Source organism: Sciurus vulgaris (assembly GCF_902686455.1).
Source record: "Sciurus vulgaris genome assembly, chromosome: 12".
In the NCBI taxonomy this organism is placed as follows: Eukaryota; Metazoa; Chordata; class Mammalia; order Rodentia; family Sciuridae; genus Sciurus; species Sciurus vulgaris.
The window spans coordinates 93,209,224-93,353,402 of NC_136473.1; the positions used below are offsets into that span (position 1 = coordinate 93,209,224).

Consider the following 144,179-nt stretch of genomic DNA (forward strand, 5'->3'; position numbering starts at 1 on the left):
GAGGTTAAATATTGTTTTCTGTTTGTTTGTTTGTTTTCGTATAAGGATATGTAGGGCACAACTTACAAATGACTACAACACAATATCCTATCAAAATTCTGTATAGCCAATTTTCTTTGAAGCATGCTGTTATTATTTTTGCTGACCTCTCATGTCTGCACCAAACATATTAAAAACTTAACCATGATATGACAAAATCAGACTACAGATTAAGTGCCTAATCACTATTGGTTTCAGCAAAGAAGTCTTTTATATGACCATGGGTAAAAGTTCTTTTGACTTGAACATAAGCTGATAATTTCACTGACTTGGTAAGGAAAATGAGAGTGAAACAATTGAAATATATTTTGGAAATTGATCATTTTTCAATGATATGGGAAGTTTTTTCATTGACTCAAACAATCCTATTAAATTACACCAAGAATACTTTATTGTGTGTGTGGAGTGTGTATGTTCTACTCATAATGACCAAAGACATGGCAGCTTTTAAAATGTAATCTGTATTATTATTAATATGTTCTCATAACTTTCTGAAGCCTAGGCTATCATCAAAATAATGAATTGATTCTTGATTTCCAGTTTTTCAAATTCTATTCTAAAAATAATCCAATCATGGTAAAAATAATTCTGATTTCAACCAACCAACATAATGTCTAAGTGCACACCAGAGAAGAAATGCTTAACATTGCACCATTTGTTCAGCATTTTTTCATGCAGAAAAAAATAAACAAAAATAATTTTATGAATGCAGATCATAACACAATAAACTTGATAAATCAACGTTTTGAGAAATTATCACCTTTTACTTAATAATGTGATTGGATTTTCATGAGATTTAATATTAATAATGCTTATATTTTAAAACAGACTCAATCTCTGAAAATCCAGTGATCCACTTTCATGGTGTAGTGTAGTATAAACCAGCTCCAGTACATCATGGGTTATTTATATCATTTTAAAAATATGAGTTCCAAAAGGCTGCTTTGCTTTTTGCTTATAAAATTTTCTGTTAAATAAATAGTAAATTAATGGTCAGTGAATTTGTGATGAAAGGAATTTATAGTTATATTTTTATGTAACTAATTTATTTCAACAGAATGGAGGAAATAAATGTTTGCTACAATTACTCAAAGAAAGTATCAGGAAAAGTAAAAAAGGTAGAAGTTAAGCATGCTTACTCATTCTGCTTATCCTCAAATTGTTGGGGTCTTAAGCCCCCTTACTCTGCTCGACCAGCGGCAAGGGAAGGGAACACTCCCCAACAAGGTCAGACCGGGATAGGTAAGGCCGACTGACCGCCTGCTCCCAGCCCTCCGGGCAGAGGACAATCAGACGCATCAGGGAGACCTGTCACAGCAGGAACTCCTTTATTGAGGAAATCACACAGCTTTTATGTAGGGTGGGGGCTAGGTGGGAACCACAGCTTAAAGGTCAACAAGGCATGGGGTGTTCACGCAGGCAAGAGTCCCATAAGATTATATGGCAAGCACGAGCTGATCACGTTGGCGGAACTGTTGTTAACCAATCCCTGATGGTGGTCCGGTTCATCGTCATTAACTATTGAAACCACCTTTGAGGCCTTGATCTTGCTCACTCACCAGAGAGTAAGGAGTCAGCCTGAGTTAGTTAACGTGTCATTAGTCCCAACATATCCCCCTTTTTTGTTTTATATTAAGGGTGTGTCTGTCTTAGGTTGCCCCTGGAAGGGTCTTACTCGTCATGGACCATCACCCTAGCAGTTTGGGGGTCCGCCTTACTCGAAGGTGTGCCTGTCTTAGGTTGTCCACAGCAGAGCAACATCCTTATCCGTCATTGGACAATGAGGCTCTAGCCCTCATTTCCTGTCTTAGGTTGGTATGAGCTCCCCATGAATCTTACCCTCATTGGCTACCACCTTAGCACTTCAGGCGGGACCTCAGGAGGAGCAGGGCTTAAGGGACAGACACTTAGACCCCAGTGTCCTGATACGAGTGATCCATGATCCCATAGATCTCCCAATCATCATTATGACGGGCGGCATAAAGCTGTCGGACCACCATGAGCTGCACAGACTTAGCCTAGCTCTACAGGAGATGGAAAGCTTATTGATTATGCAAGGCCCAAAGGTGAACACAAGGATAATGGTGATTAGCAGTCCCATAAGCAGGAGGAGGTAGGGGAGCCACCCATGTAACCCAGTCCAGAGGAAATTAGAGTGGAGCTCGCTCCTACGATGTTCCAGATCTTCTTGTAGGTTTTTGATTTAATCTTGTACAATGCCAGAGCAGTTGGTGTAGTAACAGCACTTCTCACCAAGGAACAGGCAAAGCCTTCCTTCCTTCGCCATTAGCAGATCCAAAACACGACGATCTTGCAGGATGACAGTGGTCAAGGAATCAAGGTGAGCCTGTAGATCTAAGATGGTAGACCTGCAAAGTGCAATGTTAGGAGCTCTGTGTAGCTCTCAAAGAAGTCCACTGTCCAAAGTCATGAGGTCAGAGACCCCAATCTCAATCACTGTTGTCCCATTTTTGCTACCGCGCATTACATTCTCAAATGTCATTTTAAGCAGTTTACATATATTGACTCCTGAGTCTATATGAACATTAGTTAACACAATTTAACATTGTATCTAAACATGAACTAAAGAAATGCTGAGAGAGCTTTTAATGTTCCTTTTGTGTGGCAAAGTGACAAAATGTTTTTATGTTTAACCTTTAAACAAATCAGGCTCTCAATAACCTTTAGAAATACATTTAACAAATTTTACATATACCCTATTGATGACAGGTCCTATAATAGAACATTAAATGATAGAAATAAATCCCCAATAAAATTTACTCTTTCAAGTTTAAAATTACTATTACAGACAAGTTTAGTTTGGAGAATAGCAGCTTGATAAATTCCCTGCTTTAAAAACTTGTATACCTGGAAAATATGAATACATTTAATATATAAAGAGTGACCATTTCACAATTATCTTGACATTTTTATCTTACCAGATTTAGTTTTTTTTAAAGAAAAATTTAGACTCTGTAACATAGTGCAATACTCTTAACAGTTGCTTAACCATAATTGTATACCCCAATTTTTAACACTAATTGTTCTAAAGAATAAAACTTAATAGACACAAAGTTAAGAGTAAATTAGTGTTTCTAAGAAATCCTTGTCATTTTACCATATAGATTAAACTTTGGTTTATATCAGAACATTAGTATTTCACCTTAGGAAAAAACCTTAAATAGCTTTAACTGTGTCATACACATACAACCAACTTAGTTACATGCAAACTTATTGAAACTTGCCCTTTATAGACTTTCTTAGCACTTATTTAGACCCTCATGTATTTTATCACATAAGCACTTTCTTATCCAGAAACATTTTGTTTTTCACTAAATATATTTCCATATCTAGAACCTCTTTTTTTTTTTTTCCTGTTGACCCCTTTTTGTTCACATTCTGAAACAACTCTTATGAAATTTGAAACACAGTTGACACCTTTAGAACCATTTGTATATAGAATTATACTGGTTAGGACATAACCCTTAGTAACCTTGTTTTTAGTTTAGTGATGACAGAAAACAATTTTCTCTATAAACACATTTGAGTAATCTCATGCATGTCAACTCTAATTCACTTATTTTGTAAAAACCAAGATATCAGACAAGTGTCCTGAACAGTATTTACCAGCTTTTTCTTGTTGGAGAAAAGTCCTAGAAAAATTGATGTTAGACGTTTTATAAACATCAACATTTTATTAGTTCGACCACCTAGAGACTTGTGAGTTAATTTTAAAGACATTTTACTTCTATTAGTTTACCCAATTTAAATTGAACCTTTTTAAATCACGTGAATTAAAAGTATTTGGATCCATTTTTAAATTTTAATTTTAGGAGCGCTCAGTTTTGATACAGACAAAACATGACACCAAACAGCACGACATACACATAACACAACATCAAAGGCCTTGTAACTTATAGGTGACTCTCCATTGCAATGTAACAGATGTTCAAAAACTCTAGTTGAATAAAAAAAATAGAACTGATCAAAGAAGTCATAAGCTCAAAAAAATGTAGAATTCAAAAAAAAACAAGAGTCCTGGAAAAATGATATGGCCGTTAATTACTTTAGTAAAGCACCATAACATTTACTTTTGCTGGAGTTCAGGTAAGACTCTTTTTGCTCTTTTTTTTTTTTTTTTTTTTTTTTTTTTCCTTTGGGTTTGAGACCAGTCTCCTACTGAGACTTCAGGCTTTCTTGGACGCAGAAAATTGTGAAACAATTATCTCCCAATACTTAAAGGCTGATTTTTTTGAGAAATTTAAAATATTTAATGTATGCATTGCTGTCCTTAATTGATCATGGGGGTTATTTTCTCCTTTTTGTTTTATTAGTTGATTTTTTAAAGTTTTATTATGTCTTTCAATTATGGCTTGTCCTTCTGGATTATATGGGATTCCTGTAATATGCCAATTGTTGAAAAATTCTTGTAATGATTTACTTGTAAAACAGGGTCCATTATCCATTTTGATTTTTTGAGGCAAGCCTAAAATGGCAAAACATTGTAAGAAATGGCTTTCAGTATGCTTGGCCTTTTCACCAGAGTGAGCAGTGGCCCAGCAGGCATGGGAGTAAGTATCAATAGACATGAATATATATTTTAATTTTCCAAATGGTGCATAATGAGTTACATCAGTTTGCCAGATAATGTTAGATTTTAGACCTCTGGAGTTTACCCCAGGGGATTGGAGAGGTGGAACTTGTAAGAAAGGTAGGCAAGATTTGCAGGTTCTTACAATCTTTTTTAAGTCCTTTATGGGGACCAAAGGAAACTTATGATGTAACCCTCTCCAACTTAAATGGGTCAGGTCATGAAGGCCTTGGACTAGTTTTAAGTCCTGTTGAGGTTGGTCCGTAGCTATTGAGGTCCCTGATGTGGCTAACTGGTCGGCCACAGCATTGCCTTGTGCAAGGGAGCCAGGTAGATTTTGATGTCCTCTTAGATGCTGTAAGAATATGGGTTCAGCTCACTCCTTTAACAAGGACCGCACCTGGATCATCAAGGGAGTAACAGGATTTTTATCTAACTTGATATATGAAGAGACCAATGTAGATAGCAGGTTTACCACATATAGGCTGTCTGAGAAAAGATTCATGGGTTCTTGTACTTGAGTTAGGGCCATAGCAATTGCATATAACTCCTTAAATTGTGCTGACCCAATAACTGGTTCAAAATGGGTAATTACTTCCTGTTTCACTACTCTGGGAGGGGGGGGTAAATTACTACAGTAGATCCCTTTTTTTCCTCCATCTGTGAATACATTTACAGCTTTAGGGAGGGGTTTAGTGGAAAAAAGTATAGGGGGGTGCCCATTTTAGTTTTGAAAATGAGGACACCCATTTGGTAGACCCATAATGGCAATCAATCTTCCCTATGAAACCCTCCAATGCACAGGATACTCTATTGTTATTCCTTTGAACCCATTCAAAATCCGACAGGGATTTCTCAGTGCGTTCTCCCCCAGCATCATAAAATGGCCACTGGGAAGATTTCCCACCATTCGGAAGGAGGGTGACAGCTTTCATTGGAGTCTGATGTGGCCCCAGAATACAAGATGACAGCAATGAGCCTCCCCGGGGCGGTAGTGGGCCCTCTCTACGTGTAGAGGCTGGCTGCCCTCGTGGTTCCTCAACCTCGGGAGGAGCGGATGGAGATGGATTGGGCTCCTCATTAAAGGTCTCCCAACGTTGTTTACTATGTGGCAAGTTTCTGGGAGGAGATGTAATGGGAGGAGCAGGCGGTTCTTAGGTGGCGGCTCTTTGGGGAGAAACTTGGAGCCCCTTTGGGAGGTCCTGGAGAGAAGCAGGCCTTAAGGGCGGATAATGTAGGGCAGACTCCCAATGGGGGACCCTCCCCTAAATTGATTTCCCTCTTCTTAACAAGTCATTTTACACGATCCCGTGTGGACCAGTCAAAAAGATTAGCGGCAGGAAGCCAAGAGGCCACCCGAGTAAAGGTGTCCCAGGCTTTTTCCGCCTGTGTATCAGACCACTCAAGGCCCTACTCTTCAGCATGAGTCTAAGAGCTGAGAGCGCAGGGTCACCATGTGTGGTGTGTGTTTGCCCCATCTTTTCAGGGATGCCTTACCTCGGAACTCGCTTGGCCCGATCTGCTGGTACTTTCGGTTTCGAAACTGCCTCTTCACTTTGGCTGCGGTTCAGCCTTGAGCCACATTGGGCTCCAGATGTTGGGGTCTTAAGCCCCCTTGCTCTGCTCGACCAGCGGCAAGGGAAGGGGACACTCCCCAACAAGGTCAGACCGGGATAGGTAAGGCCGACTGACCGCCCGCTCCCAGCCCTCCGTGCGGAGGACAATCAAACGCGTCAGGGAGACCCGTCACAGCAGGAACTCCTTTATTGAGGATATCACACAACTTTTATGTAGGGTGGGGGCTAGGCGGGAACCAATCAGCTTAAAGGTCAGCAAGGCATGGGGTGTTCACGCAGGCAAGAGTCCCATAGGACTATATGGCAAGCACCAGTTGATCACGTTCACGGAACTATTGTTAACCAATCCCTGATGGTGGTCCGGTTCATCGTCATTAACTATTGAAACCACGTTTGAGGCCTTGATCTTGCTCACTCACCAGGAAGTAAGGAGTCAGCCTGAGTTAGTTAACGTGTCATTAGTCCCAACATCAAATGATACCCAGTTTCCTCATTTACAAAATGAAGAGAGATAATATTCACCTCATTGGGTCATTAACAGAATGCAATAAATTTTTTTATTAAAGTAATCATAAAGAAAGTGCAAATCTGGAACCAAGAAAGCGGGCAACGCCTCAAGTACTATGATACCATGAGAATTTGAGAGAATCCTGGTATATGGAAAGATCTGTTTTAGGATTTGACACCTACCCCCTCCATACGTACACATCCAGGACAGGGTCATGTGATGGAGTTTGCAGAGAAGTTATTCCACCTGAAGAACAGAGTGTGGAGTCAACGCTCAGAGTAGATCCTGATACACATAGCAGTTCAAAACACTTGGGAGAAACACTTTCTTCAATGTAGTGAAATAGACTCAACAAATATTCATGGAATTTAATATTCTAAAGCAAAATAATTCAACTGTGGTAAAATAAGCAATCTGTTACTATATTGCAATGGCAATATATATCTGTATCTTGAAATATTTCCTGTGTAATTCAAAATATACAGCTGTAGTAAATCAGCTCTAATTCTAAATTTATTTGAAGTAAACTTCAACTTGTCACTGCTAAACTGTTCTGTAAGCATCAAATTAAAAATTAACTGTAAAATTTACATGCCATCATTTACCATGTAGTTGAGTAAAACTTATTATCTTAAACACTTTTTATTCAAGAAAGACTAAAGTAGTTTTAACCAAGCTACACTTCAGAGCCTGTGTTACCACATCTGTAAAGTTTAGGGCTCTCAAAAAAAATTGTTTTCTATAAAATTTTGATGGATTTTATTCTATTAAATATGTAAATATTATTTATTACTATTATTATTAAGTTTATACAAAAGGAAAAAATCATTGTCAACAAGCAAATACTATACTATCCATAGCATTAAGTTCTACTACAAAGTTGTGCAATTGGTCATCCAAAGTGACATTGAAGAGTGAGACCAATAAAAATGTTCACATAAAGAAATTTTAAAAGTCGTAAGAATAAAAAAATGAAGAAAATGAAAAGAAAAATGTTCACTCAATTTTAGGAAAGCAACAAATACATGTTTTACTCTTTTTTTAAAGTTTTTTTCACTTTATTAATTGAAGACAATTAGTATAATAAAAAAATTAACCTTTTTTTAATGTTTTAAGGACAAAGTGGTTAAAATTAATGTTACAAATTTCCAGAACTATTTGGACTAATTTTTGTGACAATCCAAAAAAGGGCTAAGCTAAAATCTCATATTCCAATTGAGTCAGCTACCAAGTTTCATACCTACCCCCTATATAACCTCAAAAAATTTTAAATAAGATGGTTTATAACAGAAATACTGAAAATAAGTCATCCTCAAATACTTTTAGATTTTCCCCATTGGCCAAAAATCACATCCAGAAACCCAAACAAAACAATCACTGAAATGTTTGAGATCTGCTGCTGAAATCCAGAGCTGTGAGACAAGAAAAGGAGAACGAAGCAGATAGCCCTACCCTCACTCTCTTCTTGGGCAGCACTGGTCTTCTCAAGCTCCTAAGCCATGTAAGTTAATATTGTGAGTTCATAAAAGTCAGTAGTAACACTAATAGTAATAATAACATAAATAAAAGTAGGCTCTGGTTAGGGAGAGGGGATCCGTTTACTGCTGCCCTGCTGAGGTACATTTGACCACCAAAGGCAGGAAAGCTATTTGCATCCTGAACTAATGGGTACAGTGTTTTTCAAACAAGATATTTCCATGATGGACACAATATAGACTCAGCAAATTTTCTCCTTCAAGCAAAACATAGCTTCTATTTCAAAGAGCACTGATTAGGCTTAATGCCATTAGGGAACCATCAGGATTTGTGTTGTTACTACTTTTAACCATCAGTTACTTTCTAAACCAAAAATTGAGGGTGGTTAACTTGACCGACAGTCAAGATTTAGGAATGCAGGAGCAAATCCAAGGTACAGAGGAGCAAGGCCTTAATGCTAAGGCCTTCAGGTGTGCAAGGACTTCATGCTTTGGAACCTTGTTAGGTTGTCAGGTCCTAGCTATTCTTGTGGTTTTTGTCAGTAAGAATTCATTTCCCTCTTCATGTCCCTCCTGAAAAGCACTGAATACAATATGATTTTAGAAATTATCAATAAAGTTTATTGGTAGCAATGTAAATCAATTATAATTATAAAACAAACCAAACAAATTTTCCAAATGAATAAACCTTAAGTTCTATTAATTGCCTATAACATATCTGGCAGATATGTTTTTAAAAATCAACAATATTAGTTTTCTTTGTAAATTAATTGTAAAAAATGTAACTGTTGAGTCAATCCCCATTAGTACCTGAAAGTACAAATACAAATCAAATAAGGTTCAAAAGGCCTCATAAAATATATGACTGAATAGTCTAAATATGAAAATAATTTTTAATTGCTTGATTTACTTCATAACATTTTTTGTACAAAAAAAAAAAAAACCCTTAGAACAGTACACGTTTTTTGGATTGTACATAAAAAGTTCACCTCCAGATGTCTTTTCTGTCAGATATTTAATCTTTCTTCATTGTCAAAATATTAATTTTCATTCCTGGTTGGATTTTTCTTCTTTGATAATTCTTTTTGTTACTCTGCTGAAATATTTCTCAGGGAAGGAATTATGACCTTGGTATGGCAGAAAATGATCACTTAGCAGATGTGAATACTGGTCCCGGTTTTCAAATTTCTTCACCTTTTCCATTGTCATCAAGCGCCTTGATGTGTGACTGGAAAGCCTCTGCTCGCAGTTGCTGATGAGTTTCAGGCAAGGGTGCCAGGGTACCATCTCTTCAGTGTACTCTGGTGTGTACACTGGTAACCAATAGACTAGTCTTCCACCTAATAGGAGGGTCTCAGCTGCAAAGTTCAACAGGTCAAAAAACATATCACTCAGGTGATAACTCAAGGAAACAGGAACATGGCTTTCTGGATATTTCTCTATTCCCCTAGGTATTTCTTTCTGTGATCCTGTTCTCGTAGATTCTCTGATGTCATATGGAGGATCAGTGATAATGGCATCAAAAAATGTGCCCTTCCTCCAGGAAGGTTTAGATGCATCTGAAACCAGAACATCAAGGTAATACTTCTCTAGACCATACTGACAAAGATTTGCTCTGATATTTTCATCTTGTCCTCTCCATTTCTGGTTTTTCGTACTAGCCTTTCCCAAGCCATGAACTGTATTGTAGTCTATGTCTGTCCCATATACATATGCACCAAAATGAGCAGACGCGAATAGGAGGCCACCTGTTCCAACAAATGGATCAGACAACATCATTTTCTTTCACTTTTCCGTGGTTTACCATGATGAATGATAAACCAGCATCCATGCTTTATTTCCAATAAAGTGTCTCTTTTTGATATTATATGACTCAATTAGCTCTCTCTGTCCATCTGCAATCCATCTACCAAAATAAATATTATATGGATTCTCAGGGATGCAATTCGGGTCCAAACCATAATCCTCCAAAATAGAGAATATATGTTGTGGTTTCTTTAAGTTCACTTTTCCTTCAAAAGGCAGAAATTCAAGCGCATCGATTCGTTTGACTTTTTCTTCTTGTGTCAATGTTTTATTAAATGTGTGAATCTTTATTTTATACGTAGAGTCTGAATGCAGAAATGGAATCATCTTCTCCACAGGATAATTTTTAAGAGAACTATACAGCTCCTCAGGTGATCTTCCATGACCCCATAGTTCAAATATAGACTTGGCACACACTGTCCGTTTCATTAAGTTTCTTGCAATATCTTCAGAGGGAAGACTAAGAATCCAAAATGGAGACTTTCCATAAATGTTCTGACTGCTGATGAACTGACCTTCACAAAGTGAAAGCAAAGATTTTATTTCCTGATATTCTAGCTACTTGGGAAGCTGAAGCAGAAGTATCAAGTTCCAGTCCAGCCTCAGCAACTTTTGGACACCAGGGAGGCGGAATTCCAGGTGTTCCTGAACCATGACCAGTAGATACTGGTTCAGGGTGCATAGCTGCGCCATTGCGGCTGCCCTCCGTGCTCCTGCGTGGCCCGCATGGGCCCCCTTCTCCCACATGTTATACTCTTAAACAATGACTATCATATAATTGAGGCAGCATATTATGTCACAAACAGGAAAAAATATCTATGCAAACACAATTCAAGATGAACTTATGTCACCCATGATGCAAATCCATTGTGAGTAGATTACTGCCAGTTCTTCAGAGGCATGAACCACATACACCCCGTCCACCAATTTCACAAGGCAACATGTAGTGACTTAGGTCTCAATTCTTTTAACTCTGGTTTGGACAAGTGCTTACCTGTACTTCTTTATAAGAAAGAGATAATGATAACATTTCATTTAAGGTGTTATTATGAAGCTCAAATAAATTAGCAAAAGCAAAATAATGTAGAAAAATGCCTAATATTAGTGACATAAGCCAATAAATTTTAATCAGGTTAATTGCTGATACATAAGACAACCTAGTCATTTATTTCATATCACTTTATCCAAAACCAAAATATAAAGTCATTTGACTTCATAATATAATCCTATCTATATCCCAACATTAATATTCACTCTGAATTCTTTTTAACATAAGACTTTAAATAACAAAAGAAATCCTATAGGTTTTGTATAATCAATAACTCACCTCTAAAATATATAAATGAGCTTAAACAAACTAAATAACCAAGAAGAGTTCTACTCATATGAGAATAATCCACAAAAGGAAACATTCATGGGACTGGGTTGGAGAAAAAAAAAAATTTTAAGTATAAAATAAATAATACAGGCAATCAAGAAATAGTAATGAAAAGACTTTGCCCTTTTAAGTATATTAACCATGATGAATGTATAGAATTCAGAAAAAAATTTAACTACTACAGTCTTATCCAGGGCAATAATAACCATATATAAAACCAAAGAAAAATAATAAACCAAGATAATATTTACATCATATAATGTTAGTGACAATATTTTGTTATTTTGAGTATCTTGAGTGGAGATGCAAATAAACAGAAATATAAATTAAATTATTTGCAAGTGATACAAAAATATTTTGTGGCAAATGATATAAACATGGTTCATCAGTATGTGAAAAGGTTACTCATCTCAGTAATAAATTAAAATACAAATTAAACTATTCAGTTGTTTTTTAGCTATCAGCATCATAAATCAAAAACTTGATTGCATGCTCTGCAGCAAGACTGTAGATAAAAATAACTAATGTGTTGTTGGTAGAAATTACTTTTGCAAATCTACCAAAAATAAGTATACTTTGCGCTAGTAATTTCACTTATGGGAATTTATCTTCCAGGGATAGATTCTTATAATTATTATGCTCAGTTAAGGAAATCATCAACTGTGGACACGATATATTCATAAGATACTCAGTAATTCATTGAACATTGTTTGAATTGTAAAACCATGGAATCCGCCTCAATCCCTCAACTGTGGACAGGTTAAATGAGCATTGATGTATCCACATGACATATAAAACAGCTAGAAAATGAATGGGACAGCACCTTGGGTACTGAAATGGAATGATCCCTATCTCTCCTGTTATCCCAAAAAAGGTGTAAAATTATCAGAATATCACACTTTATTTTATAATAGTGTTTGCAGAGGAGTGGGAGATAAAGATACATGCATAATGCACACATGCAAATATACATACATATACTCACCTATAGATGTGTAAACTGAAGAAAAAAAGATACACATAAAAGTGAATACAGTGGTTACCTATATGAGAGAAAAATGGTAAGAGAATCAAGTACCAGGTGGAAATGGAGGTTATACACTGTATGATTCAAATATATTACATTCATATACACACATATACTTACTATTTTATGAAGCTCTCCATTGCTTTTAAATTTAAATTTTCTGATTGATTTATTGATACTAGGGAAGGACTCCAGGGCACTCTTAACATTGAGCTACATCCCCAACACTTTTAATTTTATTTTTGAGACCCAGTCTTACTAAAATGACCGGGCTGGCTTGAAACTTGTAATCCTTCTGTCTCAGCTTCCTAAATCACTGGGATTACAGGCGAGTTCCCCATTATTCATCTTGAAACTAAAAATTAAGCGAGTACATTTAGAAAATTAAACATGCATGAATATTCAATAAAATACTATAAAGTAAGTGAGGCAATATTTGAAGCATTGACTCTTTCTTATTGAATTCCTTCTAGGATTTTCAGTACAGTTTGGGTATCAGGTATTTCCTTCCTAGTAAGAACTACATAAATTCTCCTTTATATAAATGGTTCAAAGGTTTACTTTTGAGGCTTATGGCATTATGATTCCAATTTAGGCAACTAAGCCCTTGTTCTTATAACACTAACATACTTCATACCATTTTATTACAAAATACTTAAAATATGTGTCAAGTTACAGCATAAACATGACACATGGACTGAAAATATAGATTTACTGGCATTTTTTACCTCCCCTTATTTCCTGAACACCACTTTTTCCTAAATGACAAATCACCAAAATAAAAATTAATTTACTTTTTTAGCTTGTTAATTTAATATAATAGCTTTAGTTTCTTCTACGAGTATATTCTGTTGATGGTTCAAAATATTTGTGCGTTAAAAAACTATTGTTTGAAGTGGAACAAGGACCTAGGCATTAGGCCAGAGACCCTGCCCTTACTAGAAGAAAAAGTAGGCCCAAATCTCCATCATGTCAGCTTAGGAACTACATTTCTCAACAAGACTCCTAAAACACAAGAAGTAATATCAAGAATCAATACATAGGATGGAATCAAACTAAACAGCTTCTTCACAGCAAAGGAAACAATCAAGAACGTGAAGAGAGCCTACAGAATGGGAGAAAAATCTTTGCCACCTGCATCCCAGATAGAGCATTAATCTCCAGGATATTTTAAGAACTCAAAAAACTTAACACCACAACAACAAAAAAACAATCAACAAATGGGCTAAAGAACTGAACAGACACTTCACAGAAAAAGAAATACAATCAGTCAGCAAACATGAAAAAATGTTCAACTTCTCTAGCAATTAGTGAAATGAAAATTAAAACTACACCGAGATTTTATCTCACTCCAGTCAGAATGGCACTGTTCAAGAATACAAGTAATAAATGTCGGCTAGGATGTGGGAAAAAATGTACATTCATCCATTGCTGGTGGGACTGCAAATTGGTGCAACCACTCTGGAAACCTGTATGGATATTCCTCAGAACACTTGGAATGGAACCACCATTTGACCCAGTTATCCCACTCTTGGGCATTTAAAGTCTTAAAATACTTCAAATTAGCACATTATAGTGACATGGCTACATCAGTGTTTATAGCAGCAAATCCACAACAGCTGAGGTATGGAACAAACCTAGGTGCCCTTCAATGAACGAATTGATAAAGAAAATGTGCTATATCTACACAATGTAATATTGCTCAGCCATAAAGAAGAATGAAATTATGGATTTGCCAGTATATGTACGGAACTGGAGATTATCATACCAAGTGAGATAAATTCAATCCCCAAAACTAAAGGCCAAATGTTCTTTCTGATATGTGGATACTAACACACAATAGGTGGAGTGGTGGGGGATAGATATTCATTGGATTAGACAAAGGGAAAGGAAGGTTCACGGGTGGATGGGAATAAGAAAGGCAGTAGAATGAATTAGACATATATTTCCTATGTTCATATATAAATATATGACCAGTGTAACTCCATGTACATTGTACAACCACAAAAATTGGAAGTTCTACTCCAGGTATGTATAATATGTCAAAATACATTCTATTGCCATGTATAACTAAAGAGAACAAATAAAAAAAATTAAAAAACCTTACTGCTAGAGGTAGAAAGAAGAAAAGATAAAAAGATACAATATACTGTGGGATTGGGAAGGAGGGTTCTGGAAGACAAGGAAGGAAAGAAGGGAGAATGCCAAATGTCATAAAGAAAATGCCAAATCCATTAATATTCTTATCCTTGGAAATAACACACATATAAATATTTATGTATGGACTGTTCTAATTAACAGAATAGTAAATGAAAGTCATAAAACTATATGTGAACGAATGTCCACTGGAATATAACACAGGAATACAATTCTTAAAATGGTCACTATGAGAATTGTATATGACACAGAATATTAAAATCATTTAAGCCAAAGTACTACAAAAATAGGCAAGGCAATGAATACTTAGAATCAAAAACTCAGAGAAACAAAAATATAAAGAAATCTATTATATTAAAGTTGGCTTCATAAATATTTTGGAAAATGACTAATATAGCACTAAAAAAATCAGTATTTCATATGAAAGTAAAGATGAAATTAATGATTTGTCTCACCCTGCATATAGAAATACAGTGAAATGAGATTAAATATTAGATATAAAATTGAACTTGAGAAGAGATAGAATGTATTTTTGACTCAGGCACTGAGCGATTATTTAAAAGAAACTAAAGAGCAAATATCACCAAGTAAAATATTGATGAATTTGAATTATTATCCCTGGTTTTTACTGTTGTATAGAAGGTTGAGTAATTTGGCATCATCCCTAATATACTTATAATTAAGCCTAATTATGATATACTGTTTGAGTAATTAACTGTGTGGTTTGTAATAATACTTCTATTTCCTGAGTTCCATTCTTTAGTTTTGAGGTTTAACTTTATTAGTGTTTCAATCTTTGTATAAATTTCTACAAAGTTCATTTTTTAAATAGGTAAAGTTATATTTTTTGCAGTGCTGGATCAAACACAGGACTTTGCATATGCTTGGCAAATGCTCTACAACTGAGCTATGTACCCAGGCAATGTTCATGTACTTTATTAATCCTTATTTCAGTGAAAACATCAGTTTGTTAACTGTAATAAGACAGTTTATTCTTAATTGAGCAACTTTTAATTTCCTTTCATATATGCCTCAAAATTCATGTCAAACTAAAATTCTTATTTCCAACAAACATCATTTTAAATTTCAATATTTGACAGGGGACAAAATTGGGCTCCCATTGAATTTATATTTACTTTTACTTTTAATTTAACAAAGGAGAATATATATAAAGGTGGAGTCGAAGAAAGTATTTAGAAATGGTTTAGAAATGGCTAGAATGAGAGTTATGTGCTGAGGGGCAAAGAACTTAAATGAATTCCAAATATACCAAGGGAAACCTCATCCCTACCCTTATCTGCAATTTAATGTTTTTAACAGCCTGGTCTATCTCTCTAAGCCACAAATCATCAGGCAAGAGTTAGTTCTACTGAATTTGAATTTATTTATTTTTTAGCTTCTCATCTCTGTGTTTAGGGAGGATAATCTTGGGATTATAAAATTTAATTCATAAATATTTCTGTATGCGTCTTTATAGGGTGTTGTTTTTATAGTAATAATAACATTATAAAACTTAAAAAATTAAAATTCTTTATTATTAAAAAATATCTGACCCAATTGAATCAAATGATTTTATATTTTTCTGATTTTTGGTTTGAACCAGAATCTCATCACAATTAATTAATTTTATATAATCTGTTGATAGGCACTTACATCTTTTTTTAATCTCTATATCAGTCTCTCTCCTCTTGTAGTGTTTACATTTTTCCTTTTCCTTGAAATGTATTTCCTGAACATATTCATTTGTTTATCAAGGAAAAATTTGTTCAAATATTTAGGACTAACCAAGAAATAAAGAACACTTGAGTCCTGGTTGATTTTGTGACCTCTTGATTGGGCTAAGGGATGCCCTGCCTAGACACCTGGTAAATCATTATTTCTGTGGGCTCTGTGAAGGTGTTTAATAAAGATAGCTTTTCAATCAGTACACTTAGTAAAGAAGATCCAACCTCAACAATGCAGCTGGGGATCATCCAGTTTATTGAAAGTATAAGGAGAATGAAAATTTCTCTGAGTGGAAATATTCATATCCTGACCTCAGAAATTGTACCCTGTGCGTGTGTATATGCGTGCGTGTGCGCACACACACCTGCCAAGGTCTCATGCCTGGGCTGTTAATTTAGAAACCAGACAAGGGGCAATGGGGGATGAAGAACGGACAAACAGACATGCATAGAGAGTAAAAGCTGGGGCCAGGTGGTTCAGTCAAACTCCAAGGGAGTTTGACCCAGAGCTAGCTTAGCACATATTTTATATAGGTTTCATCAAAAGGTTATTTGTAGGAACATTTCAGCAAAGCAGGCAATCTAAAGGATGAAGGATTGGTTAGATATTAAGGTCCTCTTGTTTTGCTCAGAATTCTCTATTCCTGGGAGTTAGTGTCTGAACTCAAGGCCTCAACTGATAACCCCTGCTTGCTTTTGCATGTAAAGTCCCCTGGCCAGCATCAGCACAGTAACTGGGCCATCTTGGTCTGAACTTTTGCACAGGTAGCACCCAGTGTAACTATGAGAGAGTCAGAGGCCATGATTTAAATCACTGCTGTCTGCACACACCCATATATATATATAATATATATATATAATAGGTATATATTTAATATATATACCTATAATATATAGGTACCTATATACCTATAATATATATATTTAATAGGTATATATATATATATATACCTATTAAAACTATATAAATGTATATGGGTGTGTATGTGTGTGTGTACATATATACATATATGTTAACTCAGGGTCCTCCCAACAGAATGAAAAATATATATTATAAAATATCTTTTATAATTGTGTGAACCAAATCACAATCAATATAATGTGCATAGTTACACACACACACACATATATATTAATATATATGCATGTGTATATATATATACATCTATACAAATACTGTATTACAGTACTTGTATATTACTTATTTACATATACAAATTTATATTTTTGTTCAAACATTTATTATCCAAATAAATTAATCATAATATAATAAGAGCAGTGAACGTTATGTTTACAAATTATTTAAGGTCACAAATAACATTTAACGTGTGATACTTCCCTCAATCTAATTGGAAATTCATTAGTTTCCATTTTTTGTGATAACCTAACATAATATTAGCAAATGTTTAGACACAAAATCATTTATAAATGATCACTTAAGTTCTATAAACACAAATTTGTTAATAAATATGATGCACAAAGAACATTTTGTATATTTAAGATGTAAGAATAACCAAAAAAAAGTTTTTAAAAAATCTAGCAATGCTTTTTCTCTTGTGAAGCTTTTATTATTTCAAGACTCATTTAATATAAATTATTTACACCTACTCTTGTTGCTCCAGGCAATTGGTTTCTGGTGAAGTTTATACAGAATTACAAACAAAAAAATAACACCTAAAAAATCAGCATGAAAGTTGGGGTGAAACTCAGTAACAGAACCCAGCATGCACTGGGCTGGGTTGATCCCCAGTATCAGAGAAGTAAATGAATAAATGAATAAAATATTTACATGATATGAGTCACACAAAATCATTGATTTGTTGAGACTCTAAATTAATGTGTTCAGAAAGTTAGGTTGACCAAAAACAAATTTGTAAGAAAGGTTGTCTTTCAAAAGTTTAAAAAGAATTAGAAGTTATAGAAGCAGAGCAAGATGGTAAGATCCTCCATCAATCATATCCCCACAGATACTTTAATTTGAACAGCTGTTCACACAAAGGAACTGCTTTTACAAAAGCTAAGGAAAACAGATAATTTTAACTTAATAATATGAAAAGATTGTATTGACAAAGGAAGAAAAAAGAGTTGCTTATGTCAGTCTTCATCAAGTTTTGTACAGTGTACCACTTAAAGAGATGGCACCTGGTTGGGAAAGGGGAGAGGGAATTGAATATAGGCATTAGACTTGAAATATAGTGTGAGGTCTCCCACATGAAACCCAGTACTAAACAGAGCCCCAAGAAACTTACCTCTAAGCCAGTGACCCTGGATGGAGCCTCCTCTTTGCTAAAGCATGCTGGAAAGAACTGTTTGCATCATATCTCCCCCAGCATTGAGTAGCATAGCATGAAGAAAGACTACATCTGTTGTGGAATAGGAATTATCTTGGATCTCAAGATCGGGATGGTGAAAGCAAATACTGTGCAAATCCAAACAGCCCTTATCCCAAGGCCACTGCCCACAGACACTCTCTGAACCCATTGAACTCATATTCTAAATATGAGTGAGAGCTTGCCACATTTGACTTTCGGTGCCTGAATCAATTCACTTAATGCCTTCTGATGCTATGTATGCTGTGCAAATTACAGTATTTTGAAAATAAAATTTCACTTAAAATATCAAAATATTTTGTAGGAAGAAGTCATCCTGAAATGAGAGAAATATTTCATAAATGCTAGAATGAATGGTATCCAAAATATTAATTTTGGCAGTTAATTATAAGTAGGGGTTCTACTTATAATTACTTTTTGGTAATCAATTCTAATATAAATTTCTTTATAAATAGAAAGGTGCTAATTTTCATTTACCATATTGATATAGAATCTAAAATGTCACACTCAGAAAAGTTATTCATGGTATTGATTTAGGTTATTGCACAAGATAAAGCATACTTGAAAGAAGAAAAATTTTGCCTTACTGGATTATATTTCATTCTAGGCCAAATATAATAGGTTGTTTAGTTCAAATTGCACTTGAAATGGCTACATATAACATATCAATTAAGAATATTGGATAAGTTTTATGTCCACTTAAAACCACAAGTTGTGAAATTAGTCAATCACTTCAATTAATTTTGAGTGTAATTTTTGACTTACACCTTAGCATACCTTAGTAAATCGACAATAGATTCCTAAAAACAAATCATACCAAAACTAGTTTTATTTTAACACAATTACGTTTTTTATATTTGTTACGGAAGTTATTTTTTATAAGAAAAATTACAGAGAGAAAATCGACATGATTGCATTTAATTTTATTTTCATTTAAATCATAAACTGATGTTTATTTGCCTTGAAATAGATCTGTGAGAATCTCTTTCTGTGGGGGGAGAACCGGGGAGCTGGGGTCTGAGGATCATCATGGTTGTGGGCTTTGTCTAAGCAGGATCCTGGGGTCTGGATAGCAGCTCAGGGAAGCCATTGGTTGAGACTGAATATAGATTTCTGCCTGAAATATCTCAATTTCTTAAAAGCTTCAATTACATTTGTGAGACAGTTCCAGCAAGTCTTCCTGTACTGAACACCTTTCAGGTACCTTGGTGTGGGTGGTGAACCCAGCCTTCTGATGAAGCCGATTGTGTGCTTTAATGCTGAGATATGCCCTCAGCCTAGGGCACATTGAAAGGACATAACTCCTCACTAACAAGGCCCTCACCTAATAGATGGTGAGAAATCACCCCAACAGATGTGCAAGGAACCTGAGAGAATACAGGAAGCCTGAAGAAACAAGCCAACAAGTTGGTTCCAAAAGTTGATTAACTCCCCCACAAATGAATCTGTAGATACCAAAGTGAATGAGATGCAGGAAATGCATTTAAAATTTTAATTGTTAAAATGATCCATGAATTACAAGAAACAGTAAGAAATAAACTGAGAGAGAAAATATGGGCTATGAAAATTATTTTAATGTATTTTATTTATTTAATTATTATTTTAATGAAGAGTCCGAGAACTAAATAGAAATCTTGAAAATGAAAAACTCAGGAAATAAAATACAAAATTTAGGGGACAGACTTATCAACAGATTAGATCAAGGAGAAGATATAATATAAGGACTCAAAGACAAGGTGGATGACTTAGATCATTTAGAGAGTAATGAGGAAAAAAATTTTTTTAAATTATGAGCAAAATATACAAGAACTCTGGGACATTAAAGCACCAAACTTAAGAAACTATATGTTATTTCACTCTTACTACTTAAATTCTAACTATTGATTTCCTGTTATACTTGCACATACAATAAGTTATTATACTGAATTACTTAAATTAGGTATTTCAAATAATTTGGGATATTTACATAAAACTATAATTTTAAGATATTATAAAAGTATCTTCAAACATCATTGAATTTTCAAAAATGAAAGGAAAACAAAATAACCATCTATGATTAAAGGTATAGATTGTGACTCATAGATATTATAATTACTAAAAATTTGTGTTTTAACTTTTTATGCTGATGAATTAAACTGGAAGGTAGAATGATTTTTCTTTCATGAATAAAGCAAATAATTTTTGGAATTTTAGTCCTGAAGAAAACTCAATTGTTCAATTAATTTTCCATCTCAATTTAAGAGATTAACTGACCCTAAATTTTAAAAATCTTGGTATTATGTTTTACTTGTTAAATATATATGGAATGCTACATTGCAAAAGTATGGTAGATGCTCAAAAGTATAAATTGAATTTTTATATTAATATAGATCCATTTTAAAAACTGTTTCTTTTCTATTTTTCATCAAAAAATGATATTTATTATTATAACATAATTGTTCCTATTGAGTTACCAAAAATTTGTAAGTCCCAATATAAATTTGACAGCAAATAATTCCACAATATGTATTGTGATAATAGAAGGAAATGCTACCTTTTCATTTCCTGATAATAATGTGAAACATTACATCATCTTAACTTATATTTAAGCCACAATAATGACATAATCATTAACTCTTCAGGCAGTATATTTGTTTGAATGTTTCATATTCAATAATGTTAATGTCAAGATATTTAAATTATATCTGGAAAGTTAAAATCTAAAAATTAACAAATTCAGGTTGTTCTTTCACAATACACTATATATTTTATTCCTTGATTACTTTTGCTTTGTAACTTCATGTCTAGCATATTTTGGTGGAAATTCATAAGAAGTCATAGGATAATTTCCTTGTCGTAATAATTTCCATTTCCATTTGCTTTTATTGCAATTCACACAAAAGTAAATAGGTATTTTCAGTGCATATATTTTCAGCAGCAGAAACATGAAAAACTGCATATAGGAGCAGCAGGCTGGGGTGGAGTTGAATGTAGGAGCTGGGTTAATTCTCCTAACATCTGGAGAAATCATTAAGATGGTATCACAGAATAATTATGTTGTCCACTTAAATCTCTGCTTAGGAACAGTGTCTTTATCATCCCAGGAATTGAGGTGTGTGAGGTTTATACATAATATTACAAAATCTAATTACAAATCCTTCTTTATTTAATAAAACATTTTCATTTATAGACACTAAATGAAAAAGAAAATTCTATTAATGGCTTCCCCATGTACTGTTGGAGTACATCTAAAGATACATGATTTTTCAAGTTTTTTCTAGACACCTAAATAATTTTACAAGTTGACTATGATGACTACTAACATATCTGATTTTTTTTTTTTTTTTTTTTACGGTGCTGGGGATTAAACCCAGGGCCTTGTACTTTCCAGGCAAGCACTCTACCAACTCAGTTATCTCCCCAGTCCAACATATCTGATTTTTAAAGGTGACTTTCTACATGAATATATTAAGAGTGAAAAGTAAAATCATATTTAGAACAACAACAATCAAAATGAACCTCCCACAGGAAAGATAATATTCTGGAATTAGCAAGTACTTTTTTATCCCCACAGAGATAAAAGATATTTTAAAATAATAAATAAAACTTTTTAACATGTAGGACAAAATGAAGTGACACATATACCTGCAATTATAGTGCCAGTAACAGAATAAAATAAGTGTGAGACAAAAAAAAAAAAAAAAAATAGTTGAAGAAATAATGTTTGGAATATGTCTAAATTTGAGAAAGTAAAAATGTCTTAAACTTAAGATCTGAAAGATCAATTGACCCTAAGCTAGGCAAAGACAAAGAGGATCACATTATAACACATCCAAGCTAAATGGAAAAGATAAAACGTTGAAAGCAGGCATATGGAAGATACCTATTCCACGTAAATAAACTATTATATTAATGTTGACTAAATTCCCAGGAAAGCAATGGAGGAGGAGAAAACCATGGAATGGCATGTATAAAGTGGCAGGGAAACAGATACACACACTAGAGCACAGCTACACTCACTAGAGAACGGATACACACACAACTGTCAACTCGAATTCTATAGTCATAGAGATTGTTATTAAATCACTAAGGACAAAATAAATACATTTTCAGATCAATGAAAATTGACCCTGTCTCCTCAATCCCTGTTCTTTGAATTGTCGCCCCACGTTTACATTTACATTTGTCCTTTCCCCATGATGCAATGTTATAATTTATGCTAGAGTCAGTTGTCCTTCTAAGACCTATTTTTCACATTTATCCACATTTTTAACGTTTATTCCTTATTGTGTATAATGTCCACAGTCCAGTTGTGCTAGGACAGAGGGACAGGTTGCACCAAGACCAACAAAGACACCTCAAAACGGGGGGATGAGACAATGTGTACAGGAAAAAATTTAAGAGGAAGGTCCATTGGCGATGGGCAGAATAAGAGTCTACTGGTGACAGCTAGACAGGAGCTCCTCTGTCCCTTTGCCAAGTGTTACCGCCTATCTCTGAGAATATGACAGCACTTTGTTCAGTGGTGGCTGGCTGGGTAAGTGACAATATTTTTTGCACAGTTTCCTCAATTTTTTATCAGCTCAGTAGGGAGCTACAAGAACAGTGACGGGGCTGGGGAGATAGCTCAGTTGGTAGAGTGCTTGTCTTGCAAGCACAAGGCCCTGGGTTTGATCCCCAGCACCACAAAAAAAAAAAAAAAAAAAAAAAGAAAAAAAAAAAAAAAAAAGGAAAAAAGAAAAGAACAGTGACAGTATCAGCATTATATTGCTCGGCCTGCTCTGTTCCTTGTGTGACCGGTGTCCCAAGGAGCACCTGTCCTGTCATATGTGCAAGAAAACAGTTTTCTACAGATGACACTAACTTGTCTGGGTTCCCAGCATACATGACACACAGTCAGGGTCAAGAAGCCACTGTTTAAGCATTCTGGCTCAGGTCTGCTCTCTAGCTTCAGATTCTTTTGACTTGACCAGGCTCCTGGGAACTTAAAGAGCCATTCCAGGGACATGGCATCTTGCCATCCTTTTCTTTAAGAATGGGACACTGAGGACCTAAATTGAATCTGGGGACATTTCCATTCTGTCTGAAGAACTTTTTAAAGTATTTCTTCTACTTCAAGTCTGCATGCAATGGTTTATCTTATAAAGTTCATTGTTTAATGTTTTATATTCAAAATTATTTTTTAAAGACACAGAAAAGACTAGTAGATTAAAATAGTGCATTGAACTCTGAACTTATTTTGAACTTATATAAAATCCATTAAATGAGTTAGAAGTCTTACATGCAATGTGAAATAGCAAAATCAAAGCTTGCCTTGAATCAAAGTGATATCGGTCCCATTTTCTGAGAGGACTGGCCCAAAGTACCTAACTCCAGGTGTTTCTCCAATTGACTTTCATTCGAAAAAGCCTCCAAGCTAAATATCTCTAACTCTCATCCTACCCTTGTTATACGAGGAAGTAATCTCAGTAAATAAGATAGCTTGAGAAATCACCTAGAAATTCCAAAATCCCTGAGACTTTGTCTACTGCTGAGTAGACATGAGATCATGAAATATCTGAAACTATTTTCTGCAAATTTACTGCACATTTCCATCTCTCTATATTTGTATCGATATTAGACACTTACTAACATTGGAATGACAGTTATAGAATAAATATCCTTCAGTACTAATTTTTAAGTGTGAAAAAAAAATCTCCTAAAATCAGCTGCATAATCAATCTCTGAATTATCCTTATGTTTCTCTGCTATCTCCACCTCCCTGTTTTTTAAATCTGAAAGGCAAGGTTTTTCAGATTTCCTGGCTGGCTGCTGGGTATGCAGCAATCTTGTTTCAGTTTGTATGTTGAAGCTCAACCTGAGGTAATGGCTGCCTGATATTTCTAGGTTTGAAGATTTGTACTTTTTGGTTTTATAAGATAAAAAAGTACATTTTCTGTTGTTATAATATCCATCAAAATACCTAGATTTCATCAGACTTTAAGAAATTGAATAGAATAAGTATACTCCAGTACTATTCTCAAGTGTGGAAAAAATATATATAAACAAATATTGTTGTAGTAAGAGAACTTAAGGGTTCATTTAGAGAAAAATCTATTTAAACAATCAAAGTAATTATCTATGGTTTGGGTTTTTTGTTCTGTTTTTTGTTTTGTTTTAGGTTCTTTGTAGACAGAAAGATTGCTATGCTATTTTTAAAAGGAATTAGAATCCTTCCAATAGTGGTTTGTGTGTGCGTTATATACCTTGTTCTTTGAACCAAAGATTAGGCCTTGGCTTTTATTTGCGGTTAAATGGGATAAATCCCATTTATGAAATATTCACATTAATAAAAATAAAGGCAAGAACTTGATATATTTTAAGTAAATGAATGAACACAGTTCTTTTCATTTTGAATTTTAAAATTGTGCAGTTCAGGAAGTGTTTCACACATTAGACATAATTTTATTTCAATAGATTTCCTACTTTAAAAATTCTATACAAGTAGTGGAACACATATTGATAACAAAATTATTGTCATTGTATTACTTAGCAGTGTTTTTATTTAAATTCCCTTATTCAAAAAGTTTTAACTTTTATGGATTTATACAGAAAAATCATATTGTATAAATAATAACAAATATTTGAAACTTCAAATATATCCACTGCAAATTTTCAGTACATTAGTTTTAGAAATTAAATCAAGCATGTGTATATCTCAGCAAAAGTTCCTAATTCATAACTTTGATGATATTTAACATCAACACATTTTATATTTATAATATTAGATTCATTTGTTTTGGAAATGTTCAATGTCTCAAATAAATGAGCAAACTGTATGATATTACTGTTGGTTAAGATGCAATTAAATACATAAATATCAATAAGTTAATGTCCTGAAATCTATTTGTTTAATATCTTTGAATTACATAAAAAGAAAAGTTTGTTTGGGGCTTACTGTGGTAAGTTAAGGAGAATAAATGTACTCTAAAATTTCTTTAAAGAATGATGATCTTTAAGCAGATGACTTAAATGATCAGATATGCATTGTGGCAGAAACAGTCTTGTAGCATTTCAGAAGTTCGTTCACTTGGGAGGATGTACATTTATAAAGAAGGGACTGTAGTAATAATTCTTGTCAGAAGCAGTAAAACATGAATTAATCAAAAAGAGAAAACCATGCTTTAGAGTGGTGTGGTGTTAGAATTTGAAGAACTTTATGCAGATTCAGAGGTAGTTTACAAGACAGCGACAGATGTTCTCCATGTCCAAGGAAGCATGGAACCACACTGTAGGTAGTGAGAGGTGAACTATTAATTTTCTGGATGAGTGTTGTCCACAGAAGTGTGTGAGCAAAACTTTGATTTAGAAAGTCATTACAACAGAAGTGGCAGATGAAGACACAGCAAAGTTTGCTGTGTGGACAGGAAAATCTTAAGGATATTTTCTAAAAGGTCCTGAGGGACAGCAGTTAGGATTAGTAGAGAGAAAGAAGATGTAGAAATTGTATACTTACTAAAGGAATAGACCAAAGAAGGCTAAGTGGTTTCATGGATGTTTAGTCAAAGTGGTGATTGCTGATAAGAATGGTAAGAGACTCAAAATAAATATAGAAGGTGGTATGATTGTCACTGTAGGAATTACTAACTTTCTAATCATTTTCCTGGAAATTGCTTCTTCTGAAAGTTGTGAAATGGTGTGGACATGATCATGACAGAAACTGAGCTTCTGAAAAGAAAATTTTTCTTTAACGGGAATTAAAAAAAAAAAAATTATGATTTTCCATTAAGAAACACTGAGACTCACCATTAGGAAACATCAACAAATAGGAGTAAAAATGCATTTTTCTGTCAACTCAATTGGTAGCAACTATCTCTACAGGTCACTAGAGGCCAGGACAAAAGTGAAGGAGAAAGGAATTTGCATGCATGACTTTCTTCCAGATAGTCTGACTTTCAGGGCTCAGATTCAATGACATAACCACAATGTGAAAGTTTAAGAGATTTTAGTAGTTTAGGACTTACCTGAAGTACACAGCATGCTTTTGGGTCACAATTGGAGATTAGGAAGCAAAGTCAGACAAAGTAAAAAGGACTCATGGCCCAGTTATCTTATTTGGTCCAAGGTGTCAACCCAGTAGGATTTTTTGCGGGGAGTTTTAATTGGTAGGCTTAAAGAAAGCATGCACAAGTTTCAGGAGACCACACAGTAATGAGAAGTAATTGCTGTACAGCATGAAAGGTGAGTTGGGTCAGACAGACAGGTGGCATCTGTCTGTCCCACAGGGAATAATCACCAGAAAAAAGTCACATAAGGCAGCTAACCTCGATTAACCAGATTGATGAATGAACAAAGAAAGATGTAGAACTGGAAATTTTGTCAACAATGGCTAACCTTCGCATCTGATAATATAGTCCAATTTATACTTAGAATGGATCCTGAGGAAGTATAGTATTATAAGAATTTACTTCAGAGAACATTTTCAAAATCATGAGATTGATAAGCTGGAAGATCATACCACACAAATTGTTCTCATTGGAAGAAGAAGCTACCATCTAGTTTTCACATCCAGAGAGAAGGGGGATCAGAATGTTGTTTCTTTCATTAGAATTATTTTTAAATGACATTACTGAGTTATAGTAATTTAAATACAAGAATCACAGATTTTTCTTTCATACAATTCAATAAATTTGAGCACATGCATACCCTTGTGATGCCATTACCACAATCAATGATAAACCTGTTTATTACTCAAATATTCCTCTTTTTATTTGTTTTGGTTTTTGTTTTCCTTTTTAATTAGAAAACTTAACATGAGATCTACATTTTTTTTTTTTCTTCCTCAGTGCTAAGCATCAAACCCAGGGTATTGTGCTAAGTAACTGCTCTTCCACTGCTATGCCCTCTGTTCTTTTTATTTTAAAACAGAGTCCTACAAAGTTGCCCACGCTCGGGGGGGGAGAAGGCATTTACTAGGTCAGGGTATTTCATTAGCTCTGAATGGAACGTGTACTTTATTTGGTGAGAATTGGAAAGGAAATAAGAAGAGGAACTCAAAATAAACCTCCATTATCCATACCAAGGAGTAGCAATAGCAAAGGCTCTGAAAGGAACACTTTGAAGGAACCCGCATAGCCCAGCATCATGAGATCAACAGAGGGCTCATCTTTCAGGGTTAGTCAAAGCAGATGTCTGGTCACAGGGACCACTGAACGAGCTCCACTCCCTCTAATTCTTTTCCACCTCAACATCAAAGTAGGAGTAGGAGTTCCAGTGAAGAGACAGGAGAGTCCATGAGACACAGACCACTTCAAACCCACAGCCATACAAATGAATTGAGCTTCAGATAGAAATTCAGAAGTAGTTTGCTTTTTAAAAATTTTTTTATTTTATTGATTTTTTAATTTGTTTTAATTAGTTGTACATGACAGTAGAATGCATTTATACATTTTGATAGATCATACATAAATGGAGTTTAATTTCACATTTTTCTGATCGTACATATTATAGGATCACATCAATCATGCAGTCATATATGTATATGAAGTAATGTTCTGTTTCACTCTAGTATCCTTTCCACACCCATACCCCTTCCTCTCCCTTCACTCCCCTCTACCTAATAAAAAAGTAACTCTATTCTTCCCTAGCTCCCCCGACCCTTATTATGAATTAGCATCTGCATATCAGAGAAAACATTCGGCCTTTGGTTTTTTTGGGTTTGGCTTAATTCACTCAGCATGATATTCTCCAACTTCATCCATTTACCAGCAAATGCCATAATTTCATTATTTGTTAAAGCTGAGTAATATTCCATTGTGTATATATGTCACATTTTCTTTATCCATTCATCTGTTGAAGGGTACCTAGGTTGGTTTCATGGTTTAGCTATTGTGAATTGAGCTGCTATAAACATTGATGTGACTGTGTCACCGTAATATGCTGATTTTAAATTCTTTGGGTATAAACCTAGGAGTGGAATAGCTGGGTCAAATGGTGGTTCCATTTCAAGTTTTCTGAGGAATCTCCATACTGCTTTCCATAATGATTGCACCATTTTGCATTCCCACCAGCAATGTATAAGTGTACCTTTCCCCACATCCTCAACAACATGTATTGTTACTTGTATTCTTGGTAATTGCCATTCTGATTAGAGTAAGATGAAATCCTAGAGTCAGAGGTAGTTTTAATATAAATCAAACTGAATATTTGTCAAGAACTAACACTGTAATATTAAGTAAAATAGACTGTAAAATTAAGAAACAAGATCCATTTGTGATTAAAGGACATTTTAGTAAGTGGGTGAGTTTAAGGGAAGAATCCACGTAACAGAAGAAAAGAAACAAATAATGGAAAAAATAAAACCAAGCCAGAATCATGACTCCATATTTAGAAAAAACAAACTTAATAGTGAGATTTGTAAATCAAGTACATTTTTACTATTAACTGATAGCATAATTTCACTTATATTTAGTTTTCCAAGTTCTTGGGGTACCTGATTTTTAGTATTTTAGCTTCAGTCTTGTTAGTATTTACTTGTTAGTAAATAAGAAATTTAAAACAATGGGAGGACTTTAATTAAATGAATCTCTTTTTATTCAAAGGAATTATTTCACATTGAAAATAATCACCCTTTAATTAATCTGCTTTATAACTCTACAATTTAGTACTTAGAAGTGTTTTCAATTAGCTCAAGTGTAATCTGAGTTAATGAGACAATTATATAAAATCTTTATTTCAATTTCCCTGTGTAATGGTGGACACTAGCAATGTTTTTCCATTTTCAAATACTATCACACTGATAAAATTTCTGTAAGACTATCAAACAACTGATTTCTTATTCTAAAATTTAGAATTGTCAAAGTCACTTTATTCAATGGTTTACTAATAAGTATTTAACCCAAATAAAGAAGACATTGAAAAAGCATGCAAAACTATTTTCAATGACAAATTTGCTTAGGAAACTGATATTTTATAATAAAAATCATCCTTAATTTCTACAAACTTGATAAAAATTAAAATGTTAATTTTCAATAAAACCTGCAGGGAGTCATAGATCCATATTTTTAAAAGAAAAGAAGTAGCTTTACTCTGCCCAATAATAAAAAGATCAATATTTCTTGAAAATCCTTGGAATACTTCATATAACCACATTATTCCTTCATTTTTTTAGATTTCCTGATTTTCGTTTTCGTTTTTTTTTTTTTTAATCTGTCCACCTGTAGACTTGTTATGCATTTGTCTGCTTAAATACCTACCTACCTATCTAATCCCTATGTTCTCACCTGTGCGGCCATGCTCCAAAGAAAAGGAATGTGGCATCATTTCTGTTACATGGTTACCCAATTGCACTATGGCTATTATTTGGTCAGTCTCCTCAGCCATTCTCAATCATTGCTTGATTTTAGGGTATCAATAGTAAGCAACTACCAATACATGTGTATTGAACACAATCCTTGTTTGAACATTTTAGAAAATTAATCTCTTTCTTGTTATCTCTCTAGAAAATTGTCAAACCTACATTTATAGTTTTGCAATCATAGGTAATTATAAAAATAATCAAATATGTGAAACTGTTAATATGTGTCAAGCACTGCACTAGGCACATTATATAAATAATTTTATTGACTCTACGTGTTATTATGTTATTATTGTAATCCCCATTTAACAGAAAAATAAATTGAGATGCTGAGTATTTACAAAATACATCTAAATTACACTAGTAAGTAGTAATTAAACATTGAATTCAACCCACATTTTTTCTCTGAAGAGTTTAGCATATAAATAGTTTTGCTCTACTTCTTTGTTACTTAACATGCTTGGTCTTAGTTTTCTTAGCCAGAAAGTAAATAAATCCATTCATTCATGTGATTACTGTCTACTATGTGCTAAACTCTATTTGAGTGTAGGCATAGCATTAACTAGTACCAAAACAGACCATCTGCTCTTATGGTCATTACTTCCAGCTAGAAGAGTAGTGGGGTGAAAAAAAAAAAGAAATGAATGACAAAGGTATGTCATGTGGAAACAAGAGCTTTGAGAGCTTTGACGAAAAAGAAAGTAGGATATGGAAGGAAGTATTATAAGAAGTCCATTTTATATAACATTGGGGAGGACTCTTTGCTAAGGAGACATTTCAGAAATAGTAGCATCCTAGACACAAGATTTTTTTTTTTTTTTTGGACTGGGTATTGAACCCAGAGGCACTTTACCACTGCACCACACTCCTAGCACTTTTTAGTTTTTATTCACTAAATTGCCTAAGGCTTGGATTAATTTCCAAGGCTAGTCTCAAACTTGCGATCCTCCTGCCTCAGCCTCCCAAATCTGGGGATTACAGGTACGTACCACCACAGCTGGACCTAAAAACCAAACCAAACCAAAACAAAACAAAACAAAAAAACCAGAATGATGTTCTCAGAATAATATGTTCATCAATGTGTCCAGAGTTAAATGAGCAAGAGTGAGAATGCTAGATAATTTTAGAGTAAAGCCAGGGACATATAATATAAGTCCATGGAAGACATTGTCAGCAATTATGAAACCAGGAGACGGAAACTATCCAATAATTTGAATAGAGTAAATTTAATGCAAATAGTTGTTAACAATTGCAGGGGATTATCTACTAAAGGGTAGAGAGACACCACTAAATAATGTAATAAAATCAAACAGAGGAAGCTCTCTCAGTGCTTCCTTAGGACTCCAGGTAAAGAATTGAGGAAAGAATAAATTCAGTGGAACCACTGTTGAGAACAGGATGATATCTGTGCAGCTAACTGTCTTAATCACCAGGATGCAGGCAGTTGCGACTGCACCCTCAAGAGCCAATACAGCACAAACAGGACTGCTGGGCCCCTGTGCTTACCGAGGTTGTTAAGAGATATTTGTCTGAGGAATGTGCAGCTGCCTGGAAACCTTATCTATCAAGGACAGGGGGGCCTAAACCTGACCCATCTCCTGCATAGTTCACCCCTTCCCTCCTCCCTTCTTCTTCTAGAACCGTTCAGTTCTGGCGGGACCCAATGAGAATCAAATAGATTGGCAGGACCCAACCAGAGGAGGACTAATGTTTAGCTGTTCAAATGTTAACCAATAACATACAGGTCTTTGTGTGTGAATGCTTGGAAATCTCTTAAATAGAGCGCTTTCTCGCCCCTCGGGGCCGCTCCCTCCCCCCAGCCATTGTATCGGTCTGAGGGGCTGGTTGCAGTCCAGGCTCCAGCTTGCTTTAAGAAAACCTCCTTGTGTGATTTGCATTACCGTGTGTTCACTTTGACTCTCCGGGGATTAGTCCGAATGGGACCCTAACACCACACCTTCTAGAGCTGAGATCCAGACCTGTTTGGAAAGGATGTGGCTATGGCCTTCTCAATAAAAGAGAATTTTTCCAAAGTGTTACACTGACAAAAATCAGGGAGAAGCTGCTCCCTAGGACCCTGCAAGAAGCTGACAGCAGATAGGTGATGTGCACTCTTGGTCACTGTGATGGTAAATCTTGGGTCTCAACTCGATGGACTGAATGAAGTACACCTTTGAGACCTAGGCAATCATCACTTCTGGGTGTGTCTGTAAGCGTGTTTTCAGAGAAGACTGATAGGTGATTCATCAAAAATGGGCCTGAATATGGTCAGTGGCAACCCATCAGCTTGGAACCTGCGTGGAACAGAAAGAAAAAGGAAGGGGGAATGTCCATGTCTCTCTAGCTCCTCCTTCTAGAGTGGACATGTTCTTTGCTGTTGCCACCCTCAGATATCACAGTCCATTTTTTTGAGCCCGTGGACTCTGGAACTTGCACGAATGACCCTTCTAGGGCTCTAAGGCCCACAGACTAGGAGTTGCATCCTTACTCTGAGGCTTCTGGCTTCCCTGGCTCTCCAGCTCCCAGACAGCCTCAGAGGAAATGTTTGGCTTCTTTGATTATATGAGTCAATACGATGAATCCGTTTTATGTAAATGAATATTCTTTTAGTACTGCTTCTCTGGAGAATCTCAATAGAGCCAACATACACCATAAGATCAAGCTGAAGGGAACACACAGAGACTCAGAAGAGCCACTACAGCCAACATTCGAGAAACTACCCCTTATTTAATCCTCAGTGTATCAAAGTAGATTTTCCAGGATTCTGTGGAAAAGTTATTAAAACACTTCTTTTTTCCCAACTATTTACCTCTGGGAGATCAGAATTTTTTATATACTTTAAACTCAACAGCATATTTGAATAGGTTAAATGTAGAATTAGAAATAATATTTGTTATGGTTAGATATACGTCTTTTGTCTTTTCTACCTGCAGAACTAATGTGCATCCTAAAATCTTTACATGTCTGCTGTTTCCATCCCCGAAATTTCCTCTGAATTACAAAATAACATAATGACTTCGAAATGGGGACAGAGAGGGTGGGGTCCTTTTAATCAGCACAAACATCATTTTCAATTTCCTTAAGATTTTAACTACAAAAATATGTCTGAAATGTTAGTTGATTGCTTAAAGAATAATAATGAAATAAACACATGTGAATTCAATATCCAGATCAAGAAAGTCTCTTCAGAAATCTAGAAACCTCCACCTCCATTTCCACCATCACAACTTGCCTGCAACAATACTAGTCACGGTGAAGTCGCTGCCACTTCATGATGTGCTGTTTGTTCTGTCCATGGTTTCCCTCTCTCTACTCTTGCCTTTGGATAAATGCAGTTTTACTTTAACATCCAATTTGTGCCCCTTGATCTGGAATACATGCACTACTTTACTTTCTTTTTATTATTTGCTAGAAATTACAATGTTCATTTTGACTAATCAAAATTAAATATACACAATGGACTATTATTTAGCCATAAAGAAGAATAAAATTAAATTGGAGAATATCATGCTAAGTGAAATAAGTCAACCCCAAAATACCAAAGGCAGAATGTTTTCCCTGATAAGTGAATGATGATATATAGTGGGGGAGGGGAGGGTAAAGGGTGAGAGAAGAATGGAGGAACTTTACTTAGAGGGAAATGAGAGGGACGGGGATATGAAAATTGGTGGAATAAAGCAGACATCTTTACACAAATGGTACAACTCTACATCGTGCACATAGAAATGAAATGATGTATCCCATTTGTGTACAATGAATCAAAATGCAATCTGTAAAAAATAAAAAACAAAATTTGTAGTTGAAAGAAAACAATATTGGTTACACTCTAAAAGAGAAAAAGAATAAAATTATGGCATTTGCAGGTAAATAGATGGAGTTGGAGAATATCTTGCTAAATGAAATAAGTCAATCCCCCAAAACTAAAGGCTGAATGTTTTCTCTGAGAAGTGGATGATGATACACAACCAGGTGGTGTGGGGGTAAGGGAAGAATGGAGGAACTTTGGATTGTGCAAAGGGAAATGTGGGGGTGAGGGAGGCAAACAGAAACATAGTGGAATGAGACAGACATTATTCTATGTATATGTATGATTACACAAATGATGTGAATCTACATTGTGTACAACCATGGAAATAAAATGTTGTACCCCATTTGTGTACAATAAATCAAAAAGCAATCTGTAAAAATTAAAAAAAATTTAAAATTAAAAATAAAATATATACAAATATTAAAAAATAAGCAAATAAAAAGAAAGCATGATAACATCAAAAAAATTAAATAGTAATTGACATTTTACCATTTTTATGGAAATGTAGGGACCTCGATTCTATGACCCCTTCCATCTCTTTGCACTTACATGAACATTGCTTCTGTGTTGTATATTATATTCCCACAAGGTATTGCTGTTTTGTTTAATTTTTGTTTTTAAGATTGCCAAATTATTACTTCTGCTCTTCTCCATCCTTCCGTACATCTTTGAAAACATTAATTTGTGATAATTTTTTTTTATTTTTTCCTTTCTTAACGAATACTTTTAAAATTTTATTTTAGGTATATCTGTTCATAAAAATTCTGTCAGGGTTTTGTTTCATTTTTGTCTGAAATATTGTTCATTTTTAAAATTTATTTTAGAAAAGTTCTTTTGTTGTATTGAGAATTCTTGACCAGTGGTTCTTTTCTTACAACATGGTAAAGCTCTGCTGACTTACGATTTTGTTGTTTTCCAGTTTTCTGCAATTTCTTACTGGAAATGTCACGAAAATCTCGATTAAAATAGATCAGCATTTTTGAAAATTCTTAGCAAATAGCTCTTTAAACATGTTTCTGCTGCATTTTAATTCTAAAGTATATATATATATTTTTTAAAGTCTATATATTTTATTAATTTTCTTCAGTGACTAAAGTCTATGTTTTTTATTAATTATCTTCAGGGACTAAAGCTCATAAAGCTCATACATATGTATGTGCTTTAATCACTGAAGACTAAAACTGGTTAGCTTCTTATGATATCACTTCTAATTCACTGTTGTCTTTACCCAAGTGTGTCTAATTTCATATTAATCTATTTAATCTTTTTTTCTTCCTGACATTCTAGTCTTATAATTTGTGTGCTTTTATTTAACCTAATTTTTCCATTTTTACAGTTTCTACTTTATTATTGAAGTTTTTGAGCTTGACTTCACTTCCTTGAACATAGTAATTAGAGTTGCTTTAACATCTTTTTCATTTCTAGAAAAAATGTGCTATCTTCTTGCCCTGTCCTTTTTCTTCATTTTCCTTGACATCTTTGAGTATATGCCAAATGTGGTATGTGAAACAACTGGTTTTGACTGTCTTTATACATCTACTTGATGTTTTCTTCTTCACACGATTGCTATCTGCTTTTTCCAGTAGGAAAACCATAGTCAAAATTCTGAATTTAACGCAAACTCAGAATTTGAATTTTTCTAAGTCCCTCGGGTGAATAGTAGCCAGCCTTCTTTTGATAGTTGATGTAATTCTGATTCCTTTCTACTGCTTTAGTATAACAGCAGTCTTCAGAGTACTGGCTCAGACTTGGCCCTCATACCTCCAGAGGCCTAAGGCCCCAACTTGTGTTTTTTATCTTTTCAAGACTAGCAAATGGTAACACAACTATAGATGTGCCATTTGGAATAACCAGTGGTTGCAAGGACAAAGCAGGCCTCATCTCTGTAGATTACTTTTTTTCTTCTAGATAACCATACAGTTCTTGACTCTGCATAGATTCTGTTGCAGTTAAGGCAAATTTTAAATGATTCCCTTCAATAAATTTCACAGTCTTAAAAAATTTACATACAAAAGCTAGTTAGAATTATTTTCAGATACCTTGTCTGCCATATCAGAAGCATAATTCTGACATTTATTTACCATAAGAATGTTATTTGAAATTTCATCTCATTGTGTTTTATCATTAACCTTTTACAATCAACCTCTGAAAATGTATCAATAAAGACAGGATGTAAACATATACTTGATTTGTGATGGTATTTTTTCATTTGAACAAATACTTTATTTATTTGTCTTGTTCTTGAAACTTCTAATTTGTTGAAAGGATTAAAAAGTATTGCAAATTGACATTACAAAGCAATGCTTTATACGTACTTATATGGTAAAGGAGAATGTACCCTCTACTGCAAATATATTTATATTTATAAACATGACCCTTTATTTTTTTTTCTCCTCAGATAATGGAGGTATGGTAAAAATAGAGATGGGCACTAATATGAATAGCTACTGCTGTTTCTCATAATTATTAAATGTAGACTATGACTGTTTTAGATATCTTGGGACCACAACTCAGACGTTGATGTTATTTTCTTATTTATGAATGTACAGGAAGTAATAAATAAGTCCAGATCTGGCAAGAGATCCTCTTCTATTAGAAGAGTACTTGAAAAAGTGATCTGGTTGCACAGATCAACACAGACATTCAATGCTTCATTTATTTTTAACACAGATATCGAATCCCTATCATGTGCCAGGCATGGTAATCATGATACAAACAATATCTTATTAGGACAAATGATTTTTTTTTATTTTTATTATGATAAAAACTGCAATAACAGCATTCTTCCCTTGATATTAAACTATACAACTTTTAAGAAAATGGAAATATTTGTATTAATGTGTCTGAAATTAAAAGATATTATACTAAGTGAAATAAACCAGGCACAAAAAGAAAAATGCTGCATTTGTCACTTACATGCAAAATCTAAAAACACTGAACTCATAGAAGTGGAGGGTATAATGGCAGTTATCAGAGACTGGGGTGGGAAAAGGGAAGAAGTGATAGGGAATAAAGAGATGTTAGTTAAAGGCAAAAAGTTTTTGTTAGGAGGAACAAAGTTTTAGTGATATATTGTGCAGCATGGTGACCACAGTTTATTATACTGTCTTGTATATTTTTGGACTGCTGGAACAGTAGAATTTTTATGTTCTTACCACAAAAATTACAAATAAAGAAATTGATGGCTATGTTATTTAGTTTGAATTCATTACTCCATAATGTACACATGTATCAAAATATCCAACTTAACCTTATAAATATACACAGTTATTATTTGACAATTACTTTTTTTAAGAAAATAAAATCAAGATGTATTTTAATGGTTATATCAAGATGTGGACTTTGGTGAATGAACTATCAAAATTAACACATGGTGAGTTGTAATCCAGAGATAACAGATGAAGAGAGAGTTCTGAGATAAAGATTTTCAGATAGTAAAATGAAACAAAATGGCTCAACATTATGTTATCATCTTATAAAATTAGTGCTGAGAGTTTATAATGAGGTAGAAAAATCAGAATGAACTGGGCAAATACAATTTATAAAATTCATAGGTGTGTTATTGTGCCCTAAATAGGCAGCTGTGTTTGTCCATAATATCTGCTAACAAACAGCTGGTGTTTGATGATATTATATGTATATTTCTTTTATAATTCTGGGAGAATTTCATCATCTTTTACTTACGAAGCAAATGAAGTGTCTTCTCAGTGTCAAACATGTCTACTATAGCTGATTGTTCATCATCATAGCTATTACATATTTAATTTTTTGAACCAAATTAAAAATATGATGACACATGTTCATAACCTTTTTTGGTATATGGGGATAGTTGAGAAAACAAGGCATGATTATATAACCAAACAAGAAATATCTATTGAAATTAACTTATCGCCTTGAGTATACTCTCTAAATACAAAAGTTTCTTCTATGTTTATGCAAAAATAGGAACAGGGATGGAATTTCAGGTGGTCCCAAGAAGAGTAATAAAAATTAATGAACTGTTGTCAATGATTATGAACTTGACAAGAAAGTAGAAGACAGAGAGAGAGAGAGAGAGAGAAAGAAAGAGAAGAAAGGAAGGGTGGGAGGGAAAAACAGAAAGGAGCGAAGGAAAGGGAAGGATGGAAGGAAAAGAAGAAAAGAGAAAAGGAGAGGCAGACCAGCCACATATCATATACTAATATAACATGTATGTATCTGCTGGTACCTTTGACCTAATTTGTAGAATAAATAATATTCTGTAATCATTAAATCTCTGACTATGACAAATCAAGTTATAACTATCAAATTTATACTATGCCACTTACAAGTAAAATCTTTTCATTTTTTTTTATTTTTGATTTTTTTACTTTTACAGACAGCATTTTGATTCATTGTACACAAATGGGGTACAACTTTTCGTTTCTATGGTTGTGCCCTATGTAGATTCACACCATTCATGTAACCATACATGTGCATAGGGTAATGATGCCTGTCTAATTCCACCATCCTTCATCCCCTTTCTCCCCTCTTCCCTCTCATTTCCCTCTATGTAATCTAAGGTTCCTTCATTCTTCACCCTCCCAGCCCCCACCCCATTATATATCAGCATCCACTTATCAGGGAAACCATTCAGCGTTTGGTGTTTTGGAATTGGCTTATTTCACTTTGCGTGATATTCTTCAATTCCATCCATTTATCTGCAAATGCCATAATATCATTTTTCTTTATGACTGAATAACATTCCATTATGTATACATACCACAGTTTCTTTATTCATTCATCTGTCAGAGGGCATTTAGGTCGGTTCCACAATCAAGTCGTTGTGAATTGAGCTACTTATAAACACTGATGTGGCTGTGTTACTGTAGTATGCTAATTTTAGGTCCTTTGGGTATAAACCGAGAAGTGGGATAACTGGGTCAAAAGTTGGGTTCATTGCAAGTTTTCAGAGGATTCTCCACACTGCTTTCCAGAGTGGCTACACCAATTTACAACTCCACCAACAATGTAAAAGTGTGGTTTTTCCCCACATCCATACCAACATCTATTATTCTTTGTGTTTTTTTTTATTAAAATCTTTTTTTATTTTTACAGACTGCATTTTGATTCATTGTACACAAATGAGGTACAACTTTCCATTTCTATGGTTGTACACAATGTAGATTCACAGCATTCATGTAATTGTACATATACATAGGGTAACACTGTTTCATTCTACTATCTTTCCATCCCCCACTCCCTCCCACCCCCTTTTCCTCTACACCATCCAAAGTTCCTTCATTCTTCTTTCCCCCATCCCTACTCCCACCCCCGCGCCACCGCCCCTCATTATTTATCCTCATGTACTTATCAGAGAAAACATTCAGCCTTTGGCTTTTTGGGCTTGGCCTATTTCACTTAGCATGATATTTTCCAACTTCATACATTTACCAGCAAATGCCATAATATTATAGTTCTTTATGGCTGAGTAATATTCCATTGTGTATATATACCAAGTTTCTTTATCCATTCATCCATTGAAGGGCATCTCGGTTGGTTCCACAACCTAGCTATTGTGAATTCAGCTGCTATGAGCATTGATGTAACTGCATCACTGTAGTACGCTAATTTTAAGTCCTTTGGGTATAAACTGAGGAGTGGGATAGCTGGGTCAAATGGTGGGTCCATTCCTAGTTTTCTGAGGAATCTACATACTGCTTTCCAAAGTGGCTGCACCAATTTGCAACACCACAAGCAGTGTATGAATGTGCCTTTTTCCCCACATCAATGGCAACACTTGTTATTGCTTGTGTTCTTGATAATAGCCATTCTAATTGGAGTTATATGAAATCTTAGAGTGGTTTTAGTTTGTACTTTTCTAATTACTAGGGATGATGAGCACTTCTTCATATTTGTTGATCACCTGTATATCTTCTTCTATAAAGTATCTGCCCAGTTCCTTAGTCCATTTATTGATTGGGTTCTTTGTATTTTGGGTATAAAGTTTTAAGTTCTTTATAAATTTTGGAGATTAGTGCTCTGTCTGAAGTGTGTGTGGAAAAGATTTTCTCCCACTCTGTAGGCTCTCTTTTCACAATATTAATTTCTTCCTGTACTGAGAAAAAAGCTTTTTAGTTTGAATCTATCCCATTTATTGATTCTTGCATTTATTTCTTGTGCTACAGGGTCTTGTTAAGGAAGTCTGGTCCTAAGCCAACATGATGGAGATTCGGGCCTAATTTTTCTTCTATTTGCTGAAGGATCTTGGGCCTAATTCCTAGATCCTTGATCCATTTTGATTTGAGTTTTGTACAGGGTGAGAGATAGGGGTTTAATTTCATTTTACTGCATATGGATTTCCAGTTTTCCCAGCACCATTTGTTGAAGAGGCTATCTTTTCTTCATTGTATGTTTTTGGCTCCTTTGTCTAGTATGATGTAACTTTATTTTTGTGGGTTTGTCTCTGTGTCTTCTATTCTGTACCATTGATCTGTCTATTTTGGTACCAATACCATGCTGGTTTTGTTACTATTGCTCTGTAGCATAGTTTAAGTTCCTGTATTGTGACATCTTGCTTCACTCTTTCTGCTCAGGATTGTTTTGGCTATTCAAGGTTTCTTATTCTTCCAGATGAAGTTCATGATTGCTTTCTCTATTTCTATGAGGAATGTTATTGGGATTTTAATTGGAATTGCATTGAATCTGTATAGCGCCTTTGGTACAATGGCCATTTTGACAATATTAATTCTGCCTATCCAAGAATGTGGGCGATGTCTCCATCTTCTAAGGTTTTCTTCAATTTCTTTCTTTAGTGTTCTGTAGTTTTCTTTGTAGAAGTCTTTCCTCTCTTTTGTTAGATTGATTCCCAAGTATTTTTTTTTTTTTCTTTGAGGCTATTGTGAATGGAGTGGTTTTCTTAATTTCTTTTTCAGAGGATTCATCACTTATGAATAAAAATGCATTAGATTTGTGCATATTGATTTTATATCCTGCTACTTTGCTGAATTCATTTATTAGTTCTAGAAGTTTTCTAGTGGAGTTTGTTGGGTCCTCTGAATACAGAATCATGTCATCAGCAGATAGTGACAGCTTGAGTTCTTCTTTTCCTATTTGTTTCCCTTTAATTTCTTTGGTCTGTCTAATTGCTCTGGCTAGTGTTTCAAGGATGTTGTTGAATAGAAGTGGTGAAAGAGGGCGTCCTTGCCTTGTTCCAGCTTTGGAGGGAATGCTTTCAGTTTTACTCCATTTAGAATGATGTTGGTCATGGGCTTAGCATGGGTAGCCTTTACAATATTGAGGTATGTTCCTACTATCCCAATTTTTTCTACTGTTTTAAGCATGTAGGGGTGCTGTATTTTATCAAACACTTTCTCAGCATCTATTGAATAATCATATGATTTTTAACTTAAGCAAAATCTTAATTGAAAAAAATTTCAAATTCTTGGAAGATGTATCTTACCCATGACAAAGCAAGTCATTGTGAAATGTTTCTAGCCATCCAATTAACTGTGTGACCTAAGAATATTGTATGGATAACTATTTGATTTCTAATGAAATAAATGAAGATGGCAGCTTATACTGTATAGTTACAGTTTTATTTCTTAAAATATAATCAATCCTCAATCATCAAATTCCAGCATTTCTGCTTTTGATTCAGTAATGTGGAACCAAATTTAAGTAAAATAGTAATGATTTCATGTCCTCTGGTCCATTTTTTTTTTTCAGAATTAGAAAAACAATAATACGTTTTACCTTTGCTGGTTATTATGTAATATTTTCTGCAGCAGCATCTAATATTTAAGTTTTTAGTAAATACAGACAATGAATACTTGTATTTTAAATAAATAAGATTATCTTGTTTCAAAAATCATATAAGTGGGAAAGAAGGGAGGACTAGGAAGAAACAGCAATAAATGTAAAGACTGAGGAATACCATTATTAAAACAAACACCAACAAGCAATGACAAAATCAGACTCCTGCCTTCCATGATAGAGTCCTCAGGGCCTAACAAGATCTACTAGGAAGCCAAGCAACTTTCTCAATAAATATCAAGGTTGTAACTGGTCTGTACCACACAGAGTTCCCTGGCAATACTTATTTGCCTTGATCCTAGTTGTCATACACTTCTCTGAAGAAACTGGAAGATGCAAAACTGGTCTGGACAAACTTAGAATCCATGACTTCTCAAGGATCTGCTTTGCTGTTTTGTCTTGCCTATGACAATCTGTCTGGTGGTCATTATAACAGCAGTTCACTACTAGTACAAACAAGAGTACAATGAGTACATTTTGTTGAACATTTCATCAACAACATCAAAAAGTCCTGTGATACCAGTGACTTAATTCTATACTTGACTACCATGAGAATCAGATCAACATCCTCATTTCTCATCTAAACTATTACTGGCCCCACAGGATCCACTGTCATAGAGAATCCATTTTTTGCAATCTTTAGTAATATTTTATCTGTTAAGAAGAGCATGGAGCCTGGGTCAATTCATATACTATTAGGCTTGTTGACTGGGTAGCCCAGTTACTAAGAATAACTGAAGAACTCTTACAATGTATTTCACAAGAATAACAAGTTCTGTGTGAAGAAGAAAATGATAGAACAGAACACACTGAAGCAGATACATTTCCTCCAGAAGAAACTTCACTACCAGATCTTGCAGATCTTTCTGATTGGAATTAATGCTTTCACTACAAGAAGACGAAGAGCTAATCCTTGGTATAGATCAAGTGATGTTAGATGTAGATGTGCTACATGAAGAAGTACTCTCTGATAAAAACAGTGGTTTAAGAAGTGAATAAGACCCTTTTCAACATCACCAATATGTGATAACTGATCACTGATCTTTTTCTTTTTCAAATATATTCTGATTTTTTTTCTGGACATTAGCAATAAAAAAATAAAAATAATGTAAATTTTAAGCATCATTAGCCATCTGATCTATGGTTAGAGAATTTGAACATGAGAAAGTATAATTGGGATACTCTCAGAAATGTACGTTTAATTAGCTGATTTCAAGAACTTTGGATCTTTATCCCAGAGATTCATATACAAACAGTGCTTCAGTATAAAAGCAGTTTTATATTTTGGACAAGGTTTCAATATTAGAAAACTCTTTTCTACCGTAAAGTGATCTGCACAAGTGTTTTTTTTTTTTTCTTGAATATTTTTCTCTCTCACTTGGTTAAGTGTTTAAAATATTGTGCTTATTTTTCTGAATTTTTTTCACAGAAAAAAATACTGGGGGCAGAGTTTTATATAACAAAATAAAGCAATTTAACCACCGATAGGTTTTGAACTTAATTCTGCAGTACATGTTTCACATCAAATGTCTGTGTATTAATGGTAGGCCATTTCACATACAGGTGGCAGAGCAAGTTTGAGGACCATTGAACACAGCTAATTTTGCTAATGCATCACAATTACAGAAACACCTGTGCTAAATAACCTTGTCCTATTTCCATGAAAATGAATAGTGTTCAATAACCCTCACAAGATCTTATTTCATGCTGATTCAGATATTCTCTAGGTATTTTTCTGTGACATTGTTTCAACAACAACATAGCATGTTTTCAAAAGGCAAAACGCAGGTCTTGTTTTTTTTTTTTTTTTTTTTCCACATTTGTATTTGGATACTAGCTTCTTCACTTTTATTTTATAAAGAAAGTAATTTAGCTTAATGCTATCATCATAAATACTCTATTTTTTTTTCAGTGGAGGACAAAAGGATATAATTTGTTTTCAAACATCAATTCAAATATGGTCACTCTGCTTATATAGGAGTTATGCACTGTTAAATTGCACATAACAGACCATCAGCGACTAGGAATGACTTGAATCACAACTTCCTGTTTTAATGCTCCAAAAGTAACTCATGTCTGATGATGTGTTAAATAACCAAAGTTTTAAGTTGGGAGCGAGATGTTAGAATTTGATTTACCTTTTCACCAGGATGGTGATTTATATTTGTGCTTCTGAAATCTTTATCTACTTCATTTTATTGCAAACACAAGACAAAAACCATCTAATCTCCAAGAGATCTTTGTTTGAAACTAATAATACTATGTGATATTTAATAGTAAGAATTACTCATAAACAGTCAAACGGGGGGGGCATAGTTAATATAAGATGCCTTAGATATGGATATATAGAGACATGGTGATTAAATCTAGTAAATGTCCAATCCATTAAATTTATTGAAGAAAAGTATTGACAATTATATATGAGAATGTCATGATAGTATTTATCAACAAACTCAAACAATGAAGAGCATGAAATTATCTGTACCACTCTGTCTAACAGATGTGGAAAGCCTTGGCAATATGCTCTGAGTATACCAATTTGTATGCCTGACTTCTAGAAGGTTCTCAAACATATTTAACCAACTATCTGACAGAATGAATGAATGTGTGCTGTAAGCAAACCCCTCTCAGGCATGAAGGAAATTACTTTCTATATGAGAATATCAAATCCTCATTTTGCTTGCAAAATACAAAGCTTTCAATTTGATTGAGCAAAATACAATTTTTGCTTAATTTCTACATTTATTTTATGTTCTGGTACAGACATTAGCTTGTAAATACAGTATAATTATCTGTAGCCTTCTGATCAGGAAGTAAGATATCCACAAATATTCAAGGATTTGAAAATAGGGTACAAAACAAGAAAAGATGGGAAAATATTAAATTATCACAGTAGAGAATGTACTTATAACCTGTTTGTAACCTGAAATTTAACTGCTAATTTATTAAAAGCAATAATTGTCATCCATGAATTAATAATTCATGGAAAATTCATCTCTAAGTGTTAATAATGTAAATCTTTGAGTTCTACAACATTAAAATAAGAAAACATTTAGATTTAATATATATATTTTAATTTATTGTTTTATTTTTTGTAGACAGCATTTTGATTCATTGTACACAAATGGAGTAAATCATTTCATTTTTATGGTCATGCACGATGGTAGATTCATACTATTCATATAATCATACATGTACATAGAGTAATGGTGTCTGTTTCCTTCCACAATTTTTCATAGCCCTCTCCCTCTCACTTCCTTCTTTTTAATATATATTTTTATAAACAGATACTTAACACTAAGTTTACAGAATTATATTTTCTACAAATTCTTCTCACTCTAAGAATGAAGTTACCTAAGACTAAATGATAAAGGCAACTATGATGTCTTTATTTTTATTAGTAAATCCTACATTTATGTGAGGTAATTAAATCAAATTGAATTAATTAAACTTGATGAATTAAATTTACTTTATAAGCCTACCAGATTATCACCTTTATTAAAATAACATTCACACTTCTACCATGATTATGTTTGAGCCAAAATCTTAAATTTGGAAAAACATATCCATTTTAAAATCAGGGATCCTATGCTCAATGCCAAATGTAAACTCCACTTCCTTTTTCCTCGAAGAATGAGCCTCCTGGAAAAGTCTTTAGATTATATAGTAAAATGCACCTGAGAGAAATGTGACATTTTAGTCAATAGCTGGTGAGAAAAAACAATTCGACAGCATTGGTACTAACAATCAGAGGCTGTAAGAGACTTCAGTACTAAAAATTAGCTGGTTTGCCAACAGAGAGAATTCTTGGAAATGGGAATTTACTAACCAAAAAAAAAAAAAAAAAAAAAAAAAAATACTAATAATTAGCTGGTTTGCCAACACAGAGAATTCTTGGAAATGGGAATTTACTAACCAAACAGGCTTTTTTGCTATTGATTTTTAAGAAACCAATGTTAATTAAAATTAAAATTTTATTAAAGCCTTTCTTTTCAACTTCTGCTCTTCTAATTGGTATATTTTTCTTTCCTCTTCCTCTCTAATATTTGTCTGCACCAAGTTATTCCACCAATTACCTTTCCCTTTTTTTTTTCCACTATTTTTCTTTTACTGCAAGAAACTTTTCATTATTCTGATAATATCATTTTCATTGTCACCAAACTCTGAATCCTGTTTCCTGTCATCTACTTTATGCTTTTGCAATGAGATATCATGGGATTTTGATCCTATTATCTTATTCACACTACAGTAATTTCAACATGGTTAGATTTGTTTTCTTGGTTAGATTTTGTTTTCAATTTTAAGCATGACAAAAGCAAATGTGCTCCTTTTACCAATGCTTTCCTTCTCAAGAGATGGCTTCTTGTTGGACTATGATACATCAAAAGTCATATAGAGTTGTCCTTCAATAGCCACGGTGGACTTATTCCAGGTCTCCCCTCAGACACCAAAACCTGCATGCATTCAGGTCCCTAATATAAAGTGGCATAGGGTTTGCATATAATCTATGCAGTTGCCTGTATATTTCAACCAAACACTAGATTACTTATAACTAATGCAAAGTAAATTCTATATAAATAGTTGTTATACTTAGCTGCTTAGGAAATTATGACAAGATAAAGAAGACTGCAAATGCTTAGTAAAAAAATTTTTAAGTAATATTTTTAATCTGTGTTTGGTTAAATCTGAGGATACAAAACCAGAGATACAGAGGGCTGATTGTATCAGTTTTAGCACTTTATACTCAAAGCTTTCTTATTCAGTGTTGACACAGAAAATATGCTTAAAAAATACTTCTAACAAAATTTTTATCAATCTTTTCTTTGAAATAGCAATTACTTTTCTTTCTTACCAGAACATATATTCTCTTCTGTTGTATTGAGGCAGGCTACTTGTCAAATCTTACTTCTTTCCATGCCCCATCAATTTCTTACACTACAATCATTAAAAGCTATTTAGAGCCCTATGACATTGCCATGGTCTTTTATAATGATTAACAGAAAAGTAATATTGAACATTATGTCAGATACAGAATTCCTTATTTCCTGAAACACACACACACACACACACACACACACACACACACAATCAGAATGCACATATCTGGGTTGAATAAGGAGCCCCAGAAAGTAAAGTCTCCCTACATCCACAGACTGTTAATTTATTTTGAACCAGTTCTAGAAGATCCACTTAGTTTAGATGAGGTCATATTGTCTCAGGATGGATTCTAAGTGGAATGACCATTGTCCTTATAAGAAAGTCAGGTAAACACAGATACCTTGGGAAGCAGACCATGTGACAAGGTAGGTAGAACTTGGAGTATGTAGACTTGTGCTGCCTAAAGTCAGGAAATGTCAAAATGTCAAAGACTGCTGGAAAACAAAAGTTAAAGAGTTGTTTTTTTTTTTTTTTCTTTTTTTTTTCTCCTGATAACCTCTAGAAGAAATCAATCATGCCAATGCCTTGCTCCGAGGCTTCTGACCTGCTGAACTATGACAGGATAACTATTATATAAGCCACCCAGATTGTGCTCATCTGTTATTAGGAAACTAATAAAGCATACTACAAGAAAAGAAGAAAATTGCAAATAAAATAGTATCTTTAAAATACTACTTTGATAATAAATGAATATACTTCTAAGGTTTATATACAGAACAGATATGTAGATCCGGACATATATATATCCGTGGCATGAGTTATATTATGTGATGAGTTTTATGGACTTGCTAAAAGAGTTAAGTTTTCCTTTACAGAACTTTAGGACTGAAGTTATGAGTCTTGAAACTGTTAACATATTTAACTCTTATTACTTGATATTTATTATTTATTGAATACTAAGATTCTTCTTTATACAGATTATGTTTTGTCTTTTACTAATTCAATTTTACTGCAACTTGCATTTTATGTTCTTTGTGTTTTTAATGTAAATTGTTTCTTAATTGTAAACATCTTTACATTAATTATATGCAAAAGATAGCTAGTGATATCTTCATAACAGTTTCCTCAGTTTAACCAATAATATTTAGGAATCTCATTTATACAGTCTCTAAAGTGATCATTTTCTACATAAAGTTTGTTTCAAAAATTTCTGTTTGGCATCGTAAATAATATGCAATGCAGATCTTTCTCCTTTTTGCCTCATCCATTTACCATTTACTTTTTAAAATGTTTAAAAATCAATCAAAACAAAATTCTATCATGTGCCAGGTACTGTAGATGGAACAGGAGAGTTACTGAATAAGACTAACAAGTTCATTTTTATCTATAAGATTCTATTTTAGACATTTTTGCAATGAATTGCTGCAATGTTTACAAATACTATTGAATTGTATTCATATGAATGTTTACATTTTAGAATGAAGAAAATCAAAGAAGGAAAAAGCACAATTGAATGCAGTGATTTGATATTTCCATAAGTGTTTTAAAATGCCTTAAGCAAAACATGATACCTTTAGCAAATCCTCATCTATTGAAAATTACTTATTTTTCTAATCTGCACAAGAAGGGTCCTCTTGTTGCTTTTTTTGACAGAGTCTCTGCCTTAGGTAATTCTTCTTAAACGTGATAGGGCCATGGAAAAATATCTCCTAAATCCCTACCCATTCACATAAACAGAGATACACTGGTTCCTAGACATAGAAGAACAGAGAGAAGAAGATTTTCCATTAGGAGGCTGAAAAAAAAGAGTCACAACATCCTTAACTAATGTTCTAGACATAGACAGCCACAGGTCTTGACAAATAATCATGGTAGAAATGATTATACCATTATTTCAGGAGTTAAAAAAAGGAATAATTATAACTGACTTTTCATTCTTGCAATACGTGGTTGCTAATAACAAAATAAAATTCAAAAAATAAATCATGTCAAATTTGACTTCATCCTAGTGGAAAATTCTCAAAAGATGTTCTGCTAAAATTCTCAGATATTTAAGAAATGGGTCAATGGTATATGCTTCTTCTCTGATAGGTTTAGAAACATTGTTTCTGGATTATTTTTTTGCTTACTGGTTTTTCTTTTGTTTCTTTGCTTTTTTAAGTTTATAAAATATATAAGGTTATTGCTACAACATATTGGTTTGAAATGCATATACTTTATGGAATAAATTGAGCTACTTAGTCCATACACACACACATACATATACATATACATACATACACATATATACATGTGTATATATGTTCTTTTTGTTATATAAACACAAAATTTGCTTCTATCAGATTTCAAGAATACAATATATGGTTATTGACTATGGTGATCACATGGTACAATAGGTCTCTTGAACTGACTCCTCCTAACTGAAATATTGCATCCTTTGGTCAGGGTCGCTTCAACTCCCTCCTCCCATCCTCCCACATTGACCCTTAGCCCCCAGTAATCATTATTTCACTGTCTTTGAGTTCAACTTCTTCAAATTAGACATATAAAAATGAGATTGTGTGTGTTTTTTTCTGTGTTTGACTTACTTTCAATTTATATCCTTCATTCATATTGTCAGAAATGATGGTATTTTGCTTTTTATGAAGCTGATGAGTAATCAATTGTGTATGTATATCACATATCCATTCCTGTTGGTCACTTAGGATTTTTTTCCCATGATTAAGTTATTGCAAATAATGTTTCAATGAATCTAAGAGATATCTTAGATATAATGATTTCATTTTCTTTGGATATTTATACCCAGTTGTGGGGCGGAGAGATCTTATGATGTTCTAGTTTTAATTTTTTGAACAACCTCATGCTGTTTCCCATAATGGCTATACTAATTTACAATCTTACCAACTCTGCGCAAGGGTTTCCTTTCCTCTACAACTTTGCCAGCATTTGTTATCATTTTTTTTTTTTTCTAAAATAGCCATTCTGACTGGAGGGGTGTGATATCCCGGGTGTTTTTGCTTGGTATCTTCCTGATGATCAGTGATATTTAGCTCTTCTTTATTTACCTGTTGGCCATTTGTATGTCTTTTTTTGTGATATGTCTATTTGGCTCCTCTGCTCATTTTTTAATCAGGTGATTTGTTTTCTTATTGAGTTGTTTGAGTTTCTCATACATTTTAGACATTAATGACTTTGATATTTTACATATAAAATTAATGGACTTTATTGTTCCATATGGTAGGTGCACACAACACAACTTGATCAATTTAGTTACCAGTACTTCCCCTTTAACTACCTCCTCCCTCCTCTACTGTACTCATCTCCTTTCTATTTTCATGATAGCACTGCCCACTTTTTTTTTTTTTTTTTCTTTTTTTCTCTCTAGTTTCACATAAGAAAGAAAACAGATGGCCCTTGACTTTTTGTGTCTGGCTTACTTTGCTCTCAATTCCATTCATTTTTCTGAAAATGACACAATTTCTTTTTTCTTTGTGTCTAAATAAAACTCCACTGTAAGTGTGTGTGTGTGTGTGTGCATGTGTGTGTGTGTGTGTGTACTTACCTACACACACTCTCCATTTCTTTCATCCATTCATCTATTGTTAGATAAATAGACTGGTTCCACAATTTTGCTATTGAAAGTGATGGCTTAAGCTTTGTAGGTTAATATAAGTCCACTTGACTGTCTTAAAATATTTTGCCTGTGTTTTGGAGGGTATTATCCAAAAATCATTGGCACAACCAGTGTCATGACTTGCAGTTAAATTTTTAATCCATACTGAGTTGCTTTTTGTGTATAGTATGGGATAATTTCCCAACTTCATTCTTCTGCGTGTAAATATTGTTGGAACATAATTAGGTTTACTAATATTTGATTGAATATTCAGATTCTGTGTGAACAACCTCTGTTTTCTAAAGATCTACTCTCTTTATGGGATCCGGACTTGGTAAGTCTGTCTCCTAACTGTGCCCTTTTTCCTCCATTATTTCATCTGAGGATCCTAAAACGTACAACCCACAGCTGCCTGTATCTGCTCATGACAATACAGAAGATGGCTATTGAAGCTTATATCTAGAGATGATATAAGATAGAAATAAAAAATGAACCTCATTTGAATATAAAACAAGCAAGCAAGAATAACAATTCAGACTATACTTTTCCTTTTTTATCTGCAAAAATCACGAGAAAGATGGCCTGTGCTTTCCAAAGCAAAGTGACATACTCTCTATTCCATTTATTCAGTACAAGAAACTCAGTCTAATCTGCTGTTGGCAAAATGTCAAAAAATAAGCAAATGTTGACTGAATCTTTTATTTACACTGCTTGTAAAAATAGCATTATGGAGCCAGACAGTTGTGTTACCCACCTGCCACTCTTCCTTTTCTCTATCATTATTTTTGAAAAGTCATGCTTCAAAATGCATTCTTACAATAATGAATCCTCTTGTATGTGCTGTTAAGTATATTTATATAAACTGAACTCAAATTTTAGGGCTTTTCATATTGTGTTTGAAAAAAGCAGTAAGGATCATTGCTCATTTTTCTTTCTAAACACAATAATTCTAAGCTGCTTGATTCTAAGACACTTATCCTCTTCAAATGCACACTTCATCAATTTCCATGAGAAGCAACCATTAAAACGTCATGCATATGGAATATTATTGCTAAAAGAAAGGATTCTGAAGGAAAAAGAAGTATCTGAATAATATCAGGCATATTTATGTTAGTGAAAGAACATAATCACTATATGCTACTTAACAAGTACTTTGCTTAAATATAACCAGTCAGGGTTAATTAAGGTATCATCTCATGTAAAGCATTTGTTTACCATTATAATTACAAAATTTCAGCACTTCAAATTACAATGACTTTCATAAGCATAGCACTTTTTAAAAAGATACAGTGATTTTTATAAATGAAGTAAATATGCCTTCCCATCAATTGTAAATAAGTAGAGAAAAGATAATTTTAAAAGATTTTTAAAGATGTTTCTCTTTAGTTAAAATGTATGCTACTGTATTTACATTTATTGTTAATTCCGTATCCTTGAACAAATGGTAAAGTGATTTTTAATAAGAATTACAGACATTACTTTTAATGGCTTTGATGAATAAGCAAATACTCTTTAAATTTCTAGTTCATTGGGGAATCTCACTTTCAAAACTCTAATTGAGTTTCATGTTCTATTCTCTTGTATTCACTCAGCTTTATTCTCACAGTTATCCTAGTTTTATAGACACAGTGAACATAATTCTACCTGAGGCTCCGTGTAGAGACTGTGGTTCTGACCAGCTTACCTCTGATATCTGCTGTAGAATTCCCTCAGTACCCTTTGTTGCCCAAGGGTTGTTTACACTTTGAGATGTTCTTAGCCCAACTTTATTTTAAAGTGAAAGAGAAAGATCTCCATATCTGCCAATATTGGTATTCTCACATATCATCCCACTTGATTAGTCAGGGTTCTCTAGAGGAATCAACAGGAAGTATGATTATAAAAGGGAATTTATTAGATTGGCTTACACAACCAGAAGTTGGATAGCCCACCATGGCCCTCTGCAGCTGGAGAGCTGGAAGAACCAGCAGCTGTGCAGTCCAAGAGACGGAAGCCACAACACAAGAGGGAACTACAGTGCTACCCTAGTCTGAGATTGAAGGCTTCTGGAAACTACCCGGAGAATCACTGGCAGCATCCACTACAGAAGAGTGAAGAAGCGAAAGTTCCATATCCTCAGAAAGAGAGAAGCAGCCATCAAGCTCCTGTTCAAGAGTAGCTGAGCTTGCCTCTGCATCTGCTTCCTTGTTCTTCCAACTTTTATTTCATCTAAGCCACCATCGTATTGGGTGGTGCTGCCCATGCTTAGGGAGGGTTTGCACTTTAGTTCACTATCCCACATTTCAATCATTCCTAAACACATCCTCGATGACACACCCAGAGGTCTCTTAATGATTGGCATATAATCAGGTTGACGATTCAAATTAACCATTAACACCAACTTTTAGCATCATAGGACTTAGTATGCATTTTATTTATCATGTATCCCATTTATTTATATATAGTTGCTGACTTTCTATCTTCCCATATAAGAACATGAGATTCTGCAGGGCAAATTTTTGTTTTGTTTTGTTGTTTTAACATTGTCTCCCAGCATCCACAATATTTTCTATGCATATTTTTGCTTAAAAACTTCACACACACACACACACACACACACACACACACACCAACACATATACCTGTCTATTGAATAATGAGTAACTATTCCTGACTTTGCTTGTCAGGTATTCTTGAACACTCTGACTTCTACTCAAAATGCTTTGTCAAACCAGTAGACATCTCCAGAATTTGAGAAGAGCTCATTCTTCCCAAGGTATGTGGGAGTTATGAAGTTACCAAATTTTCATTGTGTCCTAAAATACACAGAATTATTTCCCAGTCCATGTTAGGGCAGTTCAAGGTGACCGGATGGGGGCAGGGTATCAGGCAGCCCGCGCATGCGCAAGGGAACAACCAATCAGGCACATCCTAAAGGTGCCTTGCAATCACCTGATGGTCAGCAGAGCCCCTGGCCCAGTTAGTTGCCTGATGGTCAGTGGAATCCCTCAGCCCAATCACCTGATGGTCAGGGAAGTCCCCAGCCAATCCCAGAAGGTCAAGAGGTCCTCAAACTGTCCCTGCCTTCCCTGGACTACAAAGGTGCCACCCAGCCAGGACCAGCGGGCCCTCACCCTGGTGTACCGGGGAACCTCACCCGAGAGCTGTCCCAATAAAGTTCTTTTTAAATTATATCTGGCCTTTCTGTTCTTTGGTTACTTCCATCTGTTCTTACAGTCCAACACAACAGATCACTCAGCCACTGTGATTCATGTTCTCTAAATAGAAGTTTCCCTCTTTGGATACTATTGTCAAACAAATATTTGAAGTTCACATATAATGAGCCATGTATAAAACTGTAGGGAATCCTTTGTGTTGTTTCAGGAAGCTCTATAAGATTTGGGGGAATTCGAAGATGTGCATTGTAGCTTTGCATTACTAGCCCTAATAAAACTTTTAGTAAATAGTAGACATTTGATAGATTATTTTTGAGGAAAAAATAAAGCTTAAAGCAAAATCAACTTCTTGCTGGATACAGTGGTACATAATGGTAACCCCAGAGACCTCAAAGGCTGAGGTCGGAAGATCTCAAGTTAGATGCACCAACTTAGCAAGACACTGTGTCCAAATTAAAAATAAAAAGGGCCAGGGATGTAGTTCAGTGGTAGACTGTCCCTACATTCAATTACTAGTACTGAAAAAAAAAAAAAAATACAATATTTTAAGGAATCTGACATTCATAGAATTATACTAACTTTAAATTTTACCACTTATTGGAAAACAAAACATATATAAAACTGTGAATATTTAACTGTGATGTAGTCACACATTAGCAAAATTAATCAAACAATTACTTTTTAGAATGTTAGTTGAGTGACCCATTTTCTACATTTTCCATATGACGTTATGGATTATTTTTACTATTTATCCAAAAAAGCCTTTTTAATCAACTTACTTTGATTTAGATGTGAAATCACAGACTTTTATAAAAATGACTCTTACCTATTAGTAAATGAGTAATAAATATAAATCTTGACATTCATTAAACATCTGACAAAACCCGCAAAATAGGGTGAACTAAATGCAAGTTCTTTACAATAATTTATTTCCTTAAGTCAGATGTTCTTTATTTGTATAAAGTATAAAGTATTTATTTGTATAAAGTATTATTTCAATCAAGAATAAAACAAAATAAATGTACATCAAACATGTATAAGAAAGATTTACTACAAATAAATGCAAACACTAAATCTAGTTGAATACTGGTATTTGGTATTTGATTTGAAGTTTAATCTACAAATAAAAATGAAATAAGCAAGACAAGAGAAAATTAAGAACATTTCATAATAGAATAGCAGAATTCGGATCTGTGAATTAGACGTGAATACATAGTATAAGAAATTCTCAAAAATAATTGAAAACATAAGGCAAAACATGAACCATGAATAGGTCACAGAAAATCACTTACTTAGCATCTTTTAAGATCACATTTGAAAACTCATCATAAAACCTATACCTGTCTTAATCTTCATATGGAACCCAGTATGTTTCCTATTTTATGAAACATTAATAAGTTTTTTTGGGAAATACAGGACTCAAATTGGAGGACAAATTTTATATTTATATGTGACTTTGACTTTTTACTGAGAAAAATCAATTTTATCTGTTTTCGTTCTTTGTAGATTATAGGAACATATTTTGTTAGATGACAAAATATTTCCATGAAAATATTTATAAGAAAGATACACAAATTAAAACCCACATTTCTTTTAGGTCCATTGATAGAGACATATAATCTAGAGGAGAGTACTGTCTACAAATATTTTTCATAACCAAACACATGACAATCTTCTGAGCCATATATCACATTATAAAGTGTAGAAAATCTTGAAAAAGTCATATTTTAATGCAACTATTAAAATTATTAAATATATATATAAAGTAAAAGTAAATTACTTAAATCATTAACAGTAAAATGATCAATGCAGTAGAAATAGATTTTATGTAAATTAAAATAAAAATAGTTCCTTAATTCTAATTAAGATATTCTTCTGCACTAAAATGGCTTTTAGCTCTTACCTAAAAAAAACTGAAATCTGCTGCCTCTTAGATAAACCAATTTTTAAAAGCATTAATTTGGGGATAAACTTTAAGAAGGAAATGTTTAAGAATTATCAATAAATTGGCATTTGAATTTGAATATGCAAAACTTTAAAGTAAAAACAACCATGAGAAATGTCCAAGCACGAAGATTTTAACTAGTGATACTCAATTTCTACATATTAAATGGAAAGCATTGAAAACCATCAGTTCACATTAAAAAACAGTATAATTGTACTACAAAATATATACCTAATTATGCAGATTATGTTGGATGGTAAGTTTAAGTTTTTGGAAGTTGATGACTACTACCACTTTTCAGCCCTTTCTTTCCATAAAATGAATCTTTAAACACAGAGCATATTTTTGCATATATGTATGGACATCATCATGAAAAAATGGGTAGCAATTAAAGTTTAAGAATCTAGACTTCATTTGTAATTAAAAACTATGTTTAATAAAATAATGTTACGTCTGGTTTTTATTTTTATATATCCTTTTAAATAGTTACATTTTTCAGATTCAAATACAATGTTCCTAAAGTCAAGAACTTTACCTGTTTATCTCAAATGACTGATTTGGAATTTGGTGGCATGGGATAAATCTATGACTTAAGCACTACTAAATTTAGTTGTGATTATCAGATTCTTGTTTAATGTTGAGTCTGTATGCCTTCAATTTAGTTGAGGCAGTACAAGTAAACTTTCATCATCAATATTTGAGACTATTCTACTTAAATTTTATTAACAAAAATTATTATGTGGTATATTTGATTTACTTTCCAAGATTTTTTAAACCAGTCTTCCGTGTTAGGCATAGTTTTTCACTTCCTCTTACCCCAAACATTTTGAAAGCAGCAATTGCCTTTGTGTGCTAGAACAACTAATATTAGTAGCACAATTAATAAGTGCTATAAAATGAAAGAATCATGAAAATCTCTTTGTATAAGACTAAAAGTAGTGATGGTGTGTATCCAGAATATAAATTAGATCATAAAGCTCCACTAGGTTTAGATGCCAAATATACCACATACAAAGAAAGTTAAGAAATTTAGGTTATCCACTTTGGGTCTTGATTTCTTGTTCAGCCATGTAAGAATAATAACTTACAAACAGGAATGTCAGAGTTAAATTGGTTAATTTGAAAGGATTTACACAGTATCCTTTATAGCCTCTTTAGTTTTTAATATATGTTTTTCATTTTCCTTTACTTCTTTATTTTTACTTTAAGTGCATCATAAGGTTTGTTAGACTTTGGATATTAAGAAGTTTGATAATGATCCTTTGAGTTTCTACTGCATGATATTAAATAGAGTTATTCTCAAAATGTATTAGCATTTGAGGAATAATGAATTTTGATCTTGGACACTGATCAAGGAGTGAGGGGTTGTCAAAGATAGAGGCAGAGATAAAACATCAGGCATGGAGAACACAGACAGGTATATTGTAACTTTTAGGCGAGAATAAGATATAATTGCAATACACAGAGAAATTCTCATTTAACATATAAACTAGGCAGCTAGTCTCTCACAAAAATTATTGGAATGAGGCAGAGCTTTTTTTTAGAAACTATTGATAATGATTTATTTTTTTACTGTGAACTTTGAGCAGTTTTGTAAGAAAAGACTAATGACTTGCTGGAATTAGCTAGGGCTTTTAATCAAAGTGTAGATATTCCAGAAGGCTGTTTTGATACTTATAGATGATGAGCAGAATCTCGATCAAGAATTCAGGCAGTTCCTTCAGCTACAAAAGGTAAAAACTTAACATGTTTATACGTGATTAATTTCTACTTCCAGAGCTTTCTCTGTTTAGCTTTGTTATTTCTAAATCTATGCAGGGGTAGAGATAGCTTCCCCTTAAAATTCTTATCAATATGTTTGAGGGTGGATTCTAATTGTCCTTATTATTACCAAATGCAGCAATGACAGATCAACCAGTGTCCTCTTCTCCTGAATTTCTAAAATGAAGGTTCCTGCCTTCATTTGGTAAAATTATCAGCATAAATAGCCTTTCCCAATCTTTTTTTTTTTTTTTTTTTTTATTTATTTTTTATTTTTTCATTCTTGTGTGGTGATGGAGATCCAACCCAGGGCCTTGTGCATGCTAGACAAGCATTCTGCAACTGAGCCATAATTCCTAGCCCATATTTTCCTTTTCCTGTTTGAAAACCTCCTTTAACAGATTCATGCATCTGTTATTTCAAACTATTTTTGTAGTATAACTTTTAATTCTTCCAGCTTTTTTCAGATAAATATATCTAAAAGAGTAAGATCAGCATAATAAAGAAATATCTACACACTCATGTTTATTTTTGCATTATTTACAGTAGCCAGGATATAGACTCAAAGTAGATGCTTACTATTATGGTTTTAATCTTTAGGCAATGTAGAAATACTCAGAGATTAAATGATTAGATAATGCAAACTGTGACCTCATTAGTAGAATAATCCTTTTGATAGAATAATTTGAATGAACTCAGTGGGTGGTAACTTTCAGCAGGTGGGTGTGTCTAAAGGAAGTAGGTCACTGGAAGTGAGGCCTAAACACTCCATGTGTCTATGTGTCCATGACTCCTTTCTCTCTCTCTATATATATGCTTCCTGGCTGCTGTGAGCTAAGAAGCATTCTCTAGCAAGCCCAATCTGTCATAATAGTCTACCTTATCTTATGCCCAGAGTAATGTAGCTGGCCCACCATGTACGAAGACCCCCAAATAAACATTTGCTCCTCTAAGTTACTCTTGTAAGGTGTTTACTCTCACTCTTTTTCTAGCTATAAAATATAAAAGAAGTTAAAATTTGTAAACATGAATCAAATTTTTTTTAGCCTAATTATTAGTTTGGATGAAACTCAAATTGATTAAACTAGATATATTACTAAGAGGATAGATGAGTGAAGAGAGAGATGGAAATAAGTGAACGAAGGAAGCTGTTTTGGGTAGACAGTTTTTGTCAACTCTTAGTGGGAAAGTTTATTATATCCCTTAGTAAACTCATGTTGATAGTTGATGGAGCAATTGGAGTATCTTCCTACAACTATCACATCTCCTCATTCACAGAAACAAACAAAGTAAAATGTTGTCATTTATGCCCTTTACATGAATATTGTGTTTTTTCTCTTATAATTCTTGAAGTAGTAAAATGATTACTTCAATAGAATATTTTCTAGTATATTCCATTTAAATAAATACAATGTAAAACATCAACATATTTCAAGTTTTGGCTGATATTTTAGAAAAATATTCACGTCTGAATTTACATTTATGAGAAACAAATTTGAGCAGAGTCTTATTACTTTTTTTTTCTCTGCCGGGCTTAGAGAACTGGCCCAACTTAACCTAGGGAATCCAGTTGAGGAATCTGATATAAACATTATTGGAGCAACCAGTATCTTCTAAGGCATTTAGGATGCACATTTTCTGGTATGGTTCATGGAACCAGAGATCAATGGACAAATTTATTGTTAGGAAAATAAATTGTTCCCTAGCTCCTTCTAAATTAATCCACTGATATACTTAAGATAGAACAGGGATGTTCATAATATTGTTAGTGCAATGCTGTACCAAGCCTGCAGGCCCAGGAAGTCCCATCCCTGCTGGAATCTTTCCCCTAGAGAATACAAACAGCTCTGCAAGCCTGTTATTTAAACATGGGAATATAAGAAAGAGTAGATGTGTTAGTTCTCCTCTTTAAGTTTTTTTTTTTTTTTTTTTCCTGCAAAAACTGTTTATCTTCTTTGTCTAATGCTTGTGGTGTTTGTGAACTCTATACAACAAATATAAAATGTAGGAAGATAATAACTCAAAATTATTTTCCTCCTCATGCACAAACAGTTGAGTGTTTCTGAATGAAAATGAAAGTGAAAAGTTCTGAAAGTACTCACTAAAAGATGGAAAATGTTTGCCTTTTTTATTTTAACAAAGTTTGCATAAATCTGCAGAGCTCTTAACATTGAAATCTTTTCTTTTTTTAATTTTGTTCTATTTACCAGTGTTGACACTATTAGCAGATGAATTTGAAAAATCTCATTAACTGTGTTTATAATAAATTTATACTTAGTGTGTTATTTATTAAATATTTATGCAACAGTGATATTTTAAGCTTTTTTAAAGATGATCCATCAAATGCAATAGTTTGACAAAAGAAATAAATTAAACATGACATATATGGATATCATGATGCATTTCCTAAATTGACCAAGTGTTTTATGGAGATATGGTAGCATGCTGCTTCAGAACTCATGCTCATTAAAAATTTCATATGTGGTGTCAGGTGTTTCCACAATGATGTATATTATGCAGCTTCAGTATAATTTGTTTTAAAATATCTTTCTATTTTCTTTTTAAGTTACAAATTATACACAAAGAAATGTTGCTGACTTCTGGTTTAAACTCCAACATATGAAGAACTAGGAAGATATAATTCAGGTTCTTTCAGAAACAGAAAGCTCAATAAAATGAAAATCAATTATTTTTCTTATTTCCCATGAGAAAACAGGTTGCAAGGCAAATTGCCACCATAAATCCGGAGAGATAGGTGAATCTAGAGAGTCCAGAGTTAAGTTCTCCTTTTGTGGGCCAAAGACATTAGAGTCATGAATTGGATAAAAAATATTTTAACAGTACTTTTGACAAATTTATGAAGGTTAAGTGTGAATTCAGAGGTTGACACTTATAAACTTCTTAGCTGCAGTATTTGGAGGTTACCATACCTCCACAAATTTTACCATCCCAAATCTCACCAGGCTGTCAAGATAAAGGTCCAAGTAAGATTCTCACATGGGGATCCATTTTAAAATATAACAGAGCAAGATGCATAAGGAAAATAACAAATAATTTGAACTTCATTAAAATTACACAATTCTGGCTGCAAAAGACAGTGTTGAAAAGGTGAAAGTCAAGTCATAGAATGTAATACTTACAAAACATATAACTGAATAAGGGTTGGATTCAAAATATACAAATAACTTTTAAGTATAACCCTGAGAAAACAATCTAATTCAAAATGTTTGAAAGATCTGAACAGAAAATTCACCAGAGGAGATAAACACATCACAAATGAGTATAGCAAAGGTGTTCAACATCATTTGTCATTATGGAACTGTAAATTAATACAACAGTGGTCATACTAGTACAGACATCCTGAAAGCATCAAAATCCCAAAGTAAGAGTGTAGAGCTACAGGCAATTTCATTCATCGCTGGTGGGAACACAAAATAGTATAACCCCCTCGCAGGTAATTTAACAGTTTCTTATAAAGCTGAACATAGATTTTCCTTCAGCAATTATGGATCTAGCTATTTTACCCAATTGTCTTGTATAGATACAGATGGTTATCTGTACATAGAGGCATTTGTATTTAGAAACATATGTATATATGTAATACATAGTTTGGTAAACAAGGGTATTTTTCTTTGTTCTATCTGCTTGGAAGGCGTATAGGTAACTGTATATTGATGGGGGAAAAAATTACCTACTGCACAGACCTTGGTTTCTAGTGCCATTCTCTAAATAAAGTAGCTAGAGCTCCTCAGAGAAATAAGTGGATCTGAGTTGGACATATACAAACTATCCTGATTCTTCATGTTACCCAAGAGTAGAGAAGTGGGAATGCTCACAAACTGTGATAGGGGTATGTTAGAAGAGTAATCTGAAAGAGCTCTCAATGAGCTGTAAGCTCTAGGCAAAGCCAGAAAAAAATTTAGCAACAAAATAAATGTATAGCATTGGGTCATGGACCCAAGTCTGAAATGGGTATCTGTGAGTCATATTGATAAAATAATTATCAAATGATTAAATAGGTGGGTGTAAAGACAATTCACAATGCATAAAATTTCCAATATTTTTTGTAAATGCTCCACCTTCATGAAGGAAGATCATAAATCCTCACTGTTTGGTATAAATTCATTTATAAACTTCTTACAAAAGAATATAAGGTGTCCAGGAGGCTAGGGGAGTAAATTTACTTTGAAGAAATTTTACCAACATTATTTCAGCCACATAATCAATGTTAGCAAAACAGGGAGAAGTCATGTGGCTAATATATCCTTGATATGATGTAATGAAAAAGGAATTTTACTTCTTCAGAATGCAGATAATCCTAGTCTCACCACGTGAAAAACATCAGACAAATTTTCCATTCAGGGACATTTCCCAAAATAATTGATAAGTACTCCTGAAAACTATTGAAGATTCCCAAAACAAAGAAAATCTGAGAACCTATCACAGTCATGAAGAACTGAAGGAACATGATTACTAAATGTAATAAGGCACTTTGCTGGGTTCCTGGAACAAAAAGTTGGTGTTAGGTCAAAATTAAGTAAACTTGATTCAAGCATAGATTTTACTTAAAACTAACATGTTTGCATGAGTTCACTAATTTTAAGAAATATACCATACTTATATAGGATACAATAAACAAAAACTGGGTGCTTGGTATATGGGAACTTTCTGGACTCTTTTTTTTTTTTTCTGTTGCACTGGAGTTCGAACCCAGAACAACACACAGGGTAGACAAGTGTTCTACCACTGAGCTGCATCTTCAGTCTTTTATTTTTTAATTTTTTTTTTCCTGTTAAGATTTTTATTTGCTGTGCCCTAAAACATCTTTGCCTAGTTTAAGTTCAAAATTTTCTCCTATTTCTTCTCTGTGTGTGTGTGTGTGTGTGTGTGTGTGTGTGTGTGTGTATTCATGCATGCTATTGCTATTAGTATTTATATATTAGGTCTGTTATCTGTTTCAAATTGCTTTAAATATAGTATAGACTGAGGTTTTATCCCTCCAAGGGTGTTCTAGTAACATTTACTAAAAATAAATGTTTTCTAGTATTGCCTTACCTGGCTACCTTGGCTGAAACCAGTTGAACTTATATTCCTAAGTAACTTTAGAATTTCTACTTTTTTCTATTTTCTCTTTGTCTACGTTTATGACAATAGCATACTATCTTGATTATTACTGATGCATCTCTACTCTTGAACTTACATGGCAGAAGTCCTCTAGTTAGTTCTTATTTTACAAAGATATATTTGATCTATATGGATTGGCATTTTCATATGAAGTTTAGATCAATACACCAATTTTCAGAAAAATATACTTCAGGAATTTTCATTGGGATTGAATTGAGTATATACATGCAGTTGAGGAAAACATGTCAATTAAATATATTGAATCAATGAGTCCTTCCATACTCTGTAACATTCTATATGCTTAGTTCTTCTCTCAATGACAGAATGACAGGTCTGAGACACAGTAGGTTTAATTTATTTTTATTTTCATTACAGCTTAAAAGACATTCTTTAAATTTTATATTTCAAATACGTGTTTTTACTGTATTGATATTAAAAATCATGCACTGTACTGTTTTTGTATTCTGGAGTTTTGCTAAATTGACATCTCCATGGCAATAACTTTTTTTGCCTTCTACTTAGGATTTTTAGTTACATGGTAGTGATGGCTGTGTTTTAAGACATTTACTTCTTTCTTTCATGTCACTATGAATTTTCTTTCTTATATTTTACTCTTCACCTCATTCCAGTGACAATACCTCTAATAGAACTTTGAATGAAAGTTATGAAGCACATACATTGTATACCTTTTCTCTGTTCTTTACTGTAGAGAAAAATATTCCATTTCTTTAGCATTAAATATTTGGTTAAATGGTATGTATGTCTGTGTGTGTGAGTGCACATGTGTGTGTTTGTGTAATCACTATATTGTATTATTGGGTCCATTATCAGTTTGAGACAGATCCTGGTTTCCTGTAATTCATCTGTGCTGTGAATACAGCAGTAGTTTTTCTTTGCTCTTTTCTATTTTTTATTGCCCAACAATATTCCCATAAATGAATGTGTCAGTTTGCTTATGCATTTGCAGCTTGAAAAATTTGAAGATTTTCCCCAGTTTTTATGCACTTATGAATAAAACTTCTAAAAACATCTACATGGATTTTTATGTACATAAGTTTGCAATTCTCTTACGCATATACCTGGGATATTACCTGCTTGATTTTACAATGCATTTTCCCAATTTTCAAACAAAAAAAAGTAGATATTTTTTCAAAGTCACTATCATTTTGAATTTTAGTTGACATTATTTGAAAATGCTAGATGCTCTGCATCCTTGCCAGCAGCACAGGAACTCAGTTTGTATGAGTAGACCGCATTTTGATTAGAGGAACTACAAAGCTAGATACACCAACAGCATTTATACAGGAATAAGAGGAAATCAGAGGAATTTTCAGATGAAATTCCAGACATTTTGGCACTCTAACACATGCGTAGCCACATACATATTTACATTTGTCAGTAACTTTATATTGATAATATTTCGGTGAATGTTTGCTTGCTTCCTTTAATACATTGATTACAAAATTACTGAAACTTAAAAACCTTTATTCTAAATATTTATGCCACTTTCTAGTTATGAATTTGCATTAAAGCGAAGTTTATTGAAATGTAACATACCTTTCAAAAGGAAAATTATATTTCCCTTTGAGTACACTCTTCCTAATATTATTCAATAACTTAACCCCAGGATGATATATAGTTCAGTAAAATTTAAAATAATGCAAATTAAAAAAATTTAAATATAATTATGCAGAATATAGTTTAGTCCCTATAATTATATAGATAAGACCAAATGAAGAATTTTTATTATAAATGACCTTTATTTAATTGTTTTTCTTTTGAAAATTCCTCATTCAATAAATCTCAAGCATTTTAAAACATAGCGCATACCAGTGGCTAAGAAATGCAAAGTTCCCTTAATGTTTAGGCAATAAAATCTTATCCATTTCAGTTAATACACTGCAACCCTTGTTTCCCATTACTGCGGTTATGTAATATACTATTATTAACCAAAATTGTGGACAATCTCTACAAATTTTATTGAAAGTCATTTTAAAGCTTCTACCTCTTAGAATAGACCACAAATAGATTGTCTGTGACAATTTGGAAAGAAAGTACGTAGAAATCAGTAATGATTTTTTTTTTTTACCCCAAATATGAACTGCAAATAGTTCTTCTGAGCCTCTCAATTATATTATATGGAGATTGACAGTGTCTATTCGTCCACTGAATACTCTGTATGTGAGCAAATAGTTATATAATGTAATGTTTTTACCTGCTTCATATTTAATCAATATTTCCCAAATTACCATGTGTTTATACTCAATTAAAGCCTTCAAATTATACATTCTTACCATGCAACAGCTAATAAAGCAACCAAAATCACATTTAAATTCATTCCTGAAGAATATGGTTATGAAAAAGAATTCAGTTTTACAAAACAAAGGAAGCACTCAGAAATGTATTCTTTCACTGAAAAATTTAATACTGTGATCTGGTTTCTAACACACTTAGGGTGCAGAGTAAAAACTGAAATCACTTTTTTACTTCTTTACTGTTGCTTCCAGTTCTAAATCACAAAGCATTTGCTTAAAGTGACTTTTAAAATAACCTGTTACAGTATATATATAAGTGGAGAGGGATGTGGAGTGAGGTTTTGCCAATAGTCCAGGGTAAAGCTGAGAGGGAAATGGACTGAATAAACCATGTCCTAAATTCAGAGAGGAGGTAAAATTATGGTTAGCATTCCTTCTTCAGAGCTTACTCTGAGAATAAAATTCAGGGAATCATCTACCAACAAAGCACATTTTCAGGACCCAGAGAGTATATAAAGAGATGACAAGGAGGAAAGAAACTAATTTGGGAGAGTTCAAAGATTGTAGTAGACCCTCTGTGGAATATTTTCTTGATCTTCTGCTTTAAAAGCAGAATTTAGGAACCACATCTTTCAAACTAGGGCAGAGCAAAGGAAGAATGTAGGAAAAGGAAAGCTAGGCTACCATAGAAGAGATTAAAAACTGTTCCCCTCAATCACCCTGTGGCATAGAGGTGTCAACGTTGGCTCCTTTACAGGCCTACAGGGCAGAAAGTAGTTCATGGAATTGGATGAAGGGAAATTGTTCGACTAGAGAGCAAAATTTGGAGACACAGGTAAATCTGTAGGAAGAATGCAGCATATACCACTGATATCTTTCTTTATGAGTCAGTAATATAAATCAAGAGAAGTTTTGAATCAAGAGGAGAGAGAAAATAAGACAGTGAGCCAAGTCTGCACCCTTGTGAAACTTGCAAATTGCAAATACATTTTACATATGGGAACAATGCAGTCCCGTGAGGTTCTGAGGATAGTCATCTTATGGCCTGCAAGATTCTATGATGTCCCCTAAAATATCTGCTCCCTTGTGAACACACGCTGTATACTCCCCTCTTGTGCCTTCAGCGTAGATGAAAGCTATGAATTTTACAGTCCATCATTACTAAGATTGGGTTATAAATTAATCGACTTGGATATAGACAAAACATTTATCCTGGCTGGACCAGAAGAACCTTTAAAATTCACCAGAGATATTTAATTCATAAATATGATTCTAATTCAGACCTTGAAGGAGAGCTCTATGAAATAGTACAAGGCTACAATGACATGTGATGGTTATGGGTCTAAGGGAACATAGGATCTGAGATTAGCCTCAAGTTCAAAAAAGCATTCAGCAAGTAGAATCTTCAATTCTACATACAACTGCTGTGGACTTAATTGTAGCAACTACCAGTGACATTGCAAGACTTTGAGCAATTTCATTTTCAGATGAAATGATATTCTGGGCTGAAAATTGATTTTAGTCTTGTGTGACCCTGTGCAGAGAATTGTCGTTATGCCAGGACTTTGGACCTACAGAATAATTTGGAATAAATGGCTATGTTTTTAAACAGATTAGTGTGTGATGAATTTTTATGCAGCAATATAGCAATAAAAATTAATAAAGAAACTTCAAACTAACTGATTAAAATTTTAAATTGTTTAATTGAGAATGTAGGCAACACATAAATTCTTAGGGAATTTTAGGAGAGATGGACACTGTAAAAAGAATAAAAGATAAAATCTAAGACAAAGACCTAAGAAACATAGAAATTAAGAAAGGTTTTAAGAGAATCTTTAGTAAATGTGACCAAAAAGAGGGGGTGGGAAGCAAAACAAATACCATAGAATGTGAAGATAGGACAACAATAATTATCAGAATGAAACACGAAAATTAAGAGTTAAAAAGAAAACGAGAACGGAGCATCCACTAGGTGGCGGGGAAGTGTTTATGGAACAATAACATGATGTCAAGATACTTGAAAGGAAGTCCCTGGAGGAAAAGAAAAAGCAAATGGGGTTAAAGAAATATTTGGAGAGATGATGGTTAAGAATACTCAAAGAGCAAATGAAATAGAACAAAAGACAAAAGAATATACTCAAGAAATCAAGGAAGTTAAATAAAAATAAAAAGCAGTTAGGCTCACTACAGAAAAAATCTGAAGAAACGAGTTGTTTTATCTGTTTGGATGATATAATTTAAAACCATAGACAGGGTAGTTTATAAACAACAGAGATTTAATTCTCAGCTCTGGAAGTGGGAAGTTCATGGCAAAGGCACTGGCAGCTTTGGTGTCTAGTTGGGGTCCACTTTCTTGTTCATAGTTACCTTTTCCCAGAATCTCTCATGGCAGAAAAGGGTCAGGGAACTCCATCTAGCCCATAGTTATAAGCTCAAAAACTGTATTAATGAGGTCTCTGCCTTCATGATGTAATCCCTTCCCATCTCCAAATACCATCAACATTGGAAATTGTGTTTCAACATATAAATTTGGGGGGTATGTACAAATATTATTTAATTAAGTCTTTTTAAAGTAGAAAAGTTTTCAGGTGCATACAAAGTCTAATAGAATAATTAGCATGTTTTCCTGTATAATTTCTTCCTAAACAATGTAAGCAACATTCAGTGTTTCCATATACTCTTTGGCATTCTCTTCCTGTGATTTCAAACCACCCAGGGTGATGCATTCTTTTTTTTTTTTTCTGCTTTTATTTTTTCTCCATACCTCTGTGAGTTTTGAACCTCCTAATTTTGGTGGAAGGTGGCATAGGAGATTTTACCTGTAACAAAGTGGTTGATTTATCTCTGCTAGAGCAGAGATGATTGGCACGGTGAATATCTAGTCTGATATCACATTGTTTGACATGGTTCAATAGACAAGTTCATCTCTGTTTTTTATTGGCAACAGTAAATATTGATAAGCAAAACATTGGGCAGATAGAGATTTAATTTCCACCGAAGCTTTTCAGGCAAATGTGGACCAAAAGTAAAATCCTGTAAATGTGCCCACAAATCACATTGGATTTTTTTGTGGAATTGTGGAGATTACTGGCCATTTTGTTCCTATGTGAAAGAAAACTTCACAAGCTCTGCTATCAGAAGCCTTCTTCCATCCTGCTGACATATTCTGAAAAAATGTAACCAGCCAAAGAAACCTGATTTTTCATGAGTTCTCAAAAAATCCCTACATTCTTATGTCACCACATTTCCAAATTCTTTGTTCTAAAATATATTCAACTGTTTTGGGTGAAATTTTCAGCACATTTTTTTTCACATAGTGAAAAATTATCTTCACCATATTTTATATTTATACTTCATTCCTGCCATTGCTATACTTATCTAATTGCAGTGTTCACAACTTCCAGAATAATGTTAATAATGGTAATATTAACTATATGTATTAATCAATTCATATATAGAGAGAGATGTATGTATGTATATCTTTATGTGTGTGTGTGTGTGTGTGTGTGTGTGTGTGTGTGTGTGTGTGTGTGTACTGTGAGGAAAATGATAAAACTGTGATGACTGACATGTTTACCCTTTACATACAAGTCTATCTCAGTTTAGCTGAGGATCCTCTTCAGTTTCTATTTTAATCACAAATCCAAGCTTAAAAATGTGGCCTTTGTGTTGTTTAGTGGTTGAGGAACAATTGGAATAAGAAGGCCCTAGGGCAATTCCTAAAAGCCAATTCCATTCACATTTCCTTTGTAATAGTGCATCATGCAACAGAGTCGGTAGAAAGGACCTGATAAGAAGAAGAAACAAATATTTTGACAATGATACCATACGCTTTTACATCTAATGATGTAAATATAGAAATACGTTTATACATACTTTATGTTACACAATACTCTGTTCTTTTTTTGAAGAGTTTTCACTTTTCTAATCTAGGCATTGGAGTGTTTACCTTTTCAAAATCTGATGATATTATAATGCATTTTATTTTATTTTACGTGACTTTTTTTCATTAGTATAAGAAACTATATTACTTTATTATCTAATATTAAATCATTTGCATTCTTATACTTTAGTGGCATATGTTCTGTTCCTTTTTATCATTTATCTATTACTGAATTATAACCACAGTTTATTTAAAATACATAGATATAGGTGAGGCTGAACTGCATTTTGAAGCATTTTATTTACCTATGCTTTCTGTGGCAGATTTTGGCTTTAGTTTTATGCTGACTTTCTAAAGAGTTTGGAAACTTTCTTAGGACAGTTAAAATAATTTTTAATTATCTTTTTCTTGAGGTAAAAATATTTTGGGGTCTTTAGGCCCCTTGCTCTTCTCAACCAGCGACAAGGGAAGGGAGCATTCCCCAACAAGGCCAGACCTGGAAAGGTAGGGCCAACTGACCTCTGGGCAGAAGTCAATCAGATGTGTCAGGGAGGGCCAGGTCACAGTAGAAACTCGTTTATTGAGGAAGTCCACACAGCTTTTATGTAGGGTGGGGGCTAGGCGGGAACGAATCAGCTTAAAGGTCAGTGAGGCCCGGGGGTTCATGCAGGCTAGAGTCCCATAGGACTATATGGCAAGCACAAGCTGATCACCGTTACAGGAACTGTTGTTAACCAATCCTTGAGGATGGTATGATTTATCGTCATTAACTATTGAAAACCGCCTTTGAGGCCTTGATCTTGCTCACCCACCAGGAAGTAAGGAGTCAGCCTGAGTTCCTTAACAGTCATAGTCCCAACAAAAATATACTTTAAATCTTGCTGTTAAATAACTTTTGTACAGAGGTTGAAAACATTTATATTTTTGGAATCGCTTTGATGGTGATATAGTTGGTATCTATTATTTTCAAAACCATCTACTGATGCAAGCTTGCTAATTAATTTAGAGCTTAAAAACATAACTAATTGTGATGATTAAAATTCATTATTTTGTCTTTGTATATTCATTATCATTTCTGATAGTTTGAGTAGTCCTCCATTTTTGTGTTTCATTTGTTTATTGAGGAATTCATTAAATATTCCCAGAGTGTCCAATTTTAAAATTTATTTATTAGGAATTCTTTTCTTTTCGTATTTTTAATTATTAATATTTTCACATTTATTAATATTGGAAATATTTATAAATTCTTTGGTTGTTGCTGAGTTGCTATTTTGCTGAGAATCTTTTTTCTTCAGTGTTTAAACATATGTTTGCTTCCTTTAGTATTTAAATATATATTGTGGCTCTCATATTTAGATTGAGTTTAAGTCCCTCAGTGGAATGCTGGGTACTTTTCCTAAGTTTCATTTTTTTAAAATTTATTATATTTTTCTACCTACCTTTTGACCTAATAAAAACTTGCATTGTTTTTGTAACAGATTTTAGAACTTAATGACTCCTATTTTTTAAACTGGTATTCAGTCACATTGTTTATTCCTTATTTATCATTGTATGCTATATACTTACAAACTATATTTGTTCTGCTGAGGCTGTTTCACAAAAAATTATAAACTGGGTACTTTAAACAACACACTTTTTTTTTTTTTTTTCTCTCATACTGGTGGATGCTAGGAAGTCCAAGGTGAGGAGGTTAACTGATTTTCTTCCTATTGAGAGTCCTTTCCCTGTCTTTCAGACTGTTGCTCTCTCTTTCTGTATCCTCACAAGGAGGAGAGAGGGAGAGAGAAAGAAGAGAGCAAACTCACTGGTTTGTTGTTATCAGGGCCTTACTTCTATCATATCCTCCCACACTTGGAGGTAGTAAGGAAGCCCCACCTCCAAAAACCATCACATCCAAGGTTAGGACTTCAACATGGAGTTGGGGGGATACACAAATTATTCACTTCACAGTATATTGCTACTTTCTGTGTGTATTGAGCTCTAGAGATTTTTGCTAAATCTTGTTTAATACTTTAGAGAAATATACTACATTTTTGTCCATTATTAATGTTAATGCATTTTTCAATTAATTATTTTTCAATATGAAATTAATTTTTCATAATTATTTTTCAATATGAAACGAAGTTAATTAACCACAAAATTCTAATAGTACACTTTTTTTGGTTTGTTTGTTGGTACCAAAAGATTGAATCATGGGTACTTGTCCACTAAGCCACATCCTCATTCCTTTTTTGTATTTTATTTAGAGACTAGGTATCACTGAGTTGTTTAAGATCTCACTCAGTTACTGAGGCTGACCTTGAACTCACGATCCTCCTGCCTCAGCCTCCCAAATGGGTTGGGGTTTACAGACATGCACAATGCCTTCTCTTATATTTTTAATGCATAGAAACCTGAACTAGAATATTTCAAAATAGCTGATTTTGTACAATATATGCAGTGCTCTCCTTAAATCATCTTTAATGAGCAAGTGAGAAATAAAATCTTTCCCATGTTCAACCAAAACTAAGGCTACATTTCATTGCCAAGTCACTAAGTAACTTAAGTTAGACTTACAAGTTTGAAGTCAGAAACTAAATTTTATATCTTCCATACATTAGGAACATACAGTTTCTTCTCAATTTTCACATCAGCAGCACATGGATATCATGCATATTTGTCTAACAACAGTCTGAGAAGTATTGTAACCTAATTTAACATTCAGTGTGTGCTTCAGTGTCAAGAACTATGCTTTTGAATAAGAATTTTTCTGATGATGGAAATGTTCTTCATCAATGCTATGAAGTACACTAACCACCGTCCACAAATGGATTTCAAAACTTGAAATATGTCCGGTATAAGTAATTGAATTTTAAAATTTTTTGTCACTATAATTAATTTAAATTTAAACGAAGTAGCCACATGTGGCTGATGTCTACTGCACTGGACAACACGTACCTAGGTCAATGTCTCTGGTAGCTAGGTAGACAAAACAATTCACAGAAGTTCCAATTACCTCCATTATTCTTCATCAAAGTGAAAACATGGGACCTACTATTTCATTGCTCTGAACTTTTGCAATATCACTGAATTTTTATTCCAAAATAATTCAAAGTAGAAAATATGCCAGAAAATTACATACAGCTGATGGCAAAAAATCACAATAATGTAAATTTTTTTAAATAGTTTGGTATGGTTCCATAAATAATCTTTTGTTTTTAGTGTAATCTCTATATCTTGATTTTATTATCTGTACGATGGTGATGACACTAGGAAGACCTACTTCATATAATTTTGAATTAGCCAACGGAAGCAATGCATATATCATACCATATCATGCTTTACAAAGCATGAAGTAGGATAATGAGGTGGTTCAGTGCATGAGCGTGGAGGTCAAACCAGTCTGAGTTCATTGATAGCCCTGCCATTTCATAATTGTATTACACTGAGCACACTATTCCACTGCTGTAAGTTTCAGATTCATCATCTGTTCAAAAATAAAGTCACTTAACAATGCTTAGCTTCAAAGATGTTCTTGCAGATTAAGTAAGACAATGTTGATAAAGCCCCTGGCACAGAGTGCAGAGAGGTTGGCAGAAGGTAATAGCTTAGAGGACTAGCTGTGTTCATCTTATTGTTGCTGTTTTATAACAGCATTATGAATTCAAGTTGTTTCTCCCAAGAATTTGCAGAAGTTCCTTTTTCAAATTAAAGAATATATGAATTAAAAGCAATTTAATTTGAATATACTTTGTTTTAATTACTTAATGACTGGCAAAACACAAAAGCAGTGGGGTATCAGAATCGGATGACTTCTGGCTGCATATAGACAGACATGTAGTACATTTTACAGCAATCTGCATGTTCAGTCTCCCTTGAGCAATATGAGTAAGAAAGATAGTGTGATGATCCCAAAATTATGATTAGTTATCCTGGCACCACAGCAATTTTGTAGCCTGTATTTTGTCCAAATTGGTTTGGCCCAGGTCCAAAATAACGTATTTTGTGAACTTTCTAATGACAATTAACTAAGTGGCTGACTAAGACACTTAGGATAATTTTTAGATTATAGTGTACAGAAAAATCCACATATGACTTTAATTTTTAGCTTCTGTAAAATCATACAGTAAACCTAAATAACAGAAAACTTTCTCATTAGAGATAGTCTTAATCAGTATTCTGCCAGGCACCAAACAGTGGAATTTTTCAAATTCTTGAAAATTATTGAAAATAAAGGGATGTCTCTAGCAACCTCCACAGCCGAAGTCCATAGCTGTCTCCCTTAGTATCACACAATTAAGTTTCTTCCCACTTGTTTTTATCTTGGGCTCTGATGCATCATAGCTTCAAATACTTTCATCTCTCCACTCTTATATCATCAATTCATCTACTTTATTTCCTATTCGAATATAAAATTCCTTATCATCTAAGGTTTTATAGTTACTCTGTACTTCAAGGTCCTTTTATAATCAAATCAAACAAGGACATGATTAGGCCCCTAGTAGTCACAGGTCAGTGGTTTTGGAATTCCCATGGCCCGTATCTGCACACTCAGCTATGGTTAGAGCATCAGGGTTCCTTGCTACAAAGAACAAAGATTTATAAATATGGAGACCTTCAGTGTAATACAGTAAGCAGGCTTTACTTTTGACCTATAAGGTCTAAATACCTTTTGTTTGTTAGTTGGTTGGTTGGTTTTCTCTTCAAAAAGATAAAATTTAGCACTTTTTATATAGTTTGTTTAGACTCACAACCAATATTTTTCATATAATTTGAAACTTATGAATACTTTTAGTCATATAACATCTATGTATGTATTAATGACCAAGTTTTACTTAGCAATTGCCAGGATCGGACATTGATGACTAAAAGAAAAGAATATGTTTTATTGGGAAAATCATTCAAGACTCTTAATGCTCTGGGTGAATGATGTTGATACTTGTGTTAGTCAACTTTCCTCCTTTAAGTTATTTACACAAAGTAGATAACTCATAAAGAGGAAAAGCTTATTTTGTGTCATGTTTTCTGAGGTTTCACATGGTCAGTTGACTCTGTTGCTTTTGGACTCATAACATGGAAGAGTATCCTGAAGCAGAGCATGTGTTAGAGCAAAGGTGTTCAGGAAAAAGGAGAGAGAGAAAGAGCCTGGTGCCCCAGCAGCCCTTTCAAAGGCATGCGGCGAAGACCAACTTCCTTCCTGGAGACACTACTTCTTAAAGGTTCCATCACCTGCCAAAAGTGCACAGTCTGCAGAATAAGCATTGGACATATGACTTCAAGGGATCATTCAAGTTCCAAACTGTTACAGTAGTTTAAAATTCTGAGCTCAGTTTTCATCTCTTTGAGTTTGTAAGTTCAATAAGAAGTAATTTTTCCTAGCAGTGCTCTACTCTTGTTTTATCTCCTATTGTTCTATTGATCTATTTTAAATTATTCTGATTCATTACTAAAACTCCATTCTGTTGTTAAGCGAATTGGCAAATTTATGTATATTTTACATTATAGGTTTTAATATACATATAATTATGCACATATTATGTACATATATACCTTATATGAAGAAATACTGGGAAATAGTATTTTTTTAAACATGATTATAATAAAATGAATTGGTACTATTCATAGTTCCAGTTGAGACACTCAAATCAGAAGGTAAGAGTTGAATACACAAATCACTTTGATAAAAGATTGCTTAAAAATTACACCAGAGAATGTGTAATGTTCAGGAAACTCTGTTACTTTGTGAAAACAGGTACTTAAATTTATTATTTATATTCACAAGTGATGATGTTTATATAAAGAAATGTTTTGAAAATCTAAAATTTTCTTTATAATATATATTATCTAATACTATCTAAGGAATAATGGATAATAGTAATGCACATATTACATACATAATAGTATCTGCACATGCTCTAGTTTGATCTTGAACATCCCTCAAAGACCCTAAGTTGAAGTCTTGATCTCCAGCCTATGGCACAATTGGGAGGTGGTGAGACCTTTAAAAGGTGGAGCCTAGTGAAAGGAAGTTAGGTCATGGGCCACATCCTTCAAGGGCATAGTAGAATCCTCAATACTCCTTCCTCTCTGCTTCTTGGCTACCATAGATGAGCAACTTCCTAAATCAATGCAATCCCTTCTATCATGTTCTGTCTTGCCATAGGCCAAAAGCAACAAGGTCAATCAATGATAGACTGGAACCTCCAAAACTATGAGCTAAAATAAGCATTTCCACTTTTTCAGTTGATTGATATAAGGTATTTTTTATACTAATGGGAATCTGATGAATATGAAATGATACACAAGTATAGTTACTAGTTGAAATACTGGAAATGCACATATTATTTGTTTTATTCCTTTACTATTCTGTTTTTAATATTTCTCTTTACTTTCTTCAAATTCTATCATTCCTATTGATTTATTTATGAAATTTCTGATTTTTTGAAACTCCTTCACTGTTAAGTGTATTAGTGAATTCGTTGTTCAATATATTTTTCACTATTGTTTCTTTTTCATAATTTATTTTCTCTGACATTTTATATATTTTTACTTATTGGATGCATATATTATTTTATTTCACTAAACCTAGTTGTAGTATATTTTAAATTTCTTTTTTATTAATCTCAACATTATCCTCAGATGACCCACATGACCCTAAATGAGAGAATTTCTTAGCTAAAAACATAGAGATACATGTTATGTAAAGGAAAGGGCACTCAGAAAAAGAAACCAAGACCCAAAAAGAAAGACAAGTTACAATGACTCTTTCCCAGTCAGTAGCATTAAGCAGATATATACTGATTAGAGTTCATGTGGACCAGAATCTTAAGAGTTTATCTCTCATTTCCATGTTTTAAAGGCAGAACTCATAGTGACTACCCTATGGATCTCACTTGGGTTATGTAATGTATTTAACATGCCTTTTGAGGATCTCTACTCAAGAACCTTTATATAATAAGGTACACACAAGGACACAAGGAGACTCATAGAAATTCAGGTTGAATTTCTGATCAGGTTGGTCCTCAAATCTGAACCTAAGGCCATAATCCGATGGCAATTTGGTGGTTCTTGCGAAAAGGATGGTTGTATTTTGCATGTGATAAGATGCTAGTTGCTGTGGTCAGAGGATGTACCATGCCAGAATGTCTTTTCCAGACATGATCACAACCCTAAGTTTAGTCTCCTATGAACTTTCAGAAATTTTTTCCTTTCTAATAAGAGATGGGGTAAGTATTTCTTTCCTTTGAAGCTGGAGTGACTTTGTGACTATGTTAATGAAGAAAACATGGTACAAGTGGTACTGTGTGATTCATAAGACTAAGTTGTAAAATAAGATGAAATTTCTGTCTGGCTCTCTCCTTTTCAAAAGACTGAGGTTTTCAATGATCCTCCATATAGTAAGGACGGCCAGTCCACGTAGAGATTAAGTTCAATTGCTACAGTTGATAACCACACCCAACATTTCATCTACTTACTATGATCAACTGTAAGTCAGTTAGTCTTAGTGTTATTTTAGCCTAAAATCCTTAAGAACCCCCTGAGTCTGCCAAACCACAGATTTGTGAACAAAATGAATACTGTAATTTTCAACAACCTCTAAATTATGTTTGCATATTATTTGTCCATAATAACTATTAAAAGTTGCTATCAATGAAAGAAAAATATAGAGGATAAAAATGAGATTTAGAATCACCTATAATGTTTACATTCTTATAGTCAAACTGGGTTTATGAGTTATGTTTGGGAGAAATTTAAAATAACTTTTTAAAGTAGTATTAAAATGTATATGTCATTACTATTTAACTTATTAAAGACATGTTAAAATATTATTTACATTTCTCATTTTCTAATTCAAGATTTGAAAATGTGACATTGAGTTGAAAAATCACCATTATGCTTTAAGTTCTGTGTCCTGCTTTAAGAATAGGTGGTTTGATAATAGCAAAGTCAATTAGTTTTCTTAATACTATTTTCTTTGTCTGCAAATACCATATCCTTTAAGTCTACTTCACATTGCATATGGTAAGTTAATGACCTACATATAATCAGTTAACTAGCTGAATCCCTTTAGTCTGGTACAACATAAATGGCTAATAAAACATATATTTAGACATATTGGTCTCTACTTTTCAAACTAGAATTAAATTATGTATAAATATATTATTTTCTACAAAGATCTCTATAACATATAGAAAGATAAAATTAAGATTATATTCTTTTAAATAGGTAATTATTTCCAAGTCTTAACTATCATTTCTTATATCATTTTACTTACCTACTGCAGTGTGTGTATACAACATGAAACAAAAATTTGAAAAATAGACGATATTTTTAAAAACATTATCTTGCATGAAAATAACGTTTATTGTTCTAGTGCTTTTAATAAGGATCTATGCTAATTAAATATTGTTTTATAGGATGTATAAATGAGTGTAAATGTTTTTCAAGTACAGTTTGAAGAAAAAAAACTACATCTTGCTCTTGCTGTTCCCATCATATTCTAAATTTATAGCTAATTTTCACGAGTTATAAAGTCCTGGATTACACATCCCCCCACCCATGACACCTCCCAGCTTTTAAAAGAGCATAACAATTTATTATAGCAATTTAGCAAAAGTACTGCTGCTTCCTGTCAGAATTTACTGGCATCTTTGCTCACAAACTGGACATAAAATAAGTCAATGTGACCCTTATCGGTATCCTTGATGCATGACATTGATTGCACATTTACTTTCTTCTGATTTTGTATGTATGTTGGTAGATCAGATAAACTTGGAACACCTCTAAATTTCTATACTGAAATTCTTGCATTTTAAAAACACAAATTCTTATTAGTGCAATAAAAGGGAGGAAAAAAAAACAGAAAAAATCTTAGTGAAGACACTTGATATCATCTGGTTAAAAACATTAAATTACAATTAAATTACATTTAACAAACACATCTGGCTAAAATCCAATAATTTTTAGTTAATTTAAATAGAAATATAAAACAGATACTGAATTTTCTTCCTCAAAGAAAAAGTAGCATATGAACTATTATTCTCTAATTTACTTCATTTCTGTCCAGCTAAATACTTTGTGAATAACAGTAGGGCTTTCTCTTTTCTCCTCATCTTTTTTCCTCGTTTTCTCAGGCAATGATGTGCTCCCAGTAGGAAAAAATAACTAAAACCAAGGATACCTTAATAGCTTATTATAACAGTGTAAATGAAAGCTGTTTTCAATATAATATTAACATCTGTGCCTAACACAATTGTGTTATCCTTTGTGTAATGCTAAAATTTAGAAAGCCCACAAGGATGATTTTGCAGTTGCTCCTCATCTTAATAGGCTCATTTGAAGCTGGTGTCAATGGACTTTCACTATTTACATGCCAATGAAACCTTTCGATCAAGGACTTTATGCTCTCAATAAAATATTGTGGCAGATAAAATTTGCCTGATAATAATGGAGAGGAAAGTTTTAACGTTATGAGAAATTATCTTAACCTTTTAATCTTTAATTTGAAAACAAGGTTTTTGCATGAGATTCACTTTTTTTCTGAAAAAATAAATTTAAATAAACTGTAATGTCACAAAATGTTTTAATTTTTTATGTTCTATTGACTTGCTTTGTCGAAGGCAAGAAACTCTAAATTGCAAATATGTTAGCTTGCCTGAGGGAAGCATTTAAACACACACATACATGTAATCTCATACATATAATAAAAATTATATATACATATAAACACATGTATGGGTGTGTATGTGCATTTTTATCCACTTATTTAGCAATGGTGGTGCTTATCCTAAAATTTACTTCCTGAAATTTAATTCTTGCAAAATTTTAAATTATTTTGATCTTAAACATAACAAATTTTAAAACTTATTAAGTGAAAATAAAATTAAACATGGTACAAAGTCACAAGAGTATATCAAACGTTGAATCAATGATTCTGCTTGAGCGTCATCGTATCATTTTTTCCTACTGTGACATTAATTCTTATTAAAGAAGAAATGCCTTTGTACTCCTGCTGAAGTTGTTCTGTGCACTGGCCCTGCACACTCAAAGCCAGGGTGAGGATTTCATCCCCCAGACTAATGGTTTTGTGCATGGTTACTGGACCCCCATAATATCCCCCCCGAGTGTACAAACTCAATTTTTATGTTGCTCTTTTGTTCTCACACACTAAATACATGTATCAAAAATTTACTTTATTTTTCAAAGTATAATTTTATGTTATCTTTTTATGTATACACCTATAGCATATGGTCCATATACCTGTGTTGTTATAGGCAGAATGAGACAAACTTCCCCTTTCTGAACTACAATCCATGACCACTATTCTTCAATAATACTACAACTACTACTAATAATAATATTAATAATAATAACAACAATGTAATTATGATGATAATGATAATGATGATTATCATTATTTTGGTGATGGGTTTGAACCTAGAGCTTCACACGTGCTAAGCAAGCACTCTACATCCCAGCCCCAAATTTTTAATTAGAAGTTTTTTCAGTTAATATTAACCAAATTTCTTTTCAATATATTATATTTTAAGTGATAATATTAAACATTTGCCATCTGTTAATAACTATCTGAATGGAAAAAGTATACTTTTGAAAAGTTAGAAGAAATTGAAATATCCTCAAAGTTCTTACTTTAAAAATACAGATCTTGGGTCCATATGGTGTTAATATATTTTCCAAATTTCAAAGAACAGGTATTTAAATACTAGGTGTTTTGTTTAAAAATTTAGAAAATGTTCCACAATGCCAACAGGAAAGTTTACAGTAGCATAGCTAAATCTGTAATGATTAAACAGCAACTGAATCAAAACAAAACAAGGGTTGTACAGACAAATCTAATGAATAATACAAGTAGAACTTTATGGTTCAAATATAAAAAAAATAAATTAAATAATACATGATATGAAAAGTCCACAAAGATCAAGTGGGATTTATTATATTTGGTTAAAATTATGAATTGAAAGTCGGAAATTTACATATTTAACAAACGAACTGAATTAAAAATGCTTATGAGGATACTGTATTGCTAATATTGTTTTATGTGGAAATCTATTAAATAGAACCCAAAAGCATTCTAAGAGTAGTTGTTTGCCTATTTTTAATACTTTTATTACAGCTTTATAATTATGCATAATAGAGGCATTCATTTTGATACAATCATCCATGCATGAAGTATAATTCGCTCCATTTCAGTCTCTAGTACTTCCTCTTTCCTTCTCTTTGTTCCCAATCCTATATTCTACTGGTCTCCCTTCTATTTATTTATTTATTTACTTTTTATTTAAATTAGTGCTTCTCAGATGCAAATTAAAAAAACACTATTTTTAAGTGTTATCATTGAACTGATTAATAAAAAGTATTAGGACAAGCAGGATGACTTTAAAAAATATTCACAGGTAGATAAAGAAAGATTTTTGGATTCCATACATAAATACATTTATTTTTCCCTTGTTCCTTGAAGGGAAGGGGCAGATCATTAAATCCCATGCATTTTATTTTAAAGTTTAGGAAATATGCAAGACTCTCCACATTAAAATTTATACTAGCAGAGCTAATTAAGCAATAACAAAATAAAATTTATTGTTCTAATTCTAAATTTCAAGAAAAAAATATTACTAATTGATTCCATTATTTGAAAACATTTACTGAGCATGTACCTTGTGCCAGGTGAATACCAGCTCATGGAGACACATCAGTGGATGAAAGTTGCCTCTTTGTTATGCTTAAATTATAATGTGGGATAAAAGAAGAATTGAAAGTAGGGATTTTAAAATAGGACTGCCACGACATGCCTGGGATTTTTAATTGCATACTGTAGTTGAGTAAAAGAAAGAAACTTGACAAAGGCAGAATATGGTTATTCTGTAATTCTTAGGGTCCTTGAAATAAGATTTTTTGATAATACTTAAAATTTTCTAAGGCATTAATGCATCAGAGCTTTGGTCTTGTGAGCAAAGTAGTATAGTTAGTAACTAGTGAGGGTGTAAAGATGAATTTCAAAACACCAGTTAAAATTACTGCATTTTAAAGATAAAGGTGGCAGAAACTCTATACATGGCAGATGTGGAAATGTGTGTGTGTGTGTGTGTGTGTGTATGTGCATGTGTGTGTGTGAGAGAGAGAGAGAGAGAAAGAGAAAGAGAGAGAATTAAAAGATGACACCAAGAATATTAAGCCAAGAAACTAACAAATGGTGGTTGTCAATTAAACACAACAGAATAAAGTAGATTTAGGGAATATCAGTAATTCAGTTTGGACACATTAATTTTTAGAGACCGATGTTAATATGTTCACAGCACATTAAAGTTGCAAATAATAATTCCAAATATTCATAGCCAAAAGAGTGAATAAATATTCTATTGTATGCACCAAAAAGAGTTTAACAGTAACACAGAAAAACATTCATAAATCTTAACATTATGACATTATATTCAAAAAGATTATTCTCAGAGGATTATACATCATAAAACTTGTTCGTAAGTCAAAATTGCTCTTGTATATAAAACAAACAACATGCACAGACTTTATAAAAATATATAATTAATACATAGTTTTTAGAATTCAATAAAAGTAGAACAAATTATATGAAGAAGAAAGATGAGCGTAAGAATAGGGTGGAGAGTTTATCCATTGTTGATGGTAGGGGAACAAATGTCTACATGTGTTATTATCAGTGTTTTAAATTTTGTTATGGAAGTAATTTCTTAGCTTTTAACCAAGAGATAATATCACAAAAGGGGTGAAGGTTGCCAGTTTGTAAGTTACAGATAACTTTGTCCAATAATGCGAATAACTTAAAATGCAGATTTTTTTGACTCTTTGTATTTGTTTTGATGTCTTGTGACCACAAAGTTATCACCTGCAAAATAGAATTCATGATTTTCACATGCAGTTCTGCTCACCGCAAACCTAAGAAATCAATTCTGCCAATCACTATGTCCAAAAAACTTGCCCTAGCTCAAGGATATGGGAAATGACAATACCTGGGAAGAGGACAAGCACTGATTCTTTCCTAATAAATCCTTTCCCAGTGACACGACGATCCCTGGGAAGGAAATATCCATCAATCCTAAAATGGCAGTTCCTGGGAAGAGGATAAGCATTGATCCGTTCCCAGTAAATCCTTTCCCAGTGACAGTACAACAGATTCTGCAGAAAAAGAGATAAGCACTGGATGGCTGAACTCTGAAACCTCCACCCTTGACCAATAAAAACATTGCCCAGTAAAAATAAGTCTCAAAATTTTTCCAACCTCTTTCCCGAATGCCCAAACTGACATGTTCTGTTGAAGTCCCCAATGATTAAGTCACCCCTCAGTGTAATCTGTATAAGCACAGATTCCTCCAGTAACTGGGGGCCAGAAAGTGAGCCCTTCCGATGCCTGACTCCACTGCTGAATAAAAGACAGAGCTGATCCATGAAATCTGCTCCTGTCCTGGTTATTCATGCTTTCATTATGGTGTCCAAACTGTTTTCCTTATTTTTGCTTACATTAGTGTGGTCGAGCTTTTGTAATACGTTACCACATAGTGGGTGATTTCTACACAACAAAGTTTATTTGTCACAGTGCTGGAGACTAGGAAATGCAAGATTTAGGCGCTAGCAAATCTGGTATCTGATAAGAGACTACCTCCTGGCTCAAGATACTCTCTCCCCCCTGTGTCCTCATATGACAGGAGAAAATTCTCTCTGGTGTCTTAAATGAGGGCAATAATTTCCTTCATGAGGGCTCCACCCATCTCTCAAAGGCCCCACCCCCTAAATACCACGTCAGCGATTAGGGTTTTAGCATGAATGTTGGAAGGCACAAGCATTCAACACTTAACAGAACTTTCCAGTTCATGCAGTCTTAAAATTGCCCTTGTAATTACTGGTTCTTCCATGTTTCACATTGAATCCATTATTGCATACTCCGTTTTACTGTCAATTTGTTTTCTTAGATTATTTCAGTAGCCTTACTTATTCTGTCAGTCTCTTTTACCTTCACCTAATCTAATTTCAGTAAAAAAGTCACAGTGTTTCTATAAAACTGGTTTCGATTGGTACTTCTGTGCTTAAAACTGTACTTTAGAATGGTATCCAAACTTTTCATAATCTGCTTCCCAACGACCTCTCTGCTAACATTTTTCAATTCCTCTGATCCTTTTTCACCTCCGAATTCCCTGCTCACTGTATTCCAGACACAGTGACTGACCTGGGTATTCACTAAACTTAACAAGAAAACGTTATTCTCAAGACATTTAAACTTGCCATTTCCTTTGCGAAAAACTCTCTTCCCTCAAATAATCATGCTTGTTCCGCAACTTCCATCAATTCAAATGTCACTTGTAAGAAAGGCCTTTCTTAATCACTCTACATAAAATAACCATACTCAGTTCCTCAATTATTTTTAGTTTTAGAAATCCAGTTTCTGTTTTTAGCAATACAACTACCATGTGATATATTCAAACTTAAATAAGTTTATTTTTCAGTTTACCACTCTCTCAGAGCAGAGGCTCTATTTTATAGAAGTTCTACATGCTGTGTCTGGAAGAGAATTCAGTGTTTCGCAGGTTTCAAATCATTATTTGTTGAAAAAAGATAAATAGCTTAAAATAAGTCATTTATAGCATCCATACACATAAACAATACCTTATTTCAGAATACAATGATAATATTTTCTATGTAGAAAGTTATATCAAGCACAATTGAAAATAAATTTGGACATATAACTTGTCATATACAAACTTTCATATAATTTTATTTATATAAAAACTGTCTGCAGTTGATATACATTTTTTGTTTGTTTGTTTTAAACCATTTGGCCTTATTGCCATAGACGAATATGGGCCCCTTAAGAATATAAATGTGAATATAAATGTGAATTTTACTTAATTTTTGTCAGATTTTTTAATAAGATATATTCTATATATTCTTGTTTAATACATAAACAGACACACTACCAGAAGCAAAGAGCCATTCACTCTACCTTGATCATACCATGTCTCCACCTAAACCACACATCGGATTATCCAGAGCAAAGCTACTGTAACTTTGACCTAAGAATGACAACTCTGATCCTGGAAGGAAATCAGTGCAGAAAGAATTAAAAAAAAAAAAATATATATATATATATAAATATACATATATATATTTATACATCATATATATTTAATATAAAATATTTAGACATATTTTTATATTTATAAATATATATATATATTTACTATAAATATTTCTCTTATTTCTTATCTAGGTTTAATGTGGACAAAAAAGAAGGAAAGAATCAGAATGAGTCAAATTTTTTGTTCTTTTTCTTTGATGAAGCAAGTGGCTCAATTGTGAAGGTTAAACCCAGAACCGCCATTAATAGCACAGGATTCAGGCAGAGGAGGATGACCAGAAGGATTAATCAGAAAAGTCAGTGAACAGGGAAGTTGGCTCCTGGAACCTGAGCAAGATGCCAAGGCAGACTCAGGACACAATTGTTCTACTCACTATTGTGGGTAGAACAGAGATCATTGTTACCTAAGTGACACAGTTTACTCAAATATCTGACATAAGCCAGTTTTAGCATCAGTTAGTTATTTTCTTTATAAAAGCGTGTCTTCAACCTGAAAAAATAACAAGAGATTGAGGGAGAAAATTATGTAGAATTAATAATTTAAGTACAATCCTTAGTTCTTTTATTCCTAAAGCACTAGCAATGAATTCCTTATTGGTATTGTTCAACTCAATAATTATATGTGCTCTCAATGGTGAAAAATAAGATATTAGGTATTATCTAAATGTCTTCTGTAAACACTAGCCAACTAAAATATGATGTCTTATAAAATTAAGTTTTATGTTTCTTTTGCTTTGCTTTCAAACATTATGTTATGGAGGAAATCTTCATTCAGAGGATTAAAAAATGTATCAAATTTGTCGCATTTCTATCAAAAATTGTCAAATAAAATGAAAAGTAAATTATTGAGTCTATTCATTACAACTGCCAAATTGACAGTAAAAATGAAATGCATCACTGATCGGCATTTGTTTTTATACTAAGAAATGGTGTAGTCAAAATCATTTTGAATATTTTCATTATACAAATATAGAATAAATCATTATTATTCAACCGCAAGTGATATAGAATAATGAGAATCAGTATGTACAATCTTCTTGAGCAGCAGGATAGCAATTTAATTTTAACCAAATATATTAAAATAATGCAAAAGAGAAATTTGAAGTTTGTCTTGTCATTCATATGACACATTTTAGTGTCTTTATCAAGGCATACAGCATATAATAAAATTTACACTGTCAAATTAAATAATCAGGAGGAGATCTACCATCCTGAGGCTGTTTGTTCCTTCTTAACAAACTAAACAACTAATTTAGTAGTACTTTTTTTTTTCATCACAAACAGCTAGATTTAAGTCAATAACAAACAGGTGAATTTCAACCAATCATAGGTAGTAAATTGACCAAACCAAGCACAATATGGAGAATACCTCATCACGACTTGCTCAAATTAGGTAAATATCCACCTGTTGTCAATCAGGAGATTTCTCTGACAATGTGGTTTCATTTTCAGGTCATCTAAGTAAACTGAATATGATAGCAAATGAGTCACTTGCATATTTTTCCCAGTTTAGATAAAAGCATATTTATACTATCCTCTAGGTTTTTAAATATCTAATAGTATTGCATTCAAAAAATTTACATGCCTTAATTTAAAAATGTTTTATGGCTAAAAACATCTGAGTTGTTGGAAATCGGTTGATTGAGTTCTCTGAAACTTTTCTAAATCTGAATGCTGTCTATCCCATGAATCATTCTTTGCTCCAACAATCTCTGTAAAATTAGATTTGTCTAAAGTTTTCTTTTTAATATCATTAATGTACACAGCTTGAAGCATAGAAATACATGTGCTCTTGTTCAATCACTACCACAGTTGTGAAAGACGACTATTCCTTCTTGATATCTCTCTTCTTAATAGTTCATTCTTCGGAAACAGTTGCAAGAAACAGAGGGCACACTCTAGCCAACCATCAACAATAAACTGATTCCTTCAGCCAAACTCTTTACAAGGAACTGAATCCCCGCACCAACTACCAAACTTTTCTTAGAAATTAATCCCCTTTTGACTCACCCTTGAGATGACTGTGTCACTTGAGAGCACCATGATTGCTCCTGTAGAAGAGACCCTGAGTCTAAGAACCCAGCTAAGCCACATCAAGATTCATGTTTCACATTGCTGGTTGTTGTAGTAATTTGTTAAAAAGCACAAGGTCACTAATGCAACAATTAAGATAATGGAAGTATTCAGCACCACCAAAATTTTCTTTTATATTGTTTTCTTCCTTGCCACTGCCAATATCCACCATATACTAATAGTTTCTGGCCTGTTTTCTCTAACTATGGATTAGTTTGAATTTCCTAGAATTTTTACAACTGGAATTCTAGAGCTCTTTCTGAAATGACTGATTTAATGACATTATTTTGAAATTTATCCACATTGCTATGCCTGTTAATAGCTCATTCTTTTTTATTACTATAATCTATTGCTATTGTTCAGCTTATTTACATGTCAATGTATTGATGAAAATTTGGCTTGTTTCAATTTGTGGGTGTTAAAATTAAATCATACTGAACATTCTTATACAAACCTATATATAGCTATATATGCTTTCCTTTTTTGTTGTTTAAACACCTGGAGTGGAATAAATTATATTTAATATTTTAAGCAGAGAAAATGCATTCTGAAGTGGTTATACTGTATATGTTATTTAAAATTATATTTAAATAACATATACTTTGCTTTCAAACATTATGTTATGGAGGAAATCTTCATTCAGAGGATTAAAAAATGTATCAAATTTGTCGCATTTCTATCAAAAATTGTCAAATAAAATGAAAAGTAAATTATTGAGTCTTCTCGATAATTCTTCTGCATTATAACCAATCCTTGTTATGATTTGTCTTTCTACCTTTAACCATTCTGATTATGTGTGTAGTGGTATTTCACTGTGATTTTATTTTAAATTTGTCAAATGACTAATAGCTTTGAATGCCTTGTGCCATTTGATATTGGTATATTATCTTCTGATGAAATATTTACTGAGATATTTTGCTTAAATTTTACTCAATTAGGTTATTTGTATTTCTATTGAGGTTTGAGAGGTCATGTGTTTTGAATATCAGTTATTTACAAAATACGTTATTTTCAAATGACTTCTCTGAGCCTGTGGCTTGTTATAATTAATAGTGTCTTTTGAAGCCTAGTGTTTTTTTTGATAAGGTTCTAATTTATCTTTTTTAAAATCTTTTATGGGTCAGTGTTGACTTTTATAACTAAAAAGTCTGTACTTTCACTTGGGCCTATTGACCCAAGTGAACAAATATTTTGTTATGATTTTAATCAAGGTTTATAAATTTGTGTTTCACATTTAGGATCAAAATTCATTGGAGTTGACATGTACATTATTGAGAGGGACAGATATGAATTTGTACTTTTTCATGTGGACATGCAGTTGTTCCAGCACTGTTCATTCTAAAGCCTATCCTTTCACCGATGAATTATTTTGGACCTTTTCCCAAATCAATTGTCCATATACTCATGGATTTATTTTTAGACACTTGGTTTCCATTCACTAATTTCTTTATTTATACCAATACAATTTTTAATGAGAAAAAGCAAGCATTTTGAGCTTAAATACATAGCTATTGTCATGCCTGAGAAAGAAGGTTGCAGGTGTCAGTTTTTCTAAATTCAGGAACTTTTTCTCTAACGTACCCTACTCCTGTATCTATCTTCTTTGTATTTTTTATTTAACTTGTTCAAGTACATTATATTTTTGTAACTTTTATAGATATAAAGTGTCTTATCATCTATGCTAAAATTTCAAAGAGAGTATTTTTAGAATGAAATCAAATACTGGAAGTTAGATTATGACAGCATGTAACTCCTAAAGTTCTCATTATCAGATGAGAAAAAGCTGGGGTGAAATGCCTTGAATATAATTCAAGTGGACCATCACACCTGCATATTGAACTTATTTTATAGTTTTTATTTTATAGGTCAAAATGACTTACTCTCCGTTCTCCTTTACTTTTACAGATTTTCTTTCTTAGTTTAATTAATATTTAGCTTTGGGGAACATACAGTGCTGACTTCTTTTAATGTGCATCTTTAAAATGTATGATTTGAAATACATTGTTGCGATGCTAACTCATTCATCCAAAGTAATAGAATATCAATATACATGTATTAGAATTTATCATATTACCTCAGTACTAAAATATTTTTTAAAATATGTTTTAACTTCTCTGATAGGAAAATAAAAAGAAATAATGGTGAGGGGTGTTGTAGGTAATCCATTACTTACAATTTTATGAGAATTATTTATACTATAATCACTGACTTAAATTACAATTTCCATATAGCAGAAATTCACCAATTAAGAATCATTTGATTATCACCACAATTATGATTGAGAATATTTTCATTATGTTATATACAGATTTGCCTGGTACCTTTTTAAAATCATTCCCTTCCCTAAATGCAGACTAACACATTTTGCACTATAGTTTTGCATGAATAAAAATACACTGTAAGATAACAATAATTTATTTCCTTGTTTTATTTAGTATGTTGCTTTTAAGTTTCGCCCATGTTCTTCACGTGTTAGAGGTTGGCTCTTCTGAGTATTGACAAAGCACAATTGTTCCTGCTTTACCAGCTGATGGGCATTTAGATTGCTTTTAGATTTGTGACTCTTATGAATAAAACTGTTATGAACATTCAAGTACAAGTGGACAAATGCCATCATTTTTCATAAACAATTGTCTAGGAGTGGGATTGTATGGTCTTATTATCAGCATTTTTTTTTTAACTTGTAAGACACTGTCAATCTGTTTTCCAAAAGGTTGTTAACATTCCACATTGTAATAACATGACAGTTACTGTTAGATTACATCCTTGAAAATGCCTTATATTACCACATTTTCTAACTTTACTCATATTTTATTGGTGTGTAGATATAAATTATGGGGGTTTTGACTTCATTTCCCTAGTGAACAATGACATCGAACATTTTTTTCATGTGTTTATATGCATTTACACCTATTTGGTGAAATATTCTCTAAGTCTTCCACTTTTTTTTTTCTTTATCATAGTTTTATTAAGGCATAATTGACAAATACATATTATATACTTTCAGTGTTTATGACTTGAAATTTCAATATGCATAAGTTGTGAAATAATTAAAATATCTGTACCTGACAATCATATTTTTCTTCTTTTCTTATTATGGTTAGAACTTAACATGCCATTTTGATAAATTTCAAGTATGTGGTATTGCATTTCATATTCATACCACTGTACATGGGGACTCCAGAGGGTATCTATCTGGTGTGCCTAAAACTGTATTCTTTGTGTTACATCTCTTCTGTTTCCCTCTTCCCAGCCTCTGACTACCATCACTTTATTCTCTGCTACTATAAATTTGACTATTTTAGATTCCACATACAATCAGAATCATGAAGCACTTGTCTATGTCTGACTTTTTTTGATATTAGTGATAATAATGAACAGTGCTGGGAAATTGACTCATATATTATATAAAACTCTTTTCCTTTATTTAATTTTTCTCAATAACCCTATGAGACAGTACATTGCACTCCTTGTTTTAATTCCTTGTTTATGATTATTTAAATTTGTTAATGTTTTATGGTATTATATAAATACAAAGGGATGTAAATGAAAGGTTTTAATAAATATATTTCTTGGTAGTTATGTTATCATAAATCTCCCAGTATCAGCCAGCTAATGCATTACCCCAAAATTAATCTTTCAATTTCTAGTCCCTTATGATTTCTTTTACACAAGCCCTTACTAGTTTGTTGAAATTGCGGTACATTTAGGACTCTGACATTATACTTGAAAAATCTGGCTTTGGGGCATTAGAATGGGAGTGATCCTAAGCAATATTGTCCATGAAACCACCAGAGAAGCAAAATAATAAGTAAATGAATGATAAAGCAAGTAAAACTCACAAGATATTTGATAATGAATGGAAAGATAAGCTTCTTTCACACTTGCTGTTGATTTTGTATGCAATGTTGTAATTACACATAAGCAGGAAGCCAAACTTCTCGAGTTCGTATATGTATCTGGTTTCTGAAGATGTTATCTTTGGCAGAGAACTTTGTTTACAGCCTAAGCAATTTTTTTAGTCATTTAATTTTCCATTTAGCATAATATAAAATAATTTAAAAGCAATAAATTCACACTTCTTGAAGAATGACTCTTTTCCTGACTCTAACATTATGCAGTACAATTGAGTGCACTTTACCTTCCCACAGAGTCAAAGCTGACACTACCCTATGTAAAACTTGTGTTGCTAGCTTTTTTAAAAATTTCCACTTTGTATAACAATATACTGCTGCCTTTCCTTACTCATATATTTCTTCCAGAAAATAGACAGTGTTCTTCTTCCCAACTCCTTATTTATATGCTTTTGGCTGCTCATTTTTTATTTCTATTTCCAAACTTAGCTTTATGAAGACCAAATATATGGCCAGATGACAGACATAAGAAGAACTGAAATATATTCATTTTTAATAAACAATCCCCTTTCAGTTTGTTTTTTGATTTTTTTTTATAATTTAAAATGTTTCAAATATATATAAAACACCAGTGGTTGTCAGATCTGCTTTGCTGTATAGTTGCAGAATCACACAAAATTCTTATAATAAATAGTCACAGACTGCTGGAGTTCAGATTTCCAGGAAAAGAAAACCAAGAATGGTATGCACTGAAAATATCTTCTTTGCAATATATGATAAAGGATCCAAGTGCAGGATGGACAGGAAAATTCCTCACTTTCCAGCAAATGGGCAGAGGATATGTTGTAGAAAAGGCAAGTATAACACAGTAGAGAGTCTGAACTGTTGGTTGAAAAGTGACAAGATGGTAGGATTTTATAAATGATGAGATTAAAAAAATATTTAATTAGACAGGTGAGTGCTAAAAAGAAACTAACCTCTCTGTAAATACAGTTTCAACTTCAAAAAAGTAGAAAAAAATTCAGAGTCACTACAATGGAGGGCATTGAGTAACAAACACCGATTTGTTATGTCTCCCAAACTAACAATGAAGTTGTTTGTTTTCTATTTTTCCTAATTTTTCTGCACTCAATCTCATTTTCAACATGTTTAGTCTGCTAAATCTTTTTTTGTTTCTAAAATCCCATAGCGGATTATTTCTCTTATAATATTTCCTGACTACCCAGCTTACCTATCACTCCTTAACTTTACACCTGCTTCAATCATCAGATTAAAACTGGTATTTCATTGTGTATTCATCTCCTTCAATATAAAATGAGCTCGTGAAGATATAGCTGGTGTTCTTTTTATCTTTATAACACTCCCTTCAGTTATGCATGCTGTCACATATGTGATAAGATGTAAAGGATGTTTGCCTAACTGTAGCATGACACAAGGTAATGGGGGCAATTAATTTTCATAGAACAATTCTTCTCGATGGACAAACTCACTAAAGATGCTGAAGAGACCTAGGTGAAAGTAATTTGGGAATCCAAGGAAACTTTATTATCCCAGTAAACACTGTTGTCAAACACTAATAGATTGTCCATCAGTCTTCATTACTGTGATTATTTGTTTGATTAGTGTTAAATTATTCATAATTAAACATAAGACAATGTTCTGATCAAGGTCGTAGACAAAAATAATACTCAATTCCTCGTTGGACTTCATTGTTCTTGTTTATGCAGATTGCTCTTTTGCCACAAGATTTTCTGTTTCAAGTAATGAAATGCACTTTAATCTTGCATTGCCATTCAATGTAATTTGACATTAATTTCATGGATGAGATCTGGAGATTGCTTTAGTAGAACCAGTAACATATTTACTAACTTTCACTGACATCAGGAATCTTTTAACACATGGCTAATTGCCGTTTGCCGCCACTTGTTGCTTGCCGCCGACCAGCGGGACAAACGGCACGTACTCTTCAGAAGTTCATGAAGCAGCTTCCGCTTTATTCAGATAACACCCTCAATATATAAGCAGTCTCATGCATAAGCAATTGTAACCAGATATGTCCATCCAATCCTATTGAAGGTCAAGCGATCACGAGCTCAAGCATACATGTAAGATATATCTGTCCACACCCTAGGTGCTGAACTAATTATCATGCAGCCAATGGTAAACGCTGCCTGTTTTTCTCAAGGTCCATTCAGCATGCCCTTTGGCTCTCTGCCAGTCGCCATCTTAGATGCATGTGGCGTAACTCTGGGCCCCAGGTCTCACCCGCCACATTTCCCCCTTTCTGTTTATAAAAGAGACTGTGCCTGTCTTAGGTTGTCCACGGCAGAGCAACATCCTTACCCATCATTGGACAATGAGGCTCTAGCCCTCATTTCCTGTCTTAGGTCGGTATGAGCTCCCCATGAATCTTACCCGTCTTTGACTACCAGTCCAGCATATTTAACCAGACTTGGGGGGATGAGCCAGCATCAATTGGGACGAGAGCTTGGAAAATAATGGCTGTTTCTTTGCACCGATGTATACGCATTTTGTATAAACACTATATGCACAGAACAGATACAACACACAATAAACCTCCCACGGACAAAAACCCAAACCATTCTTTTCCCCATTGAATAGCAGACTGGAGAAATGTGGCCAATTGTAAAAATAGGAGGATATAGAATAGAAGAGTTTGTAAGGGGTACAGGATAGGGCCACGTCTTCACTATCCCCCACAGTTCACACGAGTCTCCTCCATTAACTTGGCGAGAAATCGCCAACACCATCAGTGGGAGAAGCCTCCTCATCTTCTTCCTGTTTTGGGGTCTCTGTTGAGGCCTTGACCAATCTCTCCGGCACCCAAATTGGCGATTGTGCATCCTGTGGGAAAACACAAACAGACCCTCAGGTCCAGATTAACACTGGATCCGGGCCTTTCCATTGTCCTGATAGAATGTCCTTCCAGAGCACTTGAGGTAGATGCTTTTTATTAGGTTCTGAATGACAGTCAGCAGCCGATCAGCCCTCAGAATCGAGATTTAAAAAATTTAAGATGAACAAGGCAACAGACAATTTGTCTTTTGGGGATCTGTATGATGCCCCTATTCCCCCTTTTTCTTTATAAAGCATGTTTTTAAGCGTTAAATGGGCAAACTCAACAATGCTTTGTCCAGTAGGATTATAGGGAATTCCTGTGACATATTGAATACCAAAGGTAGAAAGGGAAACTTTTAACGCCTTAGGATTAATTCTGCCAAAGATTCAGTAAATAAGGATAAGACCTTGTTAGGGGCATAGTTCATGTGAACCCATAGAATAGGACCCTTTTGCCCAAACACTTCTGTGGGTAACTTATTTGTGCCCAAGACGATGAATGATAAAGGCTTAGCTAGATCAATACGATCAAGATGAACCTTTTCCATAGCTGCTTCAACAAGCTTGAGAGCTGTTCGAGCCTTAGGGGTAAGCACTGGCTTAGAAAGGGGTAAGCACCTGCTTAGAAAGGGGGTCAGAATCACCTTTAAGAATATCAAACAGGGGGCCCAAACTTGAGGTGGGTAAATGAAGGTAGGGTCTAATGCAATTAATATCCCCCAAAAGTTTTTGAAAATCATTTAAAGTTCTAAGTTTGTCCACCCAAACGGTAATTTTTATGGGTTTAACCATAGTTGCATGTATGATAGATCCGAGGAAGTTTTTGCTGTCCAGTGACTTTAGTAAGGAATTATAACATTGCTCTAAGACAGGTTTTTCCTTATGAGCTATCAAAATATCATCCATATAATGATAGATTAAAAGTTGAGGGTTAATTTGTTGATACACACCGGGGTGCAAATTAATCTGATTACCTTGCTCTTCATATGGTCCTTGACCTGTCAGCATGTTTAGATTCCATTGAGGATTACCTGCACCTGCATTATGTCAGGCAGTATCAGAACATAACTCCTGGTTAGCCACCTTCCATTTTAATATGGCTGCGCTTTTGTTAGGATTGGAAGCCATACCCAATCCCCTTAAAGTCTGATCTGCCTGATGAAGTGGCCAGGCTTTGGGCCATTCTGTAATTTTGATGATACTTTTGTCAGCCCCAGTATCTAATAAGCCCTCAAGACTTTTGCCTTCTATTACTAACTTTGTCATAGGTCTATCTTTTAAATCCAATGTTAACATGACCATATTTTGGCCAGTAGAATCTAATCCTTTATTTCCCCTAATAATATTCTTTGATGGATATTGATCATGGCAGCTGGGTAAGACCAACAATTGTGCTATGCGATCACCCTGTGCTATTATTGCTACACCTCTTGGTGAAGAAGCAAGGATTTTTATTTCTCCTGTAAAATCAGGGTCTATAACTCCAGGGCCAATATTTAATCCTTTTAAAGCAGAAGAACTCCTCCCCAGAACTAGTCCCACACTTCCTTTAGGTAATGGGCCAACAACCGAAGTTGGTATTGGTTGTCCTCTCATCTCTGGAGTTAACACTGCTCTGGCGGAGGCACGGAGGTCTGAATATCTACTTTCTCTTTCAGAAGCTCATCTTGATTGTTCTTGTTTTACAGTTTCTATTATCTTTTCCCCTTTTCTTAACTGTTCTTGAAATTTTGGATTTTGGAAGTCAGACAGAAACGAACTAATGTCCATATTGCCACAACAACAAACAGAAACGAAACAAGAAAAGGTAACACAAATAACACCTTACACATATTCATTTACTACAGGATGTCGCTGTCTCTTGGGACAGCCTTTCATTTCATTCACTATGTAGGGGAATCTTCCATTAATTTTCCCTCACTAGGGGAATCTTCCGTTACGCTCCCTGTCTAGGGGAACCTTCCGTTAAAACCTTAAGGCAACCATTTCCTCAAATAGGGAAACCTTCTTGTTAATCATGCTAGCAAAACTGTCTTTTACTTACCTGAGCGCTCACCGCTCTCCGAACAGGCCACCACTTGCTGCTTGCCGCTGCTTGCCGCCGCTTGCCGCTTGCCGCCTGCCGCCGACCAGCGGAACAAAGGACACATACTCTTCAGAAGTTCATGAAGCAGCTTCCGCTTTATTCGAATAACACCCTCAATATATAAGCAGTCTCATGCATAAGCAACTGTAACCAGATATGTCCATCCAATCCTATTAAAGGTCAAGCGATCACGAGCTCAAGCATACATGTAAGATATATCTGTCCACGTGCTAGGTGGCTGAACTAATTATCATACAGCCAATGGTAAACACTTCCTGTTTTTCTCAAGGTCCATTCAGCACACCCTTTGGCTCTCTGCCAATCGCCATCTTTGGATGCATGTGGTGTTACCCTGGGCTCCGGGTCTAGCCCACCACAGCTAATTGCATATGTTCTGTTGATATTATTGGTTTCAATTTTAGATCATGTCCTTACATTTTAAGTATAAACCAGGAAGAAAACTTTATTATTTAACATATGTGATTGTAAGATTGAATAGTTTTAACTTGTATTAAGTAGGGTAAAGTGTAAAAAGTATAAAAATATAACTTATTTCTCATAGACTAAATAAACACCCCAAACTACCATCTTTCATATCATTGACTTTTCAGCAACATTTAACAACTCCCTGTTATTAGCATGCCTATGTCTGACATTCTTGGCTGTGCAGACAATATGTCTTCAATTTACAAAATAGTATTTGTTTACAGGATTGCTTTGATCCAATAAGATTAGTGTTTTGGCCTTTTCCTACACTCACTATATTTACATGTGTTCTACTTTGGACATTGGTTCTTTTTTTCTCCAGCATGTCTTACTCCATGGACTTCAAAGATCAGAATCCAAACCATTTTTTCATTTCCATGCTCAGTTTTAATTTCCATTATTTCCAAAGTGGCTCCACTTATGAAATATCAAGATTAAAAACAAAATTCAAGTGAGAGCCCTTCTGCACAGAAGCAGCGCAGCCAGCTCCAGCCAGCCCGCAGGTTACTTCAGAGACCAGCACAGGACCCAGGGACTCCCCCAAGCAGCCCAGCCCCCTCCGGCGGGAAGCACCTCTCTAGGCTAGCTTCCCGGGGCAGACTGCCCAGTGAGAGCCTTTTGAAGCAGAGCCAGCCACAAGTCCCCAAGTCAGCGGAGACATTCGACACGCAAGCGGCTTCTGGGAACAGGCCTGGGCAGCCAGAGACCTCTCCAGGCAGCATTGTCCCCCTCCAGCTGCAGGCTTTTTCCACCGGGTGATCCAAGATGGCGGACTAGAGGGTGACTGCATTTCCAGTCGCCCCAGAACCCAGGATTCAAGAAGGGGAGGCATTGAGAGACTTGGACAAACATAGAACCATGGGATGAGTCTCCCACAACCAGCGAAGCTCAGCTGGGTGGCAGGCCAGTATTCTAGCGGCTTATTAGAGTAGGACAGGGCAGAGAGCGTCTCCCCCAGGCAGCTCTGTGCAGTCTGGCGGTGGGACCTCCCAAAGGGACAGATCCTCCAGCCTCTTGGAACAGGCCCCCCAGTGAGAGCCCTTCTGCACAGAAGCAGCACGGCCAGCTCCGGCCCGCCCTGTCCAGCTCTGGCCCGCCCCGGCCAGCTCCAGCCTGCCCCGCTGCCAGCTCCGGCCCACCCACAGGTTGCTTCAGTGACCAGCACAGGGCACCAGAGAATTCCCCAAGCAGCCCAGCCCCCCCGTGGCGGGAAGCGCCTCTCTAGGCTAGCTTCTCAGGGCAAACTGCCCAGTGAGAGCCTGTCTACACAGAGCCAGTCACAAGTTCCCAAGCCAGTGGAGACCTCCGACCTACAACCAGCCTCTGGGACCAGGGCTGGGCAATAAGAGACCTCTCCAGGTCTCTCTCCCTGGAACCAAGAGCGGGCTAGGGGCAGCATTCTTCGGAAGCACTGCATTATCAAATTAATCCAAGACTTCTGGCTACTGAAGGCTGGAAGGTGATACACTGGAAATCTACAGGGTCACCATAAGCCAATAAAGGAAATCTACAATATCACAGAGTCCCATTGACATCTGACCAATATGAGAAAACAAGGGAAGAAAATGTCCAAAACAAACCTAGTTACTATATCAATAAAACCCAATGACAGCACAGCAGAAGAAATGTCTGAAAGGGAATTCAGAATGTACATAATTAAAACAATCAGGGAAGCAATCGAGGAGATGAAAGAACAAATGCAGGCATTAAATGAATGCACTAATCAACAGTTAGAAGAACAAATAAGGGAAGTAAAAGAGCATTTCAATAAAGATTTAGAGATACTGAAAAAAAGCAAACGGAAATCCTTGAAATGAAGGAAACAATAAGCCAAGTTAAAAATGACATTGAAAGCATAAACAATAGGATAGATCACCGGGAAGACAGAACCTCAGATATTGAAGACAAAATATTTAATCTTGAAAACAAGGTTGACCAAACAATGAAGATGGTAAGAAATCATGAACAGAATCTACAAGAATTATGAGATATCATGAAGAGGCAAAATTTAAGAATTATTGGGATTGAGGAAGGCTTAGAGAAACAAACCAAAGGAATGAACAATCTATTCAAAGAAATAATATCAGAAAATTTTCCAAATCTGAAGAATGAAATGGAAAACCAAGTACAAGAGGCTTATAGGACTCCAAATATGCAAAATTACAACAGACCTACACCAAGGCACATTATTATGAAAATACCTAACATTCAAAATGAAGACAGAATTTTAAAGGCCGCGAGAGAAAAGAATCAAATTACATTCAGGGGGAAACCAATAAGAATATCAGCAGATTTTTCAGTCCAGATCCTAAAAGCTAGAAGGGCCTGGAACAACATTTACCAAGCCCTGAAAGAAAATGGATGCCAACCAAGAATTTTATACCCTGCAAAACTTACTTTCAGATTTGACGATGAGATAAAATTCTTCCATGATAAACAAAAGCTAAAGGAATTTACTAAAAGAAAGCCGGCATTACAGAACATTCTCAGCAAAATATTCCATGAGCAAGAGATGAAAAACAACGATGTAAATCAGCAACGGGAGAAACTAGCCTAAAGGAATAGCCAAATAAAGGAGAAACCAAATCATGTCAAAAAACAAAAATGAGTCCAATGACTAGGAATACAAATCATATCACAATAATAACTGTGAATGTTAATGGCCTGAACTCATCAATCAAAAGACATAGACTGGCAGATTGGATTAAAAAAAAAAATCCAACAATATGCTGCCTGCAAGAGACCCATATCATAGAAAGAGATACCCATAGACTAAAGGTGAAAGGATGGGAAAAAACATACCATACACACGGACACAGCAAAAAAGCTGGAGTATCCATCCTCATTTCAGATAATGTGGACTTTAAGCCAAAACTAGTCAGAAGGGATAAAGAAGGACATTACATACTGCTTAAGGGAAGCATAAATCAGCAAGACATAACAATCATAAATATCTATGACCCAAACATTGGCTCATCCATGTAAGTCAAACAAATCCTTCTCAATTCCAGAAATCAAATAGACCACAACAAAATAATACTAGGTGATTTTAACACACCTCTCTCACCGCTGGATAGATTGTGCAAACAAAAATTGAATAAAGAAACCATAGATCTCAATACCACAATCAACAATTTAGACTTAACCGACTTATATAGAATATACCATCCAACAAAGAACGAATACACTTTCTTCTCAGCAGCACATGGATCCTTCTCTAAAATAGAACATGTTTTATGCCACAAAACAACTGTTAGCAAATACAAGAAGATAGAGATACTACCTTGTACTCTATCAGATCATAATGGACTGAAATTAGAAATAAATGACAGAATAAAAAACAGAAACTTCTCCAATACTTGGAGATTAAATAATACACTATTATATGATGAATGGATAACAGAAGACATCAGGAGGGAAATTAAAAAATTTTTAGAAGTAAATGAGAACAAAGACACATCATATCAAAATGTCTGGGACACTATGAAAGCAGTACTGAGAGGAAGATTTATTTCATGGGGCGCATTCAACAAAAGAAGTAGAAAACAATAAACGACTTAACACTACAGCTCAAAGCCCTAGAAAAAGAAGAGCAGACCAACACCAAAAGTAGTAGAAGACAGGAAATAGTTAAAATCAGAGCCAAAATCAATGAAATTGAAATAAAAGAAACAATTGGAAAAATTAACAATATAAATAGTTGGTTCCTTGAAAAAATCAACAAAATTGATAAACCCTTAGCCACGCTAACAAAGAGAAAGAGGGAGAAAACTCAAATTACTAAAATTGGGAATGAACAAGGAAATATCACAACAGACACGAGTGAAATACAAAACATAATTAGAAGCTATTTTGAAAATCTATACTCCAACAAAACAGAAAACCTCGAAGACATCAATAAGTTTCTAGAGACATATGAATTACCTAAACTGAACGAGGAAGACATACACAACTTAAATAAATCAATTTCAAGCAATGAAATAGAAGAGGTCATCAAAAGCCTACCAACAAAGAAAAGTCCGGGGCCAGATGGGTTCTCAGCTGAGTTCTACAAAACCTTTAAAGAAGAGCTCATTCCAATACTTCTCAAAGTATTCCATAAAATAGAAGAGGAGGGAACCCTCCCAAACTCATTCTATGAAGCCAATATCACACTGATACCTAAACCAGACAGAGACACATGAAGGAAAGAAAATTTCAGACCAATATCCTTAATGAACATCGACGCAAAAATTCTCAACAAAATTTTAGCAAATCGCATACAAAAACATATTAAAAAGATAGTGCACCAAGATCAAGTTGGTTTCATCCCAGGGATGCAAGGTTGGTTCAACATCTGGAAATCAATAAATGTTATTCATTCACCATATCAACAGACTAAAAGTTAAGAATCACATGATTATTTCAATATATGCAGAAAAAAGCATTTGATAAAATACAGCATCTCTTCATGCTCAAAACACTAGAAAAAATTGGGGTAGTGGGATCATTCCTGAACATTGTGAAGGCCATTTATGCTAAGCCCATGGCCAATATCATTCTAAATGGTGAAAAACTGAAAGCATTCCCCCTAAAAACTGGAACAAGGCAGGGATGCCCTCTTTCACCACTTCTATTCAACATTGTTCTTGAGACTCTAGCCAGAGCAATTAGACAAACTAAAGAAATTAAAGGGATACGAATTGGAAAAGAGGAACTCAAACTATCCCTGTTCGCTGATGACATGATTATATATTTAGAGGAACCTGGAAATTCCACCAGAAAACTCTTGGAACTCATAAGTGAATTCAGAAAAGTAGCAGGTTACAAGATCAATGCTCATATATCCAATGCATTTTTATACATAAGTGATGAATCTTCAGAAAGAGAAATCAGGAAAACTACCCCATTCACAATAGCATCAAAAAAAAATAGAATACTTGGGAATCAATCTCACAAAAGAGGTGAAAGACCTCTACAATGAGAACTACAGAACACTAAAGAAAGAAATTGAAGAAAACCTTAGAAATTGGAAAGATCTCCCATGTTCATGGATAGGAAGAATTAATACTGTCAAAATGGCCATACTACCAAAAGTGCTATATAGATTCAATGCAATTTCAATTAAAATCCCAATGATGTACCTTACAGAAATGGAGCAAGCAATTATGAAATTCATCTGGAAGAATAAGAAACCCAGAATAGCTAAAGCAATCCTCAGTAGAAAGAGTGAAGCAGGGGATATCACAATACCAGATCTTCAACTCTATTACAAAGCAATAGTAACAAAAACGGCATGGTATTGGTACCAAAGTAGACAGGTAGATCAATGGTACAGAATAGAGGACACGGACACTAACCCAAATAAATACAATTTTCTCATACTAGACAAAGGGGCCAAAAATATGCAATGGAGAAAAGATAGCCTCTTCAACAAATGGTGCTGGGAAAATTGGAAATCCATATGCAACAGAATGAAATTAAACCCCTATCTCTCACCCTGCACAAAACTCAACTCACAATGGATCAAGGACCTCGGAATCAGACCAGAGACCCTGCATCTTATAGAAGAAAAAATAGGTCCAAACCTTCAACTTGTTGGCTTAGGAGCAGATTTCCTTAACAGGACTCCCATAGCACAAGAAATAAAAGCAAGAATCAATAACTGGGATAGATTCAAACTAAAAAGCTTTCTCTCAGCAAAGGAAACTATCAGTAATGTGAAGAGAGAGCCTGCAGAGTGGGAGAATATCTTTGGCACTCATATTTCAGATAGAGCACTAATATCCCGAATCTATAAAGAACTCAAAGAATTCTACACTAAGAATACAAATAATCCAATCAACAAATGAGCTAAGGAAATGAACAGACACTTCACAGAAGAAGATGTACAAGCAATCAACAAATATATGAAAAAATGTTCAACATCTCTAGTAATAAGAGAAATGCAAATCAAAACTACCCTAAGATTTCATCTCACCCCAATTAGAATGGCGATTATGAAGAACATAAGCAACAATAGGTGTTGGCGAGGATGTGGGGAAAAAGGTACACTCATACATTGCTGGTGGGGTTGCAAATTAGTGCAGCCACTCTGGAAAGCAGTATGGAGATTCCTCAGAAAGCTTGGAATGGACCCACCATTTGACCCAGCTATCCCACTCCTTGGCCTATACCCAAAGGACTTAAAATCAGCATACTACAGAGATACAGCCACATCAATGTTCATAGCTGCTCAATTCACAATAGCCAGATTGTGGAACCAACTCAGATGCCCTTTAGTTGATGAATGGATAAAGAAACTGTGGCATATATATACAATGGAATATTACTCCGCCATAAGCTATGACAAAATTATGGCATTCGCAGGCAAATGGATGAAATTGGAGGATATCATGCTAAGTGAGATAAGCCAATCTCAAAAAACTAAAGGACAAATGATCTCGCTGATAAGCGGATGAGGACATATGCGGGGGGTAGGAGGGGTTAGTGTTAGGGTTAGGGTTAGGTTTAGGGTTAGGGATAAGGAGGGTGGTAAGAATGGAGGATGAAAGGAATGTATAGAGGGAAAAGAGGGGTGGGAGGGGAGGGGGGAAGGGAAAAAAATAACAAAATGAATCAAACAACATTGCCCTATGTAAATTTATGATTTTTAATTAAAATAAAAAAAACAAACTTTCAAAAAAGCAAGGGAGAATTATCATAAAATATGATAAAATTTAATAGAGGTTGAATGTTCCTTAACTCTATTCAAGGTCATCATGAGTTCTCTAAAAATTAGTCTGTATGCAGAATGAGAATTTTAAAATGTATTTTATCATTAAGGGGTTGAGAATTCAATGTTATTAAGGCAATCTGTATTGCTTATTGAAAATTTAGAAATCTAGATATTCAGTGGGTTAAAATGCCAGCCATAGTTTATTTCTATGAGATAATCACTGTTGCAGCACATTTATCCTGGTCTTATTGCTATGAATATTTTAAAACTAATGTTGATTTTATGCCACACAAGACATTGTACATAGAGGATTATGTAGACCACTACATAATTATGAAGAATTTGATCATATGATATGTGAATTTTGACAATGTAAAGGAGAGATACAAAGTTGAAAAGAAAGCAAAAAGAAAGAGAAACCACATTTATATAATGTGGGTTTTTCTACTCATTGTGTCAATTACCATTTGCCTCTGATTGACTATAGATGAGAAATTTGTTTATACCATTTTCTCAGATGGACTCATGTGCTTATCATTTGACAGGATTCTATTATTAAACTGTATGTATGTATTGTAAAATAAGCCTTTAAAAGAAAAATATATGTACATTTGATTTTTAAGGCAAACCAGTCTGTTCTAATACTAGTGAAACATCAAACTGAGCTTGATTATAAAATTATATGTATGAATAGAGCATTTTGGGGGCCTTTTAAAATTTTTGCAAGGCAATATTTGACTACATATAATTTGCATTTTATATAATTCTTTTATATTTTAACCCTTGTATATCCCCCACTATATTCATTTTTGAACATATTATTTTATATGTATAAAATACTACAAAGTTATTATAGATACTTAAAATTTATCTTATGTTTTAAAAATAAAGAATATTTTTGAATTAACATACTCAAAATGAAATTGTCGGTGCATTTCCATTAAATATGCATTGTATATATTACATTTAAACCCTGTTTTAAAAATTCAACAAATATTTGTTCAGTATCTCCTAAGTCCTAAGTTCTATGTTAGGAACAGTATTTAAGGAATAGACAAAATAGGTATGGTCTCAGTCATCAAGAAATTAACAGTAGGTCATATATTTGTATATTTTAAAATGATAATTTTGAAAACTTCTGGAGATTTTTACACAGTGTATAACAAAAAATTGATGATTATAATATTTGTCATTAAACCAAAATTCATTCAATGTACAGTTTAAAGTTATAGAAATTAGTCAAGTTCCCTTGCAACCAAATGTCCATATAGTTTTTTATGCAGCTTAGCTTCTCTGAATTAAGAGAAACAACCCCTCCACCAGCCCAATAAAGATAGTAGAGCAGGAATAAATTTAGTGCTCATCAAGAAAGTCTAGATATTATTTAAGAATACCAAGGTCAAGTTTGTGATCTCCAAGAGGAGGCTTAGTTGACTATGGCCCTTGATAAAGAAAGGCCTAGAAGAGAGAACAAGCTTTTGGTTATGATTTCTCAGCATAATACCATTTATTCTTACTCTAAGAACCTTAAGTTTATAAATTGGGCGTCTTACACTATGGAGGGGAATAATTTCACTTCTTACTTTTTAGTTTTGCCAAAACTATTTGTAGTTTAAAAAATATTTGTAGTTTATAAACAAATTTATAAGTTTTACTCAATAACAGTACTTTTTGAGGAGGAACTTTTGTGATCTCTTCCTAATATAAAGTTAGCAGTATTTAGTTCTTATATAAACAACCATCAGTAAAAAACCATTATGTGAGTAATTAGCTCAATTTTTTAAAGAAGATCAAAAGGAAATCCGGTGAACTTCACCAGCTTATGAGTGTCAGCAATACTCTTCCTTATATGGAAGTGAAAATTCAGCTAAATCCCAGAAAATAATTGTCACTTGGCAGTGACCATATGGAGGAGATGAAGAGAATAATCAAGAAGCAAAGAAAAAATAAATTTATGCTTAAATTTGAGAAATACAATGTATAAAATACATGAGTAAATAATACATCTTCATGTAAATTACAAAATATTTCCAAATTAAAAAACAAATACCTGGGGATAAAGACATATAAATAGGAATTAAAAAATAAAGGCCATTTTGAAGTTATTATAGGACCAAAATGCTTCCCAAAAAGGTAAGAATTATTTGTTTCCTACACTCATTGCATACCCTAATTTTTCAAAATCTGAAAAATCAGAATGTTTAGTCTTATATAAAAGTATCATTTGCTTCATGGAGCTCTCAGAAATAATATAAGATTGTACATCCCTTTGTCTATAGCAAGTATAAAATGGCTGGTGTGATAGAACTGCAGGCTCAATATTATCTAAATATTATTATTTAAATAATGTAGTACCAAGTCCTTTGCCTTTGCATGCGTTAAAATGTAAGTGAATTTCTCATATTAAGAAACATTGTTTCTGAAATCCAGATAAACATTATCCATTACAAAATAATTGATCTTTAGTTAAAAAAGAAATTCTGATGCTAAGTCTAAAGGATATATAAATTATTTTATATTACTAACACCAAATAATATGTTATTTAATTGTGAGAGATTTTAAAATAATCTTTAAATGATTACTAGCATTTTTTCCTTTCTTTGGAAACATAGTAGTCTTGGAATTGCAAAACTTTACCAGCAATATTTAAGAGCATATATAGTTGAATTAAAGCCCCTGAGTAGATTAGATTTATAAACATTGGAATAAAATGGAGAACCAGTCACATAAAACAATAGATGCAAAATTAAGAAGGCAACTGAGAGTATTTAAAGTATATACTCAACCACAGTCTAACATCTCTGGTAATAATGTTCCTTATTAAAATATAAACTGTTAATGAAAAAAAAAAAAAAGAAGCATGTTGTATTAAAGACTAATCAACATAGTTTTTCTCCTTAAAACCATATTTGTACTTAAGAGAAAATTTTATTGATTCTCCTTTTATGTCCACATGCCCCTGATAATTTCTTATGTAGGTTCCCCTCCAAATTTATTTCCCTTGGGAAGTTGCACTACATGTATCACTTATTACAAACCTTGCAGTGTGGCCATAGTCACATAAAGAATACATTTTGAGTTTTAAGAATGTTAAATATTAGGAATAAATGACTCAAATATATTTTCTGGTAGTTGAAATCATAATTTTTTTTTATATGCCAATGGAAATGACTTGTCTTCTCCATTAAATTAAGCCCACTGTGAAGTAGCTACAAAATTTAAAAAGAATAGAACTCAAAGTGAAGCAACACTTTTTGAACTTAAATCATGGACAAGAAAATGAACACTATACTTCTCAAATTCTATTGTGCAAGTTCTGAAAATCACTGTTAAATGGCAAATGTCTTAAAGTCATCATGAGTTGTGTTTTTTTTCCCCTTTTCCAGTACCAAACCTGCGTGTAGTCATTGGCTCATCTACAAAACTGTGTATGGTAACGTGCAGACAGGAGATGCATGGAGGATTTGTATCCACACTACAAGAGAAAGACAGAGTCATTTCTCCTCTGGCTCAAGTTAGAATGTGCAACTAGTTAAGAGGCATAGGCCATGAAAACTATTGTGTTAATCTTCATTTATCAATCCTTCATTTAGTGTTTGAAAACACTGACTAAAAAGTCCTAGAATGCTTCAGCATTAATGTTAAAAAAAAAAAAAAAAGTCTTACCTCTATCTCTGTTATGTTTATGACAGAAAATTGCTTTCCAGGAAATAAGGCAGGAATTTGTAGAGCCCAGTATCAGGAGGATTTTTAAATGGCAATTACAGCCTAACTGCATAGGCTGACAGAGGCAACACCACATTTACATCAACTGCTACAATGTCTTCATTGCGTTTTTGCATTTGTCTCCCTATGTCACCATCTGCTTCCTGAATTTAGATTTTTTTTCATTCAGTTTTATGTCATGAATTTAATGCTTAGTACACAATGACAAATACCTAGCAATGTGTATCTTTCAGGCAAAGTATCCACAATGGAAGAAGAGCACCAGTTGAACTTGTATTTGAACTTGGTACAACATCCTTAAAGCCTAATAAATTTGAAAAGATAGGAAAGGAAAATCAATCACAATGAACTGGATAAATTATGTAATACTCAAGATATTGCATGTTCTTTTCAGTCCCTTATAATTAATTGCAGGGTCAATCTTAACTTCATCATTTTTATTTTGTCAAACTAGAACTCGGAGGGTCTGTAGATAAGTAACAGGTGACTGGTAACTCAAATCTTTAGTTGGTTAAACTTAACTTTTGAAATCTTGTTTAATTTTCCATTTGTTATCCTGCCAAGAAGGACTAGAAGTATATAAGTGTTTTACACGGTTTGTTTGTGAAATATATATATATGGGAGAAATTGATAATAGACCTCAGATACAGCCATTTAGGAAGTATCAAATATACACGTGTTCTATTTTGAAATCAAGAGTACTACCTAGAGTTTTCTAGCAAAGAACAGAAATGATTAAGTTGGATGATAATAGCATGGGAACAGCACTCTTAAACTTTGTTATTATTATTGAGGAAGGATTTAATGCCAAGACCCCTAACATTAATGCTGGAAAGATAAAAGTTTTTACTCTGTATTCTATGTCTCCACTCTCATTCCAGAAAATAAGTACACTCACCCAGTCAGTCACAGCTAATGGGTTCATGCATAATGCCCCTATCTCTACTTTCATATGGGCCAGACAAAAAATTAAAAAAAAAAAAAAAAAAGAAATGTCTTAAAGTCAAAACCCATTACCTGTGAACCAGTTTCCAGATTGAGAATTTCTTTCTCTTTCTTTCTTCCTTCCTTCCTTCCTTCCTTCCTTCCTTCCTTCCTTCCTTCCTTCCTTCCTTCCTTCCTTCCTTCCTTCCTTCCTTCCTTCCTTCCTTTCTTTCTTTCTTTCTTTCTTTCTTTCTTTCTTTCTTTCTTTCTTTCTTTCTTTTTGTGTGTGTGTTTTGTTTTTTGGCAATGGGGATTGAACCCAGTGGCACTTAATCTCTGAGTCACATCCCCAGCCCTTGTTTTGTGGTTTATTTTGAGACAGGGTCTCACTGAGTTGCTTTGAGCCTTGCTAAATTGCTGATGCTGGTTTTGAACTCATGATCTTACTACCTCAGTCTCTTGAACTGCTGGAATTACAGGCATGCGCCACAGTGCCCTGCAAGAATTTCTTTCTTTTTTTTTTTTTTTCTGGAAATTAAAATACCAATTTATATTGCTAAAGTAAAAAATCACAAAGAAGTGAGAATTACAGAACAAGCCTAAAGAAATGAGAAGCAGCTAATCATGATGCTTCTTGAACGTCACATAGGCTAGACACAGCATGAAGTTTAACCAAAAGCTTTCTAAGTAAGCATCTGTGCCCATTCTTTGCCTTCTTCCTTTTAAAGATGAATCATCCTTTCTCCTAAGGATAAACCATTCAGTTTCCTTTATGAGGTAGTCTCTCTAACTTGTACACATTACTTTAACAATTTTCCATTCTTTTTTGCATTATCACTCTTAAAAATAATCCTCTCTTGACCCCAATTTTCCCCTTCATCTGCCACATGTGTTTTTCTTCCCACTGTCCCCTGAATGCCTTCCACACTTTTGCCCTCTATGGAAGTTGTTCTTCTTAAAATCTTCAATAACTCCCCATTAGTAAATCCAACGGTGAATTCACAGTCCATCTCTAAATTCACTGATCAGTAGAATTTGCCATAAATGATCACTCCTCCTTCCTTGAAATATTTACATCCCTTTCACATATTCTGAAAAAGTAAGAGATTTCCTCTTAATCTCACTGGGTTTCCATTCCTGACCTCCTTCAATCTCCTTCTCTTAATCCTTTTACTTAAGATTCCCCACTGCTAGGCCTAAATCTCCTCTCTAGTTACATTTACCAGATTATATAAGAGTTAACTTTTAAATACCTTCTACAACTGACAATTTTCTTTACCTTAGATAACACTGAATTCTTGACCCCTTTCCTGAAGATTATTTCCTGCTATTGTTGATGATGCTAAATGTTAATTGTAAAATGCCCCATTATATAAGTTTCAAGCTTATTTTACTGATAACCTTCACTTTATTAAATGTGCACTTTGTACCATGTATAGTCACAGGAGTTGGGGTCTAAAAGTGAACAGTGAAGATAATGTTTCCACCTTCAGAGTGCTTCCCAAGGCATGACAAGTGAGGCAGAGAAAGAAGAAAATAAAACAGATTTTTATGTTGAGTCAGATCACACTACTTCTGTGAAGAAGAATAAATTCATTAAGGAGTCAAGATCTGATGGGGATTGCAACTTTGCATATGTGCCCTGATCCTCATTTGCCTGCTAAGTGGGGAAGTGAAAGAATTAGTAACAACAGTATTAAAGAAATATGTTCCAGGAAGAGAGAGAAAGAATAAATGAACTCAAGCGATGCATCAATGAGAGTCGTGAATGATGTTTTCAATGGTATGAATAGGTAATATTGGAAAAGAGGAATTTTGTTAACTTATTTGTAAACAAAGATGTCAAATTTAAGACTAGATAGTTCTACAGATTTAGAATTAAAGTTGTTAATATTTCCCAGAAACTTTTCAATTTAAGAAGTATTTATATTTAAATAAATATCATTTTTAACTGAAAACATAAACAGAATTGCAAATATTAATGGGGTACCATGTGATATTTTGAAAAAAAAAATATATATAGTATTTCTACAGGAACTTTATTTTTTTTTTAATATGAAGTATACCAAGAGTGAAGACAGAGCTAGAGGAGTAGAGACTTGAGATATAATCTCGAAATAGTAACTTGGATATCTGAAGACAATAATGACAAACACACACACACACATAAAAAAGCTGCAACATTATTGAAGGCCCGGTGTAAATCTGCCAGTTATACGATGCTCTCTGGAAATGCTGAGCATCTTGGATTAGTTTGGAAAGGACTATGTATTATTGCAGGGAACATAGGGACCATAAGGGTCAATTCTATTGCTTATAACATAAGGCATAAAGACAGCACTTATGGTCATTTAATCCCTTATCATTGTCCCTAATGCAATTTTGCACTTGAATGATCTTGAGAGAATAGCTGCTCTTTCCACTAGAGTATGATGCTTTCCTAATGAACACCTGTGATGATATAATAAATGATTCATTGAATTGCCCACACCAGAAATCAAATTCTGATCTATGGGAACTATTTTGCAACCAACCAACCTCTACTAAAATATGCATTGTTGCCTGCCTCATGGAACTAAAAGAAAACAGAAATAGAGAAATGTTTTTTTTTCTTCAGTGAATTAACTGAATATGAATATCAGTATAAGAGTGTATTTGCCATTTCATTGCTTGTACTTTCTCTGATTGTCCTGATGATCTGAGGCAAAATTTGGTGCATAAATAAGTATATGTATTTTATATATTTACTTTATACATAGAAGTAGTGAAAGCAAGTAAAAATGTCAAAATGCTTTCAAGGTGAATTTATAAAATATTGTGAATCTTTCCCTAAGGAAATAGATCTTAATTCTTAATCTTTATAGGGATCCCCTTCAAAACACATTAAAAATGTAGAATTTGACCTGGGTGGAAAAATGTGTTTTAAATAGTCACACCAATTTATTCTGATGTGAGTGGTGTAGAAATTATACTGTAGAAGTAATACCAAAGTGTTGTTTAAAATATTTCATGATATGCCACACTTATTATCTGGTTTTTATGATTTTTACACCATATTTGGGTAATGTAATTAGTCAGAAAGTACAGCGATAGTTATTAATTACTTCCTATTCCACTCCAAACTTACATCATGTGTCTTGGATGAATGATGCTAATAGTGGGATGTTGTCTTTTCATAGTTCTATCTATGTGCACACACATCAGTTACATTGTACTAAAACAGCTGTTCTTACACACACTTCTGCATAGTCTGTACTATAGGAGAACCAGAAATCCATGCCAATTTATGCAGATAAGTACAGGACCCAGTGGCCATCAAATGACTAATATATAACAGAAAGAGAAAGATCAAGCAAGGCTTGACTAATTAAAGAGGTAAAAAATTCTGTCAACATTGACGATTCAAAGAAAAATATCAGAAACTAAAAGGGAGATCAGCAAACTCTATCTTGCTACCAGAAGAATGACTGAAAGGTTGTCTGAAAATGGAAAGAAAATTATCCTTCTTAAACAAAATCCTGCACCGTTAAATAATGACTGGATATAGTGTGCATACTTATCAGGACAGGTCCAAAATGAAAGAGACAGTCTAGATAAAAGGGGAGGTGTTAAAAGTTGAGCAAGATCTCAGTAAGTACAAGGCACAATGAACACACAATGAAGATAGCAAAAAAGATTCTAGAATCATGAAATAAGAAAGGCTGTCTTAGAATAAGTTAACCACTTGACTCCTAACATGTAGCTAGGGCTCATTTTATTTTATATGGGAATAGAAAAATATCATAGCTTACTTGTATGGGAATACAAGTTATTTCAGGAAAAAAGAAAACAAGATCAGAAAACTGTCCCAAGAAGCATTGAATCAAACCAGACATCTTGGTTGCCTGAAACAAAACAAATATTGCAAAAAATTATTTTGAACAATAAAAAAATAAAGCTATGAAAAAGAATACATGTCAAAATTAGAAAAAAAAAATAGAGAAAAGAGAAAAAAATTGAAAATTGAGGTGAAAAATACTCAGTAAGAAAAAGGAAAAATTTTAAAGATGGCTATGAAAACAATTATAAATAACCACAATCAAAGCCTAACATGAGGAATAAGGAAAAAATTCAATGTAACAAGTAAAACATGACAAAGAGGTAGTGAATATTGAACAAAATTATATATAAAAGGTAAATATCATATATATTATTCTCTGAAGAAAAAATTACCATAAGTGAAAATATAATATCAGTGTAATATAAGAAAAATATCTGAAATTATTTTAAAATTGTGGAATTAATAAAATTTTTGAAGGAAAAATCTAGTATGTGAGAAAATGGAAATAAATATTGAAGATCAAAGTATACTGTAGCAATATTGCTTACTAGTCTTTAAGTAGAAATATGTAAGTGATTTAAATAAATATCTAGGTAAAAAGGCAAAAAATAAAGAAAATCTGATTCATTTATCTTTAATATTTTCAAAAGTTTTTAACTATTACAAGATTTCTCAAATACAAAAATGGCATCATTTTAAAATTCTATTTGAATAATCAATGTTTTTAAAATGTATATTTCTTATTAAAAACCACTGAAGCATGCATTATTACTTAAAACATCTATTTTATTTTGATGTATTTATTTTAATACACAAATGTCATATTTTAAATCCAAGAGTAATTTATTTTGAAAACACATGTAGACACAGGTGTGAGAATTTTTGTCTCTATATTTAACATTTCTCTTTGTTTTGAGGTAATCACATTATTGTAAAAGATCTCATGAAATGTTTTGACATTGAGGATATATATTTTTAAATATGCTATCAAATATTTAAATTAATTTCAGTAATACCCTTGTAAAATAATGCAGTGTTGCCAAAGACTTTGTCAAATATCCAGTCTAAGAAACAAAGTCTAAGGATGAATATGTGTCATTCATCCTTACAGTATTTCACAAAGTCTCTCAAAAAAGTAATAACAATGTTTAATACCAATATCAATTAAAATATTTTATAAGGATTGTATTTCACCTGATTATGACTATTATGATTATTTCTTAAAATCTACATAGAAAAGAAAAATCCACTGTTCACTCAAGTATAAATATTTAACAGCAGTGGTAGTTGTAATAATTCAGGAAATTTAAAATCAACAATAGTATGATTATCAGTGAAAGGTACTATCTGTTGGTCTTACTTTTATCGAGATGTTAAATGCAAACTATTTTCTAGGATGATTTATATTAGCGAGGATATAGCTTACTTGCATGTTACAGGAAACAAACATTTCTTTTAATCTGTGTCTGGTTATATTATGGGTTTTAAAGATTATTAAAATTTGACATGGGAATGTAAATTAAGATATTAGAACATTTGATGAACATTTAAAGTGAAAAAAGTTTAAAAGGTGATTCAATTGTTATCTGAGTGGAAGAGATAAATAAGCACTATAGTATTATTTTTCAGGGTTTATATGTTTTTTGATATGAGTCTAATTTCATAAAGTTTACATTTTTAAACTGGAGGTACAAATTCAGTCTCCCTGCCTTTCTGTATTTGTCATGGATAGTATCACCTTTTCTGAATTGTAGTTTTTCTTTGCTTCCATTCACTTGACTATGTAAAATGTAAAAGCTAGAATGAGAGCCATTCCCAAATCTCTCAGTGCTCATGATTTTCTTCTTAAGCACCTCACTCAATATGTTAAAAAGTCCTTTCGGTTATAATGTTTCCCATGAACTAGCATTACATTTCTTTCCCATGTCTATCTGACTTTATTCAATATTCCTAATTGAGTTTTTGGTTATAAAAATCTAGCCTTGTGCTATGTCATCACTGTTTCTAGAAATTAGATTGGGAAAGATTTCCATAGCCCTTAAAATGTACTTAAGAAAGTCGAAGAGCAGTTGTTCGGATAAAAAGGGTACAGGAGGCCCGAGTGAGGATGAATGTTTGTAAGAGCCTGATCGCAGGCATATATAACAAGCATCTTTACATTAGATTAGCAGCTGGTAGGATGGCTGCTTCAAAATCTTTTTTATTAAATAAATAAACAAATAATTGGGTAAGGAGAATGGAGCTTAAATTTGATGTATGGCAGCTGCCAAAATTGTATCTGAAAGATAAACAAAGAAACAAGTTATGAAAACAAGTGACTATTAAGGGTGGTTAATAATTAGATATTTTAGACAGATTTTATTTTGCCATGCTCAAAGTATCTGACAACAACAACTCAGAGGAGTGAAAGTTTATTTGGGGCTCCAGTTGATTCAAATGTCTCAGTCCATAGACAGGCAACTCCCTTGCTCTGGGCCCAAAGTGCGGCTCAGGGAAGGATCCAGTAGAGAAAGTCTGCTCAGTTAAGGCAGGGTCAGGAAGGAGAGGGAGAGAGAGAGAGAGAGAGAGAGAGAGAGAGATAGGGAGAATGAAATGAATCAGGCATGCCCTCCAGTGACCCACTTCCTCCAGTCCCTCACCTGCCAACAGAGACAACCCAGGCAGCTCATTCAAACTAGGACAGATTGAGTAGGTTACAGCTCTCATAATGCAATCAATTTACTACTCTGTTGATCACATACTGGGAAATGTCAGTTTTCATTTCTTCACCCTCTTTTTCTGAAGAACATCTCCTGCCATTTGATAGGGCCATTCTACTTGCCAACTCTCATACTCTTTTACACCCTGAAACTTCAAATTCACTAAGGTTAGCATCTATTCACTATCCCTTAATATCTGTTCTCCATACCCAGATTAAATTAAACATACAATTATTATGATCCAGCTCTTATTTCTGTTCTCAGGAACCTTGAAATTCTCTGACTTCTCTGTACTCCCATCACACAGGCGTGACACCAGAGCAAACTTCTTGACTATGACTGTCTTCACCAAAGCAGATGCACATGCTGGAAACCTGCCCAGTACCCACACATTTAAATGGTCCAACTTTAATTTTTCAAAAATATACTGTAAGTGGGCCTATACCACTGCCTGGCTATTATATTGTGTTTCTCTAACCATTGGATTTTCCACTATTTTAGATAATGTTTTATTCTGTTTCTTTACTGATAGCTTTCCCAAAATTATCATTCTTAGTTGACAACCTTGAATTCTGTTACAGAAAACTGAAGCAATCATAAAAATGAGAACCAACCGTACAAATATTAAAATGTCTAAAATCCAGTGATCTGCTGATAATAGCAAATATTTGAAAGGATGAAGTGCAGTAGGAAGGCTCATCCATTGCTTCATTGATGCATGGATGCAAAATGATACCACCATTTTGGAAGACAGTTTGGAAGGTTGTTACAAAACTAAACAGTCTTCCCACATGATACAGTAGTTCAATGAGTGGGAAATGTATGTCCACACAAAAACCTGCACATGAATGTCTCCTTACACCGTCCAGCGGAGTCAATTTGGTGCGGGAGACAAACGAGTAGTGAGACTCTTGAATTCAAAACGGTTTATTGAGATTCAGAAACTCAGGAACCTGCGCTCCAGGACAGCCGGCTTATATCCCCTCCAGGAGGCGAAGGATAGGGCCAACGCTAGTTAAGTGAAGATCAGGTGAGGAGCTAGCAGTCCAATCACCGTAAAGTTCAAAACGAGCAGGCACGAATAGGAGCACTCGGGAACACATGTGCACACATTGTGTGCGTGGCCAATGAGAAAACACCTGGGTGTGCTTATGTTAACCGACTTCCTCACCGCCGACGTGATCAAAACAACTTCTGACTGGCTGCCAGGCGCCATCTTGGCGCAGTCCACATGGCATAGCCCCCAACAGTCTCCAACAGTTTTACTCATAATTGATTGAAATTGCAACTAAGATTACTCTCAATAGATAAATGGGAAAACCATTTAAGGTATATTCATACAATGTAATAGTGTTCTGTGAGAAAGAGAAATGGGGAATGGATGATGAAAGAGTGTGAAGGAAACTTAAAAAGCATATTTTCAATATAAAAAAGAGAGTCTGAAAAAGCTGCATACTGTATACTTCCAACTATATGTAAGAGGCAAAATATAAAGCAGTAAGAAAATCAGTGGTTGTCAAAGATCCGAGGGAAAGGAGCAAAGGATTAATAGGTAATTTCACAGCTGTGAAATTATTCTGTATGATATTGTAATAGTGGACACATGACATTTTGCAGTTGTCAAAACCCATTAATTTTACAAGAGTGAAATTAAATACATTCAAATAAAATATCATTTAGGCACTTGAGAGCCCTATAAAAATAAAGATTATGATAGAATAATCTAATAATCTTATAAGAGTAGGAACCCATCACATTGAAGTGATAGCAGAAAAGGTATGAACCAAAGTAACTTTGGAATGAATGGTGCCTGTAAAATAATTCAAAAGGAACTGCATGTTAAGCCTTATATTCTAATTACTAAAGTCATTTCCCCCATTGCTACTACTTAGCAATTTTGACACTGTGATACTTGTATACTGAAATTAAACAAGTTCATCGTGTAAAAGGGAGAAATGTTTCCCACCATTTGAGCAGAAAGTTACTGATCTGGAAAGGTAGAAAGCTAGAATCAACCATATGATAACAAAACAAATATGGAGCTCAATAAGAATTGTCTACCTTATTATTATGGAGTGTTTGTATATGTGTATGTGTGTGTGTGTGTGTGTGTGTGTGTGTGTGTGTGTATGTTAGTTTGCTAGTTACTGGAGACTGAACCAAGAGGAGCTCTGCCACTCAGTTACAACACCAGCCCTTTTTTATATTTTGATTTTAGACATGTTCTTGCTAAGTTGCTGAGTCTGGCCTCAGACTTGCTAAATTTCTGCTTTTCAGATAATATGATTATATACAGAAATGTATGTGCATATAAGTGCATGTAAATGTGTATATGCATTCTTTAATCTGCCAGCTGAGAAAGCAAAAACAAAAACCACGACATTTTAGTTGCAACAAGCACATGTAGCAACGTGGTATTTGCTTCTATTATCATTTTAAAAATAAACCAGGGATCCTTGGAGAAATGGCTGACTCTAGGAATGGGACAGGAAATGCTCAAGATGAACCTGGAAACTTGTATTCAGAAAGTAAGGAAATAAAGAGAGTGTCCCACCCCAACACCACTACCAAAACAAAACAAAACAAAATGAAATTAAAAATTAAGAATACATTGACTTGGGACATGTCAAAAGAAAGCTCCCAATGACCAAAGCTCAATCAATTTGATTTGTAAAATAAAGTAGTTTTGAATTACGATCTAAATTACGATCTAATAAATACCCATGAGTTCATACTGATACATAATGGATTGAAAAACATTAACAAATTGAAAAGGCACAGATTTCTAGAAGATGCCAACATAAATCATGTGGCTATTTACCCAAAAGGAAGGGAATATAAATGCTCACTGGAGTGTAGGCTGAATATAGTGACAAAGAGTAGGAGTATAGAAAGGGGGAGGCACAAGAACTTCACAATAGAAAAACCTGACAAATATCAGTTCAGCTGGGTGGTCAGCGTCAATATTGAGTCATAAAAAATGCAGATGGCAGGCACTTATGACGTTATCTGATGAGAAAGAGGCTGCATGGTCTTCCTCAATGGGTCTACCTTCCACGGGTCTACCACAACCCGTGACTAATGTGATGGTTAATGTTATGTGTCATATCATCCAGATCATAGGTACCCAGTAATTTGGTTAAGCATTATTTTATGTCTGACCATGTATATGGTTGAGGGTGGCATTTAAATTGGTAGACTGTGTAAAAGAGTTTACTATGCCCAACCACCAAAAGCCAGAATGAGATAAAAGAAACGAGGAAGAAAAAAATCCTTCATCCCTACCTGTGTTCAGTTAAGACCTCAATCTTCTCCTGCCCTTAGACTTGGGCCCACACACAAATTATATCTTCAGCTTCCCAGGGGTTATTCTTCTCAGTCCTCATCATCCCAGGACTCAACTTGTTTCCTCTTTCTCTCCCTACAGAGGTATATCTAAATATTTGATGTATTCGATGGAATCCTGGAACAGAGAAAAAAAATATTAGGTTAAGTACTTAGGAAGTCTGACTAAATTATAGACTTCATAATAATGTATGAGTATGGGTTGATTAATTTTAACAAACATCACATTGATGGAAGATATAAAAATAAGGAAAACTACTTCTGGAGGTGGGTGTATGGAAAATATCTCTACTATATGTTTAGTTTTTCTGTAAATCTTAAATACAGTCTGTTAATAAGTAAAGAGGCCTCCCCTCATATCCCACCACTCTTCACTGGGACCCACTTGCTCTACTTTCTCTTTTGCTGTCATAGATCCATTATCCATGCTTCTAGCTGTGGACAAACCTAATTTATGCAAGTAATGGATTCCATACTTACCTGGATTATTTAAGGATACTGTTTCTATGATCTTCTTCTTCCTCAAATATCATCAAATATTCACTCTCTATACTATACAAAGCACATGCAGCATCAAGGACATTTCTTGTAATATTATTTCATAAAATGACAAACCACGCATCTTTGGATAAATGGCTGAATCTAGGATTGGTAAAGAAAGGGCACAAGATGAATCTGGAAACTTTTATGCCTTAAAGTCATGAAAAGAAGTAAGTATAAGATGTTTCATCTAGAAACAATTATAGACACAATATGAATTTCCAATCTTACTACTGTACTTTGTTGGTCCTCTAAGTAGAACAATATCCCAGATTTATCTATGGATAATGTTACCATTTTTTTCCGTATATTTTATCCTAACGTATTCTGACTTTGGGCTTCCCTACTGCAGCAAACGTGTGTGTGTGTGTGTGTGTGTGTGTGTGTGTGTGTGTTTCACATTTACTTAGAGATTTTTAATTGACAGAGATAATTGTATATATTTACAGAGTGCAGTGTAATGTTATGTACACATAATGGACTAATGAAATCTAGCCAGCAATTATTAACAGGATATTCAATGATGTCTACAATGTTACATACGATAGGAACTGTCAGGTCCTCACCTTAATGAGTCTAGTAATACTATTTGACACATTTTGTCACTTCTTCTTTGATACACTTTCACTTAAATCCTATTATGTTGCATTGATCTTACTTACCTTTCAGTCTTATTGTTCATTCCTTTTCAATTTCCACTATGATTTATTTTCCTGCTTCTCTTAATCCTCCAGAGCCCAAGATATCAGCTTTAGGAGCAATTTTGTTCTTTTTGCAAGTTGTTTTCATCTGAGAACTTGCAGCTCCAAGTATCGTATAGTTTATGTTTTTAACTTTCTTATTTATAGGCCAGCCCACTTGTCTGAAAACAAGGTGCGTGCTGAACTCTCTTTTGAATGACTAATTATTATTTGGAATTTGAGACAGGCATAAGTAGTGCCAGCATCACTCCAGAATATACTGTAAACACACTTCTCAAGTTCCACCTGAGAACTAGAGAATTGAACATTTGTTTTTAGGAAGAGTTCAGGATGATTACATGCATGGGAAAATCTGAGAAATCCATTTAATTGATAGCTCAAATTTAACAAATTGAGACTAAACTTTTGATCTTTTCACTCATGGAGACTCAATTACTGTAAAGTCTTCCCCTTTCAGTTACAGGGATCTTTTTGATTAGTTTTTGAGGTCAACTAAGTAAAGTGGTTCATACCTCCCTGTTATTTCTTTTGGTGTTTTCTCTAAAAAGGCACTGGAAAATTCCCTTGGCTCCTCCATTAAAACATACCCAGCCTCTGTACTTTCACACCACCTTCATGCCCCTGCTCTCTCCAGAGCCTCTGTAATCTATTTCTGATGATTTGAACCTCTTAATTGATGTCCCTCTTAGTTTCTTAGTGAGATTCTTTCCATATCAATCAGGTCACACCACTTCTTTGTCTGTAAAGCTCAATGCTTGTCTCTTTCACCCAGGGAGTGGCATTCCATTCTGATTACACAGAGATCAAAACCTAATTTTTTTTCTTCAATTTACTGAGGGCACTTCAGTGTAACTGTACCTGTTGCTGTTATCTACCCCAGAATTTTTGTTCCCATAGGATCTTAGTAGTATGCTTTCAAATGATGGAACGAACCCTGGAATGCCACATGGCCACTTAGCCAATCCCCTCGCCTCCTTCAACCCCTTGTTTAAATGTCTGTGGCATCTGCCTTGACAATTTTATATGCTCCATACTTACCTTTTGTTAGAATGCTTAATGCTCGCTGTCTCTTCTTCCCAGAAGTTGGCTCCTTTAGGGTAAAAGCCTTTGTCTACTGCATGCAGGAATCTATCCAAAGTGCATACTAACAGTGGCAGGGACAGAGGGCGCTCCTAGCATTTGTTGAATGGATGAATGGACTATTTTTAAAAGTGGAGTTTAGTCATATTTAGTCATATTTAGTCATGTGTAGACAGGGCCTCAATGAATCAATAAGGTTAATAGACAGAGTAAAGCTTTTCAGAGGTGTAAATGACGATGGGAAGCTAGATGAGGGATGTGTTCTAAAATCCTCTTCCTGTTTAGTTTGTTTCCGTAAGTGGGATGTATTTTTGACCCTTTAGGCAGAATTAAAAATAAGGGAATGGAAAGAGAAAGTTTAAACAAAGAGCTGACATATGAGATACTTGATGTAGTTGCATATGGGATACTATGACATACTTTGATATGAGTATCCTATCAAAAAATATCTAGATTTAAACATTAAATCAAGCATTTTCAGTACCTTTCACACAATTAAAATTATTCAAGGGAATAGTAGGGAATGAATCTAACAATGATGGGTTTGACGATAGTTGGGACCAAAGTGACATTTCAAAAAATATTGGAAAAAAAAAGCATCGATGGATAATGAATAAGTGGAGAATTATTTCAACTGATAGCATTTACCTATGACTTTTCTTAGTCTCCTTTTCTTTTTTATTCTGCAATAACCAAACATCAAAAAAAATGGTAATTTATAAAGAATAGATGTTGTGCTTCTGAAAGATTGGAGGTCCATGATCTAGGGCCCACATTTCATTAGGGTCTCCTTATGGTGAGGATTCTATAAGTGTAGGGCATTGCTTGGTGAGTTGCACACAGATAGGAGAGAAAAGGTTGAATTGAATTTTGTAATAGATTAATGTAGACTTAATCACCCCTTAAATTTCCTACCTGGTCCCAGCTCTTAATAGCACACATTCAGGATTAAATTTCAACATGAGTTTTGGTAGGGACATTCAAACTGTAGCAAAATGTATGTAACAGATATTGGAAATTATCAAATGTTTTTATTTTGAGGGAGTATCTGAATAAAAATAATACTTCATATGTAAGAAAGTTGAGAAAGACAAAGATGGAGAAAAATATATTAATAAGGAAATTAGAAACTGTGGCAATTAGTCATAAGAGGACTAGAGAAAAAAAAAGAAGGAATGGAAATAAAGAGGACAATAGCAAAGTCTTCATTTTGTTATATGAATTTCATAATTTTGGCCCTATTTATATTGTGAGTATATTGTGTTTACTGAACAGAATCCATGCCTATATCCTGAGTTGTATGCAGTGCCAAAAGTCTTTTTTGTACTCAATAAATGTTGAACCATATCAATGAAGAATGATATGCAATAAGAAAGAAGACTCCAGCTTAGAGAAAGTTTAAGCATTTGAAGTACCATTAATTAACTCCTTCTTTTGAATAATTTGACTATAAAACCCCACTTTTCTTGTTAAGGAAATAGCACCTCCATTCATCAAATACATATTTCATGTCAGAAAGCCAACCTACTAAGAAACAGGCTGATAAAACAGGTCTCTAAAATCAATCTAGAAATTAAACATATGCAATGCCTTTCATGGTTCTGTGGACTAGTGAATAATACATTCATAAGTGTAGACAGATGTTGAATTACATAGGCATTTAGAGTAGAAACAATAACGCTTTTGCCTCCAGTGCTTAAAAATGGGTTTTTGCAACAAGGAAGATTTAAGCTAGCTAGAGCATGAAGAACAGAGTAGAATTTAGAGAGGGAGAAGTAGAGAAGCAAAGCAGTTTTACATTAAAGGGTAATGGTGTGACAAAATAATAGTAGGGAAAATGGCAGCGAAAATTTTATGTATAAAGTCGCATAGCTGCATGGAAGCACATTTTCAACAGAGGGAAAGAAACGGAAGGCAAATAATTTGGAAAACAAATTACTTTTGAACTCAAGGTTGAGATGTTAAGCATCTTCCTTGGAAGTAAGCATCCACTGAAAGGATTTGATAGGAAAGGTTATAAACAAAGTGTGGTCTTTAGAACAAAAACAAGCAGAGATTGGATGGTAGAGGGGTACAACAGATTCAGTGAAACAAGACACATTAGTAGTGTGGTTGGAGAGAATGAGATTAGCATAAGAACTGGTTGTGGTTCAAGTAAGAAAATAAATAAAGAGGCACAGAGAACAAACTCTTGTTGACTGCTTAAATAAGGTGAGGCTTGGACAGAAAGATGGTGATACCCTCATAAAACAGTGGTGCTCTTACTGTTTAACACAGGCAGTCAACAATTAGCTTTTTTGTTTCTGCACTTTAATGAGTTAGAATAAATAATGACTAATAATTACATATCTCATTAAAATACAAATATCCTATCAAGAAATATCTAGATTTAAACTTTAAGTCAAGCATTTTCAATACCTCCCACACAATTACAATGATTTTGAAACTTAGGAGATAAGTTTCACATTCAGGTAGATTTATTTACATAAAAAAATTTTTTTTAACTACTGGAAAACACAGTAGTGGGGATAAAATAAATCATCTCTGCAACTTGTAACACAATATTGAAAATGCACTGAAACTTTTAAAAGTCATCGTATATATTAAAGGTAACCTTTTAGATGATATTGCTGTATAGTCAAATAAGAGAAAAGAAATTCATGTCACATCATTTCAGAAAAGATTAATCAATTGTGATGAGTAACCTCTGAGGGGAATGGGTCTAGGTATTATGTTTAATCTGAAACATGTGGTTTCAATAAGAATGATTATAGCATGCAAATAAATATAACATTTGAATCATTACCATAGAGAAAAATAAAGGAAGATTCCTCATTTAATTGGGACTGAATGATATTAAAGATTCATATGAAACCAGTGTAGACAGGGCCTGGAGCAATATTTTGCTGCTAAATTGAAGTTAAATTATACTGGAGGCGATAGAATGTATAACAAATTGAACAAAATAATGCAATGCTATTTGATCTCTGTGGTCTGTTTTAGTCAGCTTTGTGTAGTCATGATCAAAATGCCAGGCAAGAACAACTTAGGGGAAGGAAAGTTTATTTGGGACACATGGTTTCAGATGTCCACAGACAACCAGCTCCACTGCTTAGGGCCCAAGGTGAAGCAAAACATCATGGTGGAAGGATGCGGAGGAAGAAAACAGTTCAGGATGTGACAGCCAGAAAGACACAAGAGAATGAGAGGGGGGGCGGGGGAGAACTCCACTCACCAGGATAAAATATAAACCCCAAAGGCTTTACCCCAGTTGACTTACTTCCTCCAGTCTCACTATACCTGCTGCTACCACCTAGTTAACACATCTGTGATTCATTCACTGATTGATTAGGTTACCGTTCTCATAATCTAATAATTTCATCTCTGAATATGCTTATATTGTCTTAACATGAGCTTCTGGGGAATGCTTCATATCTAAATCATAAATGTCACCATGTACTAAAATTTTGGCACTGCAAGGAATCATTTCTCTTATAAAAATTTCTTTTAAATTTAACTTAGTAAAACTGTATTCTTAACGGAAATCTCCTGTGAGATCTATGTGCTAATGAGAAAATAATTTCATCACTGATACAATTTTATTAAACAAATAATAATACTGAGTACTTCATAACAAGTATTCTTCCTTCAAGATTTTATCACCATTCAAGCAAATATGATATGCATTCATACTTATATTTGACCTTATTTTACATTTATCTGTGCTGGGCTCTCCATTCATATGAAAGCGATGAATGGTTTTAGGAAAGGCAAGCACGTTTTGCTTTGCTGATTTTTATTATTACAATATTAGGATTAAAACATATTGATCATAAATCACAGAGGAATGGGATTACACCTTAACTTCTCATCTTTCCAGGTGCATGACCTTTGGAAAAGATACCTGAAATACTCAAAACTCCATTTCTAGATCCATTTACTAAAAGGTCTTTAAGTGTTTCTGATAAGGTTAAAATCAATTTTAGAAAATGTCCATATGAAGTGACAGGGACAAAATTTATGGATATAACATAATTCAACAAATCTAAATATTAAATCCATAAAGGAATTAACAATATTTAGAAATAAAAATATTCCACAATTACAACACCCTCTAAAAGAATAATTTTTATTTTTATAAAACAACTTTTATCGAGATGAAATTAAGATATCATACAGTTCACTCATATATAATCCTATAATCTTTACTATGATCACACAGTTGTGCAGCCATCACATCACCACAATCAATTTTGGAATTTTTCCTTCATATGAAGAAAGAAACTCCATTTCTTCACTTGTACCACTTGTTCCCAGTCTGACACCTGCCAATCTACTTACCTTCTTTCTGTATCTAAATATTTGCTATTCTGGTCATATTTTCTGCACTTAGCAGAATATTCTCTAGTTTCATCCATGTTATTAATAAAAGGAATTTTGTTCTTAATTATGACCAAATAGTTTTCCAAAGTGTACGTGTATTACATTTTCTTTACATATTCATCAGTTGATGGATATTTAGTTTAATTCCATATCTTAGCTTTGTGGATAATGCTTCAGTAGATATGGGAATGCAGATATCATTACACCATACCATACTGGGATTGCTAATTCATGTAGTGATTCTGTTTCTAAGTTTTTAAGGAACTTCTGTGGTATTGTTCATAATGGCTGTACTGAATTACCTTCCCACTCACAATGTACAAAATTTTTCCTTTCTTCACATGATCACCAGCATTCAGTATTTTATCTTTTGGATAATAATCCATCTTACTGAAGTGAGGTGATACATTATTCTATTTTTAATTTACATTTCCTTGATGGATTAGTGATGTTGAACATTTTTTTCACATGTACCAACTGGACATTTATTTATCTTCTTTTGAGAAATATATATATATTTGAGTCTTTTACTCATTTTTAAATAACATTATTTTTTTTCTTTTTATTGATTTGCTTGAATTTCTTTTAAATTGTGGATGTTAGCCCCTTAGTAGATGAGTATTTGCCAAGATTTTCCTCCATTATCTAAGTTGTATCTTCACTTTGTTGATTATTTTCTTTGCTGAGCAGCAGCATTTTAGTTTGATACAATCCCACTTGCCTATTTGGGTTTTTGTTGCCTTTGCTTTTGAGGCACTATCCAAAGATAACCATGGAGACAAGCATTATGAAAGTATTCCCCATCTTTTTTCTAGTAGTTTCAGGTCTTAAAATTTAATCTTTAATTCATTTCGAGCAGATTTTGTACACAAGAAGTGAGTCTAATTACATTCTGCAGCATGTGGATATGTAGTTTTCCCAGGACCACTTATTAAAGAGACTCTTTACTCCATTGTGTGTTTCTGTCACTTCTGTTGGAAATCACTTGATTATAAATGTGTGGGCTTATTTTAGGGTCTCTATCCAAAGAATAATTTTTATGAGGACTAACCACACCACAAAACTGATAATTATTTCTTAGTATATTTTATTTTTGTGTTTATCTATATATAACATTTTTGCATGTATTTATATATTTTTCTATTTTATTCATATATGGGAATTACTGTATAATAAGTTCTATTTGTTTTCATAATAAGATTAAAAATAATTTTTATTTAAATTAATTTGCTTTAAAAACTTATTTTATATATCTTATTGTCAATGAATTGGATCACATTTCAAAAGAAATTAGTATGAGACACAGGTGTCATATATAATAGAAACATTTTTTACTTTCTTTTATGAATATGAAAAAAACATAAATATAACAGGGTTTAATAAATTTTCCTTAACTTTCCAAGGTGACTATTGTGATTCAAAGCAGTTCACTTGAATTAGAACTGCATTTCACTTCCTTTGAAGTAATTTTTTAGACGGTGGAATTTATTTGATAAGGTATCCATCCCCTTGTGTGGTCCATGTTCATTACTCATTATGAGACACTACAGTTTGGAATCAGCCTCTGTGGTACCTGCATGGAACAGCTTTGGTTTTCATGTAGGTGTTTACATCTTCCATTTCTCCTTCAGTTCATGCTCCTCCGTACTTTGCCATGATGATCATATAACATTAAGCAATATTTTCTTTTGAACCTTTGGGTTCAAGTTAGTTCAGGCAAAAAGAGGCAGTAACTACAGTTTGGGGTGGGAGAAAAAGGTATTTGGTAGTAAGTGAGTGTTAAAATAAATGTTAGCACAGACATTCAGATTTGTTGTTTTATTTTGTTTTTAATTTTTTCCTCAAAGTTTATTGCTGCTTGTGCACATTTAATTTTTTAACATTTCACTTACTAGGTGAAATTAAAAAAAAAGTTTTCAGTTTCACATCAGTTACTTTGGAGCACATTCCCTTCCACATGAGCTGATGTTGATTTTGATTTATGGTACACTCAACCATTCTTAGTGATGGGGAAAATTAGCATAGTCAAGATGGATATTTTCTCAGCATGAGATACCTGTTTTGCATACATTCTGTCCCATCATTTTACAAGAACACTCTATAGAATTGTTTTATTTTTTTATGAAAATAAAAAGCCTGAGGAAACTTGTTACAGTTTGGCCATGGAGCAGTTATGTTATTATGGAACAAGTTACCTACACCAACTTCATTTCACTTTTAGCAATCTGTACTTTAGAACGTGAAATAGATATGGAAACCATATCTTCATAGTTATTAAGATGATTTAATGACAATATATGTAAGTGTTTTGGAAAAATGCCAGACTTATAAGTTTGCACAAATGTTTGCCATAATTATTAATTGGACACACTTTAAAATATTCTAATGATTTATATTATATGAACTATCCTCTGAATTTAATTCAATTAAATAAGAAACAATATTTAAAAAATTGCAATCTGTATTTAAGAATTGAAAGTGAAGGAGTTAAAATTTAAGTGCCCATAATTAAAGCACAGAATCTGTAGTCTAGCAAATGAACTTAGGAAAAGAAACAAAGAGGGACAGGCCTGAGGCCTGAACATACCTAAACAAGCCTAAAATAAGACTGCCAAATCATCAAAATCTAACTGGCCATGGAGGATAAACAATCTCCACAAGGCCGTGGACCATCTGGTGTCACCCACTTTCCCCTTCTTCCCTTTTCTTTAAGGTTAACTTGACCCCTGTTAACCAAAATAAACTGCCCTACCACATTGCTGGAATGTCAATTTGCACGTACTACTTGCTGATGTAATCAATGTAGTCATGTGCCGCTTATGTTTGAATCAGCCAATTACGTGTACCCGCGCCAAACTCCCTAACTTTTCCTATATAAACCCCTGACTTCTGAGCCTCGGGGTCGACTCCTCTATCTCCTGCGTGAGATACGTGTTGGCCCGGAGCTCCGTTATTAAAGTGCCTAGTGCTTTTGCATCAAGCCGGTCTCTCGTGCTTCCTGGAGCGCGCCATCCTGAGACTCGAGTAAGGGTCTTCCTTTTGGGGGGTCCTACAAAAGCACACCATGATTGGTGAAAGAAGGAATCATAAGAATAAAAACAGTGATACAGCAACTGTGCTGAAAAATAAAAGGAAATTGATAACAGCGAATGCCTATATTAGAAAAAGAATAAGATAAAATTAAAATAATTGACTATCAAACTTACATAGAAAATAAATTATAGAATAAAGCAACATAAAAGTAGGTAATATATTAAAATTTCCAAGGCACAAATTAATGAAATATAAAAGAGATATAAGAGCATCATTGAAGGCAAAAACTATATTTAAAAATAATAAGTGAGACAGACCTATGAAGAGATTGATGAAGAAAATTTTTTTCATCATATGTACTCTTATTTTACAATGTAAAAAATTAGATGGCACATCATATGCACTATTATTTTACATCAAAAAATTAGACAGATGAATTCACCCCCTAAACACAAATATGTAGTTGGTGAACTGTATACCAGTAGAATTTATTTGATTCTGTAACCTATAATAAAAGGTCACAACACATAATAAAAGGTTAATATGGAGTATTATTAATAATAGATTGGTTCAAAATGTTACGTTTAATGGGATGTTAGGCTAAAAATAAACCTCTTCTATTAATATGTAATGCTCATCAATACAGGCAGAACATGAAGTCGTTGAAGTGAATTTTTAATTTAGGTATTAAACTAATTGCAGTATTCCTACTCTCTTAATCCACTTTCCATTTTGTTAGTTGCATGTTCACCTACAGTTTTTTACACTGTCAGTAAAAGCCTTTCACTTCTGCCTTAGGCCCTTATGTAGCTGCATTTTATGTCCCGTTTAAGAAAAAAAAACATGGCCAATAAAAGCAGTAATTTATTGACAGAACGAATGACTACTGTATACACTATAAGCAGAGTTAATAAAATGCTTTATTGATATAATTTATTTATGGCATCTAAAACAAGGCAAAAATATTTTCTTGAAGCCTGCCAATACTGAAAAATTTATATCACTTTGAGGAAATCAAACACATTCAAATCACCTTCCAAACTGTCATCCTGATGTTTTTACTCTGGGAGTAATTGGAATAAAATTATTTTCAGAAAAAAAAATATTAATTCCATGATCAAGTACTCTTGGCTAGGAGATTTTTGAACAAAGCTTTGTTTGGACTGTATGTTTAATGTGAACTTTTATCTAGTCCTTCTCCTGTTATTTATTGAGGCTGAATAAATAGCATTACTGTCAACATAAAGCTTATAGAGAGGTCCTGGGAGAGAGACACACAATAAAGGCACTAGAATGGATTCTAAACCAGGGATATATATGCCCATGCGCACATACGTGTGCCTGCATCATGCTGAGAATGGTGTATGATGTATTGAGTCCTGCTTCTGAAAACCAAAGACTGCGTTTAACAGGTTATTCAAAGTTGAGAATAAGGAAGTGAGTCAGGAGATTTTATTTCTACGTGGGATCTGATTCTGTTTTATTTTACTAGTAATTGCAAACATTATACTGCTAAAAGTTTATATTTTTTGAGTGAGTTTCATACAAGGCCATAGAGAAACACTTAGATGTTTTTAACAGAATACCCATAATGACAAAGAACAGTAATTATATGTCTTCCTCTCTGCAATGGTTTACTATCACAGCCACAAGGTTTAAGAATATGCTGTATCCTAAATATCCATGGAAAGCTCATTTAAAATACAGGGTTGTTTGGGGAAAAAAGACTACCACATATGCTTGCTTAATTCTTAAGCACCTTTTTTAAAAAAAAATATTTATTTATTTTTTTAATTTTTTACAGAGTGCATGACAAATATTTTCTTCTATATATTTCCTTATACTTTGATTAAATAGCATTGCAGAATGCGGCTCTGTTTTTCATTAGAATTATATTTTGCTGATTGATGACTACACAAATCTTCTTTTAACAACCAGAGCAGTGCACCACATTGTCTGTTCAAACCACAAATTGCGAATCAAAACAGAAATTTTGGAGATTTCTCACTGTGTGAAACTACTGATAAGGATAATATCATCTCAAAAATCAGGTCATCCTCACCTTTATAATTATGATTAATTTAGAAGCCCCAATGAGATATCCTTAAATTATGATATTCCTTCCAAATACTGACATTATTATTTGTATATTTCACCCTAATATTCATTGGAGCAAATAAACTGGGGTCAAATATTGAACACTGTGAAAATAAATTTAACTGACTCCATCTATGTCTTAATTTTTCTGTCATATCAGATCTACTTATCAGTTTCCTCTGGATATATCCATATTTTCTGATTTTCATTCTCATGTATTTCCAAAGTAAATCTTTATTGCAATTCAAATTAGTGTTTGACCTCATCTTTCTACCTGCTTTTATTCTGCTACACTCTTCCACCCTGTACTTAATATATGAATGCTAACTTCAGAATTTACAGTAACAATTGTGATATTTCATCTTCATCCTTTAACCCATCCACTTGGGATATTACAAATATTATTTATCTTAAATAGCATATCAACTCTATTGTGTAGTATTATTTAGCCCTATTTGGTTATGGTGCATGCCAGTAAAGCTTTTTCTCCAGGATTACATTAAAATAAGAATAAATAGTCATTGTCTAAACCATATATTTGGGTCTATATGTATCAAATTCAATAATGATTCAGTGCATATTCTTATAATTTGTTAAAGTCCATATGCAAAAATATTTAACTAAGTTATAATGAACTTTTCCAAATTGAGAATCAAAGTAAATTTACCAAAAAGAAAATTGCATGTCTTATTCATAGTGAGGCTATTCTACCCAGTAGGGATAATTTTCCTTTTCTACTTGCCCACTTTTCACTTGTCATATGAAATTAAAGAATCATTTTCTGTTTAAGTGTAGCAAGGTTTGTATAATAATTTACAAAAAACCCAACTTCTTAAATATTTGGAATAATTTAATTTTAATTTTGTGAATGGGGGACAACCTCAAATTTTGACATGTTTTTGAAACTAACAACTTTAAATAAAATTGACAAGTGCTTCCAAGTCATTATTATAACTCTTATGATCTGACAGCAGGCACAGAGAAGTTCCATATGTCAACACCTTTCATTTATTTTCAGAACTATAAAGACGATGATGAGAAAAGTCATAAATATAGCAGACTATAAAGAAGTATAAAACAACAACATGAGTTTTTAAAGCATTGATGAGTTTCAAGAATAAATTAATTTTGTGTTACTTTTTCCCCCTCCAGCAGGAACTTACAAAGTGGTCTTTATTAATTTATAGTCTTCTAATGGATATTTGTAGTAACACCTCTAATCATAATGAACACTCAATGTTGGAATATTTCACTTTGGAAGAGGACTTTAGAATTGAGAAGGCAGCGGGATAATTTTCAAAATTATTAAATTTAATTAATTTGCAGCACCAAGAAATTTTCAAGATTTTTTTTCTTGGTACTAGGGATTGAACAACCCAGGGACCCTCTATCACTGAGCTACAACCCCAGTCTTTTTTATTGTTTTATTTTGAGACAGGGTCTCATCAAGTTGCCCAGGTTTTCTAGATCACAACATTCCCTAAATTGATTGTTACTCTCTATTTTCTCCCTTCACTCTGTCTTTCTTTCTCTTGTAGTTCATGGATTGAATGGGCTGTTTTTTTCAATTATGCAAGGAGGTCTGATGGAATGTGAGGATTGAAAAGCATATTTTTATTCCTTCAACAGGAAGTTATAAAAGTTGTTGAAGCATCAATTTTATTTTTGGTAAATAATTTTATGTAACTCTATCATGACAAACAAATTGTGACGCTTCCAGCATAAGGTATAACATCTTGGAAAACATCACTAGGAGTCTTTATGAACATCTCATCATTGTCCCTCAAACACACAAGTGGTATTCCAATATTATCTCATGTGTTTTCATACATAGATACTCGTATTTCTTAATCTGCAATGATATGAATATGGAAGCAGAGTTAGTGAAAACATGAGCTGAATATTACAACAATTAAAGTTTTAGAGGAAAAAAGGGATAGTAAGTCTAGTGAAGATATGAGTATTGCATTAGCTGGAAGAAACAAAGGTATGATACGCTTGGTGATTTCATAGGAGGAAAAGTAAGGAATGATGAGGAACTTAAATTAATAGGATTGTAAAATGATAAAATGGAGTTGAGTTTAAGGCCATTGTAATTTAACTGTCCATCTTCACTTAAGAATCAAATGTTCTGCACAGAAACACTGGACTGTACAAAAACTGTGTATCAAATTGCACAAGTGTATTGGGAAAAATTCATGTAACAAATCCACATAGTATTTATAAGTGTATGCAAACACCCATATGCAAATACAAACTCTAATGATTCTGCTTCTCTGATGAAACTTTGGCATGTCTTATCACAATTGTTTTATTATTTCAATATATACATTGTGTAAACTAAATTTATGAAGATCTTGTGCTTGAGTCTCCCCTTTTTTTCATAAAATTGCCTTACACTTCTTTTAAAAGTCATAAAAGTAGAATAACTTAAATCCTTGCATCACACATGAATGAATAATCCCAGTTTGAGAAAGTACTATGTACCTAACCCATTATAACAGCTTGGCTTATAAATATGATGATAGCCAGCATTCATAGCTAAATACTGTCTTCAGTATAATTTCATGAAATAAATGATGAAGTAGTTCAAACAGAATATAGAATTTAACATGACTGGGTTCTAAATACAAGATATATTAGGTATTACTCTGTGATCATTAACCTACTCTTCATGAACCACAATTTCCTTCTTGCAAATCATACAAAATGATATTTGATAAAATATGTGTGTTATTAAAAATATCTGGAAAGTGTCTTTCACAAAATAGATATACAATCAATCAACAAATACAGGAAAAAAATGAAAAATGTTCAACATATCTAGCAATTAGAGAAGTTCAAATCATAACTACCCTAAGATTTCATCTTACTTCAGTCAGAATGGCAATCATCAAGAATACTGATCCTCTGAAGCCATGAGACAAAATAAATGTTTTCTCCTCATAAAAAATAAATAAATAAATAAAGGAATACTAGCAACAATGGGTATTGGCGAGGATGTAAGGGATCAGGAACACTCACATATATTGCTGGTGCAACCACTCTGGAAAGCAGTATAGAGATTCCTTAGAAAACTTGAAATGGATACAGTATTTAACCCAGTTAGCTATCCCACTCCTGAGTTTATACCCAAGAGTATAAATCAGCAGACTACAGTAATGCAGCCACATCAATGTTTACAGCAGCTCAATTCACCATAGCTAAAATGTGGATCCAACCTAGAAGCCCTTCAATGGATGAATGGATAAAGAAACTGGTATATATACACAATGGATTATTACTCAGACTTAAAGAAGAATGAAATTATGGCAGTTGCAGGTAAATGGAAGGAGCTGGAGAATATCATGCTAAATGATATGCTGATCCCTAAAAAACAAAGGCCAAATGTTTTCTCAGATATGTGGCTGATGATCCGTCATGGGGTGGGAGTCAGAAAGGAAAGAATGGAGAAACTTTAGATTGGGCAGAAGGAAGTGAGGGGAAGGGAGAGGGTATAGGGATGGAAAATATGGTGAAATGAAATGGACATTATTAGCCTATGTACATGTATGATTGCATGAATGGTGGGATTCTGCACCATGTATAACCAGATAAATGAAAAGTTGTGCTCCATTTGTGTATAATGAGTCAAAATGCATTCTGCTGTCATGTATAACTAATTGGAAGAAATAAAATAAAAATATCAATAAATAAATAATAATATGCCATAAAATGTGTGTGTTATTAAAAATATCTGGAAAGTATGTTTGACAGTAAGTTTTTAATAACTGTGATGTTATTTTGCAATCTCAAAATTCAGTCTCAGAAATTTGAGCTCTATATATCTAATTTTATTTTTAATTTTTTTAAATTGACACAATATTTTTATATCTTTGAAGTATAATATGATATTTTGATTCATGTGTATGCTGGATAATGATAAAATCAGGGTAACTAGGTTATGCATAAGCTCTTACCATTTCTTTATGGTTTAACTTGCATTACTTTCTTTTGTATGATTTCTTATTCACAATCATACAATTTTCCCCATTCCTGGTAGTACTGGTACACTGACAATTTCATTACTTCATCTGACTAATGTTGTACCGAATTTTTAAAGTTAACATCATCAAATTTACCAACTATCCATTTATATTGTATATGTAAGGAGAATATAGATTATCTGAGACACTTATGCATGACTTTTTCCTGGAATCATTCCAATACTATAACATATATTTTTTGCAACTATATACAAATAAATCCCTGTCTACTACCACGGTATTTCTACTGTTGTCAGTCTCATTGGTTTTGGCTTTATTGTCAATTTTGTGTGTGTGGTGCTGGGGATCTAACCCAAGACTCATACTTGCTAGGCAGTTTCTCTGCCACTGAGCACTTGGTTTGTCTTGATAACACCTTTTTTTTCTTGCTCATATAGTATTTCTGAAATTTCATCTATTTGATACTTTCATCTTTTCTTCCATAATCTAGAGTTTAACCTATTTTTATATGTGTTAAAAATTCCCAAAGGGGTAAAATGGGCATTAAAAAGTAGCTGATTCCGTTTACCACTTGATATTTTTCAAGTCAGTAAAACTGGTGCATAAATGGTTTGACTGTATGTAATAAAAGAAGGCATAGCAGTGTTGTTTGTAGCAAAGAAAACTGATGGGTTGTTCTCTCTGCTTCAAATGCTTGAACATAAGTTTTACTACTCTATTCTATGCATGCTTCCCCTGCAGTTTCAGGGAATTCACTTTGCTTTAATGTTAACATTAGATTCATTGTTTTAGACATCAGACAATGATATACACATTCAGTTCTAATTAAGGTATCAGACAGAACCTCAGAAAACATTTAGTATAATCCAAAGGATACTATTTATAAAGATGTTTCAAATTCCCAATCACCTATGAAGAATCAGTAAAATAATTAGAGGGAAGTGTGTTTCTTAAAAACAAGTAGGATAATAAAAGAGGCATAGTCATGAAACTATTTTTAAGTCATTAGAAGAGTTGTATTTATGATCCCACCACAGGAAATTGCAATTTATGAACTTAGTACAATAACTACTGTAACTTTCTAGCTAGTATTCATTGAGTTAGTAACATGTGTTAGGCAGAGTGCTATACAATTTACATTTGTTATTTCTTTTAATGTTTGGAAACATGACTGTAAACTCTGAGAATACCAATATACTGAGTGGAATAAATTCTATTAGAATGATCAGTGGTGTCAGGTGGATGTATGGCCTTTGGTGTCTAAATATTCATACCAAATTTTTTGATTCATTTTCAACCTCTTCTTGGCTGTTTCTTTCACTATTTTGTTCTCTGTTTGTTTGTTTTGTAGTCCTTTTTACATCAACTTTTTTTAGGTGATTAACATATTCAAGGCACCCTAAATTTTACCTAAGTAAAAAATATTCATTTTACTTAAATTAAAAGTGATATCATTTCTTTACTTCGTATTTTTAAAATCACCTTAGCTGTCCATTTTGTACAAGAAGAATTGTTATTCCTACTTTATAGAGGGGGAAAATTAAGGAATGTTTTTTATTGGTTCAACATCATATAGATATAAATATATTGTGAAATATACATAGTCTAAATTTGGGACTCAAGCATTTTGAAATTTCATTCAAAGAATTTATGTAAACTTCCTTTCATTTCTCTTACATTCCAAGAAAGTTCTAACTTGAAGGAAAATTTTTTTTGCTATATAATTTATCAACTCAGTACAGAACTAATAAATATCATACGCAGCCTGTGGGAATTTCATCAAATTAAAGAATGTCACAAAACATCTGCTTCAAGTTTCAAATATAAACTAGGCTTTGAAAATCATTATTTTTAGATCCAGTTCTTTTAAACTTTTGCATTAAAATTTCATGTGACTACTGGCAAGAAATAATTGTAGTCAAACAAGAATACTGGATATGATTTTAAACTGTGTTCTGTATAGGAGTTCTTTTAAATATGTTCACTTATTATTCACACTTAGCTTATAACCTGTATTATGCAAATACAATATTTTCATGTTATATGATTTATAATAACAAAATTAAAATCAATGAGTCATAATTTTTGTGAACAAATGCACAGAAAATTTGTAGTTAATGTCTGTCTTGAAAGAAAAGTTAGGAAATAAACATGTTAGCCTATAAAGTAATACTAATAGTAGTCCATGATAAATGGACCAAATAACAATTTTTTTTGTATTAAGGATTTGCTTATTTATTGATTTTGTTCCGTAAGTGTTAACCACATTTCAGTTCATTGAGAAAAAAAAAGTTAGCCTTTTTTTTTCTTGAAGTTCTCATTAAGAACTTTAGCAATTAAAGTATTATCCAAATTGCACTCTGGTTTCTAATTTAATGATAAGGAATATATGTAATAAAAATTATATATATATATTCATTTATTTAATTGCAATTTAATTTTTCTTGTATTTAGGTTATTAGGATTTTCTTTAGTGCAAAGAAAATGTCATACCCTGAGAAAGTCGAAAATACCTATTGACGGTATTCACTTACAACAGGTTGACAATTAATAGAGGCAAGCTAGTAATTTGCTAAAATCTAATTCACTTGATGAGCATAATATTCAAATATAAGTACCTTAAAGTGAAACAAAATGAATTTCTATATGGTTGAGTTTTAGTGCTTTAATTATATAATTTAATGTTTTAATTATCTTTGTAGCTTTCTCCACATGGAATTCTATGAGATAGGTAACTGAAAGAACTTTGGATTTGAAATAACTTTTTAAAAATTTTTATTTTTATTTATTTATTTATTTATTTATTTATTTATTATTTTTAAATCATTTTTGAATTTTACAGACTGCATTTTGATTCATTGTACACAAATGGGGTACATCTTTTCATTTCTATGTTTGTGCACAATGTAGATTCACACCATTAATGTAATCATACATGTACATAGGGTAATGATTTCTTTCTCATTCCACCATCTTCCATATCCCCCTTTTCCCCTCTCATTTCCCTCTATGTAATCTAAATTTCCTCCATTCTTCTCTCTCCCCTACCCCCCACCCCCATTATATATCATCATCTACTTATCAGGGAATGATAAAATGTTTTGAATCATTTTTTCTATTTGATGATAACAAAATTGAGAGTAAAAGGAATGTATAAAAAATTAATATTCTTCCTTTAATCTTTTAAATTGGGTGTGTATTTAGCTTAATTTCCTATGATACTTAAGCATTTTACAATATAAAATTCAGACTCAATTAGACCCTAATATCACCATCATTTACATTCTTTAGCCTAAAATTATTTTCATTTCAATTTTAAAAATACCACTTTTAAAATAACATCACCCAACTCAAATCCAGATAAATAAAGCAACAAAGAAAATATTAAGGAAAATGTTTTCTTATCACTATGGATATGATGTTTACAAATAAGATCAAACAAAAAGACAGAGGATGACCATTTAGCTAAATGTTTAGAGATGTCCTATATACCTGTATGTTTTATAACATTTATTAGGCTAGTAACCTTAAAAATCTCTTCCAATGAGGAAAGAGATATTAACCTTCAATAACAAACTCATTTCTTATCAATAATTGAAAAATAGGGGTTGGGGTTGTGGCTCAGTGGTAGAGTGCTCCTCCACCATATGGGAGGGGCTGGGTTAGATCCTCAGCACCAGTAAAAATCAATAAATAAAGATATTGTGCCCCTCTACAACTAAAAAAAGTTCAAAAATAATACCTAATACTAATAATACTTAATATTGCCTAATATCTGCAATATAAAAACATGTTGGTAACTTTTCTAATTTATTTAGTATTTTAATATTCTTTGTTATTTATTAAAATGTGAATATTTTGGTCAAAGAAGACTCCTAAATTTTAAATTTATTTATAGAAAGTCATGATTTAAATTTCATATTTTCACAATCTATGTAGAAATATTATGGGCATAGTTTTACAGATAAAATGTTTTATGATATATAAAATGTAAAATATATGAAGATTTACATGGTTTGGCAAAATCAACATATCAAAAATGCACAATGATTGAAAGATAATAAAACGCTATACCCTATTCATAGAAGTACTCTTTTAAAAATAATTTTTTTAAAGTGATCTCATTACTTTCTAAATTCAGTCTACAATTTTGGTAGCAATTCTATAATTTTAAGTAGATAGTAAAGAAACTGGAATATATTAAAATACTGTAAGAAACTAGAAACTTCATGACTGACTTCACCCACAACCACTCAATAGGTAAAGTGAGGTCGGGGAAACCTGACTCATTTCATGTCATGCTGAATTGCTTTTTAGATTTTTATTTCTTTTAAGTTGAAAGATAAAGTTGTGTGTATATATTAAAGAGCAAATAGATATTATGAAATATTTATACTGCATGGAGTGACTAAATCTAGCTATTTAACATATGCATTACCTCACATTGTATTAATTTTGGGGTGAGTAATGTCCCAAATATGTAAGAGACTAAGAGACTCAGCTAGAAACAAATGACCTAATTAAAATACTGGGAAAGAACCTGAATAGACATTTCCCAAAAGCAGTTATAAAAATGACCATCAGATATATGAAAATATGCTCAAAATCACTGATATCATGAAAATGCAAGTTAAAACCACAATGTAGTATCACCTCATACCTATTAAAATGACTGTTATCAAAAAGACAAAAGATAGCAAGTATTGGCAGGAAAGTGGAGAAAATGGAACCTTTGTACATTTCTTGTTGGTATAGAAAAGGTATTATCAAAAACATCATCGAGGTCCCTCCAAAAATTGAAAATAAATAACTATATGATCTAACAATGTCACTGCTGGTATATACCTGAAGGAAATGACCACTACGTCAGGTACCTGTATTCCTATGTTTGTTACACTACTCTTCATAATAGCCAAGATATGGGAACAACCTAAGTATTTATCAACTGATCAATGGACAAAGAAAATATGGTCTATACACACAGTGCAATACTAGTCTTCCAAATAAAAGAAAAAAATTCAATCATTTGTGACAATATGGAGGAACCCAGAGGACCTTATGTAGAGTAATGCCACAGTTAGACAAGTACCACATGATCTCCCTGATATGGGTAATTTAAAAAGTAAAATTTCCTGCTGGATGCCATGGCCCATGCCTTAACCCCAGCAGCTTGGGAGGCTGAGGCAGGAGGATAGAGATTAAATCCAGCCTTAGCAACTCAACGAGACCCTGTCTCTCATAAATTACAAAAAGGGATGTGACTCGGTGGTTAAGTGCTCCTGGGTTCAATTCCTGGTACATATAATAATAATAATAATTAGTAATAAATAAAATAAATTTTCCTTGAAATAGATAGTAGATGGTGCTTACTGGGGACTGGGGTAGTTGCAGAGAGGGTTTGGGGAGACATCAGTCAAAGGCTATAAATTTCACTTGGAGAGGAGGAATGAGGTGAGATAGCTATACTTCAACATGGTGACTATAGTTAACACTAGATTGTTTTCTTGAAATATCTTGAGAGTTGCATGTAAAATGTCCTCACTACAAAATGATAACAATGGGGACTGCTGAAAGTTTATGAAAGCATTTCTTTTTGTCTAAAGATAGGTCTCTGAACAAGTGTGACAGATTCTCTGATAGCCGAAATGCAGATGAAGGTCATTGTTATCTTTCAGGGAACACCTTCAAAATTTGAATGACCAACATGGTATAGGGAAAAGAATGTTAAATTTAGTGTCTGAAAACTCAGATCATAAACTTAATAAATATGTGAATTTGGCAAAGTTTTGTGTATCTTTTAGGATCAGGTACTTCATTATATCAATGTAAGGATTATTATCTGGGTCTTTTGGAAGATTTAATCAAATAATGTGAATTGTCTGAGATATAGCAGTTATTCTTAAGATGCTATACTTAGTTAATTCAAAATTTTAATATTCATATGATGAAACATCAGTTATATTTTAATGTTAACATTGCTGGTAGAGCTGCAAATTGGTGCAGTCACTCTGGAAAGCAGTGTGGAGAATCCTCAGAAAACTTGGATGGACTCACATTTTGATCCAGTTATCCCACTCCTCAGTTTATACCCAAGGACTTAAAAATAGCATACTACAGTAATGCAGCCACATCAATGTTTATAACAGTTCAATTCACATTAGCTAGATTGTAGAACCAAACTAGATGCCCTTCAACAGATGAATGGGTAAAGAAACTGTGGTATATGTACACAATGGACTATTGTTCAGTTATAAAGAATAATAATATTATGGCATTTGCAGATAAATGGATAGAATTGGAGAATATCATGCTAAGTGAAATAAGCCAATCCCAAAAAACCAAAGGTTGAATGTTTTTCCTTTTAAGTGGATAATGATATATAATGGGGATGGAGGTGGTAGCTGGTGAGAGAAGGATGGAGGAACTTTAGCTTGTGTAGAGGGAAATGAGAAGGGGGGGTTATGAAAAATGGTGGAATGAGTCAGACATCATTACCTTATATACATGTATGATTACACGAATGGTATGACTCTACATTTTGTACAACCCCAGAAATGAAAAGATGCACCCCATTTATGTAAAATGAATCAAAATGCAGTCTGTAAAAAATAAAAATAAAATAAAATATGAAAATAATTTTATTATGTTTACAATACTAATAAAATTTACTTAATCTACATTCTTATATTTCCCAAATATCAGTGCAGTGTGAGTCCAAATGATTGACATGTGAAAACCACAAGCCTCTCTAATTCAGTAAATTTCTTATACAAATGTTCATCTTCTTCAATTTATGATCATTCATATTAAAAAAATCACATCATTCATATTGGAAATGTAACAATGAAAAAGCAAAGCTGTCCTGTGAGTTTTGAACACATCTTTAATTTGACAGTAGTTTACCTAACTGGAAAGGAAGTCGTTGAAATTATTTACAACTGCAGAAATTGCTATGGGGTCAAAATAGATACTGAAAAATCCTACCTGTTGCCAAAACTTCATTGGCAACAGTGCTACCATGTCACTGTAAACAACCCTGCTGGGATCAACTCTTATGCCCCTGGGAAATTGTTGTCTATAATATCACAAAAAGTAATGAGAAGAAAATATTTCCTACTGGAAGGAGACTTTCCTAATCACTGTACTAACAGAGCTTGAGCTAAGTCAGCTGACAAAGTAGCTGTGGGAAGTTGCACAGAAACTGCACATCAGCAAAATCTCTTGGCAGGAAGTGGCTGGACATGTAGAAGTGCAATCACTGTCTTATTTATTTGCCACTCTTGGGAACACTAATATGAAAGTGACTAATATGGCATAATAGTTCCCAGAACCAATTAATTAATCGTAGCATGCCATTAATAGGTACACTCCTTGGGGGAAATATTTCATGCTCAGGGAAATTAAACCATTTTCTTATGATAAAGTTTCCCCAGTCAAAAGTGATTTAACTTTACATTCTCACACTATTAACAGGGTGGATATTTCCTAAGTGATGAATTTATATCCCTAAGATATACAGATGATTTAGGAGAGGTAAATAGATGCTTATGTGAAGTGAAACTAGACAATGGTTCTTTCTGTTTTTCTTCTTTTACTTTGCATTAACTGAAAATATTAGAGCAAGAATCTCTTTTTCTAGATGAACAAAAGTGAAGTTCAGACAGCTTAAGGAATTTTCAAACTGTAGTACAGCAGACAAGAGGCAACATTATGTTGATAGTACAAGTATTTAACTTAAAATCCTTTTAGATCACACTATTATCTCAATGATCAGATTTAAGAAATCAAATTCTAAAATCATGTAGGTTGCCGTTTGGCTATAGGATCAAGGATAATACATAGGACATATTTAAATGACTTTGGTATGCTTAATAAGGTTAATTCTTAAGGACTACATTTTGAACCATATAGACTTTTGAAATATTTAATTTTTTTTAATGTGAATTTAGTAAATATATTGAAGAGTTTAGTGTTCTCGCTACAAAAATGATAGCTATGTGTGGTAATTCATATGCTAGTTAGATTTAGTAATTCCATAATGCATATGTACTTGGAATCATGTTGTACAAGATACATGCATATACTCTTGTCAACTAAAATATAAAATAAAATATTATGTGTTAGATGAATATTTACGGACACACAAAGAACATTAAAAGTACTTGGCAAAAGGCAAGGCAGTTACAAAAGAGCATAGGCAGTACAAACCCAATATTGTTTTAAAATATACTTACATGTATTTATATTTTTAAATTAAAAGATGGAGAATATATTTACAAATTTAATAGTATTTATCTGTGACTGATGGAATGATAAATGATTTTAATTTTCTTCATTAAATACATTTTCATAATAATTAAATCTTTCCTTTTATTAATTTCTCCATTTTCCAGAGAGCAAATTGTGACCAATTCAACTTTCTTTTTGAACCTAATTCAATACCTGCTTCCTATTTACAATAAATTGGGGAGGAAGTCCCATAACTTTGTTGAAAGGTTTGAAATTTGGTCCACTAGTTTATAGCTTTTCTTTATTACAAAACTGTTGGTCATTTTTTCCTTCCTTAGGTTTATGAGCAAACATATGTTTTCTTAAAAACCACACAGACACACAGTTAAAGCTTTTCAAGAGTTGGACTTAATCCACACTATTTCCAAGTTCAATTTTTTGATGGATATGTTAGATATTTACACAAGTCTAGAAAACACACCAGATTTATTTTCTGTTTTCTCATCCCAGAGACATGTGTCATTATGATGCAATCAAGTTTTCCCTATGTCTAGTGAAATATGTCACTACTCCATATATATGTGTCCAGTCTTCACAATTTCACTTATAAGACAATGTTTTTAAAGCTAAAGATTTCTTACTTTTTAGTTTTTCTCTTCTTACCTCCAAAATGAGAATTTTTCTTATTTTTCTATAAAACTCACACTACAGATATAAGGGTCCTTGCCTTTTGTTTACAATCTATCCTTTGATAATGCCAAGTTATACATGATTATTTTATTCTGTTATTTTAAAAGTATTTATTAACTTCTAAATTTCTTTAATATGATTTTCTGACCTTTCCTCATACTCTATGGTTTCAATGTTCTCAATGGACATTACAATCTTTAAATACATAGTAGAAAATACTGAATCTCTTGGATTTCCTTTTATGGCCTTTTGAACGTGTCTCAATGTCCCTACTTATAGATAGTTAAACTTTAATGAACACAATTACTGACCCAATGTTCATCATCTTACCATTTAGGTAGCCCTGTGTTCCTGTGTGTGTGTGTGTGTGTGTGTGTGTGTATGAAATATTTTTTGCATGGACACCAATCTCTTGTTTTCTGTATATGCTTTGTTCTAGGTTATAGATCTTACAGGCCCAGTCCTCTCTTTTAACTCAGTCTATACCATTTTGTGGTGGTTTCACATTTGTCAAATCAATACCTGTTTGGTTGATAGGTAGGACAGATTCTGTGACCAGTAGGTGTTGGGACTAATGACACGTTCACTAACTCAGGCTGATTCCTTATACCCTGGAGAGTGAACAAGATCAAGGCCTCAAAGGTGGTTTCAATAGTTAATGACAATAAATCAGACCACCATCAGGGATTGGTTAACAACAGTTCCGCGAACATGATCAGCTCAGTGCTTCCCATATAGTCCTATGGGACTCTCACCTGTGTGAACCGCCCCCATGCCTTGCTGATCTTTAAGCTGATTGGTTCCTACCTAGCCTCCACCCTACATAAAAGCTGTGTGATTTCCTCAATGAATGAGTTCCTGCTGTAACTGGTCTCCCTGAGGCATCTGATTGTCCTCCGCCCTGAGGGCTGTGTGCGGTGGTCAGTTGGCCCTACCTATACCAGTCTGGCCTTGTTAGGGAGTGTCCTCTTCCCTTGTCGCTGGTCAAGAAGAGCAAGGGAACTTAAGACCCCGACAAGTAGGTACATATGTTCCCTAGTATATGCTGAAAACTTGTATGGACACAGTTCACATAATAATGCTAAAATACCATTGTGAATAAAATTCATACTGTAGAAGAAGGAGAGATTCAGAATATGGAACTAAACTTGGTTTTAGAAGAAGTGTATTCTTATTTTTTTGGAGAGAAACTAAAATAGCTAAATCAATGATATTATCTCAACTCCATGGAATAATACCTAAAGGGACAATATAACTTATTGTCTGAATAGGACACTTTGAGATTCAGAAAACCAATACTTTGTCAGCATTGCAGGCATATACCCAAAGTCTTTCATACAGTCCTTGAAGACAATGTCATCCTATTGACACATTAACAGCAAACCTCAATGAAACCACCACTCAGAGTTTCAGACTTACTGTTGCATAGTTCTGTTCATCAGGCACATGCTAACTATTCCTTTTAAAATTTAATCCAACAAAATGGCAAAAAAAGAAAATTATATTTATTCTTCCAGGGAACACAATTTATAAGTCGATAGAAATAAAATGTTAATTTTCTTTTCAAAATGATTAAACATCAAGTAAATAAATAATAAAATCACAAAAAAGATACTAAGAATAGAATATTGAACATATTCATGAGCAGAATTTAATGCTACTGCCAATATGAAAATCGAAGTGATACAATACTGGCATTCATAATATTGTAGTTACAGCATTTTTAAATAAATTTTTCAAAATGGGATAATACTCAGTACCCTTACCTAAACAAGCAAAATTTATTGCTTTGGTAGTTATTTAGCAGCTAGAAACAGTCTAAATACTAACAAATATATATATATATATATATATATATATATATTTACAAATTAATCCTGATTGTTCACATTCTGACAAACAGCCATTAATGATTAAAAATCCTGGAGACCAATTCTGATCAGTTGTTGCTAATTATGTATTAGTTAGGATTTTCCTGAGAACCAAACCCAATAGGAGCAAACACATATAAACACACACAAATATACACAGGATGACAGAGATCGATTCACTGACTGTAAAACTGAGAGCCTGGAAGGATAACTTCTCAGTCCTAATAGTCACTCTGCTGGCTCTCCATCATTTATATTGCCATGCAAATAGAAGAGCCTTGCTGATAAGTGTTGTCATTATCTTAATGCAGGTGTAAAGAATGAAGCAAATCGCATTGTTTCTCTAACTTCTGCCTAAAAGCTAAATATAGGAAAGCACACCATTGTATTGGAGTCAGCAAGTCACATGCAAGGTGACCGAACGCACTGGGAAGTAAACTCACAATCCTGCACTTGGAAGGAGAGAAAAAAATTATCTAGGAGCAGTTCTGATAAACACCAGAGGGCTAAATCAGTATTTCCTGATGTGTTACTTGTCCTTATTGTTTTTACAAATTTGAACAAGCTTTCCACTCCCTGGATTACCTCTCCAGAAGTTGTGGAGCCAGTAATGCCCATTGATAATACAACTCAAAACATGTTGACTCTGCTCATCTTCCCCTGCGTGTTTGTTTTCTGTATGTGTTCATATGTATGTGCGAGTACACATACAATCTTTTTTTGCTTTCTGCACTCTGTAATCTTGTATAATCTTTGTCTTTCTTCATTTAATTTTAACCCATTTTTCATTCCTAAACAGAACAAAACCTGCTCATCCGTTGATTTAACTGGGTCTTCTCTAATCTTTCTATCCCAAGGCTGGATTTAATTTTTAAATGATTTTTAGTTGTAGATGGACACACTATCTTTATTTAATTTATTTATTTATTTTTATGTGGTGCTGAGGATCGAACCCAGTGCCTCACAGGTGTGAGGCAAACACTCTAACACTGAACTACAACCCCAGCCTCTGGATTTAATTTTTGACTGCTGCACCTCTAAGCATTTATTGGCTCCACTAATGGATTATGAAGTCCTCAAAAGCAGAATATTTTAGTTTATTTGTTGCATATTTTTTTATCAGCTTTATAATCAATGCAATGTCCAGTGACTGACAATGCCTGATATGTAGAATATAATAAATGTTTGTTTGAATTCAATTGTATTGCATGAAGCATCTTTCAAATTATAGTAGATTAGCTGTGGTCAAGTTATTACTTTTGTATCATATTTTCTGTGCTTCATGGAAGCTTATCTACTATATGATGATTTTCTATTTTTGTACAAGACAAAACATTAGAAAATTAATATATATTGCAATAAGATATTTTTGTTTATATATAATATCTTAATGATCACAATGATCACAATCTATTAGCCATTATGTCATGTTAGGTGGTAGACTCTAGAATTATTATGCATATGGAAAACAATTTCTGTATTGGTCTGAGTGTTTGTGTATTTAAATTATTTCTTTTATTTAAGGCAATAGCTATCTTTCTTAGCAATATTTGTATTTTCACGGTCATTTCTACGTACCTGCAACTAACCCTGGAGTAAATCGTCCTTTTCCTCACCAGTCAAAACAATACTTTAAAGAAAAAATGATATATGTAATTTGGCTCGAGGGAAAATTGATTTTTGTAGAGAGAAATCTTAGCATACAACTGTGCAACATTCTATACTCAGGTACCATTGTGATATGTCTCCAGAATTATGACTTTCTCAACTCCTTTCT

General features: G+C 33.5%; 1 pseudogene across 1 annotated transcript; it reads right to left on the reverse strand.

The window, feature by feature from the left end:
* Positions 1 to 8,739: 8,739 nt before the first annotated feature.
* Positions 8,740 to 10,537, reverse strand: LOC306641118 (tRNA (guanine(10)-N(2))-methyltransferase homolog; annotated as a pseudogene). The gene has a single exon. The product of its transcript is annotated as a tRNA (guanine(10)-N(2))-methyltransferase homolog (transcript).
* Between the last annotated feature and the right edge of the window lie 133,642 nt (positions 10,538 to 144,179).